Genomic DNA, 133,995 nt, shown 5'->3' on the forward strand with positions numbered 1-133,995 from the left:
GTTTCTAGGCCCAGCATTCTTACACGGCCCCATGTGCGACCCGTGGACGCCGCCATTTCCGTCTTCGCAGACCCCTGGTGGGGGGATGGAGAATCGTGCCCCAGATCAGGGCATGGGATGGCAAAGAGGAATCTGGAGTACTCATCGACTACACTGAGGAAGTACAGACAGACAGGTTGAGGCACTTTCCATCGACACCAAAAATGACGTCCAATATAACTGAAGCCAGACATATGTTATTGGGTCTCACAGGATACAGTGTGATGCACAGTTCTGCCCCTAAAGATTTCTCGAATTCTTGCAACCTGGATGAGGAAAGAATTTGAAACACTGTTCACAAGAGACAATGCCTGTGTTGTTATGTTACTTTGAGTAACATAGGCCGCTACTTGGTGTAGGTGCTTTTGAAGAACACTCCAGACCTCGAGGTAAGTTGAATGTATTTATTGAGCAATTAACAAAGCTCCTAAATGAGTTCTACACTCTACTGATCTGACTCTAGTAACACAGTACACTCTACTAACTATATGAACTTGCTCTAGACCACGTGTAATGGTGTGACGGTGCTGCTAACTACACACATCTTGCTCTCTAGGTTTCTGCCGGTGGAAGGGGGTGAGGGCCTGTGTGCCTTGTCCTTTTATAGTGGTCGTGTGGTGCCCTCTTGTGGTGATGCCACCGTAGGGTGTTTCTGATTACCCATTGGTTGTGTCTTGTTCTGATGACCCATTGGTTACATGTCTGCAGATCATTACAAATCCCCCCTTTCTTTTTGTTTGTGTGTATTTCTAATGTGGTGATGGTAGCTGTGGTTGACAGTATTAAAGAAAATAACATGATATGCATGACTTGGATATACAGTAGACATAGAAGGAAAATGTTTATAGGTCCAGTCTTTGGGTTGTCCGTCTCATCCTTGATGACCTTCTGAGAGGTGGCGGAGGGGATGCCGGTAGTCTTGATAGTCGTGTGGGAGTCACGACTGGTGGAATTGTGGTTCGTGGTGTCTTGAGATGGCGCTTCAACAAACGACAGTGATGGGGGAATTGGTGTTGGGCGTATGATTTTTCCAAAGTGCCCTTCGATTTTGTCGAATGACGGTGTCGTCAGCCATTTTTATCACATAGGACCTGGGTGCGGCCTGCCAAATGATGACAGCTGGGACAGACCACCCGCCATCAGGTATTTTGATCCCGATGGTGTCTGCTGGGGATAGCGCGCCCAGATCGGTGGCAGCATGTGCGTCATAGTGATGTTTCTGACTGTCACAAAGCTGTTGCATCTTTTTTAGTACCGGTAGGTGATCTGGGTTGGGCAGGTGTAGGGCTGGAAGTGTTGTTCTCAGGTCCCTGTTCATCAGCAGTTGAGCTGGTGACATGCCAGTTGATAAAGGAGTCGCCCGGTACGATAGTAGTGCAAGGTGTATGTCGGAGGCGGAGTCCGAGGCTTTGTGGATAAATTGTTTGATGATGCGCACCCCCTTTCGACTTTGCCGTTGGACTGCGGGTAGTGCGGACTGGAGGTAACGTGCTTGAAGTTGTAGCCTTTAGCAAACGTGATCCATTCTCGACTGTGGAAACACGGGCCATTGTCGTTCATGGCAGTATTTGGGATACCATGTCACTAAAACGTCTCTTTGCACGCTTTGATGACGGTCTTTGAGGTGAGGTTGGACAGCGCCAGCAACTTAGGATAGTTTGAGAAGTAATCAATGAGTAGTAGTCGCAGCCATTCGCGTGGAATTGGTCAATGCCGACCTTGGACCATGGAGAGGTTTCCAGGTCATGTTGTTGGAGCATCTCCTTGCCCTGTGCTAGTTGGAACTTCTGTTCTCACAGTCCAAGACCATGTCCATGTTGTCGTGGTTGATGACGGTGAGAAGACCTAAGCACTCCTTTTCAATCTGCGCGTACCTGGTCTCTGTCAGTGTCATTGGCCGTGATGCGTATGCTATTGGGACCCATGATAATGTGTCGTCTTTCTGTAGCAGTACCGCTCCAATGCCATCCTGACTTGCAAGGTCGAGATTTTAGTTTTTGTGATCTGGGTCAAAAAACGCGAGGACGGCTGCAGTGGTGAGTTTGGCTTTCAGCTCCAACCACTCTGCCTGGTGTTCCATCGTCCACTCGAAGGCGGTTGATTTCTTTATCAGTTTTCTTAGGGACGTTGTGAGTGTGGCCAAATTCGGGGTGGATTTGCCTGGGAAGTTTACCACTCCAAGGAAGCGTAGTACTGATTTCTTGTCCTCTGGGACTTTCATTGCCTCAATGGATGTAATTTTGTCCGTGTCCGGGTGGACACCGTGTTTCGATATCTGATCACCCAGGAACTTCAGCGTGGACGTGTCAAAGCAGAACTTGGATTTGTTTAGCTTGAGACCATGCTCATGTATGCATCGGAATACTCTCTTCAGTCGCAACACATGTTCCTCCGGAGTTGAAGACCAGGTGATGACATCATCAACGTAGACACGAACCCCGTCTATTCCTTCCATCATTTGTTCAGATGCCGAGATGATGCCAAATGACATTCGGTTGTAGCAGAATCTGCCAAAAGGTGTGTTGAAGGTGCAGAGCCTTCTGCTGGATTCTTCGAGTTGGATTTGCCAGAATCCTTGGGATGCGTCCGGTTTTGTGAAGAAGCGCGCGTGTGCCATTTCGCTCGTGGTTTCTTCCCTTTTTGGGATTGGGTAATGTTCCCGCATAATGTTTTTGTTTAGATTCTTGGGGTCAATGCAGATGCGTAGGTCCCCCGAAGGCTTCTTGCCGCACACCATCGAGCTGACCCAGTTAGTTGGTTCAGTGACCTTGGAGATGATGCCTTTCTTCTGTAGGCTTGCAAGTTCTGCTTTCAGTCGATCCCTCAGTGAAGCAGGAACTCTCCTTGGTGGGTGGACCACTGTTTTGCGTCAGGCCGCAGTAGAGTTTTGTACTCGTATGGAAGTGTGCCCATTCCGCTGAAGACATCTGGGTATTGGGTCAGTATGTCGTCGATGCTGGCCTGAAGATCCTGATGAGACGGCGTCATGGTGTAGACCCTTTGGATGAGGTTCAGTTGCTTGCAGGCTTGCGCACCTAGCAGGGACACCCTGTCTGGTTGGACAATCTCGAATCTCAGGCTTGTCTCTATGTGTCAGTTGGACACTGTCATTTGGCATGACCCCAGTGCCGTGATTGCATTGCCATTGTAGTCCTGGAGTTTGCAAGCAGCTGGAAGGATTTTGGGAGCCTTCTTGATTTTCGTGAAGTCAAACTTTGAGATCAGGTTGGTGGAGGCACCTGTGTCCAGTTTGAACTGGATGGGGCATCGGCTGACATCCATCACTGCGTTCCATTCATCCTCGGAATCAACGGCAAGGATTGATTGGATTTGCGAGGTGTCCGGTGTGGCGTTTTCGCACTTTGTGATGATGCCTACTCGGAATGTTTTATCCAGGTAGTCATCGTCTGGGTCTGTTGCCCTACCTTGATCAGAGTCATGTGTTTGGTGTTGCGCACTTCTGATGTGGTTCTGTTTGAACTGTGGTCGCTGACTCCTGAATTGTGGTGCAGATCTGCACTGGGCTGCATAGTGATTGAGTCTCCCACATTTGAGACATTGTTTGCCTTTTGCAGGGCATTTCTTTCTAAAATGGGTGGTTCCAGTTTGGACACGCTATGACGTCGGCGTCATGACGTTTCGTGCGTCGTCGCGCATGCGCGGTTGCGGTTCTCGCCGATTCGTATTTCCGGTCGTACTGCGCATGCGCCGGGCCCAAGGAGGAGCGCGCAAGATGGCTGCCATTGGAGATGTGGAGACACTGCATTCAGGAGACGCTCTCCACCTCGTGGGAGGTTTGTTTTTCACTCTCAGCGTTTCTGTATTGTGAGTAGTGATTTTTTGAATGTTCACTTACAGTGCACATTTCGATAGCGATCTTTAAAGTCAAATGTTTAAATTTTAACAGTTGCTCTCTCAGAGGATCAGAGTGGATTCCAAAAACGATTTGGTCTCTGATCAGGGAGTCAGTTATGTCACCGAAGTTGCAGGATTGCTCTAGCAGTCTAAGGTTAGTGAGATAACTATTGAAGGATTCATCTTTACCTTGGCATCCTTTGTTTAAAGATGTAGCGCGCAAATATTTCATTTGTGTCAACCTCGCAGTGGCTGTCAAATTTTTCCAGGATAGTTTTGTATTTCATTTTGTCCTGCCCTTCTGTGCATTGAAACGAATTGAAGATCTCTATCGCATGGTCACCCGCAGTGGTCAGTAGGAGAGCTATTTTCCGAGCATCGGTCGCGCTGTTCAAGTCGAATGCTTCTACACATAGTTGGAATTTTTGTTTAAACGAACGCCAGTTAGCACTAAGATTACCGGTGGTCCTGAGGTGATGAGGAGCCTGTGTCTTGTCCATCATGCCTGGATTCGGTAGCTTTGTTCCGGTGGTGCTGCTTGTGTTGGCTCTGTTGCCAGAGAGCTGTCTGAGTTTGTCTCTGACCTTACTGAGTTTAACTAGGTAGATTCAGTAGCCACTCCTGTACCGTGCGTTGTTATAAGCCACTACTTGGTGTAGGCGCTGTTGAAGAATATTCCAGACCTCGAGGTAAGTTGAACATATTTATTGAGCAATTAACAAAGCTCCTAAATGAGTTCTACACTCTACTGATCTGACTCTAGTAACACAGTACACTCTACTAACTATATGAACTTGCTCTAGACCACGTGTAATGGTGTGACGGTACTGCTAACTACACACATCTTGCTCTCTAGGTTTCTGCCGGTGGAAGGAGGTGAGGGCCTGTGTGCCTTGTCCTTTTATAGTGGTCGTGTGGTGCCCTCTTGTGGTGATGCCACTGCTGGGTGTTCTGATTACCCATTGGTTGTGTCTTGTTCTGATGACTCATTGGTTACATGTCTGCAGATCATTACAATGCCTTCAGCAAGGGAAAAATGCATGAAGAAGACTGAACAATGGACTCCCACAAGCCTTTAGTGGAAGCTCTAACATTGTTCAACATATATCCAGATGACCTACCAACAAACACATCCCACAGTTTATCTATGCTTATAATGTCAGTTGTGTCAACCAAGCTCCTTCCTTCTGCACTCTGGATCGGATCCGAAACGATTGCGTTACAAAGTTAACTGACTACTGCAGCTCATAGCTTCTCACCCTGAATCCCCCTAAAACTATATCCATTGGGCGCTATTCTCCCCCCAACGCCGGGTGGGGGAATCGCCGGGGCGTTGCGCGAATCACGACCGGGCCGCTCGGAGAACCGGCGAGCGGCGATTCTCCGGCCCGAATGGGCCGAGCGGCCGCTACGAAGCGAAAGGTTCCCTCCAGCGCCGTCCACCCCGGTCACTGCCGGCGGGAACTCTGCAGGAACGCTGGGGCAGCGGCCTGTGGGGGGGGGGGGGGGGGGGGGGGGGGGGGGGGATTGGGGGGGGGGGCTCCTTCTTCACCGGGTTGGCCTCCGATGGGGTCTGGCCCGCGATTGGGACCCACCGATCGGTGGGCCGCCCTCTCCCCCCCCGGGCCTACCTCCTTCCACGCGCGGTCCCAGAACACCGGCTCCATGTTGGTGAGGGGCCAGCGTGCGTAAGACGTTTCCTGCGCATGCGCAGGTTGGCGCGGCGCCCATAGGTCGAGTCCGGGCCCTCTTTGCCCTCGTTCACGATGGCGCGAACGTTTGGCCTCAATATCGGAGAATCGCCCCTATTGTATTCCAGCTCCACAATGTCAATGCTATAAAAGCACTGCACATCTGCAGCCAAAGACTGAAGCATGATTACAACACAACAGCAAAGGTCAAAACCAGAAACAATCCACTAACCAAACTTGCTGGATCTGCACAAGGAGCTGCTGTCACAACATTCCGGACCTCAGTGCTTTCCCGATAATATTCCGCAGCAGAGCACTGTGCACCTGTCTGACAAAGTAATGACACACACATCTTGCTGACACTCAATTGAACGCTGAGAAGTGCATCAGATATGGAACCTTCCACTTTATACTTGGCTTCCTGTCCTAGCGAACATCACTCCCCCACACATCCGCCGACTGACAAATACCCACAAGCTGGTTGAAACCATCCATGTTGTACCTCACGTACCCACTCCACTATGACCTGTTCCACCCACCTGCTGCTCACCTTCCACTCTCCCATTTTCACCAGTGAGACCAGTCTCACATTCTCTCCCTGGCCCAAGTGCCTCTAGCATTCTGTCCTTCATCAAAGACAGGGGCGGGATTCTCCATTGGCTGACGCTGAAATTGGGAAACGCGATTGGGTGGAGACTAGGGGCGAAATTCTCCATTATCGGCGGAAAGTCCGCCGATCGGCGCAAAAAACAGCGCAAATCCGACTTGCGTCACGTCGGAAAAATGGGTCGATAGTCTCCGGCCCGAAATGGGCTAGCAGCGACGTAACGGGATCCGCGCTTGCGCAGTGGTTCACGCCGTGCAGCGTCATACGCGCTGCACGGCGTGACGGCTCATAAGGCCGCGCTGCTCCCCCCCACCCGACCGGAACAGCCGACCGCAACACCCGACTGGATGGCTGGCCGTCGCTCAGCCCCGAGGTTCGAGTCACACGATGTGGAGGCGCTCCTGGACGCGGTGGAGAAGAGGAGGGACGCCCTGTATCCCGGGCACGGCCGCAGAGTTGCCCCAGGCCACAGCCGGCGTCTGTGGAGGGAAGTGGCAGAGGCCGTCACCGCTGTGACCCTGACACCACGGACAGGCACCCAGTGCCACAAGAAGGTGAACGACCTCGTCAGAGCAGGCAGGGTGAGCCCCCCCATATCCCCCCCTCCCCAGATATCCCCCCTCCCCCAAATCTCCCCACCACCATATCCCCCCTCCCCCATATCCCCCCTCCCCCATATCCCCCTCCCCCATATCCCCCATATCCCCCCTCCCCCATATCGCCCCTCCCCCATATCCCCCTCCCCCATATCCCCCCCACCCCCATATCCCCCCTCCCCCATATCCCCCTCCCCCATATCCCCCCTCCCCCATATCCCCCCTCCCCCATATCCCCCCTCCCCATATCCCCCCTCCCCCGTATCCCCCTCCCCATATCCCCCATATCCCCCCTCCCCATATCCCCCCTCCCATATATCCCCCCTCCCCCATATCCCCCCTCTCCCATATCCCCCATATCCCCCCTCACCCATATCCCCCATATCCCCCCTCCCCCATATCCCCCCTCCCCATATCCCCCCTCCCCCATATCCCCCCACCCACATATCCCCCCTCCCCATATCCCTCCTCCCCATATCCCCCATATCCCCCCTCCCCCATATCCCCCCTCCCCCATATCCCCCCTCCCCCATATCCCCCCTCCCCCAGATCCCCCTCCCCATATCCCCCATATCCCCCCTCCCCATATCCCCCCTCCCCCATATTCCCCTCCCCCATATCCCCCATATCCCCCTCCCCCATATCCCCCCAACACCATATCCCCCCTCCCCATATCCCCCTCCCCATATCCCCCCTCCCCCATATCCCCCCTCCCCCATATCCCCAATATCCCCCTCCCCCATATCCCCCTCCCCCATATCCCCCCCTCCCCCATATCCCCAATATCTCCCCTCCCCCATATCCCCCCTCCCCATATCCCCCTCCCCCATATCCCCCCTCCCCCATATCCCCCCTCCCCCATATCCCCCCCTCCCCCATATCCCCCTCCCCCATATCCCCCCTCCCCATATCCCCCATATCCCCCATATCCCCCCTCTTCCATATCCCCCATATCCCCCCTCCCCCATATCCCCCCTCCCCCATATCCCCCCTCCCCTATATCCCCCATATCCCCCCCTCCCCCCATATCCCCCATATCCCCCCCCATATCCCCCCTCCCCCATATCCCCCCTCCCCCATATACCCCCTCCCCCATATCCCCCTCCCCCATATCCCCCCTCCCCCATATCCCCCCTCCCCCATATCCCCCATATCCCCCCTCCCCCCCATATCCCCCATATCCCCCCTTCCCCCATATCCCCCCTCCCCCATATCCCCCCTCCCCCATATACCCCCTCCCCCATATCCCCCCTCCCCCATATCCCCCCCTCCCCCATATCCCCCCTCCCCCATATCCCCCATATCCCCCCTCCCCCATATCCCCCATATCCCCAAGTGAATCCAGCCCTAACCTTAACCTCTGCAATGCACGCGCAACCGATGGCGTGCATTCATATACCTGCCTAACACTGTTGCCTTTTACCCCTGCCCCCCCCCCCCCCACAGAAGAAGCACGCACACAACAATAGGGAGCATGTGAGGACTGGAGGAGGGCCCGCTGATGAGAGGCCACTGACCGTACACGAGGAAAGGGCCCTGGAACTGGCTGGCGGACCTGAGGACCGGGAGGCTGTTGATGCAGAGGTCGGGGGCGTACTAGCGTGTGAGCCACCGGCAGCCCGTCCCCATATCCCCCCTCCCCTATATCCCCCTCCCCCGTATCACCTGATCACTGCCTGATGTCTAACCATGCATGCTTCATTGTGTATCGCAGGACCAAACGTCCAGGCACCCATCCCCGCAGATGCAGACCACCCGCAGGATGCCCCTCGGAGACCACAGGAGACGGAGAGACCCGCACCCTCCAGCATGCGACGCCCGCAGGATGCCCCTCGGAGACCACAGGAGACGGAGAGACCCGCACCCTCCAGCATGCGACGCCCGCAGGATGCCCCTCGGAGACCACGGGAGACGGAGAGACCCGCACCCTCCAGCATGCGACGCCCGCAGGATGCCCCTCGGAGACCATGGGAGACGGAGAGACCCGCACCCTCCAGCATGCGACGCCCGCAGGATGCCCCTCGGAGACCACAGGAGACGGAGAGACCCGCACCCTCCAGCATGCGACGCCCGCAGGATGCCCCTCGGAGACCACGGGAGACGGAGAGACCCGCACCCTCCAGCATGCGACGCCCGCAGGATGCCCCTCGCACACCACGGGAGACGGAGAGACCTGGAGCAACAGGGAGACGACACCCCCGTCACGTGCGGGTGCGACCACCCAGCGATGAGGGGGGCAGCCACAGGCCCCCGTCACATCCGAGCCAGAGCACCACTATCCAGGACACCACTACCCAGGACACCACTACCCAGGACACCACTACCCAGGACACCCCTACCCGGGACAGCACTACCCAGGACACCCCTACCCGGGACAGCACTACCCAGGAAGACGAAATACCGGATGGGTGGAGACGAACCCCCACCCCAAAGTGCCATGGACTCAGAGTGGGACGAAGAGCACAACACAACGCCACTGCTGTCACCAACACCCTCCACCATCGCAGAAACACTCACCACGGTTGGGCACTTTAGTGATGAGGCGTCTGGTACACTCACTGGTGCGCACAACACAGCCGTCCCGGTACAGCAGGTGGAGGTAGGAGCAGCAGAGGGACCGGGCGGTCGGAGGGCAGCCCAGCCCAAGCGAACATCTGCCGCCCAGATGGATCCCGGGTTCCTGCAGTTACCACACCCACACATAGATCCGATGCAACCACCGACCCGGAGACGAGCGAAGAGGGTCACGGGCGGCTTGCGGCGGCTGCGGTCGCAGGTGAAGGAGTCCACCCGCGTCCAGGAGCTGGGAGTGGTGCCGGTCATGCGTGCCACCCAGGCTGACACCGCACGGGTGGCGTCCGCGGTGGAGGCAATGGGTGCGACGGTGTCAGACATGGGGAACGGTTTGCGAGGCCTGGGGCCTTCCGTGCAGGCAGCGTCTGTGGCCCAGGAAATGGCTGCCCTCTCACAGGAGGCCATGAGCCAGTGCCAGCGCCAGATGGCAGAGGCGCTCAACACCATAGCCCAGTCTCTGCAGGCCATGGCCCAGTCTCAGCAGGCCATGGCCCAGTCTCTGCAGGCCATCGCTGAGGGCATCGGCGCCAGTGGCCATGTGCAAGCCGGCGTCGCACTGTCACAGACAGGGTTTGCCAACACCCTGGGCTCCATGGCTGCAAACCTGCAGACCCCTGTCGATACCAGCACGGGCCTCCAGGACTGGCAGCGGCAGATGTCGGGGGGGCGTCGGATGGTCAGTCCGTTCGCATCCCCCACCCATGTAGAGGCCTGGGGGCCATCGGGCACCCCGAGGGAGGAGGAGGTGGTGTGGTCCGTCCCGGCTCCCTCTGTAGGGGAGGTCCCGGTACACCGCGACACCTCGGACTCCCCCCCTTCCGTCCCAGGTGCATCGGGTGGGCAACGGGCAGGACAGGCTGGCAGCTCGCCATCCCAGTCGCCCGGGCCGCAGCCTGGCCCATCTAGGCCAGGACGCCCCAGGAAACGGCCGCCAAAGGGATCCAGTGTCAGAGGGCAGGAATCACAGGAGTCCACCTCCAGTTCTGCTGTACCGTCTGGGGAACCACGTAGACGTAGTCAAAGGGCCCGTAAGGCCAAACAATTAGACACTGAGTAAGTTGGCACGGGTGCAGGGCACAGATGAGTTTTAGGGGCTAGGGCACGTGCATGAACTCCTTTGGTTATTAAAGTCAATGTTACACCTACAGAAGCTGCCTTTGTGCTCTGTCCAAAGTGTGCGGGGGTGTCATGTACGTTGAGCGCAAGTGTGTGTGTGAGGGGTGGTCTTACCTCAGCCCCAGGTGAGTCTGCCCCCTTCCCCCTGGGCCGCCATCAACATCCCCCGGGCAGAGGACGGGACCGTGCGCTGCAGTGTCACAGCCGCATGCAGGGATGGTCCGGGTGGATGGTGGTACTGTGGCCATGGGTCAGACATAGTCCAACGATGTAGAGCCAGGAGCTCATCGCAGGGCGGGTTGTCATCATCCTCCATGGCCTGCGATAGACACGCGTCCACCCGCAACTGTGTGAGCCCGGCCCGTTGTGCCGCAGGTGGATCGGCAATGGGGGGGGGGGTGGTGTGCATGCGGGTGGGGTGGGTGGGGTTGGGGAGGGGGGTGAGGGTGCTGGGTGGGTGGATGGGTGGGGGGGTGTGGGTGGTCGGCTGTTGCCATGGTGTGCGGTCTGTGGCCATACTACCCGATTCCCACGCCCATCTAGTCAGTGAAGCGGGTGTCTATCAGTCTGTCCCGTGCCCGCTGGGCCAGCCGGTAACGGTGGACAGCCACCCGCCTGTGTCTACCCCGTCTGCCCTGACCATTGCCCCCATCCCCCTCATCTGGGGAGGACTGGGCCTCTTCCTGCTGCTCCTCCACTCCGCCCTCCTCTGCCTGCGGCACATCGCCCCTCTGCTGGGCTATGTTGTGCAGGACGCAGCACACCACAATGATGCGGCCGACCCTATCTGACCGATACTGGAGGGCGCCCCCAGAGAGGTCCAGGCACCTGAAACGCATCTTCAGCACACCAAAGCACCTCTCGATCACTCCCCTTGTCGCTACATGGGCATCATTGTAGCGGTTCTCCGCCTCATTGCGTGGCCTCCGTATAGGCGTCATCAGCCACGATCGCAATGGGTAGCCCCTGTCGCCCAGCAACCAGCCCCTCAGCCAGGGATGGCGTCCCTCGTACATGCCGGGGATGGATGACCGCGACAACACGAATGAGTCGTGTACACTGCCTGGGTGACGGGCGCAGACGTGCAGGATCATCATGCAGTGGTCGCAGACCACCTGTACGTTCATCGAATAGGTCCCCTTCCTATTAGTGAACACGGCCCTGTTATCTGCAGGTGGCCGCACGGCGACGTGCATCCCATCGATCGCGCCCTGGACCATGGGGAACCCGGCAACGGCAGAGAAGCCCACGGCCCGGGCATCTTGGCTGGCCCGGTCCACGGGGAAGCGGGTGTAGCGGTGCGCCATGGCATATAGGGCATCTGTCACTGCCCGGATGCACCGATGCACCGATGTCTGCGATATGCCGGACAGGTCCCCACTCGGTGCCTGGAATGACCCCGTTGCATAAAAGTTCAGGGCCACCGTAACCTTGACGGACACGGGGAGAGGGTGTCCCCCGCCAGTGCCACGCGGTGACAGGTGTGCCAGCAGGTGGCAGATGTGTGCCACGGTTTCCCGGCTCATCCAGAGTCTCCTCCTGCATTCCCGGTCCGTGAGGTCCTGGTATGACTGCCGGGGCCGGTACACACGGGGCGCCCTCGGGTGCCTCCGTTGCCGTGGGGCCGCGACGTCCTCCTCCCCCTCCTCGTCCTGTCGGTCAGGTGTCCCTCCAGCCTGGGCGGCTGCCGCCTGCCCCTCTGCGGCAGCCTGCGCCGCCTCTCTGGCACGCTCCTCCTCCTCCTCCTCCTCCTCATCATCCAGGGCAACATAGACATGAGCGGCTGCCACCACGGCGGCCAACATCGCTGGATGATCTGAAAACATGGCGGCCTGGTGGGGGGGAGGGGAACGACGACATGTCATCATTGCCCATATGCCCTCCTCCCCCCAGCCAGGTGGCATGGACCGCATGGGTCCAACTGTTGGAGGCTGGCACCTGGCCAGGTGGACCAACTCACTTGCCCTCCCATCCCCCTCCTCGGCACGGACCCCCCCCCCAACCTCCACCCCAGCACGGACCCCCCCCCCCCCAACCCCCAAACTCCACCCCGGCACGGCACGGACCCCCCCCAACCTCCACCACAGCACGGACCCCCCCCAACCTCCACCCCAGCACGGACCCCCCCCCCCAACCTCAACCCCAGCACGGACCCCCCCCCCCCAACCCCCAACCTCCACCCCGGCACGGCACGGAACCCCCCAACCTCCACCCCAGCACGGACCCCCACCCAACCTCCACCCCAGCACGGACCCCCCCCCCAACCTCCACCCCGGCACGGACCCCCCCCCCCAACCTCCACCCCAGCACGGACCCCCCCCCAAACTTCACCCCGGCACGGCACGGACACCCCCCAACCTCCACCCCAGCACGGACCCCCCCCAACCTCCACCCAGCACGGACCCCCCCCCCCAACCCCCAACCTCCACCCCGGCACGGCACGGACCCCCCCCAACCTCCACCCCAGCACGGACCCCCCCCCCCAACCTCCACCCCAGCACGGACCCCCCCCAACCTCCACCCCAGCACGGACCCCCCCCCAACCTCCACCCCGGCACGGCACGGACCCCCCCCAACCTCCACCCCAGCACGGACCCCCCCCCAACCTCCACCCCAGCACGGACCCCCCCCAACCCCCAACCCCCACCCCGGCACCGCATGGACCCCCCCCAACCTCCACCCCAGCACGGACCCACCCCCAACCTCCACCCCAGCACGGACCCCCCCCCAACCTCCACCCCGGCACGGACCCCCCCCAACTTCCACCCCAGCACGGACCCCCCCCCAACCTCCACCCCAGCACGGACCCCCCCCCAACCTCCACCCCAGCACGGACCCCCCCCCAACCTCCACCCCGGCATGGACCCCCCCCCCAACCTCCACCCCGGCACGGACCCCCCCCCAACCTCCACCCCAGCACGGACCCCCCCCCAACCTCCACCACGGCACGGACCCCCCCCCAACCTCCACCCCAGCACGGACCCCCCCCCAACCTCCACCCCGGCACAGCACGGACCCCCCCCCAACCTCCACCCCAGCACGGACCCCCCCCCAACCTCCACCCCAGCACGGACCCCCCCCAACCCCCAATCTCCACCCCGGCACGGACCCCCCCCCCAACCTCCACCCCGGCACGGACCCCCTCCCGGCACTCCCCCAGAGCCCAGCCTACTCTAACCCCCCCCCCCCCCCCCGCCGCACACACACAAGCCGAGACACACCTCTCCTCACGCATTCAGACTGCGGCCACGCCATTGCCTGCCCAGAGCCAACCCCCCAGGCCGTCACTCACCTCCACGCTGGTCGGCGTGAGCCTGGAGCACCGGGTCACGCCGATGAAAAGGAGGTTTGATTCACGTCGACGTGAACGGTCATCACGTCGACGGGACTTCGGCCCATCCGGAAGGGAGAATATCGGCAGGCCGAAAATCGGCTGCCTTGCGCAGACCCGTGACATTCTCCGCCGCAGCGGCGCCATTAACGCCCCGCCGACTTTTCTCCCTTCGGAGACTTCGGCGGGGGCGGGGGCGGGATTCACGGCGGCCAACGGCCATTCTCCGACCCTCTGGGGGGCTACACCCGGTATTCTCTGGGGCCTCCGCCTGCCCAACGGTGCGGTTCGCTTTTAAAAATTGTAAACCGGCTGTTGAGGGAGAGAGAGAGGAGGTAGGATGCAGAGAGGAGTGACTGTGGGCTGCCAGGCTGGGCACTGGGTGGGCTGGCTGGGTTGGGGATGGGGGTGCCCTGCCAGGGCTGGGGAAGAGGGGGGTGATGGTGGTACAGGCCAAGAGGCAGGGGTGACCCCTCAAGGGACAAGGGCGGTGCCCAGGCACAGATCGCCATTACTGAGGCCTGAAAGGGAGCCACCTTGCTGCGCACCCCACTGACCACCCACCTTGGTCCCTGGTTCTAGAGTGACACCAGCCGAATGGATGTCCTCACCCCCTCACCCCTACCCCCACCAACCTGGCCGCTACCCGCCGACGGTCCACCCAGGGCAATGCCCAGAGCAGCCGCTACAGGGGCGCAGGGCGGGGGCCGCAAAGCGTACTGCTGGCAAGGGCAGTGCCAGCCGATGGTATCCCTGGCAGCAGGGACGGGTGCCAGGGCCAGAGGCCCCCATGGTGCGGGGCATCGACGGGGCCAGGGGTACGGGGATTGGGGGGGAGGAGAGCATGCAGCGGCAGAGTCTACAGTGCCAACTGGGGCCACCATGAAGTCCGTTGGACCTGGACCTGGTTGGCCCAGGGGTACGCACCATGCTAACATGTCGGCCTTTCACCCCCTGCAGACAATGGATATTGGAATTCTACCAGCAACGGTGGCCTTCCTGCTCGTCGGCGCAGCCCTGGCGGATGTCCGGAGGCTGTATGAGCTGGAGCTGCTCGTGCAGCAGCAGAGCATGCAGCAGCTGAGCATGCAGCAGCAGAGTGTGCAGCAGCAGAGCGTGCAGCAGCAGGTCGTGCATCAGCAGAGTGTGTAGCAGCCGAGCATGCAGCAGCAGCGCATGCAGCAGCAGGGCGTGCAGCAGCAGAGCGTGCAGCAGCCGAGCGTGCAGCAGCAGAGTGTGCAGCAGCAGAGCGTGCAGCAGCAGCGCATGCAGCAGCAGGGCGTGCAGCAGCAGAGCGTGCAGCAGCCGAGCGTGCAGCAGCAGAGTGTGCAGCAGCAGAGTGTGCAGCAGCAGGGCGTGCAGCAGCAGGGCGTGCAGCAGCAGGGCGTGCAGCAGCAGAGCGTGCAGCAGTCGAGCATGCAGCAGCAGAGTGTGCAGCAGCAGAGCGTGCAGCAGCAGAGCGTGCAGCAGCAGAGCGTGCAGCAGCAGGGCATGCAGCAGCAGAGTGTGCAGCAGCCGAGCGTGCAGCAGCAGCGCATGCAGCAGCAGGGCGTGCAGCAGCAGAGCGTGCAGCAGCAGAGCGTGCAGCAGCAGGGCATGCAGCAGCAGAGTGTGCAGCAGCAGAGCATGCAGCAGCCGAGCATGCAGCAGCAGAGTGTGCAGCAGCAGAGCGTGCAGCAGCAGGGCGTGCAGCAGCAGAGCGTGCAGCAGCAGAGCGCGCAGCAGCAGGGCGTGCAGCAGCAGGGTGTGCAGCAGCAGGGCGTGCAGCATCAGGGCGTGCAGCAGCAGAGCGTGCAGCAGCAGGGCATGCAGCAGCAGAGCGTGCAGCAGCAGAGCATGCAGCAGCAGGGCGTGCAGCAGCAGAGCGTGCAGCAGCAGAGCGTGCAGCAGCAGAGCATGCAGCAGCAGGGCGTGCAGCAGCAGAGCTTGCAGCAGCAGGGCATGCAGCAGCAGAGCGTGCAGCAGCAGAGCATGCAGCAGCAGGGCGTGCAGCAGCAGAGCGTGCAGCAGCAGAGCGTGCAGCAGCAGAGCGTGCAGCAGCAGAGTGTGCAGCAGCAGGGCGTGCAGCAGCAGAGTGTGCAGCAGCAGAGCGTGCAGCAGCAGAGTGTGCAGCAGCCGAGCGTGCAGCAGCAGCACATGCAGCAGCAGGGCGTGCAGCAGCAGAGCGTGCAGCAGCCGAGCGTGCAGCAGCAGAGTGTGCAGCAGCAGAGTGTGCAGCAGCAGGGCATGCAGCAGCAGAGTGTGCAGCAGCAGAGCATGCAGCAGCCGAGCATGCAGCAGCAGAGTGTGCAGCAGCAGAGCGTGCAGCAGCAGGGCGTGCAGCAGCAGAGCGTGCAGCAGCAGAGCGCGCAGCAGCAGGGCGTGCAGCAGCAGGGCGTGCAGCAGCAGGGCGTGCAGCATCAGGGCGTGCAGCGGCAGAGCGTGCATTAGCAGGGCGTGCAGCAGCAGAGCGTGCAGCAGCAGAGCATGCAGCAGCAGGGCGTGCAGCAGCAGAGCGTGCTGCAGCAGAGCGTGCAGCAGCAGAGTGTGCAGCAGCAGAGTGTGCAGCAGCAGAGTGTGCAGCAGCAGGGCGTGCAGCAGCAGGGCGTGCAGCAGCAGAGTGTGCAGCAGCAGAGCGTGCAGCAGCAGAGTGTGCAGCAGCAGGGCGTGCAGCAGCAGAGTGTGCAGCAGCAGAGGGTGCAGCAGCAGGGCGTGCAGCAGCAGAGTGTGCAGCAGCAGAGTGTGCAGCAGCAGGGCGTGCAGCAACAGGGCGTGCAGCAGCAGAGTGTGCAGCAGCAGAGTGTGCAGCAGCAGAGCGTGCAGCAGCAGAGCGTGCAGCAGCAGAGTGTGCAGCAGCAGAGTGTGCAGCAGCAGGGCGTGCAGCAGCAGAGTGTGCAGCAGCAGAGTGTGCAGCAGCAGAGTGTGCAGCAGCAGGGCGTGCAGCAGCAGAGTGTGCAGCAGCAGAGCGTGCAGCAGCAGAGTGTGCAGCAGCAGGGCGTGCAGCAGCAGAGTGTGCAGCAGCAGAGCGTGCAGCAGCAGGGCATGCAGCAGCAGAGCGTGCAGCAGCAGAGCTTGCAGCAGCAGGCCGTGCAGCAGCAGAGCGTGCAGCAGCAGAGCGTGCAGCAGCAGAGTGTGCAGCAGCAGAGTGTGCAGCAGCAGAGCGTGCAGCAGCAGGGCGTGCAGCAGCAGAGTGTGCAGCAGCCGAGCGTGCAGCAGCAGTGCATGCAGCAGCAGGGCGTGCAGCAGCAGACCGTGCAGCAGCCGAGCGTGCAGCAGCAGAGTGTGCAGCAGCAGAGCGTGCAGCAGCAGGGCGTGCAGCAGCAGAGTGTGCAGCAGCAGAGCATGCAGCAGCCGAGCATGCAGCAGCAGAGTGTGCAGCAGCAGAGCGTGCAGCAGCAGGGCGTGCAGCAGCAGGGCGTGCAGCAGCAGAGCGTGCAGCAGCAGAGTGTGCAGCAGCAGAGCGCGCAGCAGCAGAGCGTGCAGCAGCAGAGCGCGCAGCAGCAGAGCGTGCAGCAGCAGAGCGTGCAGCAGCAGAGCGTGCAGCAGCAGGGCGTGCAGCAGCAGGGCGTGCAGCAGCAGAGTGTGCAGCAGCAGAGCGCGCAGCAGCAGAGCGTGCAGCAGCAGAGCGTGCAGCAGCAGGGCGTGCAGCAGCAGAGTGTGCAGCAGCAGAGCGCGCAGCAGCAGAGCATGCAGCAGCAGGGCGTGCAGCATCAGGGCGTGCAGCAGCCGAGCATGCAGCAGCAGGGCGTGCAGCAGCAGGGCGTGCAGCAGCAGGGCATGCAGCAGCAGAGCGTGCAGCAGCAGAGCGTGCAGCAGCAGAGTGTGCAGCAGCAGAGCGTGCAGCAGCAGAGTGTGCAGCAGCAGAGTGTGCAGCAGCAGAGCGTGCAGCAGCAGAGTGTGCAGCAGCAGAGTGTGCAGCAGCAGGGCGTGCAGCAGCAGGGCGTGCAGCAGCAGAGTGTGCAGCAGCAGAGCATGCAGCAGCAGAGTGTGCAGCAGCAGAGCATGCAGCAGCAGAGTGTGCAGCAGCAGGGCGTGCAGCAGCAGAGTGTGCAGCAGCAGAGGGTGCAGCAGCAGGGCGTGCAGCAGCAGAGTGTGCAGCAGCAGGGCATGCAGCAGCAGGGCGTGCAGCAGCAGAGTGTGCAGCAGCAGAGCATGCAGCAGCAGAGTGTGCAGCAGCAGGGCGTGCAGCAGCAGAGTGTGCAGCAGCAGAGGGTGCAGCAGCAGGGCGTGCAGCAGCAGAGTGTGCAGCAGCAGAGTGTGCAGCAGCGGAGTGTGCAGCAGCAGGGCGTGCAGCAGCAGAGTGTGCAGCAGCAGAGAGTGCAGCAGCAGGGCATGCAGCAGCAAAGCGTGCAGCAGCAGAGTGTGCATTAGCAGAGCGTGCAGCAGCAGGGCGTGCAGCAGCAGAGTGTGCAGCAGCAGAGCGTGCAGCAGCAGGGCATGCAGCAGCAGTGCATGCAGCAGCAGAGCATGCAGCAGCAGGGCATGCAGCAGCAGTGCATGCAGCAGCAGAGTGTGCAGCAGCGCAGCATGCAGCAGCAGGGCATGCAGCAGCAGAGTGTGCAGCAGCAGAGCGTGCAGCAGAGCATGCAGCAGAGGAAGAGGAAGCAGCCACCCAGGATGGAGAGCCGGCTGCCCAACAGGGTGAGGAGGAGGTGCCAACGATCCGCCGCATGAAGCCTTGCGTGTACTGGCAGTGCCTGTCATTCAAGGACCTGCCGGACCGGGCATGCCTTCGAAGACTCCGGATGAGCAGAGAGAAAGTGCAACATATCTGCCAGATGATGGCGCACCTGGCACTGCGGGGGTATGGCGGGAGGACAACTGCTCCTGGTGGCCAGCAGAGCGTGCTGCAGCAGAGCGTGCAGCAGCAGAGTGTGCAGCAGCAGAGTGTGCAGCAGCAGGGCGTGCAGCAGCAGGGCGTGCAGCAGCAGAGTGTGCAGCAGCAGAGCGTGCAGCAGCAGAGTGTGCAGCAGCCGAACGTGCAGCAGCAACGCATGCAGCAGCAGGGCGTGCAGCAGCAGAGCGTGCAGCAGCCGAGCGTGCAGCAGCAGAGTGTGCAGCAGCAGAGTGTGCAGCAGCAGGGCATGCAGCAGCAGAGTGTGCAGCAGCAGAGTGTGCAGCAGCCGAGCGTGCAGCAGCAGCGCATGCAGCAGCAGGGCGTGCAGCAGCAGAGCGTGCAGCAGCCGAGCGTGCAGCAGCAGAGTGTGCAGCAGCAGAGTGTGCAGCAGCAGGGCATGCAGCAGCAGAGTGTGCAGCAGCAGAGCATGCAGCAGCCGAGCATGCAGCAGCAGAGTGTGCAGCAGCAGAGCATGCAGCAGCAGGGCGTGCAGCAGCAGAGCGTGCAGCAGCAGAGCGCGCAGCAGCAGGGCGTGCAGCAGCGGAGTGTGCAGCAGCAGGGCGTGCAGCAGCAGGGTGTGCAGCAGCAGGGCATGCAGCAGCAGAGTGTGCAGCAGCAGAGTGTGCAGCAGCAGAGTGTGCAGCAGCAGAGTGTGCAGCAGCAGAGGGCGCAGCAGCAGAGTGTGCAGCAGCAGAGGGTGCAGCAGAAGAGGGTGCAGCAGCAGGGCGTGCAGCAGCAGAGCATGCAGCAGCAGAGTGTGCAGCAGCAGAGTGTGCAGCAGCAGAGTGTGCAGCAGCAGAGCGTGCAGCAGCAGAGTGTGCAGCAGCAGAGTGTGCAGCAGCGGAGTGTGCAGCAGCAGGGCGTGCAGCAGCAGAGTGTGCAGCAGCAGAGAGTGCAGCAGCAGGGCGTGCAGCAGCAGAGCGTGCAGCAGCAGGGTGTGCATTAGCAGAGCGTGCAGCAGCAGGGCGTGCAGCAGCAGAGTGTGCAGCAGCAGAGCGTGCAGCAGCAGGGCGTGCAGCAGCAGTGCATGCAGCAGCAGAGCATGCAGCAGCAGGGCATGCAGCAGCAGTGCATGCAGCAGCAGAGTGTGCAGCAGCGCAGCATGCAGCAGCAGAGTGTGCAGCAGCAGAGCGTGCAGCAGAGCATTCAGCAGAGGAAGAGGAAGCAGCCACCCAGGATGGAGAGCCGGCTGCCCAACAGGGTGAGGAGGAGGTGCCAACGATCCGCCGCATGAAGCCTTGCGTGTACTGGCAGTGCCTGTCATTCAAGGACCTGCCGGACCGGGCATGCCTTCGAAGACTCCGGATGAGCAGAGAGAAAGTGCAACATATCTGCCAGATGATGGCGCACCTGGCACTGCGGGGGTATGGCGGGAGGACAACTGCTCCTGGTGGCCATTAAGATGACGATCGTCTTGAACTTTTACGCCACGGGGTCATTCCAAGCGCCGGGTGGGGACCTGTCTGGGGTCTCACACACTTTGGTGCACAGGTGCATGCGTGCCTTCAAGGAGACCTTATATGCCCAGGCGACCTCAATATCCATCTTTATGTGGACCAAAACCACCAGGATGCCTGGGCAATGGGGTTCACCACCATCGACAGGATGCCCCGAGTCCAGGGGGTGATCGACGGGTTGCATCTCTCCCTGCTTATTACAGGCCGCTCTACATAAACCGAAAGGGGTTCCACTCGATGAACGCGCAGCTGATATGTGACCATCAGCTGCGCATCATTCACCTCTGCGCCCAATACACGGACAGTGTGCACTACGCCTTCATCCTGGCACAGTCGATGATTCCTGTCATGTTTGAGATGCCCCCCCGGCTGGGGGGTTGGCTCCTGGGTGACAGGAGTTATCCACTGCAGTTGTGGCTGATGACGCCTATCCAGAGGCCACAGACCGATGCGGATATCCGCTACAATCACGCCCATACGGCAAACTGGAGCGTGATTAAGCAGTGCTTTGGCCTCCTGAGGTTGCGGTTCAGGTGCCTGGACCGCTCTAGAGGAGCCCTCCAGTATGACGCTGAGAGGGTCGCCCGCATCGTGGCGGCCTGCTGCATCCTCCACAACATCGCGCAGCAGAGGGGTGATGCGCTGGAGGAGGAGGAGGAACGCCAGGCCTCTCCATCGAGGAGGATGCAGGGGAGGGTGAGGATGAGCAGGACCTGGAGCCCAGGCAGGCATACGGGACGCTCTGATCACCTCCAGGTTCACCGACTGGGGAGTGGGGGTGGTGGGGGGAGGGGGGGAGGGCTGCCTGCCAGGAGCACAGACACCACATCCCACCCCCACACCCCTCAGTCCCCCACCCCTCCCCCCGGCCACCCTCCCGCCTGCAACTCCCTCCGTGATACATACCTGACGCACTATGGGGTGGGGGTCCTGGGTTGGCAGTAATGGCGGGACTGGTCCATGGGATGGAGGATGATGACAACCCGCTCTGCGATGAGCTCTGTTGCTCCACATCGCATGTCAATGTCTGACTGCTGCCCATGGTAGCATTTTCCACTGTCCACCTGTGTGATCCCTGCAAGCGAGCTGGCCATTCCATCACACAATCTCAATGAATCCCTGGAGCGACGGTGGTGGGGACGGTCGGGGGGGTGGGGAGGGGGGGAGTCTGGGCCAGCCACAAGGTCCGCCCATTCCACCCCCCTTCTCTGGCCAGCCCAGACCAGCCCACTCCTCACACCCATCTGACAGAGCACCGAGACAGTGGTAACAGTGTGAACAGGTGTTTTATGCGAACAGATATTTACAGAGATGTGCCCTAGCCTCTATAACTAAACTGTGCCCTCTACCCGTGCCAACTTAACTGGTGTCTAACCTTCTGGCTTTATGGGCCCTAACACTATGCCTAGAGGGTCCCCAGATGGTACAGCAGGAGTGGAGGCGGGCTGCTGTGATTCCAGCCCTGCAATCTGGATCCCCGTTGGTGGGTGTCTTCTGGGGCGACCGGGCCTGGATTGGCCCGGCTGCTGCTTGGGTGTCCCAGATGCCGTGGTGCTGCCCTGTTCCGTCCACTGCCCGCAAGGTGGGACAGGAGAGGGGAGTCCGAGGTGCTGCGGTGTTCCGGCACCTCCCTTACGGGAGTCACCGGCACGGGCCCCATCACCTCCTCCTCTCTCGGGGTGCCCGATGGCCCCTGCGTTACTCCATGGGACGGGGGTGCAAGCGGAACTGTCCCCTTAAGTTCCCCCGCCACCGGGCGCTGCTAATCCTGGAGGTCCGCTCTGGTCTCAATCAGGGTCCGCACGCTCGTGGCATGGAACCCAGGGAGTGGACCATATCCTTCTGGGACACGCCACATCACCCATTGTATGTGCCACCATCCTGTAGGTCTGTGTCACATCAGCCAATGACTGTGCCATCACCCTCTGGGACTGGGCAACCTCCCCCTGTGTCTGCGCCATGTCGTCCAGCACCTGGGCAATGCCGCTGATGTTCCCAGCCATGGCCTGCAGTGACTGGGTCACGCTCAGGAGCACCGCTGCGATGTCCAGGTGGCTCTGGCACAACCCTGCCCTGGGCCTCGGCCAGCACCTGCACAGAATGCCCCTTGCCTTGGACATGCTGATCCATAGCCAAAACCGTCACCCCCAGTGCCTCCACCGTGGGCACCACCCATGGCACGCAGGGTCGGTAACACTTCCTGCTCCAACTGCACCTGCAGGTGCTGGATGCGCGCTGACAACGCCTCATGTAGTCCCTGGCTCTGCGACTGCATCTCCACAATCGCTGGGACTGTCCGTTTCAGAAACCCGTCTGGACGGCAGCTAGTTCCTGGGGTCGGCCCATCCTCTGACCATCCGCCCCCTCTGGTCTTCCTACCTCGACCTGCTGTGCCGGAGCAGCTGTGTGGTGCGCACCAGATAGTGCCCAAGGAGCCTCTTCACTAAAGTGCCCAACTGAGGTGAGTGTCTCTGGGACGGCAGAGGGTGTTGGAGATAGTTGTGATGGAACGTCAGTGTCATCCTCCGACCTCAGCTCCGGGGTCTCCTGAGTCTCGGGCGGAGGGCTGGTGTCCTTGCTGCTCTCATTGCTGCTTGGCTCACGGCAGGGGGGGGGGCTCTGGCTGTGACACCGGCTGGGGGTGGGGCATGCCAGATGGATCTGCCCCATCTCCGCCAGCTCTTGCAAGACACAAGACAAGACGTAAGATTAGACCACGGGCTGGGGGGCGGTAGGTGAATGAAATGAAAATGAAAATCGCTTATTGTCACAAGTAGGCTTCACAAGCATGAAGCTACTGTGAAAAGCCCCTATCGCTACATTCCGGCGCCTGTTCGGGGAGGCTGTTACGGGAATTGAACCGTGCTGCTGGCCTGCTTTCAAAGCCGGCGATTTAGCCCTGTGCTAAACAGCCCCTTGTGTGAGTGTGTGGGTGGGGGTGAGGGTGGTGTGAGGGTGCAGTGTTGTTGGTTGTTGATGGGGGTTGACACACTTGTCACGGGGAACCGCAGCTAAGCAGTGTCTCACTTCCTCGCTCATGGCCGAACTCCACCTAGACGACTTCCCTTTCCTCCAGACCGCCAACCACATCCAGGGCCCTTTGCTCTGCCACAGTGAGTGGCCACAAGTCTGGCAGTCCCCCTCCTGTCTTCTCCCGCTCCCAGCGGTTGACGACAAAAGACAAGGTCACGGGCGTGCAGGAGGGGGATTGGTGCCAGAGGCAGTGATGCCTATTCACTCTGTAGCCACGTAAAATGGCTGCGTTCCGATTAATCTGGCCAAAACCCAGTTTGAAATGGCTAACCCGAAAGACTGCTGGGAAAAGCAGCTAACAAGACACAAGCAGGCAGGTGCTGACAGTATTGCATATTCGGCTCTGGGGAAGTTAGCCCAGATCGATACTCAGGGCTATCAACAGCCCATCAACCCAGGTATTTGCAGTTACATTCAGGACTGTTTGCAGCCCATCTATCCAGACATCTGCAGTTAAATTGGCTATCCCCGAGAACAATTGCGACATATTAGCAATTGAATACCGGGCCAGACCTGTCAGCGCCTGCAGTGGCCGAAACAAAGACAGGTGAACGACCACCCCCGATCGAGGAATCGCCTCACCATTGGACACATCGACCCCAGGGATTGGGGACAAATCCAATCACTTGGGACTCAGGGTCAAGGGCCGCCCCAGGAGGTGGGAAGCCCCTGGGCCCTATAAAAGTGAGGGGCCAAGTTCAGATCTCGCTCTCTCTCCTCTTCGCTTGCTCGAGACCTTCGCAAGAACAGCAACCGGCAACTGTAAGTTTGAATCCAGCGATCGCTATCCGGTAGAGACACCTAGCCACCGACCTGTAGCAGCCTTTTGAATCCCGCGGGCCAGATCTGATTGGACAAGCCATTCGTTTCCCTGACCTGGTGGGCTCTTCCTAAGTTAAGTATTGGCCAGTAGTGATAGGTTTATTATATAGATAGTAGTATTAGTGTATTAATATTGCCTGTTGTATATAATAAATGACCGTTGTTTTAATCCTTACTAAGCGGTGTGCTGTATTATTAATCATAACCTGAACTTGAACCACGTGGCGGTATCATAAAGATACCTGGCGACTCGTGAGCAAAGGTGACGTAATCAGAGCCAATAGACTAAGGTTAAAAAGAGCAACACTCTGGCTGCCCTGAGGTGGTTGTGCCAGTTATTTGCAGCACTGCTGGCTGGTCTGGATGGTGTTGCCCATGGTGCTGACCGTCTCTGCCACATGTGCTCAGGCACGGTGAACGGCAGCGGCTGGCAGCCTCCTTCCCGGGCCAGGTAGAGGGTCAGCCTCCTCTCCTCCACTGCGTCCACGAGGGTCTCCAGCTTGGCATCCATGAAATCTCGGGGCTGCTCTTCTCGCTGCCAACTTGTTGGCTGGGATGGTGTGTATGGGGAGTGAAGTGTGTATATGCTGTTGTGTTATGCTTCTTGACGTAGCATAAGTTGCTTCCTTGATGTACACTCTGACAAAGGAAGGTTCAGACTTGGAGATAGCTTTAACACATTTATTGAACAGTTAGCAATTCTCCTACTTGAGTTCGACTCTCTTGCTAATCTAACTATAGTAACTCAACTAACCAGTCTGCTCTAATCCATGCGGTGAGTGTGATGCTTCCTGATCTGCCCCTGTGTCTCTGAGTGTCGCCTATGGAAAGAGGAAGAGTATGTGTGCCCTGTCCTTTTATATGGGTAGCCGCCTTGTGGTAGTGTCACCTCTGGGTGTGTCTTGAATGCCCATTGGTCGTGTCCTATCTTACTGACCTATTGGTTGAATGTCTATGTGTCATGATGTCTCTGGTGCTCCCTCTGGAGTTTATTTTAGTCCCAGTGTATTTACAGTGATGCATATCACCACATATGTGACTGCTGTTTGTCAGCCTACTGAATGTCGATCACAAAACCGGCAAATCCGGCACCGTTTCTCATTGGAATCGATTGTGTTACACATGGCGCCGGTGCTATCCCTTAACAGTAGCATAATCAGTCCAGGCGTGGTGCCAGTTCTGCTGATGTGGAAGTCCACAAATTCTGCGTCAACACTTAGTCTCAGAAACGGAGAATTCCACCCCTGGCCATTTGCCACCTCGGCAATGCTTTCTGGGACTCCAACTCAGTACTTTACCTTTATTCCCTCCCACATCTCTGATTGTGCATTTGATCTCCATCTAACCAAAGATACTCAGCTCCCATTTCTGTTCCTCCTGTGTGAGGGGTTACAGGGTGTTTTTACCACATTACAGGCACTGTACCTTGCTGAGCGGCGTGCAGCTTCAGGAAAATCCACTGGAAAAACCGCATCATCAGTAAAACCGAGGACCAATCACAATTGTAAACAAAACTTGAAGAAGCAAAAACAGCTGGTGGCTTTATTCCGAGTCTTTAGCCATCAAGTGTGATGGGAAGGAGCCGAGATATACCAGCGGTCTGCTAAGCTCCCCTGAAAGATCAGGGCTGAACCCAGTGTGTTCATTCAGATTAATGTAACATTGCCACAAGATGGTGCTGTTATTAAAGATTGTTCCTGTCACTTTTAAAGTATCCAGCTCCAGTAATGAGAACACAGACTTTAACATGATTAACATGAGTGGACAACTTTTAGTCTGGAGTAACTTTTAAAAATAAGTTTTCCCACCTCCACATGTGAAGTTTTATTTTTGTTTGTCTCGATCTCACATTAGTTGTCAGTCTGCCGTGTCATGAAGATAGCTTGCTGGGCCAGTGTTTATTTCTCCTCTTTATAAATGACATCCAGCTTGGAATAACAAGCCAGGTCAGAGTTTTTACCAAGGATTGCCTGGTCTGTGGAGCCATTACTGAAGCACCAGATGAGGTGAGTCTTCAGGAAGATCCAAATAATCTCATCAAAGGCGGCACGGTTGGACAGTGGTTATTACTGCTGCCTTACACGCCAGGGAACTGGGTTTGATTCCGACCTCAGGTGACTGTGTGGCATTTACACATTTTCCCGTGTCTGCGTGGGTTTCCTCCGGGTGCTCCAGTTTCCTCCCAAAGCCCAAAGGCATGCAGATTTGGTGGATTGGCCATAAATTGCCCTTTAGTGTCCAGGGATGTGCATGTTAGGGTAAAAGGATAGGATAGGGGAGTGGACCTGGGCAGGGTGCTCTTTCGGAGGGTCGGTGCTGACTCGATGGGCTGAATGGCCTCCATCTGCACTGTCGGGATTCTATAGATTCTATGAAATGGGCTGATATCTGCGGAATGAAATTCAACATATAGAAATGTAAAATCATGCCAGTCAGCAATACTTGATGTCCCTCAGTACCCAACTACACAACGCCAGATTCCCTGTTTGAAGTTACTAAAAAATGCTGTAGTTAGGAATTCACATCCAGGATAATTTACCGTGGAACATACAAGGTCAACAAGCAACTTCCAAGACATCCAAAATGCTTGGGTTTGTGAAATGGAACTTCCAATACTCTCCAACGACAGTAATGAAAATGCTGTACCAGCCATTGCTTAGGCCACATTTGGAGTACGGCTTGGCTGCTTGGGGCCCATGCTAAAAACATTATCCCCTCCTTGAGAAAGTTCAACACCCGGCAGGTTGTTTCATTACAATTCCTCGCGAGATTCCACTACCTCCCAGTTGGTCACGTTGCTGGCACATTCTCCAGAACTGAAGAGAGGTCCACAGGTGGGCATGACTCTTTTAAATCTTGAATGCGATACTGTGACTCAGTCAGCTCCAGCGTGATGTACTTCCACACATCTCAATGGTTTGGATTTGGCAGGTCTGACCTTTAAGAAACCCTTATCCTCAGTCTTCCTTCCAAGGTAGAGAAATTCAGGATCCACCAAAAGGTGCAGCATTGTGAGCAAACAATTGCCACAAGGTTCCGCTAAATTGAGAGGTGGAGAGGGAGTTGAGCAGTGAGTGCAAACAGCTTAACGCAATGGCCTCTCCTGTTGGATACACTTCTGCCGGAGAGATCTGAAATCAGTAGGAACGATCAGAAGATTTAAAAAATATCATGGTTCTGATTCAGATACGTTTAGAAAGAACCACTATGCTTTTTGCAGTATGTGTCATTCTTGAAGGCCGGTGCAGTGGTTGGCATTGCTGCCTCACAGCGCTGAGGACCTGGGTTCGATCCCGGTTCAGTGTCACTGTCCAAGTGGAATTTGCACACATTCTCCCTGTATCTGCGTGGCTTTCACCCCCACAACCCAAAGATGTGCAGGATAGGTGGATTGGCCACGCTAAATTGTCCTGAATTGGGGGGAAAAAGTATTGGGTACTGTAAATTAATTTTTTTTTAAATGTGTAATTCTTGCGCAGATAAAACCACATTCTTACAAATGTAAACATATAATTTGAGAACACCCCCCCCCCCCCCCCCCCCATGCAAACATACATATACTAATCACTTGGGTTCAAATTAATAAAGAGCAGAGTGGAAAGGGGTGAACCTGGCCTTACTCTGCACAATATCCCTCTACAAATTCGCACCGCTCTGTGACGGAGCCCAGAGAGGTTACGGTGCAGCTATGGCTCAATTTGCTGCTTCCCACACAGGTGGAGAAACAGGCCAATCAGAAGCAGGCTTACCCACCAGCACATCAAATGCCGTAATGGGCATGATGCAACTTGAATGAGAAGTGTGGCAGCCAATGAAAAGACACGTTTCAGAAAATAAGCAAGGAGTTTGAAGAGCCGGCGAGGAAATGAGGAGCGGCGTGGGGGAATGAGCAGTGCTCATCGGTGGGTGGCAGGGTGAGAAACCTCATCACTCACTCATCATTTTTGGGGGCTCCCTGTAAGTTTGGGGGTCCTGTGCCATGTCTGCCCCCCGGCTGTTTCAGTGTGGGGTTTGCACCGCACGCTAAGCTTAAGTCAACTATCAAAATGGAAGGAGCCATTGCACGATGCATCAATTGGCTCTCTCGAACACTCCAATCACTACATTTGCTTTGGAACAACAACAGCTCACATACGGTGACACAATGGTTAGCACTGCTGCCTCACAGCATCCGAGACCTGGGTTCAAATCCTTGGGTGACTGTGTGGAGTTTACACATTCCCCCCTTGTCTGCGTGGGTTTCTTCCGGGTGCCCCAATTTCCTCCCATAATCGAAAGATGTGCAGGGTAGGCTGATTGGCCATGCTAAATTGCCCCTTAGTGTCCAAAGGTTAGGTGGGGTTGTGCGGGAGTGGGCCTCGGTGGGGCGCTCTTTCAGAGGGTCAGTGCAGACTCAATGGGCCAAATGGCGTCCTGCACTGTAGGGATTCTGATTTAGAAACTGCTGGTAATGCAGTGAAACAATCTGAGGCACTTAAGTACAAGCGGAAAAATATGGACCCCAAGCCAAAGGAGAAGCTATGAAGAAATGTTTTTTATAAAAAGGTATTTTATTCCAAAGACATGTAACAACAGCAAAGTATAAAATACACATTCCATACAATCACAGTCCACAGTTTGTTCAATTGTTCCCCTTTTATCCCGTCCTCTCCCTCTACCTTCCTCCACCGCCCCTGCCCCCCCATGACGAACAATTCCTCAAATAGCATCATGAACAACCCCACCGCAAATCGAAGCCCTCCGCTGACCCCCTCAACTCAAACATATTCTTCTCCAACCGGAGAATGTTGTACAAATCCCCAGCCAGGCCCCCACCCCCGACCTCCAATTTAATAGGATCCTTCGCAGGGCAATTAGAGAGGCGAAGGCCACATCATCGTTCACTCGCCGCAACGCCTCACTCCACAGTCCCCAACCTATTACCCCCCCCCCCCCCCCAACCCTTCCTCCCATTTATTCTTGATCCTTACCACTTGCTCCCCCAACCACCCGTATATATCACAAATCCTTCCCTCCCCCAACCTAACCGGGAGCAGCAGTTAATCCAACAGTGTGTATTCCGGCAGCTTGGGAAATGCCTCCACTTTTTCCATGCAAAGTCCCACACCTGCATATATCTAAACTCAATGCCTATCGGTAACTCAAACCTCTCCCTCAGCTCGTCCAGAACTGCACACTTCCCTTCCGAGAACAAGTCCCGAACCCTCTCCAGCCCCACCTCCCTCCATTTCCCCAATATCCCATCCATCTCCCCCGGCTTGAACCTGTGGTTCCCACACAGTGGCGTCAGCACCAACATCCTCTCCAACTTAAAATGCCCCCTCAGTCGATTGCACCACCGGGCACTTTGTGTACTTCCCAGGGCCATCACCATTGCCCTCAGACTGGATCCTCTACAGGACTCCTCCTCCATCTTGACCGACTCCGCCCCCTCCCTCCCCCATCATCACCTCACCTTCTCCACATTCGCCGCTCAATAAAATCGCAGCAGGTTCGGGAGCGTCAACCCCCCTTTCTGCCTCTGCCTCTGCAACAGAGCCATCTTTACCCTCGGCACCTTCCCCACCCATATGAACTCCGAGTTCAATGTCTCCAACCTCCGGAAGAAGGCCTCTGGGAGAAAGATCAGGGCGGTTCTGGAAAACAAACATGAACCTTGACAGCACATTCATCTTTACCACCTGCACCCTATCTGCCAGTGTCAAGTGCAAAGTGACTCACCTCTTAAAATCCCCCTTAGCCTCCCCAGACTGTCAGATTCCACATCTCGTGTCACCTGAATCCCCAAATACTTAAACCTGTCTCCAGCTACCTTAAACGACAGCGCCCCCAAATTGGCATCCCGCCCCGCTGCATTCACCAGAAACACCTCGCTCGTCCCAATATTCAACTTATACCCGAAAACCTCTCCAACAATCCCATGATCCTGCACATACTCTCCAGCGGGTCCGACTCAAACAACAACAGGTCGCCCGCATTGTAGTAAACTCATGGAGGCAGAAGTCCCTTCACCAGAATTCCTTTTATTAACAAAACCAACCGCAGAACAAGCATGTGTATTCAGCTTGCTACCTACACTGGGAGTGCAGAGGGTCTGACACTCCCTGTTATAAGCAGATAAGAGGTTCCCTGATTGGGCCACTAATCAGAGAACTTGCATTCTAATTGGCCAATCACAAAGGCCTGGTCTTAAGTTATTACACGCATACAACGACACCCGGTGCTCCCTGCTCCCCTTACAATCCCTCACCACTCCGCGACCCCTGAAAGGCCATCGCCAAGGGTTCAATCACCAGTGTGAATAGCAGCAGCGACAGCGGACACCCCTGCCTCGTTCCCCTGTGCAATCCAAAACCTGGTGAACTCATCTCCTTCCTGCGCACACATACCACTGGGGACACGTACAGCAGACGCACCCATGCCACAAACTTTGGCCAAAACCTTCCCAGAATTTCAAATAAGTACCTCTACTCCACCCGATCAAAGACCTTCTCTGCATTCATAGAAACAGTAACTTCCGGCACCCGCCAACCCCCCGATGGGGTCATATCCACATTTAACAGCCTCCTGATATTGCTAGAGAGCTGTCGGCCCTTTCAAAAATCTGTTTGATCCTCAGAAACCAGCTCTGGCGCACATCCCTCCATCCTCCCCGCCAACACCGTAGCCAGTATTTTCACATCCGTATTCAACAACGAGATGGGCCTGTACAACCCACACTCCAGCGGTTCCTTCCCCTTCTTTGGAATCAGTGTAATCGAAGCCTGTGTCAACGTCTCTGCCGCCAACTCCTTCTCCAGCGCCTCACTAAACATCCCTAACAAGTGAGGTGCCTTCTCTGTCACAAACACCTTGTAAACCTCCGCCGGAAAGCCGTCCGGCCTTCCCCGACTGCATTTCCCCTGATAATATCCATCACCTTCCTCAGCCCCAGAGGCTCTTCCAATGCCTGCCTTTTCTCTTCCTCAAACTCTGGGAACTCCAACTCGTACAAAAACCGTCCCATATCTCCTTCCTCTCCGCCTGGCTCGCCCCTAAACAACTTCTCATAATACCACCTGAACACTTGTTTATCCTCTCCAGCTCTGACACCACTTCTCTGCTTGCATCCTTAGAGTTTCCCTCGACACCGCCTGCCTCTGCAGCTGGTAGGCCAACATGCAGCTCACCTTCTCTCCCCCTCACTGCACCCCCTCACCCTCCATAGCTGCCCCACCACCTAACCTGTCTTCAACCTATCAAACTGCCCCTGCAACCTCTTCCTGTCCGCCAACAGCTCTAGTGCTCCCCCACCCCGCCCTGCCCCTGAGTATCTCCTGTCCATCTCAACTATAGCTATGAAGAAACATGACCAAAGGCTTGCTCAAAGGCATTGGCTTAAGGCGGAGATAGAGCTGGAGAGGTTTATGGAAGGACTTCCTGCGGTCAGGCCTAGACAGCAGAAAGCAGGGATCGGTGGAGGGGCAAAGTAAGTGAGTAATGCACAGGATTTGTAGGAGGTTTCTAGAGAAGGAACTGATTACAGGGATAGGAAGTGCGAGGCCCATGGGGCGATTTGAACATGAAGATGGGAATTGTTTAATTATTTTCAGTCACACGGAGTATGAGGTGCAGTAGACTGCATTCCTGCCTCTGAGTCAAAATGGCTAGTGTGGTGAATATCCCTTTAAGGGCAACACAGCGGAGTAAGGATCACATGGCCTATGTGACCAATCAGGCCTCAGAGTGCACAATTACCCCAGTGAGAGAGGCCACGAGGCTGAGACATTTTGGGAGCTAATTACAGCCATGCTACTGCTGTACAATTTTTATTAATAAATACCTTCTGTGTTCATTAATGAAGTCTGTGAAAGTGCATCTTCACATCCCTGGTTTAAGTCCTACCCCAGGACTTGATAGCCAAGGATGTTCTAAACACAGCCAAACAAATTGAGGATCCATCTGTAAATCTTTTCAACACACACCAGTGGCAGGCGGTAAAAGTGGGAGAGGTTCCTGGGCAGCCATGTGATGAAAAGAATGTTGGGGCCTCTACCATCATTGTCCATAGCACCAGACCGCAACATGCATGTGATATTTCTCAGCAACTGGGACTCCCTGAGTGAACTGTAACACATCATCACCAGCGCGATTTCCCATGGGAATGTAAAGCTGAACCTGACCGTTCCAAAAATGAGTAAATGTTCACTGTACGGGATAGGGGGAGTGGTCAGAAGCAGGAACTTTTAGCTGCTTTTTGAGGGATGCGAAGGGAGCAGCACCCATCAATGATGTGTTCATTTAACTTAGGTCGGGACAATATTGAACCTGGGACATTCCTAGCTGCAATAAAGGAGTTTTATATTTCTGGGTTTTCTTGTCTGGAGAGAGTGACCCATGTGTGCTGTAGTGATATGTATATATAGAGACTCATAAAGGGTTAATGACTACATCTTAGTGTAACATAACCACTAGATGGCAACACTAGATTCCTGTATAAATATGAGAACTCAAAGGGCCTTGGGTCTCTTCGAACCAGGAGGGACTAGACAGCAGTTGTGTTAGAGAGATAGATAATAGCACAGTTAGCACATGTAGTTTAAATTAGTAAATACTTTATTCTGAATTACTTGATCACTAGTTATAGTTCTGTAAGGGTGTGCAAACTCAATATTAATCAATTCGTTATTCATTAAATCTGTTTTGCTTTAAGTTGAAGATTAGTGGTTTCTTGAGAATCACACCATCAGACTAATCTGGATATATAAAGCAAAGAGTAATCATATGTTACCAAAGAATAATATAAGTTGTGCAGCCAGTCCTCATTCAGTAAGGTCAGAGGTCAGCCTCCATAACATATTATTCTCGGCCGCGTAACACAGAAACTCAGACTGCATGGCTTCCTCCACTCACTGGAATTAGCAGCATCCGACTGAAGTTAGGCTTCTACACCCACATTTCTATATGCAAGTCTCACTTTACACAGTCGCCTGAGGAGGGAAGCAAAATCTTCCTGGAATCAACAGGCTTTGGAACCTTATATCGGAGCAGGTCACAGCCTCTCCCTCCAGGAACTATTTGCCGTGGGGGTTCTGCTCATCAATGTGACACCCTTTATTAGTTTATAATGCTAGTTCAGTGCTAATCTGTGACTCCAGTCTCTCCAGTGACTCCTTAATTGCATTGCCCATTGTGCTGAGTCTGTGCCTGGAATGTTATGACTAACTTACTGTTACATTAAAGCTGTTTACTCCTGGGTCTGTTCAAATTACAGCTTCTGTGGTGCCAGGGATATTTTTCTGTTTCCAGGAGAGAGCTGAAACACGAAACCTCACTAATCTCTTCAGCGGAGGACGTTGTTTACGAGCTGAGTATATGTGAACTGCCGGGCCAGCGCATTGCAGTAGCTTGTTCAATGCGTCAAAGCCAAGTGTATGGTATATATCCCCCTCTTACAAAGTGTAGCTCATTCACAGGACTGCAACAACCTCCGATTTGTTCACCATTACCCCCTCCACCCACCCCTCCCCCTCACTCCTCCACAATCAGAAGATTGTGATGAATGTAGGAATTTCAGATATATTGTATTCTAAGTATTTGGTGAATTGAGGGTTTAAAGCCTGGGTTAGAGTGTTTGACTGCTGAAGTCATGTTTTAAAAGAATCTTGGTTTGAAGGACAACAAAGCTTTTAGGAACCAGAGGTGGAATTAACCATTGTAAAAAGTTTGGGCTAAAGCAATTTTGTTTTGATTAAGGGGATTCCCTGGGGAGTTAATTAGTTTTCAGCCTGGTGAGCTGATGCCATTGCTAGGTAGAGCTGAGGCATCAGGCTTTTTGAGAAAGCATTTTCAGTTCAGTTCTGAACGAAGCTGTGTCCAGACGTGAGGTAGTTCTGCTCTCACTGCAGGTTAGTTAAAAGAGATTAACAGTATTTAACACAGTGCAGATTTGACATGGAGAGAATGTTTCCAATTGTAGGTAAAACTAGAAGCAGAGGACACAATCTCAGACTAAAGGGACAATCCTTTAAAACAGAGAAGAGGAGAGATTTCTTCAGCCAGAGGGTGGTGAATCTGTGGAACTCTTTGCCGCAGAATGCTGTGGAGGCCAAATCACTGAGTGTGTTTAAAACAGAGATAGATAGGTTTTTGATCAATAAGGGGATCAGGAGTTATGGGGAGAAGGAAGGAGAATGGGGATAGAAAAATATCAGCCATGATTGAATGGCGGAGCAGACTCGATGAGCCGAGTGGCCTAATTCTGCTCCTATGTCTTATGATCATATGATCTGAGGACAATGGGGAGCTCAAACAAGCCACTTGAAACAGTTTTTGAAGACATACAGCCAGAGGTTCTGACTGGAGTCATATCTTTTCAATAAAGCAGCGTCAAGAGATCACTTTCTCAAAGAATAACTCTGTAAAGCAAATATTCCTCTGCCATTGGTATTTAAGGTGAATTGAGAGCGGAGATAGTTGTTTTCTTGTTGTTTAAGTGGGAATAAAGATAGTAATGAAGGGGATTGTATTCATTATATTGAGTAGTATTGTTTAAGGGGTAACTGTAAGCTATTTTCTGGTGTGATGTTAAAGATTTTAATACTGTGTTCATAATAAAGTTTGTTTAACATACCATATAAAAGTTCTGGTTTAGCACTGGGCTAAATAGCTGGCTTGCAATGCAGAACAATACCAGCATCGTGGGTTCAATTCCCATACCAGCCTCCCTGAACAGGTGAGCTGGAATGTGCCAACTAGGGGCTTTTCACAGTAACTTCATTGAAGCCTACTTGTGACAATAAGTTATTATTATTTCCCTATTTCTTTGTGCAATCACTCCTGGGTAAAAGTACCCTTTCCTCACAGTCTTGCAAATTTAAAATGAAAGATTGGTGTTTTGGTCCAGTACTAGCCACTGTTGGGGTCTGGCCAAGGATTGTAATAAGATGCTGACGTGTGCTGGGACATATCATAGAATCATAGAATTTACAGTGCAGAAGGAGGCCATTCGGCCCATCGAGTCTGCACCGGCTCTTTGAAAGAGCACCCTACCCAAGCCCACACCTCCACCCTATCCCCATAACCTAGTAACCCGACCCAACACTAAGGGCAATTTTGGGCACTAAGGGCAATTTATCATGGCCAATCCACCTAACCTGCACATCTTTGGACTGTGGGAGGAAACCGGAGCACCCGGAGGAAACCCACGCACACACGGGGAGAATGTGCAGACTCCGCACAGACAGTGAACCAAGCCAGGAATCGAACCTGGGATCCTGGAGCTATGAAGCAATTGTGCTAACCACTATGCAATCGTGCTGCCCATGTGTTACATGGGTAACACATGCACCTCATGCCTCACTCAAGTGGCCATTCAGAATGTTTTTTAATTATTATTCTTCCATGGGGCATGTTCATCATTATTAAGGTCATCATTCGTTGTCCATCCCCAATTACCATTGAGAAGATAGTGGTGAGCCACTTTCTTGAACCGCTGCTGTCCCTGTGGTGTATCCATAGTTCTGTTAGGGAGGGAATTCCAGGATTTTGACCCAGCGATAGTGAAGGAACAGCAATATATTGCCGTCCATATGGTTTGTGGGTTGGAGGGCAATTTGCAGGCGATGGTGTTCCCAGGCATCTGCTGCCCTCATCCTTCTAATGTAATATAATCGTTATTAGTGTCACAAGTAGGCTTACATTAACACTGCAATGAGGTTACTGTGAAAATCCCCTAGTCACCACACTCCGGCACCTGTTTGCGTACACCGAGAGAGAATTCAGAATGTCTAATTCACCTAACAAGCACATCTTTCGGGACTTATGGGAGGAAACCGGAGAACCCAGAGGAAACCCACGCGGACACGGGGTGGATGTGCAGACTCCACACAGGCAGTGACCCAAGCCAGGAATCAAACCCAGGTCCCTGGCGTTGTGAAGCAACAGTGCTAACTACTATGCTACCGTGCCGCTCCTAGATGGTTGAGTTCACAGGTTTCAAAGGTGCTGTCAAACGAGCCATGGCAAGTTTCTGCAGTGCATCTTGTAGATCTACACACTGTTGGTATTGTGCATCAGTGATAGACGGAGTAAATGTTTAGGTTGATGAATGGGGTACAATCAAACAGCAGCTTTGTCCTGGATGGTGTCGAGCTTCATGAGTGTTGTTGGAGCTGCACTCATCCAGGCAAGTGGAGAATGTTCCACCAAACTCCTGACTTGTGCTGGTTTAGCACACTGGGCTAAATCGCTGGCTTGTAATTCAGAACAGGCAGCAGCGCAGGTTCAATTCCCGTATCAGCCTCCCCGAACAGGCACCGGAATGTGGCGACTATAGGCTTTACAGGGGCTGTTTACCACAGGGCTCAATCGCTGGCTTTGAAAGCAGACCAAGGCAGACCAGCAGCACGGTTCAATTCCCGTAACAGCCTCCCCGAACAGGTGCCGGAATGTGGCGACTAGGGGCTTTTCACAGTAACTTCATTGAAGCCTACTTGTGACAATAAGCGATTTTCATTTCATTTCATTTTGTATATGGTGGACAGGCTTTGGGGAGTCAGGGCGTGAGTTACTCGCTGCAGGATTCCTAGGTCTGACCTTTCCTTGTAGTATCTGTATGGCTAGTCCAGTTCAGTTTCTGTTCAATGGTAACCATCAGACCATTGATAGTGAGGGATTCAGCAATTGTAGTTCCACTGAATGTCAAAAGGCGATGATTAGATCTTCTCTTGTTGGACATGGACATTTCCCGGCACTTGTGTGGCAGGAATGTTACTTGCTACTTGTCAGCCCAAGCCTGGATATTGTCCAAGTCTTGCTGCACATATACGTTGACTGCCAGTATCTGAGAAGTTGTGAATTGTGCTGAATACATCATCAGCAAACATCCCTACTTCTGACCTTATGATGTAGGGAAGGTCATTGATGAAGCAGCTGAAGATGGTTGAGCCTAAGACACTACCCGAAGGATGTCCTGTGACTGGGATGATTGACCTTCAACAGCTGCTACAATCTTCCTTTGTGCTAGGTATGACTTGAACCGGTGGATAGTTTTCCCCTGATTCCAATTGATCTTAATTCTGCCAAGGTTCCGTACACTTGGTCAAATTCGGCCTTGATGTCAATGGCAGTCACTCTCACCGCTGGAGTTCAGCTCTTTTTTCCATGTTTGAACCAAGGCTCTGATGAAGTCAGGAGCTAAGCGGCCCTTACGGAACCCAAACTGAGCATCAGTGAGCAGGTCTTTGCTGAATAAGTGCCACTTACTGTTCATGACACTGTCCATTACTTTGCTGATGGCCATTTTGAACAAACATAAACAAAATAAATGGCCGATTAATGGAAATTGTAATTCCAAAGTGCTTTTCATGACCAACAGATATCTCAAATGGGCTTTCCAGCCAATCAGCTGTTGTAATATAAGACATGTGGCAGTCAATTTGCACACGGCGAGCTCACACAAACAGTAATGTGATAACAAGATTATTTGTATTTGTGATGTTGATTGAGGGATGAATATTGACCAGGACACTGAGGAGAACTCCCTGCTCTTCTTCAAAGTATTTGCAAAGGATTATTTTACATGCTGCTGAGCTGAGCAAGCTTTTACGTCTGATCCACAAGACTGCGCCACGACAGTACGGGGCTCCCGGGAGTGTCAGCCTGGATTTTTGTGCTCAAGCCCTGGAGTTCTTGTGTTTTTGTTATTTGGAATATAGGGAGAGTGAAGCTGCAGGTATTGGCCAGAACACCAGTTTTTAAATGTGCTATGGAATCTATAATGTTCACCTGATGGGCAAATAGGATTTTAATTTAGCACCTTATCCAAAGATAAGTCCTTTAATGGACTGAATAATGGGGCTTTTTAATGGGGCTGTTTAGCACACTGGGCTAAATCGCTGCCTTTGAAAGCAGACCAAGGCAGGCCAGCAGCACGGTTCGATTCCCGTAACAGCCTCCCTGAACAGGCGCTGGAATGTGGCGACTTGGGGCTTTTCACAGTAACTTCAGTTGAAGCGTACTTGTGACAATAAGCGATTTTCATTTCATTTCAGTGCTCTCTCTCTGCGCTGGGCTGAGTGTCAACATTGACTATATGCTGGAGCCCAGCCACAGCTTGGTTTGGCAGTGTTATGGCTTGGAGATAAGAGGGCCACCTCAACTGCCTTCAGAAATTTCTGAAGATTAGATGACATGTTGAAATACATGAGCTGACATGCCAAGCATCTGCAACATATTGAGACAATCACAACTGAGTTGGGCTGGGCAGGTAGCCAGAATTCCTGACACTCGTTTACCAAAGTAAATCTTCTATGGAGAGCTTGCCTTTGGGGTGTCCTCCCATGACTGTCACAAGAAGCCCTACCAGAACATTCCAAAGGCTTCACGTAGGACTTTTGATAGCGGCTTTCAGCTAACTTGGAGGATCTCACCCAGAATCACTATACCTGGAGCCACCAAATATAAAACGGTGCAGCCTCCTTTGAAAGCAAGCGCAAATCAGAGAGAAGTAAAGGGGGAAATACTAATTCAGCAATTCTTCTCCAAACTCTGCAGGTATCGTGTCCGATTTGCAGCAGAAACTTCCAGGCTCAGCAGTCAGCTACATGCCCACTGAAACCATAGCAAACACCCTAGATTGTGAACATAGCCACCTTGGCCTCAAAAAACGAACAAGACAGAAGAAGGCCACCAACGGCAACAGCCCTGTAGAAAGCATTTATACAGGAAGGAGGCAGGAGAAAAGTAGACAATTCAAGTCCATGATAGGTAACTTGTACAGAGGCTGTGGAAGGAGCGGGCTTCAGCCTGAATGTTACACAGCTCACACACTGAGCTGTTGAAAAGGCAGTCACCTGCGTGGGAAATAAATATGATGTGGAGAGAGAAAAAACTTGATTAAGAGGTTAGAATTGACATAGCTGTGAAAATAATTGAGCAGTTTGATGGCCCAGATGGCTATTTCCCCTTCATACATTTACCTTATCTGAAACTGGAGCAGCTAACAGCAGCCACGCTAATTGTAATGTGGAAATAAAGGCCATTGCAACTTCATAACTGTAAGTCGAATACCGCAGAGTGATTGAAAAAAATAAATAAGAAGCTAAGGCCCTCGGCGAGGAGCCAAAGCCCCGAGGATAGTATAGTGGTATCATGGTTGTGTTGTAATTCACCGACTGATCACTAGGAGTCTCACTAGTAAATGTTAGAATCAGGTGACGACAGACTGGTTGGAGGGAGCTGGAGAGAGAGGTTGCTTGTGCATGATCATACTGTTATTCATCTGTTGATTTGTATATAGTTTACCCACAGTTAAATGTTAATGAATTGTTTATAGCTTTAGCTACGAGTGTTCTTGTAATATAAACCAGGCCACCCGACAAGTCTATTGCATGGTACCAGGATTGGATGGTATTAAACATTGAAAGAAAAAACTATCAGCCTGCCATGCGGTCCACTGAGATTTGAAGATTTTGCAGACTGCCAGAATTAACAGCCTGGAGTCGTAGAAGCCACCAATGAGTCTCAGATTTCATGGTAATGTGGACAGCAATTGGTGTGTTCGATTCCCGGCTTGGGTCACTGTCTGTGTGGCGTCTGCACGTTCTCCCCGCATCTGCATTGGTTTCCTCTGGGTGCTCCGGTTTCCTCCCACAAGTCCCAAAAGCCGTGCTTGTTAGGTGAATTGGACATTCTGAATTCTCCCTCACTGCACCCGAACAGACGCCGGTGTGTGGCGACTAGGGAATTTTCACAATAACTTCATTGTAGTGTTAATGTAAGCCTACTTGTTACACTAATAAAGATTATAATTAAAATGTGTGTTTAAACAACATTACAGCAGTAAATGTAGGAGATCAATCACATTTGTGTATGGTAGCAATGTTCCTAACAGCGGCAGGGCCCAAAGCAATTGTTGTATGTGTTTTGGGCCAGTGTTTAGAAAAGTCCAAAGTATATTATATAGTTCACCTGACCTACAACAGTTCAATGAATTTGGTTACGATGAGCACAAGAGCCTGCCTTTCAGGTGTTATTCAATAGAGTTCTTAGGCGCTTTTAATCAAAAACAAGCTTTATTCTACAAATTTAGTTAACATTTATATAAACACACACAGAAAGAATTTTTATCAAGTACAACCATGAAGACTCCACACAGCTACAGTAATATATGTATAACCCTTAATGAATTCCCTCTTAACTGTTCCAATACAATAACAAAATCCAAGTAAAACCAGAAACCCCTTTTTAAAGGTGTGGCCCAGTACACGGCATTCTCACTGGTATGAGACTTGTTATTGATATTCGGTTTCCCCTTTCAAACAGCAGATTTGAATTTTTTCCGGAAAGCAATTATCTATTTTGAATTATCAAGCAGTCTGGAAACAGCTTTTAAAATGAAGATAGAGAAACACTTCTTTCAACCTGTGCAGTTCAAAGCAGTCCAAAACTCAAAGCAGAAGTAAAACCCAGAGCCACAGCCCAGATCCACCCACACAAAGACATCAGCGAAGCCATGTGATAAGCCAAAAACATTTCTTAAAGGGACAATCTCATGACATGTTTAATATGTATAAAATTACAAACAAGGAAGATAGTAAAAATGTTAACAAAGTAATTCGAAGATTTGATGCATGCTGCACCCACCAGAAAGCAATTCTATGTGTTTAGATCATGTTTACAGAAGACAGGAGAGTCCATAGATCATTTCATCTCTGATTTATAATCTAAAAGCTAAAACCTGTAATTTTTCTGTGGTGGAATCTTCCATGATTCGGGATCAGATTGTATTTGGTGTGAATGAAAATATGCTGAGGGAATGGTTGCTGAGGGAATCGGAGCTGTCTTTAGAACAAATAGTTAAGATTTGTCAGGGTCACGAACTAGCGGCACAACATTCTAAAATGTTTCTCAGTAATGCCGGCATCTTCTTGGAGGAAAACACTCCGGTTGCCACCTTTTTTCCAAAAAAGCGGGAAACTTCCAAAAAAAGGTGGGAAAGTTCCTGCAGTTCCTCGCACACCAACAAACAGGTTAAAAATCAGGATGAAGTATTTCTGTGTAAAAGATACATACATACATAGATAGATAGGAGCAGGAGGAGGTCTTTTGGCCCTTCGAGCCCTGCATCCATTTATCACGAACATGGATGATCATCCAACTCAATTGCCTAATCCTGCTTTCTCCCCATAACCTTTGATCCCATTTGCCCCAAGTGCTATATCAAGCCGCCTCTTGAATATATTCAATGTTTTAGCATCAACTACTTCCTGTGGTAATGAATTCCACAGGCTCACCACTCTTTGGGTGAAGAAATGTCTCCGCATCGCTGTCTGAAATAGTTTACCCTGAATCCTCAGACTGCGACCCTGGTTCTGCACACACCCACCATGGGGAACATCTTCCCTGCATCTACCCTGTCTAGTCCTGTTAAAATTTAATAGGTTTCTATGAGATCCCCTCTCATTCTTCTGAACTCCAGTGAGAACAATCCTAACCTAGTCAATCTCTCCTCATATGACAGTCCCGCCATACCTGGAATCAGTCTGGTAAACCTTCGCTGCACTCCCTCGAGAGCAAGAACATCCTTCCTCAGAAAAGGAGACCAAAACTGCACACAATATTCTAGGTGTGGCCTCACCAAGTCCCTGTATAATTGCAACAACACGTCCCTGCTCCTGTACTCGAGACCTCTTGCAATGAAGGCCAACATACCATTAGCCTTCTTTACCGCCTGCTGCACCTGCATGCTTACCTTCAGCAACTGGTGCACAACGACACCCAGGACTCGCTGCACACTCCACTCTCCCAGTTTACAACTGTTCAGGTAGAAATCTGCCTTCCTGTTTTTGCTTCCAAAGTGAATAACCTCACACTTATCCAAATTATACTGCATCTGTCATTGATTTGCTCACCCGCCCAAACTGTCCAGATTATGCTGTAGGATCTCTGCATCCTCATCAAAGTTCACCCTCCCACCCAACTTGGTATCAGATATGGTCAAAGGCACAAATTAAGCCATTGTCCAGCGTTTGGCAAGTTTTGCTCCAGGTGCAAAGGAAAAAAATCACTTTGTTCAGAATTGTTACTCTTAAGCTCAACCTCAGATCAGTCAGCACAGTGGAAGAGACAATCTCCAGTGATGAACCATCATTGTTTGTTGAAGTAATAGAAGAGAATAATTGATACTCCATTTAAAATAAATGCAGTTGATGAGGACAAATGGCTGCTACCACTTGAAGTGAACAGTACAGTGGTCCAATTGAAGTTAGACACTGGTGCCAAAGCCAATTTAATGAGCATGACTGATTTAAAAAAATCTAAAAATTCAGCCAATTAGAAGAAGTCACAAAATATCTCTGAGAGATTATAATGGTTCAAGCATTAAATGTTATGGTATTTGTGACCCGAGTGTTGTGGGGAAGAACACAGTTTATTCTGTCCCATTCTGTATTGTATCCATGGGCTTGGATTCATTATTAGGTGATCAGTCCTGTGAAGAATTAGGTCTAGTGCAGTTGGAGGATATAACATCCACAAAGGATTGGAACAACACTCCGTCGATTCTGAGAACATTATCAGCAAATTCAGTGATGTGTTCACAAGTTTTGGGTACACTACCATTCATCTACAAGATACAACTTAAAGAGGATGCAAAACCTGTGATACATGCACCAAGAAGAGTACCTGCACCTTTTCGGAATCGTCTCAAAAAGGAGCTAGACAGAATGACAAAGTTAAAAGTAATCAGAAAAATAGAAGAACCCACCGATTGGGTAAACTCCGTGCTTTGTGTGAAGAGAAAGAATGGCGATATTCGCATATGCATGGATCCTAAAGATCTTAACGAGAATATCAAAAGAGAACAATTACCAAATAACCAATGGGTGAGGAAATCACATCTGAGATGGCTGGTGTACGATTCTTTACGAAGCTTGACGCAAATCAGGGTTTCCGGCAAGTAAAGCTAGAGAACAAAGTACAAAATACTGCACTTTTAATACACCATTTGGACGGTGCTGCTTTCGGAGAATGCCGTTTGACATAATTTCAGCATCAGAAATTTTTCACCGTGCCATGGAAGACATAATCAAAGGCATCGAAGGTGTATGTGTGTACGTGGATGATATCATCGTTTGGGGCACAACCCGAGAAGAGCACAATACGAGGCAGCATAAAGTTCTAACGAGCATCAGAAGAAATGAGCTGAAGCTCAACAATCAAAAGAGCCAATTTGGAGTAACAGAGGTCGCTTTCCTAGGTGACAAGCTCTCATCGCATGGCATTGAACCTGACAAGGACAAAATCCAAGCAATTCTCAACATGCCAAAACCACATGACAAGAAAGCCATCTTAGGCGTGATGGGTATGATCAATTTTCTCGGGGAGTTCATTCCAAACATGTCAGCAAAAACAACACACCTACAAGATCTCCTGCGCAAGATAACGGATTTCACTTGGACTGAGCAACATGAGTGGAAGAAGTTCTAGACTTCTCACCAGCAGAGTCACTCATGAATAGAAGGTTGTTTTCCACACTTCCAAATTAAGGAGGAGAATGCAGTGGCACTGCAGGAAATGCAAAACATTAAAGCAAAACAAAAGCAGTTCTGTGATAAGAGTGTTTAGAACTTTACCACCTCTGAGTAATGATGATATCGTGAGAGTGGAAGATCCAGGCAATTGATCAAGAAAAGAAATTGGACTTGAAGAGGGGACACCTCATTCCTACGATGTACCTCCAGTACATGGGTGGGAAATGGGAAGGTATCAGATATCTACCAGGAACATTTGGAATCGGAGGAAACTCCGGTGGAGGAGCTCAAGGGCAAGTGGGAAGATGGGCTAGGGGGAAGAGATAGAGGCGGGTCTGTTGGCAGATGCCCTAAGCAGGGTTAATACATCCTCATCATGTGCCAGGCTTAGCCTGATACAGTTCGAGGTAGTCCACCGGGCATACATGACGGTGGCCCGGATGAGCAAGTTTTTCGGGGTAGAGGTGTGCGGGGGCCAGCAAATCATGTCCACATGTTTTGGGCATGCCCGAAGCTTAGAGGGTTTCGCTAAGACGATGTCCACGGTACTCAAAACACAGGTGGTGCTGAGTCCAGAGGTGGCGATCTTTGGAGTGTCGGAAGAGCTGGGAGTCCAGGGGGCAAAAGAGGCCGACGTCTTGGCCTTTGCCTGTGGAGGGTCTCGAAGCCCCCGAGTGCAGAGACCTGGGTTAGTGACAGGGCTGGGTTTCTCAGTCTCCAGAAAATAAAGTTTGCCTTAAGAGGGTCAAAGTTAGGGTTCACCCGGAGGTGGCAGCCGTTTGTCGACTTTCTCGGGGAAAATTAAAATGTCAGCAGAAGTCCAAGGGGGAGGGGGTGGGGGGGCAGACTGTTGTTTTATGTTTGGGGGGGGTGAAGATTGTGATGGGGTGGAAATGTTTATTGTACCATGTTAATGTCATTGTTATTATTATTATAAAAATTGAAAATACCCGAATAAAAATATCTATATTTTTTAATTCCTACGATGTACAGACAGAGGAAGGGTTGGTTTTAAGAAGAAATCATCACGCAATCTTGAAAACCAGAGAAGACTTTCACAACAACGTGGTGGATGGTGAATCTACAGCAGAATCAACGTCAGCTGCAGTGTCAGATAGTTCAGCAGTTCCTGAGCATGAGAATGTCATGGAGAACATTGAATCTACAAGTTCTGAGCAGTAAGGTCAAACTTTGGAAGATCAACCAGAATCAGAAGAAAACCTGATGGACTCAATTTGTAGATTTGGATTATTTGTACAAACTATCCTTGCTGTTCTTGTGTATATATTATTATTTATATTTGTTAAACCAGTTTTAAAAATTTTAAAGAAAAAAATTAATACTGTTAGACTCACAGGCTAATGATATCACATGTAAATATACTGATGATAATGTATTAATTTATTCCTTCAAAGGAAAGGTGATGTAGTGATATCATGGCTGTGTTGTACTTCACCGACTGACCACTGGGAGAATCATTAGTGTACAAGTAAATATTTGAGTCAGGTGATGGCAGACTGGCTGGAGGGAGCTGAAGAGAAAAGTTGCTTGTGCAACATCATACTGTTATTCAACTGTTATTTTGTATATAGTTCACTCACAGTTAATACATTGTTTATACCTTTAGCTACAAGTATTCTTGTAATATAAATCAGGCCACCCGACAAGAAAATTACAGGTAGGGCACTATACGAAGGGCTGAGCCTCACACTGCATGATATCTAGCAAAATACCCAATTTCGCAGTTCAGAACGACAACGTTACGGAGATGAGAAAATAAGTCAAGAATTAGAGGTTTGGCCAAGTTTGGAATTTGAGAGCCTATCGATTGTAGGAGAAAGAGAAGAGCGAGGGAGGTGAGGAGTTGGATGTTTCAGAGACTCTGGGAAAAATGAATTAGAACATAGAACATTACAGCGCAGTACAGGCCCATCGGCCCTCGATGTTGCGTCGACCTGTGAAAACACTCTAAAGCCCATCTACACTATTCCCTTATCGTCCATATGTCTATCCAATGACCATTTAAATGCCCTTAGTAGAGTCCACTACTGTTGCAGGCAGGGCATTCCACGGCCTTACTACTCTGAGTAAAGAACCTATCTCTGACATCTGTCCTATATCTATCTCCCTTCAATTTAAAGCTATGTCCCCTCGTGCTAGACACCACCATCTGGGGAAAAAGGCTCTCACTGTCCACCCTATCCAATCCTCTGATCATCTTGTATGCCTCAATTAAGTCACCTCTAAACCTTCTTCTAACGAAAACAGCCTTAAGTCCCTCAGCCTTTCCTCATAAGATCTTCCCTCCATAGCAGGCAACATTCTGGTAAATCTCCTCTGCACCCTTTCCAATGCTTCCACATCCTTCCTATAATGCGGCGAATGAATTGCACGCAATACTCCAAATGCAGCCGCACCAGAGTGTTGTACAGTTGCAACATGACCTCATGGCTCCGAAACTCAATTCCTCTACCAATAAAAGCTAGCACACCGTACGCCTTCTTAACAACCCTCTCAACCTGGGTGGCAACTTTCAGGGATCTATAGACATGGACACCGAGATCTCTCTGCTCATCCACACTGCCAAGAATCTTACCATTAGCCCAGTACTCTGTCTTCCTGTTATTCCTTCCAAAATGAATCACCTCACACTTTTCTGCATTAAACTCCATTTGCCACCTCTCAGCCCAGCACTGCAGCTTATCTATGTCCCTCTGTAACTTGTAACATTCTTCCGCACTGTCCACAACTCCACCGACTTTAGTGTCATCTGCAAATTTACTCACCCATCCTTCTACGCCCTCCTCCAGGTCATTTATAAAAATGACCAACAGCAGTGGCCCCAAAACAGATCCTTGTGGTACACCACTAGTAACTGGACTCCAGTCTGAACATTTCCCATCAACTACCACCCTTTGTCTTCTTCCAGCTAGCCAATTTCTGATCCAAACTGCTAAATCACCCTGAATCCCATGCCTCTGTATTTTCTGCAGTAGCCTACCGTGGGGAACCTTATCAAACGCTTTACTGAAATTCATATACACTACATCAACTGCTTTACCCTCATCCACCTGTTTGGTCACCTTCTCAAAGAACTCACTAAGGTTTGTGAGGCATGACCTACCCTTCACAAAACCATGTTGACTATCTCTAATCAAATTATTCCTTTCCAGATGATTATACATCCTATCTCTTATAAACCTTTCCAAGATTTTGCCCACAACAGAAGTAAGGCTCACTGGTCTATAGTTACTGGGTTGTCTCTACTCCCCTTCTTGAACAAGGGGACAACATTTGCTATCCTCCAGTCTTCTGGCACTATTCCTGTGGACAAAGATGACTTAAAGATCAAGGCCAAAGGCTCAGCAATCTCTTCCCTAGCTTCCCAGAGAATCCTAGGATAAATCCCATCCGGCCCAGGTGATTTATCTATTTTCACACTTTCCAGAATTGCTAACACCTCCTCCTTATGAACCTCAAGCCCTTCTAGTCTAGTAGCCTGAATCTCAGTATTCTCCTCGACAACATTGTCTTTTTCCTGTGTGAATACTGACAAAAAATATTCATTCAGCACCTCTCCCATCTCCTCGGACTCCACGCACAACTTCCCACTACTGTCCTTGACTGGCCCTACTCTTACCCTAGTCATTCTTTTATTCCTGACATATCTATAGAAAGCTTTAGGGTTATCATAGAATTTACAGTGCAGAAGGAGGCCATTCGGCCCATCGAGTCTGCACCGGCTCTTGGAAAGAGCACCCTACCCAAGGTCAACACCTCCACCCTATCCCCATAATCCAGTAACCCCACCCAACACTAAGGGCAATTTTGGACACTAAGGGCAATTTATCATGGCCAATCCACCTAACCTGCACATCTTTGGACTGTGGGAGGAAACCGGAGCACCTGGAGGAAACCCATGCACACACGGGGAGGATGTGCAGACTCCGCACAGACAGTGATCCAAGCCGGAATCGAACCTGGGACCCTGGAGCTGTGAAGCAATTGTGCTATCCACAATGCTACCGTGCTGCCCCTTGATCCTACCTGCCAAAGACTTCTCATGTCCCCTCCTGGCTCTTCTTAGCTCTCTCTTTAAGTCCTTCCTAGCTAACTTGTAACTCTCGAGCGCCCTAACTGAACCTTCATGTCTCATCTTTACATAAGCCTCCTTCTGCCTCTTGACAAGTGTTTTGACTGCTTTAGAAAACCACAGTTCCCTCGCTCGACCACTTCCTCCCTGCCTGACAGGTACATACTTATCAAGGGCACGCAGTAGCTGTTCCTTGAACAAGCTCCACATTTCCAGTGTGCCCATCCCCTGCAGTTTTCCTCTCCATCCGATGCATCCTAAGTCTCGCCTCATCTCATCATAATTGCCTTTCCCCCAGATATAACTCTTGCCCTGCTGTATATACCTATCCCTTTCCATCACTAAAGTAAACATAATCGAACTGTGGTTACTATCACCAAAGTGCTCACCTACCTCCAAATCTAACACCTGTCCTGGTTCATTACCCAGTACCAAATCCAATATGACCTCGCCTCTCGTTGGCCTATCTACATACTGTGTCAGGAAACCCTCCTGCACACATTGGACAAAAACGGACCCATCTAAAGTACTCGAACTATAGCGTTTCCAGTCAATATTTGGAACATTAAAGTCCCCCATAACAACTACACTGTTGCTTTCACTCCTATCCAGAATCATCTTTGCAATCCTTTCCTCTACATCTCTGGAACTTTTCGGAGGCCTATAGAAAACCCCGAACAGGGTGACCCCTCCTTTCCCGTTTCGAACCTCAGCCCATACTACCTCAGTAGACGAGTCCTCATCAAACGTCCTTTCTGCCACCGTAATACTGTCCTTGACTAACAATGCCACCCCTCCCCCTCTTTTACCACCTTCCCTGAGCTTACTGAAATATCTAAACCCCGACACCTGCAACAACCATTCCTGTCCCTGCTCTATCCATGTCTCCGAGTTGAATTTTCCTCCTTGCCCTATCTGCGATTGAAGTTGTGGAGCTGTGGGTCAGACCTGTCTTTGGGCAGAGAACTCAAGAAGAAGGCGGATGACGTATTGGGGAATTCTGAGGGAATGTTTTCACACAAAGTGGAATAAAGTCGTTTGTGGAATAAGTGGCAAGCGAAAATGACCCTGCTGACTTAGTCAGAAAATGCAAAACGTAACAGCTTCAAAATTCCCCGAGTCCAATGATCAGTTCCTGCTCTGATCAGCGCACTAATATGTGATTTGCCACTTGCCCGTTCAAGCCGGTCATTGGCTATACCCTGCTCTGCATGCTGCTTTTACCCAGCTCTATGATTGCAGGAGTTGAAATGGAGCTGAAGACTCTAGAATTATCACCTCATTGGACTTGCAGGGAATTTCTACAGCAGTATCCTTGGTCTCCGACAGTCACCGTTATCTTTCCTTGTGCCAGCTTATAGAACCAGCCACTGCACTGGTTTCCCATCCATTGACTTCAGTATAGTTGACAATATATACACACAAGGTTGGAATCTGCCTTGCTGTTGACAGGGGTGACTTTCACCTCTTCTGTGCTATGCAGCTTGCTCCTGCCTGGATCCAGGCTCCCAAGAAGACTGGAGCCTGGTAGAAATTAAATAGACTGTCACCGAGCGGGTAATTAATGCAGAGGTGAGGCTTGATGCTGTTGATTACTCCTTCCGTCACTTTGAGGTGCTTGATGGGATGTTATTAGCCACTTAGATATGTCCTGTTTTTGGTGATTTGGATTTTCTTTTTAGCCCAGGTTGAGGCAGATTGGCCATGCATTGTGCTTCACCGAGTTAAAACTTAACTTCCCTGCCCTTCAAACATATTGGGTGCGATTTAATGGAAATTAAACCAGAGTCTGGTTTGAGGCATTTTTAGCGGGGTGTTTCCCGCCAGGGCAGCACGGTAGCACAGTTGCTTCACAGCTCCAGGGTCCCAGGTCCATAAACTGAACCGACTCGGGGTCTCTGAGGCGAGGCTGTTAAGTCCCGCGCCTTGGGTAGCTCCGGCTACTCTGACGCGAGCAGATTTAAGTGAACTTTTTTTTTTAAATATATTTTATTGAAAATTTTTGGCCAACCATCACAGTACATTGTGTATCCTTTACACAGTAATATAACAGTATAAATAACAATGGCCTGTTTTATAAACAAAAAATAAATAATATCTAACAAAAAACGAAAACTAACTCTAAATGGCAACTGCCTTGTCTCAGATAAACACTCTCCAAAAATATGATTTGACAGTCCAATATACAATTAACTATATCAACAACCTATACATATTATGCATATATACTAACGGGCCTGAGAGTCCTTCTGGTTCCTCCCCCCCCCCCCCCCCCCCCCCCTGGGCTGCTGCTGCTGCCTTCTTCTTTTCCATTCCCTCTATCTTTCTGTGAGGTACTCGACGAACGGTTGCCACCGCCTGGTGAACCCTTGAGCCGATCCCCTTAGGACGAACTTAATCCGTTCCAGCTTTATAAACCCTGCCATGTCATTTATCCAGGTCTCCACCCCCAGGGGCTTGGCTTCCTTCCACATCAACAGTATCCTGCGCCGGGCTACTAGGGACGCAAAGGCCAAAACATCAGCCTCTCTCACCTCCTGCACTCCCGGCTCTTCTGCAACCCCAAATATAGCCAACCCCCAGCTTGGTTCGACCCGGACCCCCACTACTTTCGAAAGCACCTTTGTCACCCCCACCCAAAACCCCTGTAGTGCAGACATGACCAGAACATGTGGGTATGATTTGCTGGGCTTCTCGAGCACCTCGCACACCTATCTTCCACCCCAGAAAATTTACTGAGCCGTGCTCCAGTCATATGCGCTCTGTGTAACACCTTGAATTGTAGAAGGCTTAGCCTGGCACACGAGGACGATGAGTGTACCCTACTTAGGGCATCCGCCCACAGCCCCTCCTCAATCTCCTCCCCCAGCTCGTCTTCCCATTTCCCTTTCAGCTCATCTACCATAATCTCCCCCTCGTCCCTCATTTCCCTATATATATCTGACACCTTACCGTCCCCCACACATGTCTTTGAGATCACTCTGTCCTGCACCTCCTGCGTCGGGAGCTGCAGGAATTCCCTCACCTGTTGCCTCGCAAAAGCCCTTAGTTGCATATACCTGAATGCATTCCCTTGGGGCACCCCATATTTCTCGGTCAGCGCTCCCAGACTTGCAAACTTCCCATCCACAAACAGATCTTTCAATTGTGTTACTCCTGCTCTTTGCCATATTCCAAATCCCCCATCCGTTCTCCCCGGGGCAAACCTATGATTATTTCTTATCGGGGACCCCACCAAGGCTCCCGTCTTTCCCCTGTGCCGTCTCCACTGTCCCCAAATTTTCAAAGTAGCCACCACCACCGGGCTTGTGGTGTATTTCTTCGGTGAGAACGGCAATGGGGCCGTCACCATAGCTTGTAGGCTAGTCCCCCTACAGGACGCCCTCTCCAGTCTCTTCCACGCCGCACCCTCCTCTTCTCCCATCCACTTACACACCATTGAGATATTGGCGGCCCAGTAGTACTCACTTAGGCTCGGTAGTGCCAGCCCCCCCCTATCCCTACTACGCTGTAAGAATCCCTTCTTCACTCTCGGGGTCTTCCCGGCCCACACAAAACTCATGATTATTTAAGTGAACTTAACGGCACACTTAAATATGCAAATCTGGATCCTGCCCATTGGGGTGGGATCCAGATAGCGATGCCTTGCAAGATCTCGTTAGTTCTCTCAAGGTGTATCGAGCTTTGTAAGTCTCGCTAGAGGCCTCTTGCGAGATTTACCGGCACTTGTTGCGTCCCAAGTTGGGTTCAACCAGGCCGTTAGCGCCCATTATTTTAATATCTTTTCCAAATATGCATTGTTATGGGCCAGGGTTTAGAGAACCCCAAAGTGTATCATGGAGTTCACCTGACCCACAACTTTTAATAGATTGTGATATGGGGAGCACACGGCCCACTCTACAGGTGTGGTACAGCAGAAATGGGAAAGTACTTTTTAAAGCAAAACAATGTTTATTCTATGAACTCAAGTTAACCATTTTAAAACATAGTGAACATCTTAGCAACCATCAATTCAAATACAACCCCCAAAGAATACAGCACTAAGTAATCCTTAATAACTTCCCAAACAACATCCAGAAGACAAAAGAAACACCTTTCAACAGAAACACATTAGGTTTACATTCACTACTGAGAACATTTATAATTCTGAATTCACTAAATGATCAAGTGATAGTCTTTTCATGGCAGAGAGAACAACAGTACGCCTGCTTTGTCTGGCTTCAGCTCCAACACTGAAAACAAAACTAAATCACACCCTGCAGCAAACAGCCTAAAACAAAAGTAAAAAGCTGTCAGACAGCCCAGCTCCACCCACACTCTGACATCACTGACTAACACCCATTTCGTAAAGGTACTCACATGACAGTATCCACTTCTCTTGGAATAATGATAATGGATTTTGCCTTCATTTCAGTTCCCGATAGAGTCCTATGTGTGAACAACTCTCAGTGTAACAAGGAAATAACCTAACCTCTCCTGGATATACATAAAAATAACAGGCTATTGGGAAACCATGGAACAGGATTCAGCAGCATTGAGGAGCGGGGATGGCCGAGGGAGGAAATCAGCCAAAATTCAAGAAAGCAGCAGCGTAGTCACTGCAGATGAAGCTAATCTAAGTGAAAGGTCGAGGCTCCAGTCCATAACACTTGGTGCAAACTGAATGCTGTTTGCAACACAGACAAAATGAAGTCTCACTCCCTGTTAGGCCAGTAATTGTGGTTCAACGCCTTTAATGAAGACGAGTGACTTGATTCCCTGCAGGTTACCAGGCGGGCAGCTCGAGCAGGTTGTCACCCATTGTTGGACATGTGCTGGAAGGCCTTTGATATCACAATCCACTTACTGGAGTCCTTGCCCTTGCTTCAGATGTACTGCCAACCGCTTATCTCAAGTCACCCGGTCAATTTCATTATTATCCAGCCGAGTTTTAATTTCCTGGTGTTATCGGATGTAAAAGCAAGGTCTGGAAATAACCATCAGATGAAGGTTGCTGCGCTGCAGTCACAGTTTGTTTTCTCCATCTGCTCTCTATTAGCGTGGAAGGCACAGATTCTTGGCAGAGAACTAGTTCCACAACTACTCTTTGCAATCTAATTCAACTGACCATACTTCAGAAATGAACCCAGAGAATGAGTAACCTGACTTTCCAGTGGCTGTCAACCTTACTGAGTCTTCTCTCCTTTAACCCTCCAATGCAGCTGAGGCCTTTCATCTTGTTTTGGGGAAACTGGAATATTTGAGATGACAGAGAACCTATTATGATAGAGAATATTCAGAATTCTTAACTAACATTCCAGGAGGATTTTGGCAATTATCCCCGATGTATGCTGCACTTTCTCACTTCGCCCAGATGTTGTATTTGGCCTCCGCATCAATGGGCTGTGATGAGTGGGGGTAGGGAAATCTGCTGGGGTTCTTGCACATGTTCACTACCTAATTACTTCTGCTGGAAAGTATCTGTTGGGATATAATTTGGGCTCCGCTGTGATGCTGTAAATAGCCAAATGCTGACTCACACCTGGAATCTCCTTTGCTACATTGCCCAAAGATCTGGAGCATTGGAGGTCTATTTGCCCACATATCCACCCTTACTATCACAACCCTAAACGCCTCCTCCTCTACCATAGAGGAACTGTTCTTTGATGGAGATGGACCACTATTCCTTCATTATCATGGAGTCAAAATCCTGGATCGTCTCTAAAACCACAATGTCAACTGAAAAAGGGTCCACCTGCAACATCTATGGAAAACAACAGCGAGAAGTACAGCCAAGCTCGCATCCCAAGAACAAGTGGGAAGGGACCAGGTTTAATCCTGTGTCATGAAGAATTCAGCTTGGAGTTCAACAATTGACTTCCATGCCAATGTTCGAAAGGGGACAATCACAGCGAGGTTTCTAGTCTGTGATCCCACCGGCAAGTGTGTGTGACAACAGGATTGGATGTGGATGATGCCCTCTGGGGTTAAATAGCCCTTTGATATACCCCATTTTGTTTAGATGTGAAGAACAGCCATTCAGATAGGTTAGTGAATGAAAGGTTAGTGAATGAAAGGCAAGCAACGGGAGTCAATGTCCCTCCAGCAAAGAGGGGAAAGCTAGGGAGTAAGGATAATGGGGGAGATGCTCCTGTCAAGTTATAAGAATAATAATCTTTATTAAGTGTCACAAGTAGGCTTACAGTAGCACTGCAATGAAGTTACTGTGAAAATCTCCTACTCGCCACACTCCGGCATCTGTTCGGGTACAACGAGGGAGAATTCAGAATGTCCAATTCACCCAACAGCACGTCTTTCGGGACTTGTGGGAGGAAACCAGAGCGCCCGGAGGAAACCCACGCAGACACAGGGAGAACGTGCAGACTCCGCACAGACAGTGACCCAAGCGGGGAATCGACCACAGATCCCTGGCCCTGTGAAGCAACAGTGCTAACCACTGTGCTGCTATTAGACAATAATGTAAGCATGCAACAGATGCGTGAACATTTGTTTATACACATTTTCTACAATGTATTATCCTACAGTTAAGATCATAAAGCTTAATTGTCATCAAGTAAACACAACACACAAGTAATTTCCTTTCCACCAAGGAACTGTAACTTGGACTTTGGGGCATTCTTGGAAATGCCAAACCTTAAGACAATGACTGACCAAAAAGTTTATTTTGCATCTGTCACCCGCCAGACACATGTTGGTCATCCGCATCCATCATCAATCTTCCTCACAGACACAAAAGAATGTGATAATTTTCACCCCAGCCTGATATTTACAAACAATTACAATTGCCCTCTGACTGTAAGGATTTTAAACGTGCTGAACACAGTTACTCGAGTTTGCCCATTTGGAGTAGTTGGGTCTTCGAAGGGACAGCCAGGTTAATAGTTAATTACCTCAACCAATGGGGTGAGACGCTCAGCTATCCAGAGCAATGTCACAAGAGATCTCACTTGTACATTAGAAGTTGCAAATGTGAAACAAATGCTGTCAAATAAAACTGCACAAGGAAAATGACAAAAACATTTAATAACTAAAAAGTTACAAATAATCTGCATACAAAATACAGGGCACACTTCACTGGTGATGATTGATCCACACGGGAGAGAGAGAGAGAAAAAAAAGAGAGACTGTAAAGTATGTAAGAGACGGCGTTCTCTATTGTATAGGAGCAGTTCAATGTTCTGTTCAGCAGAATACATGGGAAAATGGAGTAAAGTCAATCGGACAGATTTTCCTAGAGTTGACGCCCTTAATTTTGTGATATAAAATCAAGGGTGGCTGTTGGGAAGAATTATTCTCCAAAGAGTCGAATGAAAATGATGCTGACATAGCTCCCTGCCCCTGGATGTGGATATTATTTTCAGGATACTTCAGTGGGGACGTGGCAGTTATTCTCTCTGTCTGTGGGTTTTCTGACATTGCCAATACCACATGACGTGCAAGTACTGCCTTCTACAAACATTCCTAATGGTCTTAATACCAGGATTACAGCCATGTGGACTGGTCGGTATATGATAACATCATAATGTAAAATGCCCCAGTTCAGGTCAGGTTCCTGTGCTCCCAAATTGGGTATCTGAAGCTATAGCTATTAATTATACTACTAATGGCCACACATGCATGGGAAGGGGTTGCAGACGTCGAGCAGGATGCTATGAAGAGTGTCGCACGTTAAGCGAATCACACATGATTAAGTACTGCCAGTCAACAGGCTCAGTAATAACCACAGTCCAAGCTTTGTAAAAAAGATATTAGTCAAAATCGTGAGACCAGACATTGAGTGGAGAAAAAAAACATTTTCACCGTAAAAGTATCCGCCTCGCTCCTGTATGGGTAAACCAAAGCTCGGCAGCTCACGGGCCCCAAGCATTGCGCAAGGCTTCGTCCTGAGGGTTCACAATCTCCACACTCCTAATCCTCTGGAATGTTAGTCAGATTTGAAAAGAATCCAGTTTGTTTTTAAAAGCAACAACAACAAAAAGAAAATGTAAACGCAATGGCCTTGGAACGTTATTGGAGTTGGCAGGGTGGAAAAATTGGAAACAGGTGGCTGCATTTTCCCACCCAGCCTGCTCGCATGAGCGATTGGTCTTTGGGGGACATTGGAATTCTGGAACATTCTCACTTTCTTCTGGGAAGAGAGGATATTTGTGTAAAAGAAAATACATAAGACATGCTGTGCTAAACTGTTAATGGAAACAATAATGGCGATGAGTCACAATTACTGAAGTGGGTCGGAGGGCACTCTCTAAATACTATTTAAGCAGCATCATACTTTGCTGCTGCTTTTTTATTACTGAAACTAAAAATATTTCCCCCCCCCAGCCCTTCCCACTTTCCTTCTCCAGTGTCAGCCGATTTCAAATCGACTCCAAAGAAACCTTGCTTTCATTTTTTTTTTTGAAGAAACGGACTTTAAAAAAAGAAACAACATTCACCTTTGCTCAATCATAGCAGGGTTAAAATGCAAGTTAAAAATTCACAGATTCAAAAGCATGTAAATCAATTTATGGTCACATCCATTAACGTAAAAATCAGAAATGGAGAGACGTTTGGGAACAGTCCGTATATGATATTGGGGATTTTAGCCTTGAGCAGTTGACCGTATGTAGAAGTTAGACAGGGAGTCACTTTTTTTCCCATCATTACCACGTTCCGTGATGGGTTCACTCGTATTGTTCAGGATAAGTCAGCACGGCTTTCTGGGCCGTGCTCTGCATTGTAATCCAAATTGCTTCCATTCAGTCCAGGCCCAGCATTTGAACAATACTTGGGATCGTAGATCTGGCGACCTAGGCCAAAGTTGGTGCCGCTCTGGGTGGCTCCTTGGTTGCTGCCCATTTGCAGAGAAGCGGTACTGTTGTCGCACTGTTCAGTGCACAGCTTCTTATCGTAAATGGGTCTTCGGGTGCCTGGTGCAGTCATCCCAGCCTGAACGAGAGTGGGGGGGGGGGGGGGGGGGGGGAGAAAAGGTTATTGTTCAAATTACAAATGGGCAGAAACTGCATATCAACAGCAACAGTCTGCCCAAGGACAGCCAACCAGGATTAATGTTGTCTTATAACAGGAGGGAGAAAAAAATAAAACCACCCCACTTGGAATAAGAAAGGAATTCTAGGGGGAAAAAAATTACTTCAAGAATAATCAGACCCTGAAGTAAAATACGGGGGAAGCAGATGAAAGCAGATCGTCGGCTTCCCTGGCATCTTGGAGATCAAGAAATAGCCAAACATTAGTGAGAGTGAAAGGATTGAGGGACATGGCGAGAAGTTGGGCAGGAGGTAGGAGTCGGGGGGTGGGGGGGGGGGGGGGGGGGGGGGGATGCACATGCTCAATGGGAGTTGTTCAACAACATTCTAATACAATATATTGGGTCTGCCATTTAGGACTAGGGCGAGGAGAAATGTCTTTGTATGGCGTTGTGAATCTTTATCGCAGTGGGCTGTGGCTGCTCAAAGAGAGTTTATTCAAGATGAAGATCAATAGGTCTTTGGGTATCCGGAGAGGGAAAATTGGGCCCCATTTTAAGGCCTGGTCTGAACCATGGCGCCTGACAGTTCAACATTCTCCCCAGTATGGCATCAGAATGTCAGCCCAGACTTGATGCTCAAGGCTCTGAAGTGCGTGGGGCACAAACTCGCAACCTTCTGACTCCGAGGTGAGAGTCCAGTCACGGAGCCACCTCTGATCCGTGCATACGGTCATAGCTGAAGATTGGACTTTTGCTTCCCGGTTTTCAATTGTTAACTTAACATGTGGCACAAACCTGACTTGCTCCTTTGTTGGTCCCCATCTGTAAACTAATAGTAGACTGGTCCATTGAAGCAGGAATTTGGGATCTTGGATCATAAAGATGTCGTCTGGTACCATAGGCACTCATTCCAGTCTGGCTGGCACATTTATTGGTCCCCATCTATAGCAAAGACACCATGAACACAATGCATAGATGGATGAGAGACAGCCAACCAGAGAGAGACTATTACAAACACGTGCAGCACATTCTTGTTTGCACATTCGATTTGTTTTCTCCCCTCCTTTCCTGAAGACACTGATTCGGGTTGGATTACACGGACACCAGGTTCCCCTCAGTCCCTCGACCAATGGCCATTATCCACATGCAACGCTCAGAGGCAGGGGTCATTAAGTTTTTCAACTGCAGGAATATCAAAGCCAAGTCCACAAACTATCCTCACCCAATGTCCGCACACATGAATTTTTCAGCATGGATTGCTGTACAGTGATCGAGAGTAGCAGCCCAAACTGAAATACAAAGCTAATATCATCCTTATTGTTATCACGGCTGGGGTCTGACACCAGAACGTCCTACTCTGTATGGTTCCAACAGTTCATTCCCATCAGAAGTCTTTGCAATAACATACATAAATGTTTGCCTCATGCCACCGAGGACCTGGGTTCGATCCTAGCCCTGGGTCACGGTCCATGTGGAGTTTGCACATTCTCCCCATGCCTGTGTGGATCTCACCCCCACAACCCAAAGATGTGCAGGGTAGGTAGATTGGCCACACTAAATTGCCCCTTAATAATAAAAAACATACATAAAAGTCCCGAATTAATACCTGAAGTCCAATGACACATTGTCCTGCATTCAATGTCTCCTGATTGAAAGAGCGCTGCTGTTTGTCGGCATATTTGACACCAATATCAACTCCGGCATTCATTCCTTTTGTTTTCGCCTAGGGTGAGAAGAGACTGAATATTATTTAACGATTCGGAATACAGATACCGGCCATTTGGCCCAATTAACTGTGCTCCACTAGCCTGCCATTATATCATGGCTGCTGCCCCGCACTATACAGCTCAATTTTCATTCACACTCCTCCAGCGGTCTATGGCAACACAATGAGGAAATCTCCATAACCGAAAGTGGCCTTGATATCACAGACTCTCTGAACTCTGACCCTTTTTAAGTTTCCAGGGATCAATGCTTAAATAAATATTTTATTTGATCCCCTAATGCCTCAAGGGCAAATGCAGAGCCCAGGTTCAAATGGGCTATAATGGTACAAGATTCCAGGTCTGTGTTGAGTAAGGGGCAAGACTGATGATTGAGAAGGTCACCCACAACCCGCCAATATCACGAGAAGGATAAGTGGGTCCGACACTTGTGGAACCATCACCTCAACACGGAGCTAGCAGTCATGTGGAGGAAACAGAAGATGAAAAAAACAAGGGGAATAAAAGCACAAGACAGAGGTGTAAAATAACTCCAAAGGGTACTGCAATTATCCTTACTGTAATAACCCTCATGAGGCCCATGGGGATGACCCAATTGATCTCCCAGTGGGGCACGTGAAATTTGAGCTGCCCCCCCTGAGGAAACAGGGCCTAGTACTTGGAGCTTGTGAAACAAATGCTTAAATTCCAGCCCGATTGGGACCGGCATGTTCAGTAGTCCCTACTGGGACCTACGTGCTGTATGCCATGTTGTGGACTTTACTTTTGGAATTTACATAGAAGTTACAGTGCAGAGGGAGGCCAATTCGATCCATCGAGTCTGCACCTGCCCTTGGAAAGAGTACCCCACCCAAGCCCACACCTCCACCATATCCCCGTAACCCAGTGGCCCCACCTAAACGTTTTTGGACACCAAGGGCAATTTAGCATGGCCAATCCACCTAACCCGCACATTTTTGGACTGTGGGAGGAAACCGGAGCACCTGGAGGAAACCCACGCAGACACAGGGAGAACAGACAGTGACCCAAGCCAGGAATCGAACCTGGGATCCTGGAACTGTGAAGCAACGGTGCTAACCGCTATGCTACCGTGCCGCCTTCTCGGGATTCTAAAGATTTTATACTCGCACACAGTCAGTTTTTACGCACACCAATGCTTTTTGGAGTAAGGGAGGAGAGGGGGGAAGGAGAGGAAGGCGAGGATGAAATGGAAGGACTGATGAAAGGTAATTGTCAATGTTCCCCCCCCCCCCCCCCCCAAACGCAGGTGGACCGGCAATGGGAGTGACAGGCGACTCTGCCAAATGATTTGGGGGCACAGACGGTGAAATGTTGAAAGCTGCAACCTAACAGATCTGTAATCTGTGCCAAGTGAATTACTTTAGCTGCTACTGGACTGATACTTACCATTCCAGCCAGGGCCAGCAGCGCTGTCTGTACCTGCGTTAGATTCCCATTCTCAAAAAGGTCATTTGCCTCAAATGTATCGTGTGGTTTGATACCATAATTCTGCATCGCCTTGATAAAATTGGACAAATTCTCCAGCTGTTCAAAACAAAAATGGATTAATTCTCAACCGCAAAAGAATTTGAATGCATTTTTTATCATTTAGATTTGGCCGCGGTTCTGACTCTCCCTGTTTATTTTTTAAGCTCAAGTTGAATTTCTCATCTAAGTTCCATTTTGTTTTTGGTCCCTCAAAGTCCCGCTCAACACTTTAACCATCACCTCATTGGAACAGAGTTTGAGACCTTGCCTCAAGAGCTCATCCCCTTTAACACTCGTTCACTCTGGCTGCTCGCCTCTTCTCCCTGGCCTTTACCTTCTTTTTGTCGCACTAATAGAAACCCGGAATTTCCTTTATTAATGTTTTGAGAAGCTGGAATTCCAGCAAATATGTCGTCAAACTTTCTCCTCCTATTACAATCAAATATAACGCTTTACCTGATGCCAGTTTAAAGCTGAATGGTTGATTTTCTTCACAGAGTTGGGCCTGATTTTGTTGATGAGTCTATCAATTAGAGAGAAGGAAAGGAAAAAGGACCCTGTTAGAGGGGAGAAAGTACAGCTGCAATTTATATTTACAGGATTTTAACATTCAGGAAGGATACAAGCACCAACAGTACCACTGATCTACAATGATTGAATAGGGTGAGATAGTTTACGATATCGGCCAAGGCTGATGTCAGGTAGGAAAAGTGGCGTTGAGGCTGCTGATGGCAATGGCGGCTTTTGCCGGCATATAGTGCAAGACCTCGAACAAAAAGCAGGCAGGCAAAGGTTCACCAGTCTGGAGCAAGTTTTCACCAGTCTGGAGGAGCTAAGGGAGAGGGTAGAGCTGCCGAGGGGGAGCGAATTCAGGTATCTGCAGGCTAGAGACTTTGCGCGAAAGGTCTGGAGGGGGTTCCCTAGGTGGCCGGGATCCACCCTGCTGGAGCGACTGCTGCTTCAGGATGTGGAAGGGGAGGGAAGAATTGGGGATACATATAAGTGACTGGGGGAAGCAAAGAGGCGAGCAGGTGGTGAAGATCAAGGAGAAATCGGAAGCGGAGTTGGGAGGGGTGATCAATTGGGGAGATTGGAGTGAGGCACTGTGTAGGGTAAACGGGACCACCTCTTGTGCAAGGGTGAGCCTGATACAGTTTAAGGTGGTGCACAGGGTGCATATCGCTCGGGCGAGAATGAGTGGGTTCTTTCAGGGGTAGCAGAGAGTGAGGGAGGTGTGGATGGGGACCAGCGAATCACGTGCACATGTTCATAGAATTTTTTTCATAGAATTTACAGTGCAGAAGGAGGCCATTTGGCCCATTGAGTCTGCACCGGCTCTTGGAAAGAGCACCCCACCCAAGGTCAACACCCCCACTCAACACTAAGGGCAATTTTGGACAATTATTTTGCAAATAATTGGGAAGATTCTGGGTGGGAATGTTCGCAGTCTTAGCCAGGATAGTGGAGGAGGAGGTGGACCCGGACCCTTTGGTGGTGATGTTTGGGGTTTCAGAGAAGCCGGAGCTCATGGAGAGGGGGAAGGCCGATGTCTTGGCCTTTGCTTCTCTGATTGCATGGCGGCGAATTTTGCTGGAGGGGCGGTCGGCATCGCCACCAAAGTAGAGGCTTGGTTTTGTGACCTGTACGACTTCCTACGATTAGAGAAGATAAAGTATGAGTTAAGGGACCCTTCAGGGGGGTTTGAGGAAAGGTGGGGGATGTTTGTGACTGTGTTTGACTGGCTGTTCGCCGCGGGGAGGGGAGGGGTGAAAAAGGGGGAAAATCTGTACAGACTGTATAGTTGGTTGTTGGGAAGTATGTTTCCCGGGGGGTTTATTCGCTGTAACCTGTTTTGATACATGTTTGTAATAAAATGAATTTTAAAAAAAGGCAGGCAGGCAGGTGGCCTCTGATTTGCCTGCCCGCCATCAACTCAGTGAAACGACTTGGGGGCTATTTCTAAAGGCCGCACAGCAAGCAGACCAGGAAACAACCTTTACCCAGATGCACACCCTGGCACCTCCATGGCATGACCCTCTTTCCACCCCAAGCCACCCTTCTCCATGCTACCTCCGAGCTCCTTTGGGAGTATTGCTCGCTTTCTGGGACCAGTTGTACGGTGTGCTGATGTGGCACCACACCACCGTGCATGCATTATTTGTCGTGGGGGGTATGATTCTGGTGTATGGGCTCGATGGGGGGTATGATTCTGGTGTATGGACTCGATGGGGGGTATGATTCTGGTGTATGGGCCCGATTTTGGGGGGGGGGTAGGATTCTGGTGTATGAGCCCCAATGTGGGGGGGGTATGATTCCTGTCTATGGGCCCGATGGAGGAGGGGTATGATTCTGGTGTATGGTCCTGATTTTGGGGGGATGATGAGCCTGGTGTGTGGGCCCAATGGGGGAATATGATCCTGGTGTGTGGGCCCAATGGGGGGAGTATGATCCTGGTGTGTGAGCCCGATGGGGGAGTATGATCCTGGTGTGTGGGCCCGATTGGGGGGGGGGGGGGGGGGGGAGGGTGTATGATCCTGGGGTGTGGGCCCAATGGGGGGGGGGGGAGTATGATCCTGGTGTGTGAGCCCGATGGGGGAGTATGATCCTGGTGTGTGGGCCCGATTTTTGGGGGGGGGGGGGGGGGCGGGGGGAGGGTGTATGATCCTGGTGTGTGGGCCTGATGGGGGAGTATGATCCTGGTGTGTGGGCCCGATTTGGGGGGGGGGCTATGATCCTGGTGTGTGGGCCTGATAATGAGATGCTAATTTATTACAATGAAGTTGTGATGCTGACCGGCAGCCCGCCACGGACAGGGGGAGGGGGAACAATCGCTTCCCTTCTATACATCAACGTAAAACACGACTTTGGCCTTCTCGTGACATTTTCTGCTCCTCGCCACCGAACCCACCCGCGCGAACAGGAACGGAAAATTCCGGCTGAAGTTTATTATATTCCATGGAATATTTCGGTTTGGTTCAGTGACAGCACTTTCACCTCGGTGTCAGTAGACGATCATTGGCTCCAGCCCTACTCTCGGGATATGCGTACATTATCTGGGCTGATGGTTCAGGGCAGTACTGAGGAATACTACATTTCTGGGGATGTCGTCTTGCTGACAAGCTGTGAGAGCAGCAAAGCAAAGTATTATCCAAAATCAACAGAATTAGTACTGACCCTCCATATTTATGTGGTGCAAGGGCCTATTGCATCAAGCATCCTTCTGGCTTAACCATCGACCATGAAATTCCTTCATCCAGAAAACATCTGGGAATTTTGGTTCTTCACTGTTAATCTGAAATGTGACTGGGCCCAACACAGGAGCACTGCCGACTATGACTGTTACATCTTGTTGCACTACGCACAACACTGATCCTACACCCCACAGTGTTGCCTGCATTGAATAAGATCCCATGCTGTGTGGTGCTTTGTTTCTATCATCATATAATGAGGTGTAAACATTAAATACAATTTAATTCTATCCATGCCTACAGGCCTCAGCCTGGGGTTATTACTGCAGACCACTGTGCAGAGACATCAGTGTCAGGAAGATGTCCGTAGTTAGCACTGCCGCCAGGGACCTGGTTCAATTCCGGCCTTGGGTGACTATCTGTGCGGAGTTTCCACACTCTCCCAGTGTCTGCATAGGCTTCCTCCACGTGCTTTGGTTTCCACCCACAGTCCAAATATGTGTAGGTTAGGTGGAGTGGCCATGCTAAATTGCCCCATAGTGCCCAAAAGTTAGGTTGCATTACAAAGTTACGGAGGTAGGACAGGGGCTTGGGCCTAGGTAGGAGGGCCGTGCAGACCTGATGGATCAAATGGCCTCCTTCTGCTCTGTTGGGACTCTATGATTCCAAGTTCCCACTGTTAAGGGCAGTGTAAAAGCAGCTTCAGCATACACATCGGATGTTCACCGACACATTGGCCTGTATCCGCTCAGATTAAAACCACAGCCAAAAATACACGCAAGAATAATCAAAGTCACTGGAGAAGAATGTAGAACCTAGTTGACATTTGGCCCTTTATGCAGCAAATGCCATGACATCATTACATTGCTGAGCTCAGACGTGTGGGCATTCCTGTTCAATTTAACAAACCACAACTCTGCTCTATTCAGCCCCAGACAGGAAGACCACTGGCGTAGTGACTCACTGCTCATCCCTCCACGAGCAGTTGGTTGATCTCAGTCAGAGTGGACGCCAAGGTGCTACAAGTTGATACAGTCCCCTGATTAAGGTGGTGGTGGTGGTGGTGGTGGTGGGGGGGGGGGGGTGGGGGTGGGGGGGGGGGGGGGGGGGGGAGAAAATGTCAACCAGCTTCCTGTAAAGAGTTAACATCAGAGCACCCGATACTGGTGTAACTGTGAAGCAATGTCACATGATTAAGAGACTGAGATCTAGTGGGGAGTATAACCTGGTGATGAGTAAGGAGATGTATATAGATCTGTATACAAACACAAATGTTTATTTCTTTACGAATAACAGCCTATGGTAGCATTCTTAAGGTTACAGGCAAACCCTAAAGAAAACCAATCCAGATCCTGAACCCAAAACAGAACAATGCCGACTCCACTTTCCAATCACCTGTCCTGGTGTATATCCAGCCCAGTTGTGAAGAGGGTCAGGAGCGGTTGCAATGCCCCTACAATTGAAGATCTCACTAGAACCAGCTTCCAAAGAATGAAGGCTACCAACCCAGCAAGTGCAACAGTCCTATTATACTATTCAAGCTGTTCCTGTAACTTTTACTTTTACGATCGCATCAAGTGCTTGCAATTTGGGACTTCTGATGAGATCTTTCGCTGTTACCGAACCTGCCCAAGAAAAAAAAGAGTGGAAACTCCCCGTCCAATGTTAGAAAAAGTAAGTGACAGAAAATCAATTGTCAGTAAGGCAGCAAACATGACTGCTCCAACTCCATCGACAGGTTTGCTGATAACACGGGCAGCACGGTGGCGCAGTGGGTTAGCCCTGCTGCCTCACGGCGCCAAGGTCCCATGTTCGATCCTGGCTCTGGGTCACTGTCCATGTGGAGTTTGCACATTCTCCCCGTGTTTGCGTGGGTTTCACCCCCAAGAACCCAAAGATGTGCAGGGTAGGTGGATTGGCCACGCTAAATTGCCCCTTAATTGGAAAAAATGAATTGGGTACTCTAAATTTTAAAAAAAGGTTTGCTGACAACACAACTGCAGTGGGTCGGATATCGAACAACGATGAGTCAGAATACAGGAGGGAGATAAAGAACCTCAGGGCATGGTGTAACAACAACAACAATCTCTTCCTCAACGTTAGCAAAACTAATAAGAGCTGGTCATTGACTTCAGGAAGCAAAGTATCGTTCACATCCCTGTCTACATCAGTGATGCTGAGGTGGAGATGGTTGACGGCTTCAAATTACTAGAATGTAGAGATGCCGGCATTGGACTGGGGTGAGCACAGTAAGACATCTTAACACCAGGTTAAAGTCCAACAGGTTTGTTTCGAATCACTAGCTTTCGGAAAGCTAGTGTTTGAAACAAACCTGTTGGACTTTAACCTGGTGTTGTAAGACTTCTTACTGTGCTCAAATTACTAAGTGTGCACATCACCAACAATCTGTCCTGGTCCACCCACGTCGATGTTATGACCAAGAAAGCACAACAATATCTATACTGGGACTTCCGGGTGCGGCGATGACCAGCTGAGTCGCACATTTCGGCAGCTCCCTGTGAAACGGACTTTTGGGCTCTTGATAGGAGCCCCAACGGCAATTTTGACGGCTAAAAACACTGTGCGGTAAACCAGAAGGGAATCCCCCCTGGATACGGATGGAAAAAGGAGAGGGAAGTGACCAGATTGCAGTGGATCCTTTAGAACAGCGGCAAGGAAGGCAAGCAAAAACCAAGATGGCGTCGGAAGGTGGCAGTTTAACATGGGGCCCTGAACAACAAGAGTTCTTGAAATGCTGTGTGGAAGAGATCAAAAAGGAAATGAAGAAAGAGTTGTTGGCCCCGATACTACAGGCGATCGAAGGGCTAAAGGAGGAACAAAAGACCCAGGAGCGGGAGCTTTGGGTCGTGAAGGCAAAGGCAGCCGAGAATGAGGACGATATACAGGGCCTGGTGGTGAAGACGGAAACGCAGGAGGCACATCAGAAACGATGTGTGGAAAGGTTGGAGGCACTGGAAAACAACGCAAGGAGGAACAACCTGAGGATTCTTGGTCTTCCTGAAGGTGTGGAGGGAGCGGACGTCGGGGCATATGTGAGCACGATGCTGCACTCGTTAATGGGAGCGGAGGCCCCGGCAGGTCCGTTGGAGGTGGAGGGAGCATACCGAGTGATGGCGCGAGGACCGAGAGCAGGAGAAATTCCCAGAGCCATAGTGGTGAGATTCCTCCGTTTAAGGATAGAGAAATGGTCCTTAGATGGGCGAAGAAAACTCGGAGTAGTAAATGGGAGAACGCGGTGATCCGCGTTTATCAAGACTGGAGTGCGGAGGTGGCGAGAAGGAGGGCGAGCTTTAATCGGGCCAAGGCGGTGCTTCATAAAAAGAAGATAACATTTGGAATGCTGCAACCGGCAAGACTGTGGGTCACATATCGAGAGAGGCACCACTACTTTGAGACGGCGGATGAAGCGTGGACTTTTATTGTGGAAGAAAAACTGGAATGAGCGGGTTATTAAAAAGAACGTTCGAACAAAGTGGTGGGGCGAATGTGGGGGGCAAAGAGGGGTTTTATGTACGAATCCTGCGATGCGGTAACTTTTCTCTCTCCCACAGGTGGTGATGGGGGGAGGAGGGGAGGTGGAGGAGATGGGGCGTTGGCCATTGGGGGCGGGGCCAAGGGAGAAGCGTGGGCTTGGTTCCCGCGCTATGATAATCATGGCGGGAATAGAGAAGCAGGAAGGAGGGGGCGTCGCACGGTGCGAGCCGAGGTCACGGGGAGAAGCCGAGGTCAGCCAGAGTTTGCTGACTTCTGGGAGCAACATGGGGGGAGTAATTACGCTAGCGGGGGATCTAGCGGGGGGGGGTGGGAGGGGGGAATTACTGGGTTGCTGCTGCTGGGGAGAGGGGGGAGCTGGTATGGGAGAGGATGGGCGGGGGGGCACCGCCTGGGGGAGATACAGCTGCGTGGGAACCGGGTGAGGAGCTGGAAAAAGGTGATGGCTAATCGACAAGGGGGGGGGGGGTAGGAAGCCCCCCAACTCGGCTGATCACGTGGAACGCGAGAGGGCTGAACGGGCCGATAAAGAGGGCACGGGTACTCGCACACCTTAAGAAACTTAATGCAGATGTGGTTATGTTACAGGAAACGCACCTGAAACTGATAGACCAGGTTAGGCTACGCAAAGGATGGGTGGGGCAGGTGTTCCATTCGGGGCTAGATGCGAAAAACAGGGGGGTGGCTATATTAGTGGGGAAGCGGGTAATGTTCGAGGCAAAGACTATAGTGGCGGATAACGGGGGCAGATACGTGATGGTGAGTGGCAAACTACAGGGGGAGACGGTGGTTTTGGTAAACGTATATGCCCCGAACTGGGATGATGCCAATTTTATGAGGCGGATGCTAGGACGCATTCCGGACCTAGAGATGGGAAAGCTGATAATGGGGGGAGATTTTAATACGGTGTTGGAACCAGGGCTGGATAGGTCGAAGTCCAGGACTGGAAGGAGGCCGGCAGCAGCCAAGGTACTTAAAGATTTTATGGAGCAGATGGGAGGTGTAGACCCGTGGAGATTTAGCAGACCTAGGAGTAAGGAGTTCTCGTTTTTCTCCTATGTCCATAAAGTCTACTCGCGAATAGACTTTTTTGTGCTGGGTAGGGCATTGATCCCGAAGGTGAGGGGAACGGAGTATACGGCTATAGCCATTTCGGATCACGCTCCACACTGGGTGGACTTGGAGATAGGGGAGGAAACAGGAGGGCGCCCACCCTGGAGAATGGACATGGGACTAATGGCAGATGAGGGGGTGTGTCTAAGGGTGAGGGGGTGCATTGAAAAGTACTTGGAACTCAATGATAATGGGGAGGTCCAGGTGGGAGTGGTCTGGGAGGCGCTGAAGGCGGTGGTTAGAGGGGAGCTGATATCAATAAGGGCACATAAAGGGAAGCAGGAGAGTAAGGAACGGGAGCGGTTGCTGCAAGAACTTTTGAGGGTGGACAGACAATATGCGGAAGCACCGGAGGAGGGACTGTACAGGGAAAGGCAAAGGCTACATGTAGAATTTGACTTGCTGACTACAGGCACTGCAGAGGCACAATGGAGGAAGGCACAGGGTGTACAGTACGAATATGGGGAGAAGGCGAGCAGGTTGCTGGCACACCAATTGAGGAAAAGGGGAGCAGCGAGGGAAATAGTGGGAGTGAGGGATGAGGAAGGAGAGATGGAGCGGGGAGCGGAGAGAGTGAATGGAGTGTTCAAGACATTTTATAAAAAATTATATGAAGCTCAACCCCCGGATGGGAGGGAGAGAATGATGGGCTTCTTGGATCGGCTGGAATTTCCCAAGGTGGAAGAGCAGGAAAGGGTGGGACTGGGAGCACAGATCGAGGTAGAAGAAGTGGTGAAAGGAATTAGGAGCATGCAGGAGGGAAAGGCCCCGGGACCGGATGGATTCCCAGTCGAATTCTATAGAAAATATGTGGACTTGCTCGCCCCGGTACTGACGAGGACCTTTAATGAGGCAAAGGAAAGGGGACAACTGCCCCCGACTATGTCTGAAGCAACGATATCGCTTCTCTTAAAGAAGGAAAAGGACCCGCTACAATGCGGGTCCTATAGACCTATTTCCCTCCCAAATGTAGATGCCAAGGTCCTGGCCAAGGTAATGGCAATGAGAATAGAGGAATGTGTCCCGGGGGTGGTCCACGAGGACCAAACTGGGTTTGTGAAGGGGAGACAGCTGAACACGAATATACGGAGGTTGTTAGGGGTAATGATGATGGCCCCACCAGAGGGAGAAACGGAGATAGTAGTGGCGATGGATGCCGAGAAAGCATTTGATAGAGTGGAGTGGGATTATTTGTGGGAGGTGTTGAGGAGATTTGGTTTTGGAGAGGGGTATGTTAGATGGGTGCAGCTGTTGTATAGGGCCCCAGTGGCGAGCGTGGTCACGAATGGACGGGGATCTGCATATTTTCGGCTCCATAGAGGGACAAGGCAGGGATGCCCTCTGTCCCCATTATTGTTTGCACTGGCGATTGAGCCCCTGGCGATAGCGTTGAGGGGTTCCAAGAAGTGGAGGGGAGTACTTAGGGGAGGAGAAGAGCACCGGGTATCTTTGTATGCGGACGATTTGCTACTATACGTGGCGGACCCGGCGGAGGGGATGCCAGAAATAATGCGGATACTTGGGGAGTTTGGGGATTTTTCAGGGTATAAATTGAACATGGGGACAAGTGAGTTGTTTGTGGTGCATCCAGGGGAGCAGAGTAGAGAAATAGAGGACCTACCGTTGAGGAAGGTAACAAGGGACTTTCGTTACCTGGGGATCCAGATAGCTAAGAATTGGGGCACATTGCATAGGTTAAATTTAACGCGGTTGGTGGAACAGATGGAGGAGGATTTCAAGAGATGGGATATGGTATCCCTGTCAATGGCAGGGAGGGTGCAGGCGGTTAAGATGGTGGTCCTCCCGAGATTCCTCTTTGTGTTTCAGTGCCTCCCGGTGGTGATTACGAAGGCTTTTTTTAAAAGGATTGAAAAGAGCATCATGGGTTTTGTGTGGGCCGGGAAGACCCCGAGAGTGAGGAAGGGATTCCTACAGCGTAGCAGGGATAGGGGGGGGCTGGCACTACCGAGCCTAAGTGAGTATTATTGGGCCGCTAATATTTCAATGGTGAGTAAGTGGATGGGAGAGGAGGAGGGAGCGGCGTGGAAGAGATTAGAGAGGGCGTCCTGTAGGGGGACTAGCCTACAGGCTATGGTGACAGCCCCATTGCCGTTCTCACCGAGGAACTACACCACAAGCCCGGTGGTGGTGGCTAGACTGAAGATTTGGGGACAGTGGAGACGGCATAGGGGAAAGACTGGAGCCTTGGGGGGGGTCCCCGATAAGAAACAACCATAGGTTTGCCCCGGGGGGAATGGATGGGGGATATGGAATGTGGCAAAGAGCAGGAATAACGCAACTGAAAGATCTGTTTGTGGATGGGAAGTTCGCGAGTCTGGGAGCGCTGACCGAGAAATATGGGTTGCCCCAAGGGAATGCATTCAGGTATATGCAACTGAGGGCTTTTGCGAGGCAACAGGTGAGGGAATTCCCGCAGCTCCCGACACAAGAGTTGCAGGACAGAGTGATCTCAAAGACATGGGTGGGGGATGGTAAGGTGTCAGATATATATATAGGGAAATGAGGGACGAAGGGGAGACTATGGTAGATGAACTAAAAGGGAAATGGGAAGAAGTTGTGTTGTTATAATATTGTGTAAAGGATGCACAATGTACTGTGTTGGTTGACCAAAAATTTTCAATAAAATATTTAATAAAAAAAACCAATATCTATACTTTCTCAGGAAAATAAGAAAATTGGCATGTTCACATTGACCCTTCCAACTTTTACAGATGCACCATAGACAGCATGCTATCTGGCTGCATCACAGCCTGGTATGGCAACTGCTGGGCCCAAGACCGTAAGAAACTACAGAGAGTTGTGAACACAACCCAGTCCATCACACAAACCCGCCTCCCATCCATTGACTCCATATACACCTCCCGTTGCCTGGGGAAAGCGGGCAGCATAATCAAAGGCCCCTCCTACCCGGGGTATTCACCCTTCCAACTTTTTCCATTGAGCAAGAGATAGAAAAGTCTGAGAACATGCACTAACAGATTAAAAAATAGCTTCTTCCCCGCTGTTACCAGACTCCTAAATAACCCTCTTATGAACTGAACTGATCTCCTCACACATCTGCTCTACTGAGTAGTACTGCACTCCCGTATGCTTCACCCGATGCCTCTGTCTATGTATTTACATTGTGTATTTATGTTTGCCCTATGTTTTTCAAGTATGGAATAATCTGTCTGGGCTGTAAGCAGAACAATACTTTCACTATCCCTCGGTACATGTGACAATAAATAAATCCAATCCAAATCCAAAGGTGAAGCTTTACAAGTGATACCTCATGATGGGAGATCAGCTGACCTCAGTCGGGACACCAATTGGGGTGCGACAATTAACCTCCGTGCCACAATACAAATATCAGACATGGATGTGATGCGCCCCCACCCTATGGCGGAACAGTCCAGCGGTTCTGGGTACTTAGTATCAAACAAAAAACAACTTGACTGAAGTACCAAAGGGTGGACGCAACCACATTGAACCTCAATCAGCATCATAGAGAGAGGAAGATCAAAGAGCTGGGAAAATAAGATCAAATTGTTCAGCACATTAACGTTTGGCCAAATTACCAATATATTGACAAATCAGAGAATGGAGGTACTCACTCGCAAAGGATGACACCATCCTTTAGACCTTTTTGGAAGTTATCTCCAATCTGCTTCCCAGTGATCCCCTCAATCCAGACTCGCAACTCTTCCTCCTTCTGAGGATCATATTTCAGAGCAATCTGCAGGAAAACAGGACACGGATCAATCAGATTCTTCTCTTCATTGTGAGATCTTGCATTTTGTTCTTTAATGAGTGGTTACCCAACTTCATTAGGAATAGCATAAAGGAAGTACTTCCCTCAGAGTCTACCTTTAAGACAAAATACTTACCAAAAGATAACATGAAAACACTCTCGTCTTCCCAGGAGGAGCCCTGAATCAACACAAGTCTTAAACAAAGCGATTATTATTATGCCTGTGGATGCAGGAATGAATCATTCCTACACCCACTGCAGTTTAGTGTGTACTTAAGAGTGTCAAAAACGTTCGAGACTGGTGTGCTAATTGAGGGACCAGAGTTGGGAAGATGATATTGGGATGAGTTTTTCTAATTCCTACACCCACTGCAGTAGTACACCTCCTGTTGAGGAACCGAGTTGTGCTGTATTGTTCTGTGTTCCTTCTGAGGGTTTTGGCAAACGTTGGTATCATTACTGGTACAGGTTTGGAGGGCCGAAGGGCCTGTTCCTGTGCTGTATTGTTCTTTGAGTACCCAAGCAAGCCCCTGTGTTGGTTGACCACTATCAGCGAGCATTTGGACACGTCACATGAGCTACAGGACACATGAAAATACTGCTCGTGTAACATATGGGAAGTTAGTAGGCACACCAAGTTCAAACGTTTTGTGTATCAGCATCAACAGATAAATATAAAGTAAAATCCACAATTTAATCACTTGGGCCTTGCTGGTGAAAAATCGGATCCATAAAACTAATATTAAATGGAAAAGTTTTGAAAGACACTGGAAGTTTCAACCCAACATCGACACAAGAAGGTGAATCAGTGGAGAGCAGAATTAATTTGGAACTGTGCTGTAATGCAACATATCTGCCAGATTGCTGTGCAGAGTGAGAGGGATAAAGTGTATATTGATTGCACTGGTTAGTCACTGAAAGTAGCTTGGTGTATTAATTGCTTGTTAAGTAATGTTTGATTTATTGTAACAAAAGTCATAATTGGAGCCTTAAAACGTTAAACCTTGCCCTTTGGTTGTCGGTGGCCAGGAAATTAATCTATTTTAAAAAGGTATTGATCTCTCCAGGGATCATAACAAAAGTTAAATAAAAGCTAAATAATCTCCAGCCCTGATTCTGCAGTCAGCACTCCCATCAAGTACACCTGGAGTAAAGTCGCGATGGTTCTCTAGCTGGTTCGTAAAGATATGTGGAGACCAGCTTATATCAAACTGCTTTTCTGGTCTGTACAGTGCGAGAATGAGCACTGCAGCTCTTTAGCCGATTTTCAGTAAAAGAAACATACCCCATCATGTTTCCACAGCATCTCTCAAACATGCAACCTCCACCTGCAACTATCACCACCTAGAAGGACAAGAGTGGCAAGTGCGTGAGCTCACAACCATCCCACCCGCCAAGTCACATACTTCAACTTGGAACGATTGCCGGGGTTTTCTAGCCGGTTCCGCCAGCGGGATGGTGGTACATACATCAGGAAATCCTATTGACTACGCTGAGATCAGAAGATCTCGCTGCCGGCCAATTGTGGGCCGCACTCTCCACCCCAAAACACACCATGGGGCAAGTAGAAAATCCCACTCTATATTGCCGTTCCTTGGCTCAAAATCGTGGAACTCCCTCCTTAACAGCATTGTGCAAATGCAAGTACCCAAGCCACACATAGGAATTAGGAGGAGTAGACCATTCGGCCCCTTAGCCTGCTCTGCCATTCAATAAGGTAATTGCTGACCTGATTGTGACCTCAACACCACTTTCCTGTCTGCCCCCATATTCCTGGTGAACGAAAATCTAACTCAACCTGATGAACTAGCCGCCACTGCTCTCTTTGGAAGAGATTTCCATAGACTCTTGAGACGCACAGACTGCCAGAGTTCAAAATGGCCACCTCCTTCTCAAAGACAATCAGACACAGGCAATGAATATATAGAACATAAAAGCAGTGAGGTTATGATGGAGCTGTATAAAATGCTTGTTAGGCCATAGCCAGTACTGTGTGTAGTTCTGGTTGCCACATTATAGGAAGGAAGTGATTGCACTAGAAAAGTTGCAGAGGAGATTCACCAGGATGTTGCCTGGGCTGGAGTGTTTCAGCTCTGAAGAGAGGCTGGTTGGGCTGGAGTTTTTTTTCCTTAGAGCAGAGAAGGCAGAGGGAAGACCTCAATGAGGTATAACAAATTGAGGGACATGGATAGGAAGGAAACTTTCCCCTTAGTAGAGGGATCAACACCAGGTGTTACGGTACCAGTCCAGACCTCAATTAAGTTAGGAAAAGGGGCAAGAAACACCAACAATTTTGTAATTTGTAAATTGTGAGGAAAGAATACTTCACCCCCAGGAGTGGTTCCACTGACAAATAGGGAACTTTTTATATTAAAACAAACTTGATTCTTCACACAGGACCAACTACATTATCACAGAAAATAGTTTACAATTAACAGTTAAACAATTCTTAACAATAAAAGGAAACACTTTATTACTTCTAACTTGTACCTTCTCTATCTCCAATTAAGCAAAGCCCATTACAGGTCAAAAGCCATTTGTAAATAAAGTTAGCAAACACAGGGATACTGGCTGCCGTCTGCGTAGAGAGTTGCTTTCATCAAAGGAAAGAGACCATTACCAGGCACAACCTAAAAGTCCTGTCTTTAGCAGACTAAAAGCTAAACTGCCAGCTACAGACTTGGCTCCTCCCATTACTTACAACCTCTCTACCCCACTAACTGCCTTATTAACATTTTACTAGAACTAAACACAACCCCTCAATTATCTAAACCCTAAGGAACATTCTTCTTATGAATGAAATGCCATTAGCCCTATATAGGTAAACAAGTGAATGGTTAGAATCAATGATGTTCTCACTTTTACGACACTTTAGTTATGCTTTTGGCAGACACTGTATATATGGCCGGCACAGACATGATGGGCTGAAAGGCCTCTTTATGGGCTGTAAAAACTCTTATGACTCTATCCTCCCAGCATTGTGAAAATAAATTAAATTAATCAGGTACATAGGTTATTGTTGAGCTAGAGAGATGGAAGTGAAAGGGAACTAGTACAAAATCACATCTCCTACGACACACAGAGCACATGAAATTCCAGTATATATTTTTCCCCCTAGCAGCATTTATCCTGGCTTGCTGTGCAAATGGTCAACATCAGAGCCTAACTCTCAATGCTATGTGTCCCTGCCAATCATAAAACGACTAAGTAAAAAGACCCAAGTAAAAACACAGATTGCAGAGAGACACAGGTGAAGGATGGTCACTTGCATGAGGCATCAGAAAAGGCACCTGTTCTCCTGAATTCACAGTAGCACGTGTGACAGACGAAAGTTAAAGGAATGGAATGGGAGCTGGACTAATTCCAGCTGCTGCATTCTGAAGAGATTTAAGCAAAAGTAAACATGGCAGCAGATTAAAGCCTGTACAGCAAAAAAAATATATAATTTGAATTGGAAGAACACGAACAGATGCAAACATGATTAAAGTAAACAACAATTTCACCACCCCCAACTTCACCCCGTAATTGTGTTTGGAATTTCCACAGTGACTGCGTGAGGGAAATGGGTGGGTGTACAATTTGCAGCAGATAGATAAAACATTAAAGCACCACCACCCCCTTTGGAGCTGTTGCCTGATGCAGTGAACCAGACTCTCTTCAGATCCCACCTCCAAAATATCTCCATTGAAGGTGGCATTGTTGGGGCAGGAGTAATTTCATGTGCTGTGACAGAGCGGGCCGAATGTTGACTTTACAAAAGGATTAAGCAATTGAGATATCCACATGGATGACAACTGGAGACAGGCGGTGCATCTCCCAGCTTCTCCCCCTTGCTCCCTTTAGTACACTTATCATTTCCACATTTCCTTAATCCAATGCTGGAAATAACACAATTCAAGTTTCTGGGAGTTCGTTCATACTAAATGGTGAAATTCCTCCCACATTCCAAAGAGTGGGCAGCACGGTAGCATTGTGGATAGCACAATTGCTTCACAGCTCCAGGGTCCCAGGTTCGATTCCGGCTTGGGTCACTGTCTGTGCGGAGTCTGCATATCCTCCCCGTGTGTGCGTGGGTTTCCTCCGGGTGCTCCGGTTTCCTCCCACAGTCCAAAGATGTGCAGGTTAGGTGGATTGGCTGTGATAAATTGCCCTTAGTGTCCAAAATTGCCCTTAGTGTTGGGTGGAGTTACTGGGTTATGGGGATAGGGTGTAGGTGTTGAACATGGGTAGGGTGCTCTTTCCAAGAGCCGGTGCAGACTCGATGGGCCGAATGGCCTCCTTCTGCACTGTAAATTCTATGATAATCTATGAATGTGCAGGTTAGGTGGATTGGCCATGATAAATTGCCCCTTAATGTGTCCAACAAGATTAGGGGGGTTATGGGGATAGGGCAGGTGTGTGAGCCTTGGGAGGAAGCAGTGCATTTATACAATTTCCCCCCAAAATCCTGGCTATTGGCTTAACAGGTTTCCACACGGATCAATATATGATCGCGGCAGTGAGGCGCTAAGGGGGCAGTAGAAAAGCTTAATGGTGTGCTGGTAACTGATGTGTTGGGCAGGTAGGTTCGACAGGAGCCGCCTGCATGTGGATAGGCGGGATTGCTGCCATCGCGGTGGTTGCATGGGCCAGCAGGATGCTGGTAGATTGGTGGCCTCGTGGCAGGGTACGTCCGGAGGAAGCATTGTAGGTGGCGGGGCACTTCGGTCAGGTAGCGGGCGTGGAACTCTTCGCAGTGCCCGTCTGTTGCGCCATAGCAGGGAGTCATCAGCCATGCGGATAAGGAATGATCTTGGGGCCACTTGTTTGATCACAACAACTGTGGCTGACCAGCCGCCCTCAGGCAACTGGACACAAACAGGATCAGTTGGGACCAGCTCGGGTAGATCCGTGGCACGAGCATCGTATGTGGCCCTTCTGTTGGGCCAGTGACTGCTGCATTTTCTGTAAGACCGCGAGGTGGTCAAGGTCTGGAACATGGATGGCTGGAACTGTGGTTCTCAGAGTGCGATTCATGAGCATCTGTGCTGGAGACAACCCAGTGGACAGTGGGGTTGCCCTGTATGCCATCATCGCCAGGTTGAAGTCGGAGCCTGAGTCTGCAGCTTTGCACAGCAACCGCTTTACAATATGGACCCCGTTTGACTGCGGGTAGTGGGGACTTGAGGTTACGTGACGGAAGTTGTAGGACTGTGCAAAATCAGACCATTCCTGGCTGTAAATGCAAGGACCGTTGTCGCTCATTACCGTGAACGGAATCCCATGCCTGGCGAACGTTTCTTTGCAGGCTTTGATTAATGCCTTCGACGTGAGGTCGGACAGTTTCACCACTTCTGGGTAACTGGAGAAGTAGTCGACCAGGAGTACGTAGTCACGCCCCTTGGCGTGGAAAAGGTCTGCACCTACTTTGGACCACGGAGAGGTCACAATCTCGTGCTGTTGCAGCGTTTCCTTGGGTTGAGCTGGTTGAAACTTCTGGCAGGTAGGGCAGTTGAGGACTGTGTCGGCAATGTCCTGGCTGATACCCGGCCAATAGACCGCCTGCCGAGCTCTGCGTCGGCATTTTTCGACCCCAATGTGACCTCATGGAGTTGGCCCAGCACCATAGCCCGCATGCTCTGAGGAATTACGATCCTGTCGAGTTTCAGAAGGATTCCCTCCACCACCGTCAGGTCGTCTTTTACGTTATAGAACTGGGGACATTGTCCCTTCTGCCAGCCATTGGTAAGGTGCTGCATCACACGCTGCAGCAGAGGATCCTTGGCCGTCTCCTCACGAATTTGGACCACCCGTTCGTCAGAGGCCGGAATGTTGGGGTGGCACACAACTGCACTTGTGTTTATGTGGCAGGTGTGGTAATAGACCTGGAAAGGGCATCTGCAATGATCAGCTCTTTGCCTGGCGTGTAGACAAGTTTGAAGTCGTAGCGGCGTACCTTAAGAAGAATTCGCTGTAACCGAGGTGTCATGTCATTTAAATCCTTCTGGATTATATGGACTAGAGGCCTGTGGTCCGTTTCTACCGTGAATTTTGGCAGGTCGTAAACGTAGTCGTGAAACTTGACTATCCCTGTCAGGAGGCCCAGACACTCCTTCTCAATCTGAGTGTACCGTTGCTCAGTGGGCGTCATGGCCCTGGGAGCATATGCCACTGGAGCCTAGGACGAGGAGTCATCTCGCTGAAGGAGCACCGCCCCAATGCCGTCCTGGCTTGCATCAGTCGATATCTTGGTTTCCTTGGTTGGGTCGAAGAACTCTAGAACCGAGACTGTGGTGAGCTTTGCTTTCAGCTCACGCCATTCCTCTTCATGCGTGGGCAGCCACTGGAATTCCCTTGACTTCTTGATGAGATGGCGGAGGGCCGTGGTGTGGCTTGCCATATTGGGAATGAATTTCCCGAGGAAGTTGACCATCCCGAGGAAGCAGAGGACCGCCTTCTTGTCCTCTGGGGTCTTCATGGCGTTGATCGCCAAGACCTTGTCGGCGTCTGGCCGCACACCCTGCCGCGAGATGTGGTCGCCTAGAAACTTTATATCAGATTGACCAAATGCGCACTTGGCCCTGTTGAGCTGGAGACCATGTTCATGAATTCTCTGGAATACCTTCTTGAGGCGAGCGATGTGTTCCTGGGGCGTTGTGGACCAGATAATTACGTCGCCAACGTATACTCGCACCCCCTGGATGTCCTCCATCATCTGCTCCATGATGCGGCGAAATCCTTCGGAGGCAGATAGGATCCCAAAAGGCATCCGGTTGTAGCAGTAGCGACCGAACGGGGTGTTGAACGTGCACAGCTTGCGACTGGACGTGTCCAGCTGTATTTGCCAAAAACCCTTGGAGGCGTCCAGCTTAGTAAAGAATTTGGCATGAGCCATCTCACTGGTCAACTCTTCACGTTTTCGTATCGGGTAATGCTCCCGCATGATGTTGCGGATTAGATCCTTAGGGTCAATGCAAATGCGAAGCTCCTCTGACGGCTTCTTGACGCAGACCATGGAGCTGACCCAGTCTGTTGGCTCTGTGACCTTCGATATGATGCCCTGGTCTTGAAGGTCCTGTAATTGCTTCTTCAGACGATCCTTGAGGGGTGCCGGCACCCGGCGTGGTGCATGAATTACAGGGGTGGCATTCGGCTTGAGCAGGATTTTATATCAGTATGGGAGCGTGCCCATTCCATCGAATACGCTGTGGTACTGCCGTGATAATGTCATCTATGTCGGTTTGCAAGTTTCCATCAGGCGAGGTCATCGCCGGTGATGATGACATGGTGTGGACTCGCTGAACCAGGTTCAGGAGCTTGCACGCTCGAGCACCGAGCAGGGACGCTCTGTCAGGCCCGACGATTTCAAACTGCAGTGTTGCCTTGATCGCCTTGTTGGATACCCCTAGTTGACAGGAGCCACTGGCAGCTATGGCATTGCCATTGTAGTCGAGGAGCTGGCAGGCCGGTGGAAGAATGCTTGGTCTGACGCGAATGGTGTCGATGTCGGATTTTGAGACGAGGTTCGCTGATGCGCCGGTGTCCAGTTTAAATCGGATGTGAGCCTTGTTAACTGTGAGGACAGCACACCACTCGTCATCGGGATCCACACTGAGGATCGAGAGGCGTTTCGCCATTGTGGTGGAAGGCAGCGCATGTGTAGTTATGATGTCCACCCAGTATGGGGACTTGAGGCACTCAGCATCAGGGTCTGTTGGGATCGGAATCTGGCATGCCTTGGTGTATTGAGCGGACACTTCTGCGCCGCAGCTGGGATCACTGGCTGCTGAGCGGTGGAGCAGATCTGCAAAGGGCTGTGTAGTGGCCAAGCTTGCCACACTGTAGACACCGACGTCCTTTTGCCAGACATTGCCACTTTAAATGGGCGGAGCCACAATTTGGACACATCATGACGCCGACGTCAGCGCGTTCCGTGCGCCATCGCGCACTGCGGTCGGTCGACGTACGCACCTGCGCAGTCGGGTTGTCGGGCTCGTCGTCCACTCGGTCGTGGCGCGTATGCGCAGGGACCCGGGAAAAGTGGCCACTCTCCTCGATGCTCAGGCCCTGCATTTGTGCTATGGCCTGCACCCGTTCTGCCTCGTGGGAGGCCAGCTTTGCAGTTTCTGCCACCCTGATGTGGGAGTAACGATTCTTAGCATGCTCATGGACAACGCACGTCTCGATAGCGACAGAGAGGGTCAACTGTTTGACTTTCAGGAGCTGCTGACGAAGGGAGTCGGAGTGGACCCCGAAAACGATCTGATCACGGATCATGGAATCAACCGTCGAGTCATAGTTACATGACTGCGATGGGTCACGAAGGACTGAAAAGGTTCATCCTTACCCTGAAGCCTCTGCTGGAAAATGTACCGTTCAAAGCTCATTCACCTCAATGCTGCAGCGGCTGTCAAACTTCAGCAGGACTATTTTGAATTTTGTTTTGTCTTCGCCGTCAGCGAACGTAAGGGAGTTGTAGATGTGGATGGCGTGGTCCCCCGCGGTGGAGAGAAATAGCGCGATCTTCCTGGCATCCGATGCTGCTTCGAGGTCGGAGGCCTTGATGTACAAGAGGAACTTTTGCTTAAAGATTTTCCAATTGCCGCCGATGTTGCCGCAGATGCGGAGCTGCGGAGGAGGCTGGATGTTTTCCATTTCACCGGACGGCTGCTTGCTGGTCGATGCTGATTCACTCGAGGTAGGTCCGTCAAGGTCAGTATCACTCTGGTACCATGATGTGTTAGGCAGGTAGGTTCGATGTGGACTGCATTCGATGCAGGGAAGCTAGAAACAGACGTCTAACACTGGAGAAGATCCAACACTGTTTTATTCAATGATAGAACTGATACACATATTCAGCTGTGGGTCGACACTATACTGAACTGACTGGAGACCTTGTAGTAGCCTGACCAGACTTACTAGCTACCGCATGGTGTTTGGACTTGCCAGCTCGTGGACTCTGACTGTCTCAGTGGTTGGGTCCCGAGAGAGCGGGAAACCTAGTGCCCTCTGGCTTTATAGTGGTAGTGTCCTGTCCGGTGATTGGCTGCACTGTGCTGTGTGCTTACTGGTCATCCTGTGTGTCAATCATTGCCTGTCTGTATCTCTCTTTTTTTTTAAAATAATTTTTATTAAAGTTTTCACAACAAAATGTGAAAGGAACCCATAGCATTAAATACAAAACAACCCCGTGTCCCCTCCCCCCTATATATAAATAATAAATTAACACCCTGAAACACATAGCAAACATAGCAAATATATACACCCCCTCAGATTCCCCAGTATAGACAAACAAAAATAAAATAGAACCCACCACCCTCCCGGGTTGCTGCTGCTGACCATTGTCTACCGTTCTGCCAGGAAGTCCAAGAACGGTTGCCACCGCCTGAAAAACCCTTGCACCGATCCCCTGAAGGCAAATTTCACCCTCTCCAATTTAATAAACCCCGCCATATCATTGATCCAGGATTCCACGCTTGGGGGCCTCGCATCCTTCCACTGAAGAAGAATCCTTCGCCAGGCTACCAGGGACACAAAAGCCAAAATACCGGCCTCTTTCACCTCCTGCACTCCCGGCTCCTCTGCCACCCCAAATATTGCAAGCCCCCAGCCCGGTTTGACCCTGGATCCTACCACCCTCAACACCGTCCTCGCTACGCCCTTCCAAAAATCCTCCAGCACTGGGCATGCCCAGAACATATGGGTGCTGGGCTCCCCGAGCACCTAACACACCTGTCCTCACCGCCAAAGAACCTTGTCCTGGTCATGTGTGCCCGGTGCAGCACCTTAAACTGTATGAGGCTGAGCCTCGCGCACGAAGAGGAAGAGTTCATCCTCCCAAAGGCATCTGCCCACGTCCCCTCCTCGATCTCCTCCCACTTACCACCGAGGCCTCCTCCTCCTGCATCACCTGGTATGTTGCCAAGATCTTCCCCTCTCCAACCCACCCCCCCCTGAGAGCACCCTGTCTATAACTGTGTGTGGCAGGAGCCTCGGGAATTCCACCACTTGCCGCCTGGCAAATGCCCTTACCTGTAGACACCTAAAGGTGTTTCCTGGGGGGGGGGGGGAGCCCGTACTTCTCCTCCAGCTCACCCAAGCTCGCGAACTTCCCGTCCACAAACAGGTCCCCCAACCTTCTTATCCCTGCCCTGTGCCACCCCGAAAATCCTCCATCTATTCTCCCTGGGACAAACCGGTGGTTCCCCCGTATCGGGGTCCACACCGAGACCCCCACTTCCCCCCTGTGCCGCCTCCATTGCCCCCAAATTTTGAGGCCAGCCGCCACCTCCGGGCTTGTGGTATACCTCATTGGAGGGAGCGGCAGCGGCGCCGTTGCCAGCGCCTCCAGACTCGTACCCTCACAAGACGCTGTCTCCAGCCTCTTCCATGCAGCCCCCTCCCCTCCATCACCCACTTGCGCACCATCGCCGCATTGGCGGCCCAGTAGTACCCACAGAGATTGGGCAGCACTGGACCCCCCACCATCCCTACTCCGCTCCAGGAACACCCGTCTCACCCTCGGAGTCCCTCACGCCCACAAAAACCCCGTTATGCTCCTGTTGACCCGCCTAAAGAAGGCCTTCGGGACAAGAATGGGGAGGCATTGGAACAGGAACAAAAACCTTGGGAGCACTGTCATCTTGACTGACTGCACCCTACCTGCCAGGGACAGCGGCAACGCGTCCCACCTCTTGAACTCCTCCTCCAGCCTCGTGAAATTAAGTCTATGCAGGGCCCCCCAGCTCCTGGCCACCTGGACCACCAAATACCTAAAGCTCCTCTCCGCCCTTTTTAGTGGGAGCTCTAATTCCCCTCTCCTGGTCCCCTGGGTGAACCACGAACAACTCGCTCTTTGCCATGTTGAGCTTGTACCCTGAGAAATCCCCGAACTCCCGGAGGATCCTCATTACCTCCGGCAATCCCCCAACCGAGTCCGCCACATATAGCAGCAGGTCGTCCGCATAGAACGACACCCTATGCTCCTCTCCACCCCGCACCAGCCCCTCCAGTTCCTCGATTCCCTCAGTGCCATAGCCAGGGGTTCAATCGCCAATGCGAAGAGCAATGGGGACAGGGGACACCCCTGCCTCATCCCTCGATGCAACCGAAAGTACTCTGACCGCCTCCTGTTTGTGGCCACACTTGCCATCGGGACCTCATACAACAGCCTAACCCACCTGACAAACCCCTCCCCAAACCCGAACCTCTTCAGCACCTCCCACAAGTACCCCCACTCTACCCTATCGAAGGTCTTCTCAGCGTCCATTGCCACCACTATCTCCACCTCCCCCTCCCTCGCCGGCATCATAATAACATTCAGGAGCCTCCAAACATTCGCGATCAACTGCCTCCCCTTCACAAACCCCGTCTGGTCTTCGTGGATAATGTGCGGCACCCAATCCTCAAGGCTAAGACCTTCACCAGCACCTTGGCATCTACATTTAACAACGAAATCGGCCTGTAAGACCCACACTGCAGGGGATCCTTGTCCCGCTTCAGGATCAAGGAGATCAGTGCCCGGGACACCGTCGGGGGCAAAGCCCCCCCCTCCATTGCCTCATTGAAGGTCCTAACCAGCAATGGGCCCAACAGGTCCACATATTCTTTGTAGAATTCGACTGGGAAACCGTCTGGCCCCGGTGCCTTCCCCACCTGCATGCTCCCTATCCCTTTGGCCAGCTCCTCCAGCCCAATCGGGGCCCCTAATCCCACCACCAGTCCCTCCTCCACCTTCGGGAACCTCACTTGGTCCCTCCCCCCTCCAGTGGAGGTTCGGACCGATACAGTTCCTCATGAAAGTCCCTGAAGACCCCATTGATGCCAACCCCACTCCGCACCACACTACCTCGTCTATCCTTAACTCCCCCGATCTCCCTAGCTGCGTCCCGCTTCCGAAGCTGATGCGCCAGCATCCGGCTTGCCTTTTCCCCATATTCATAAATCGCCCCCTGGGCCTTCCTCCACTGCGCTTCCGCCTTTCTGGTGGTCAACAGGTCGCATTTGGCATGGAGGCTCCGCCTCGCCCTCAACAGTCCCTCCTCCGGCACCTCCGTGTACCTCCTGTCTACCCTCATCATCTCCTCCAACAGCCTCTCCCTCTGCTCTCTCCTCTCCTTGTGCGCCCTAATTGAGATCAGCTCTCCCCTAACCACTGCCTTCAGCGCCTCCCAGACAATCCCCACTCGGACTTCCCCGTTATCGTTGGCCTCCAGGTATTTCTCTATGCTTCCTCGGACCCGCTCGCTCACCTCCTCGTCTGCCAACAGCCCCACCTCCAAGCGCCACAACGGGCGCTGGTCCCTCTCCTCCCCCAGCTCTAGGTCTACCCAATGCGGGGCGTGATCCGAAATGGCTATCACTGAGTACTCGGTAACCTCTACTCTCGCAATCAGCGCCCTGCTCATAACAAAAAAGTTGATCCGGGAATAGGCCTTAGGAACGTGCAAGAAGAATGAAAATTCCCTAGCCGCCGGCCTTGCAAATCTCCAAGGGTCCACCCCTCCCATCTGGTCCATGAACCCCCTCAGCACTTTAGCTCCCCCCTCCCCCGCCGACTAGCCATAACCTCTCCTTGGCCAGCCACGCGCCCACACCCCACGCCCGGCCCGTTCCCCATGGCGGCAGACCCCCGTCCCAACCCCCTCTACTCGCTCCAGCTCCCCCTTGACCATACCAGCAGCAAACCGGTTCCCCCCCACCCACCTCCCCCCAGCTAGGACCCCTCCTAGCTGCATTGCTCCCCCCATTGCACTCCCGCAAGTCAGCTGACTCCTGCTGACCCCGGCCACTCCCGCCTCTCCTTCGAGAGGAAAGACATGTCAATCTGTTGAAACAAGCCAACAAATCCACAGCAGAAAAGGAAACAGGGAAGTTTCTCAGCTAAACCCTTGGAATCTCAAAACGGACTATTCACCTGTTGAAATCAGAGCTATTGGAATCACGAATTGCAATGGCCACAATGTTCCTCCTCCAACTCCTCACGGGCAAGTCAAAGACTAATTTGTATATATTTTTTAAACTTACTTTTGAACCGTTTCCAACCTGTGCGAATGCATGTGCATGCATTTTACCATTTTACCCTCACATTAAGTAGCTAATAAACTCACTTTTCTTAACTCAACAAAGTCTGGTTAAATTGGCTCCTTTGAAGAACATAAAGTATTATGCTGGGAAAAAGCACCTGCTGGGACGTGGGGGTTGAAGAATGAAAGGGGGCCAGTCCATCTTTCCCCACCCGGATAACAAGTTTGGGGAACCTCGCCTGGGAACCGGTCACACTGTGCATTCATATCATGGAGATGGATCAAAGAATCGGTTAATCCAACTACTTGGATCAACATAAATAACAAAGTAAATTACATCAAATAGACTTTGGAACAAAAAAAATAATCAATACATCAATACAATTTGCTGCATTCAATTTGGGCCTTAGTTGTTCACCTAATTAGTGGTATTGTAAAGGGTTAGAAATATCACAGAATATACAGTGCAGGAGGCCATTCAGCCCATCGAGTCTGCACCGGCCCTTGGAAAAAGCACCCTACCCAAGCCCACACTCCACCCTATCCCCGTAACCCCACCTTAACCTTTTCGATCACTAAGGGCAATTTAGCATGGCCAATCCACCCCTGCACATCTTTGGACTGTGGTAGGAAACCAGAGGAAACCCACGCAGACATGGGGAGAACGTGCAGACTCCGCACAGACAGCGACCCGGGAATTGAACCTGGGACCCCGGCGCTGTGAAGCTTTGTGCTAACCACTATGCTACCGTGCTGCCCAAATAGAATCCTTACAGTGCAGAAGGAGGCCATAGAGTCTGCCCCGACCTTTCGAATGAGCACTCTACCCATATCCACTTTCCACTAATATGAGTGATACAGATAATAATGTATTACTGACAGTCAGTCATGTGTTAGACTGGAGAGAAAGGTAGGGAGGGGACAGAACACACTGTGCTCAGGGGCATCATGCGTACTCTAAAGCAAATAGTAGTATGACGACAGTGTGTCTGAGATAGGTTCCGCATACCCATCATCACGAACCATGCCAAGGGTCCAGAGGTCAGAGCGACCATCCAAAACAGTTACCCACATATTGTTCACCAATGAGGCAACAATACTGCGGACAGCTCTCCGGATCTAGAACATTTAAACAACAGAAACCAGACGTGGAAGAGGAAGTTGCATTTATAATGCAACTTTAATGTGGAGAAACGTACCATGGCACTTCAGAAATGTAAAAGGTAAAATGGGTGTTGAACCAACGAAACAGATATGAAGATATCAGATGTTATATATTAACCATATTCCTGTGCGTTTAACTCTTAGTTGCTCTCAAAGGGCCATTTGGGATGGGGCAACAAATGCTGGCCTTGCCAATAACGTGTGACTGAAGGCTTGGTTAATGGTGTGTTTCAAGGAGGGGCCGAAAGGAGGAGAGGCAGGAATTAGATGACTATTACAGCTACCAGTGGTTCCAACACACAAGAAGAGTCAGCAGACTGGCAAAGTTGAATAAGTTGTAGGGCTGAGGTTACAGAGACTGGGAGGCACGAGGGAAAGAAACGACAATGGAAATTTAAGTTTAAAGTGTGAGAGTCTTGGAATCAATGTACTTCAGCAAAGACAGGGGAGACAGACAAGAGGGATTTTTAAAAACTCTTTCCATGGAATGTGGGCATCGTTGCCAAGGACAGCATTCGTTGCCCACCCCTAATTGAACTTGTACCATTATAGAGGGCATGGAAGAGTCAACCACAAGTCGGCCAGACCAGGTAAGGTACCAGACAGATTCGCTAAATTAGTGATGGTTTTTTTACAACAATCGACAATGGGCTTCATGGTCATCACTAAACATTTAGTTCCAAATTTTTATTTAATTTAAAGTCTACCATCTGCCGTGGTGGGATTCAAACCTCGGCATTACCCGAGTCTCTGGATTACTCGTCCAGAGACAATACCACTATTGGAAGAGACCGGAAGTGTCAAAAGACATGGATGAGTGTTCAGGTGGCAAATGTGGCTGAGGAATGGGTAGAGGTAGTATTGCTGAAGTGGGCGGTGTTTGTGATAAGATGATTTAGGCGTCAGGAGGCCAGAAATAAAGTCTGGGGAAATCAAAGAGACATTTACCCAGATTAGTGACTTCTAATTTGGTCACCAGCTTGCCCTAAACTGTTCTGGGATTGGTTTAATATTGGACCAGCTATTTAAGAATCACATCAACAGAAACGAATCTTACAACAAGAATGACTCAACATGTTAAGAACACAATGTAGGAAATTATTCTGGGGCTTTATGATTGTGGTGAACCACTGTAATAGGAGATGTAAGGTAGGACCTGCACTATCGCCGGTAGCTCTTGCCGGCTGGCTCCGCCCACGGAGAACTGTATAAATATGCATGATCTCCAGTGCCCTGCCATTTCGCCAGCTGTAGCAGGAGGCCACGCATCTGACTGTAATAAAGCCACAGTTGTACCCAACTTTAGTCTTTGTGCAATTGATCGTGCATCAATGATACTGACTGGCAATCATTCTTTTTCCCATCAAGGTTCGGACTTGTGCTGTGGTATGTTTCCACAGCCACTCACACTGGGCCCATGTCCAATCCTTCATGTTGGTCAGTGTCAACAGAATGGGTAGGGAAGCAGCATCACAGCCGAGCCGGACTCTTGTTCTCACAATGTTTCTGCAGAACTCAATCTTGCAATGGACACAGGTTTACTGTCCTCCCGCGTATGAGAAAAGGGAACAGTCTATATCCCACCAGCTGCATCAAGTATTCCCACAATAACAAACAAGGGCTATTTATGGCTCATTTCACAAACCCACCACTGGGTAATAACAAAGCCCGAGGCAGAGATGGCTCACAGACAAACGTTTGGCTCATCGTCAACTGCTTAATTATTTGAGGGAATACAGCCTCTCGGTCCAGCAGGCAGAATGAGGGGCCTGGTACAATGGCTTTGTGCACATGTCTGTGTGGGTGCACATATTGAGTAAGGCTAGGATTTCCAGAGTTTAATCGCCTCCTGACATTTACCATCTGGGCTCTCATGGTCGGTCACTCAGGCGGGACAGTAACAGGGAGCGGTGGAAATCTGGGGAATACTGGGTCCCACAGGTCAGAAACTGGAGAACCCGGGGAGGTTCATCACTAGGTCAGTAAGGAAGAAGCAAAATAAATTAGAATAAAAAGGAAGTAAGGTGGTTTTTATTTACAGAGCACAGGCAGGTGAAAAAAATATTATTAAAGATCCACGTTCAGGCTTCGCAATCTCAAAACAATTTACATTTACCAAATTCGATACGTGTACAACACAGATGGCCATTCTAGTTACTGTCGAGATTCAGGGAGCCACAACTTTCTGCTACTGGAGGAACAAATCCTCTATAAGTCGAACCATACTGATCAGTGAGCGCTAACCAAATAAACCACTGGAATAACATCAGCTAACTGGTTGCAAACCTGTCAAATCAGAACATACTGAATAAACAGCAATAAGTGTACAGCTTTACAGTGACCTTGAGGGGAATGCACTGTGTCCACTTTCCTTCCTAACCCACAGGTTTAGCGGGTGAGTCACTGGGTATTTAATTGGTGTGGAAACTGCAGACGCTCTGGCTAATTTTTGAAACTTTCCTTTCACCCAGGACACAGATTAAAAAGGACCTGCATTTCTATAGTGCCTTTCACGACTTCCCATGTTAATTAAGTACTTTTGAAGTGTAGTCACTGATCTAATGTTGGAAACGCAGCATTTAAAAAGGTACACAGCAATCTCCCACAAACATCCATGAGATAATGATCAAATAATTAGATTTTAAGTGGTGTTGTTTGAGGGATAAATATTGGCCAGGACATCAGGGAGAATTCCCCTGTTCCTTCAAATGGTGGCATGTTAATTATAATGTAAATTTTCTAAACAGTGCCTGCTCCTGACCAATGGATCCTGCTAGGAAGGGCAGATGCAGACATTAGATAACAGAATTGGACTCTCTAGAATTCCCCACGTTGTTGAATCACTGACCACAATTCACAATCTAGTTTGTCATGAAGAAGCTTACAAAGCCTACTTGTGTCAGACACCATCAGGCAGCTGCTGGCCATAGAATCATATCCCAGTGAGAAATCAGCCCCCGGAAAACACTCAATCTTGCGACAGCTCGGGGGAATATCCAAAATATGTGCACAGTTGCAGATCTGGAGAGCGACTGGAAGCTTCAGCACAGCGCTAGCTGGACCCGAGATAAAACTCCTCCAGGCTCAAATATTAGTGTAACCAACCCACACACTGTTCAGGAAACAACATTTCAGGAGTTTGGGTAAGATGGGAGAGAACGTAGTGAATTAAAGAATTTCCTTTGCTGAGTTTTGACCCACAGTTCACAAATCGGCAAGTGGTACACCAATCATTGCAACCTGGTGCTTTAGTCGTAAACAAGAGAGCAGCGTTATTGGGCAAAATGGTTCGTGATTGACGGTAAGTCACAACTAAGACGGGAATTTTTTTTAAAGTACAAAATTAGTCAGGAAAGAAGTTCCTCTGTTACAATCACCACAAAATAATCACCACAAAACAGAGTTTCATATCCTCCCTGTAAATTTGAAACAGAAATGAAGTGCGCGAGGAGGGGGATTTCCTTGGGAAACCTCAAATCCTTTCTTGTTGGGCTCAATTGCTGAAATGGGAGGACAGCAAGCACATGGAAATGGGGAGGATGGAACCAGGCAGAAGACATATTCACAAGTTTACTATTTTTATCCATTGGAGATATTAAACCCAAGTCCTAATTAATCCTTGAAACGCAACACTAACATTCTGCAGGAAATTCCCCAAAATATCTGTGCGGTATAAGTAAGCACTGACATTTGGGAAAAAAATGCAAAGATCGTACACGTGATGCTTACACTTAGTGACCAGATGGCCATAGGCTGCTTTCCCCTTTGATGGAGAGAGCTGAGCGGTAGTGATTTAACCCGAGGGCCACCGCACCTCAGGCGAGGGGCAAGGTTGAGAAGGTGGGACCTTCATGCATAACCTCAGCTGGTATGGGAATCATTCTGCACCACGAACCAGCAGTCTAGCCAACCGAGCTAAAGCGGCCCTCTTAATAGGAGTATTTCAAACGGGAAAGTTCAGCAAGGTACACAAGGTGGCACTATCGAAATAAAAGCCAAGATATTGTGTACAAGCAGAGCACCACATCTTATGGTTTGCAGGAGATTGTCAAGCATAGTGAATTAAATGCAGAAAAATCTAGGGAGAGTTTAATGCAGTGACAAGTGCCACCGAGATCAATTGGCTGATATGCTGAACATGTCCCGAGCCCAGCAGCAGCTGCACTTGACATTAAAGCATTGAAAGCAAACCAATGTCCTTCCGTCTGGGGAGCAACTTCTTTCACAATCAATGTCACATCCAGCTCAGCTTTTGCTCATATACAAAGAAATCCTTTATTTACAGCCTAGGGAATCTTCACATAAAGACGCACTCAGACGATTAAAAATTCCTTCAGCAGTGAAGAGGGAATAAACTGCTACGGAACCGAAACAGCGGAGCCCCATTCTTCAAAAAGAACGTAGCATCCCAGTTTGTTCAGGCCTACACGGTGCTAAAAGCAGGGCCTCGACCAGGCTCAGGCTACTCAAGTTGGCAGCGCGGCCCAAGTGAGAGACTCAGGGTCAAAACAATAACTGGGCTAGAATCCAAAACCAGTCATTTAGAGCGAGGTAAGTATGATTACTTCTCAAAATCAAAATGAGGAAGAAGGAAATAAACGGAAGATGTTTTCACAAGTTGATTATTTTTATCCATTAGATATTAAAATGTACAAGTCCCAATTAATCCTTGAAACAACGTTTCGAAGAAAAAGATTTATTTTTTAAGACTTCTGCGCGAAATTCCCCAAAACATTTCTGTGGTATACAAAGTAAAACATTGACATTTGAAAAAATGTGGTACTGTATTAACAACAAATAACTTGTCCTCTACTCTTTTCCCTCTCTCCTGCCACCTCTTCCCAATCCTTTCCTTTTTCAAGTTGCTGCCTTTTGCTGGGGATTTTTTTCATGCTACGGGATGTGGGCATTGCAGCCTAGGCCAGCATTTCTTGCTGGGGTATAAATTCATTTACTGGCCGCCCTCTGATACTCCCAATTGTCATTTGGGTAGGTATAAACAAGGTTTTCAACTTTGGCAGGCATTGTGGTGGAAGCTGACCCTATCCTTATCCAAGGGGCATGTTCCACTGAAGTCACTGGATAAGGATCAGAAGCTGGATCTCTGGACTAATTCCCCCTGTCGTAATGTAGAGTGACTCAGGCCAACTTGGCCTTCTTCTGCCAACCTACCCAAGATTAGCAAGCTCAGCATCTCCCTGAGAAAACTTGAAGGGTAATCAATCTAACGGAAACTGAAACTAAGAGATGGTCCTTGGCCCGAAAGTGCCAGGGCAGCACATAGCACAGCGGTTAGCACTGTTGCTTCACAGCACCAAGGACCTGGGTTCAATTCCCGGCTTGGGTCACTGTCTTGTGCGGAGTCTGCACGTTCTCCCAGTGTCTGTGTGGGTTTCCTCCCACAAGTCCCGAAAGACGGGCTGATTGGTTAATTGGACATTCTGAATTCTCCCTCAGTGTACCCGAACAGGTGCCAGAATGTGGTGACTTGGGGATTTTCACAGTAGCTTCATTGCAGTGTTACTATAAGCCTACCTGTGACACTAAGAAAGATTAAAAGTCTAAACAGGAGTTCACCAAATGAACAGCAATGCTAAACACTGTACACAAACACTTGGGAAAACAGGGATCTAATTAACACTTACAAGCACAAACAGCAGCTAGTATCCAACCACCTACATTGTTCTCTTTGGTCAAAAGTTCACTGTCAGAGGTGAGCTAGCAAAGTGAATACACAGACCTCCCCTCCCCCACATTGCAGTGATGCTGGGGAATGGGTTTTTGTGATGAACGGTTACTGCTTTATCATCATGTAAGGTGATGTCCCCTTTAAGACCGGGCTTGGAACCCTGGGGACTCTGCCTCTGGCTCCGCCCATCTGGGAGCCATACATAAAGGGCAGCCTCATGGTCTGTGTAGCAGTCAGCTCTCGTCTCTAGCTCTAGCATAGTTATTCGTCTAATAAAGCCTTCTTTACAGTTTAATCTCTAAGCGTCATTATTGAGGGTACCTCAGTTTTACTGGTAACCAGCGCAACAATGGGAAAGAGCCACTGCAGACATCACTGGTTTTGCATTTGGCATTCATAGATGTTTCATGGAATCCCTACAGGGCAGAAGGAGACAATTCAGCCCATTGAGTCTGCACCACCCCTCCGAAGAGCACCCTAACCTAGGCTCACACCCCCGCCCAATTCCCATGACACCACCTAACCTTTGGACACCAAAGGACAATTTAGCATGGCCAATCCACTAACCTGCAAATCTTTGGACTTTTAACTCACCATGGCAATCTTAACAAGGATAGAACAAGTTGGCGTTGGGCGAGGGGTCACTTAGTTCAATTGCAAATTACTTAGTTAAGTTGCAAATTACTTAATTCTACATAGAATGGTTACAGCACAGGAAGAGGTCATTTGGCCCATGGAACCTGTGTTTGCTCTCCACAAGTGCAATTTTGATGATTCCATTTCCCTACTCTTTGCCTGTAGCCCTGTAATATTTTCCTCCCCTCAGCTGCTTATCCAACACCAAGAAAGCACAACAGCGCCTATACTTCCTCACGAAACTAAGGAAATTCGGCATGTCCACATTGACTCTTATCAACTTTTACAGATGCACCATAGAGAGCATCCTATCTTACTGCATCACAGTCTGGTATGGCAACTGCTCGGCCCAAGACCGCAAGAAACTTCAGAGAGTCGTGAACACCGCCCAGTCCATCACACGGACCTGCCTCCCATCCATTGACTCCATCTACACCTCCCGCTGCCTGGGGAAAGCGGGCAGCATAATCAAAGATCCCTCCCACCCGGCTTACTCACTCTTCCAACTTCTTCCATCGGGCAGGAGATACAGAAGTCCGAGAACTTGCACGATCAGACTCAAAAACAGCTTCTTCCCCACTGTCACCAGACTCCTAAATGACCCTCTTATGGACTGATTTCATTAACACTACACCCTGTATGCTTCATCCGATGCCAGTGCTTATGTAGTTACATTGTATATGTTGTGTTGCCCTATTATGTATTTTCTTTTATTCCCTTTTCTTCTCATGTACTTAATGATCTGTTGAGCTGCTCGCAGAAAAATATTTTTCACTGTACCTTGGTGCACGTGACAATAAACAAATCCAATCCAATCCAATCCAATTCCCTTCGGAAAGTCACGGTTGAACGTGCCCCATCACTCCCTCAGGCAATGCATTCCAGATTGGAAAGTATGCACTGTGTTGAAATGTTTTTTCCTCGTGTTGCCCATGGTTCCTTTGCCAGCTCTTTAAATTGGTGCCCTCCGTAGACAAATCAGACAGACCATCAGACAAATTAAAAGTCAGGCAGGACAGTCAGTTCCCCCATCATTAGAAAAAACAAAGAATACACGTATCAAGGGGGTGGAGGCCTTACTCCAGGTACAATGACATCCCTCTTGCCAAGAGAAACATCGAAACGGCTGATATCCAAAACGTTTTTGGTGGAAGATCGGCCAACTTACTCCAAACCACTTGATTTTCATTATTCATGTTATCCACATGAATGAGAGCTGGGAGCTTCTTCACTGCACATGTCGGAGTGAAATTCAGCCATATTCTCCACGATAGTTGGTGTGTTGTGGTATACCGTCACAATCTTTCAATTCTTGCCAATCTTGACTCTCCACCAAAGTACCTACAAGAACCTCTGCTCTTCATTCTCAAACAGACCATCCAACCACCGCAAATCCAGCACCCAGCATGGCTGAATAGCCAACCAGGCACTGTATAAGTGATGCAGATCTTGCATGTTAGTAAGATCTTGCACACTTCTCCTGTGATAATGTTGCATTGAGAGAACTTTTCCTGGGGAGGTGGATTAGGGAACTGTGTATGTAAGCTATGTTGGCTGGGTGTGCGGTACTTACTTGTTATTTTTCTTCTTGAAATTGTTAAAAATTTATAAATGCCTTAATAAAACTTTTTTTTTTTAAAAAGAGAACTTCTCCTGGTTCTCTGAACTTGAAGAAATCGCTCCTGATTTTTATAGGACTCCTTCTCAAGTATCAGCAACTTTGGTCCAAAGTTTGAACTACCTCCCATTAAATTTTGGATTTTCTTCATGCCCCTGACCATTACCTGTAAATGTCATTTTCTCCATATCAATATCGCCTGGCAGATCCACACTTTGTGAACCATGTGGATGATTGAAAGCTGTGTCCAAGTTGTTACGTGAAAACATGAGAAATCCTCCTTCCAGTGAAACTGATCACTGAGGACACAGCTATATAGCACAAGCAAATCAATCTGAAAATGATCTTTCGCAGAAGCTGCCTGACCTGCTGAGTGTTTCATGCATTATCTGTTTTCATTTTATACCATCTATCAAAAGTGTAATTATTTTTGCTATAGTCCTTCAGAGGTGCCTCACTGCACATCTGGGTGAAATACTCTCCAATATCTGAGTTGTTGTCAATATTGTATCATCAATAAATCTATTGGGCCTGTTCAATGGACTCCTCCAATTGCCTGAATCAACAATCGCACTCATGAAAGGGCTTGGGGAGGCTCGTGTGGGGAATGGAAAATTGTAAAACTGATGCACAAGAGTCTGCTCTTCAGAATTTGGCACTGAGACAAGTTGCTAGGTGAGGAGGGCTCGAGTCCAGGCCCAGCTACATTATACCTCGAGAGGAAAGTGAAGGTAGAGAATGACCATCTCCTCCGTCAAGCCTGCACCATCCCGGATGCCCGAGTCAGCTTGATAAAACAACCTCTGCCCTCCAGCAGCTATGTCATCTCTCGGGGGAGAGGCAAAAGACGGAGCTGAAAATCCAAGGTGATACGATGGCACAGTGGTTAGCACTGCTGCCTCAGAGCGCCAGGCACCCAGGTTCGATTCCGACCTTGGATGACTGTGATGTTTGCACTTTCTCTGTGTCTACGTGGGTTTCCTCCCACAGTCCAAAGATGTGTAGATTAGGTGGATTGGCCATGCTAAATGGCCCCCGAGGTATCCAACGGTTATGTGAGGCTACAGGGTTGCGGAGATAGGGTTGAGGAGCAGGCCTGGGTGGGTGCTCTTCAGGAGGGCCGGTGCAGACTTGATGGGCCGAATGGTCTACTTCTACACTGTGGGGAATCTATGAGGGTCCCAGGTTTGATTTCCGGCTTGGGTCACTTTCTGTGCGGTGTCGGCACGTTCTCCCCGTGTCTGCATGAGTTTCCTCTGGGTTCTCCGGTTTCCTCTCACAAGTCCCTAAAGATGTACTTGTGGTGATATGCATCACTGTATATCTGCAAGGGGTTAATGTAAATACACTACAACTAAGTAACCACTAGAGGGAGCACCAGAGATGTCATGACATGCAGTGATACAGCCAATCATTAGAACAGGACACAACCAATGGGGAAATCGGGACACCCAGAGGTGGCATTACCACAAGGGGGCACTTCACAACCCATATAAAAGGACAGGGCACACATTTTCTGCCTCTAGAGAGTATATCAGGGTTGATCAACAGCATCACACCCAGCAAGTGGCTTAGGGCAGGCTGGTAAAGATAGACTGAGTTACTACAGCTAGATTAGCAGAGAGTCAAACTCATTTAAGAACTGTGTTAATAGTTCAATAAACAAGTTGAATTCATCTCATAGTCTGGAGCTTCCTTTGTCAAAGCATACATCAAGGAAGCAGCTTATGCTACACGGAGCAGCATAACACAACAGTGCTGTTAGGTGATTTGGACATTCTGGATTCTCCCTCAGTGTACCCGAACAGGCGCCAGAGTGTGGGGATTTTCACCGAACTTGTGACAATAATAAAGATTATTATTATAATTTGAGAAATGAAATGCTGGAACAAATAGTCCCAGACTGCTCAATACTGACACTGCGGTCATAAGAAATAGGAAGAGTCCCTTTCTTCAAAAACATTCCTGACATTGATCACCACAGAATGTTTGTAACAAGCTGTCCTATCTGCAGTTTGATCCTGGGTTGCGTTTGGGCTATTTGTGTCGCTCACCGCTCGAGATTCACCGCTAATAGGCTCCAGGTGAGATCAAGCAACCAATAGAAAAAAACCTTTCCAGGTGGCAAGTTCCAAATTGCTGGTCGTTTGTTCGTCTCATCCAATGCTATGGAAGCCGGGACAGGATTTGATGAGGTAGTTTCTCACGCAAGAACCACCTCATGGCCTTGCAGTCCCTCAACATAACCTGAAGCAATCCTGTACAAGGCGTTGTTGCATTGCTTTGAGAGAAACAGTTAACGTTTTAAGTTGAAATGTCCCTCATTTCGGATGTCCAGCATCTGCAGAGTTTTGTTTCTATATTACCATTCAAGTTCAGTTCAGTGTACATTCTCTCCAGTCACCTGTCTCTTCAGATCCATCAGAGGAGGTCGGCAGCCAGAGAGAAAAAAATCAGAAACTTCTCATGTGCCGGTCGGTTTAGACAAAATTGTTTCTACATCGCCAACATAAAGGAGGGCAGATCCTAAAGCACACCACAGCACCAATAGATCATCAAAACACTTCATTAAAATCATTTATATCAATATAAAGGGAGGGTGAGAAACCTCACAACTTCAGTCACCATTTTTTTTTTGAAGTGCTGGGTGTCAAGTGATAAAACAATCTATGCTTGGGTAGGAGTGGAAAGAGAAAGAGTGGGTTGTCGGCCATGAGGTTTACGCAAATGCGAGGGTGGAACTTGCAAAATTCTTAATAAAGGAGGGACTTGTGGGGGAGGGGGAAAGATCGTACACATCCATTTCCGACAAGTTGATGTACAAAACACCTGCTTACTTACAAGGTGACCTTTTGATCTTGATTTAACAAAACAGATCAGCAGGGTTACAGGGGAAGCAAGTGAGCATTTGGGAAAAGATTTTGCCTATAAAAGCTGCAATGGTTGGCATTCCTCTCATTCTCCTGTGCTGCACATTCCCTAGTTTATCCCCATCCCGCCCACTCGCTGTATCCTCATCATGCTCACACCCAGGCTAACTGCACCACCAGAAGCTCAAATTGGTACAATTCTCCTCTCCCTCATGTAAAGCTTAAAGTTTACTGTCAATTGACCATCATTGCCCGGTTTTCCTCATTTTCTTACTCTTTACTGATGGTGTAGCCACTTATGTTTCTCATTTTTTAAAAACATGGCACGATCTAATGGAAAAGGTTCTGGGTATGATCGAACAGCCACACTGCACCTGAAAAGCAGCGCACTATGACGCAACATGGTCGATAGAATACAGGCGACCCCATTCCCAGGAACTAGCCGGCTCGCAATGCCTTGCAGGATCTAACGCGATTTTGAGAGATGTGAATTGCGCCCATTGTGGGACGAGATCACTTTTTGGCAAATCTGCATATTAGAGCTAGACTGCTAGCCTCACTGTAATATGCAATTTCCCCGAGGCATCCGCGACATTGATCTATCTCCTTTGCCTTGGAGACCTCAGGTGAGCGCTGTTCAGTAAACAGGAACCAGATGGAATGTCACGCATGGGGGTCGCAGGGGATCAGAGGCTCCCAGCTGTATACCTTTGTGCAGGTGGTACCCTGGCACTGCTGTTATCACCTAGGGACCCTGGCACTGCCACCTGAGTGCCATCCTAGCACTGCCAAGATGCCCAGGTGGCACAGCCAGCTGGCAGGGGCAATGCCAAGCCGGCATTGTTGCTTGACCGCAATTGGGCCATGGGTGCCCTGCGCAGGTGTTGGGGGGGGCACCAATGGGCAATGTCACCCACCCACACATATGGGCATTACCCCGCTGCCCAAGTGGTAACCCCTCCCTATAGTGTCACTGAGGGCCTCCCCTTTTCAGGCCTACCCACACCTCCCTTCCAGGGCCTCCACCCTTCAACCCCTCCCAACCTTCCAGAGGCCCCTTCATACCTGCCTTGCAATCCTCCACCATCATACCCCCCACTCACCTCTCATGGGCATGGCTACATACAAGGTGACCCCTGGCAGAGTCACCTTGGCACCGCCACCCTGGCAGTGCTCCTGCTGGCTTGGCAGTGCCAGGGTGACAGTGCCAAGGTGCCCACATCCCAGGGGGTCCTGTTCCTGACAACCCAGCAACTTCCGATGGCCCTGGGAACCTCCAGGTGCCATTCCACCTGGTCCACGTTTTTGTGGACCAGTACTAAATGGCGCCTTGCTGGGACTCTGGGGAAGCCGCGAGATGCCCGGAATACGGTACATCCCAGGTAAGCTCGCCCAAGTGAGTTTAAAACCAACTTAGGCATGCGAGGTGTGGTCACCTCCAGATCTCACAAGGCATTCTGGCTGTTGGGAAGCCTGCGGGACGCTTCTCCAGGCATCTACCGGCCGCATCGCGCTTCTGTTCGGGCGCAACGCGGACGGTAAATCATGCCCACAGATTGAGTTGCTTGTTTAGCTCACCATTAAGCCATTATACAAAAATATAACATGATGGGGGACATTTGCAACATTCAGTACACATCCCAGGAGCAGCTCACAGTCTTGTGTGACATAAATTGTAACATCCCTACCCCAAAGTTTCTTCCCTATTCTCCCAGAGATGTTGATCCTTAATAGGGTACGGGTTCCCCAAGATTAAACATGAACTACGACCCGCTCTCACCCTGCCCCATTTTCATCCATGTAGGCAGGTTGAGGACACCACTGTCCAATCCAATCCTGTCCTTAAGTGTCAGAGGCCAGTGGTTGCCCTTTCACCTTGGAATCAGAGGATCGCGGGATCAGGTTCCAATCCAAGAGACTTCAGCACATAATCTAGGATGATACTTCAGTGCATTTTGAGGGGTGTTGAAGTGTTAGAGGTGCTGTCGTTCATTTCAGATGTTGGATCAAGATACTGTCTGCTCCCTCAGTTGAGGCATTATATTGAAGTGGTGTTTCCCAATACCTGGCCAGAACGTAGCCTGTTTCAGTGCTGTTGTTTTGAGCGATGCCCTGTCACCTCTCTCAGTTGGAGCTTGCTGTGCACACACTAACTGTAGCCCCTCATTGCCCGCACTGAGCTATTCAGGGGCTGTTTAGCACAGGGCTAAATCGCTGGCTTTGAAAGCAGACCAAGGCAGGCCAGCAGCACGGTTCGATTCCCGTATCAGCCTCCCCGAACAGGCGCCGGAATGTGGCGACTAGGGGCTTTTCACAGTAACTTCATTTGAAGCCTACTTGTGACAATAAGCGATTTTCATTTCATTTCATTTCAACAGCAACAAGAATCTTGTAAAGTGCCTCACTGGAGTGTGATCAATTCAAATTTGAAACTGAGCCATAGAAGGCGATATTAGAGGAAATGAGCACAAGCTTGGTCAAAGAGGTAGGTTTTAAAGCAGCGAGGGGAAACCTACGCTACGGCGTGAGTGGCCTTCCTTCATCTCAATGGGCCACAAAGGCTGAAATCAGGCTTGTTTACCTCATGAATAAAACTAAATACATTTAATATGCACTTAATATTTCATAACGAGTTACAGAAAATGTTTAATCGTTCATAGAACTATCACCATAAATGGTAAAAACAAAAGAAATATTTCCACTTTGAACGCAGGAGAGCACAGTCAATGCTGTGAGCAATCAGTACACACCTCATTTCCCTTACCCTGACTTTACATGCGTGTCATTTCAGTCATACCGGTAGGAAACAAAATACACAAATGGAAATCAGCAGAATCTGCCTGTACATGGGCATTCGTCAAAAATACATCTTGTAGGCCACACTCAGAATCCCTATAGTGCAAGATGTGCACCAAACACTGTGGGTGTATCAGAAAAAAAAGTGAGCAGCACGGCAGCATTGTGGATAGCACAATTGCTTCACAGCTCCAGGGTCCCAGGTTCGATTCCGGCTTGGGTCACTGTCTGTGCGGAGTCTGCACATCCTCCCCGTGTGTGCGTGGGTTTCCTCCGGGTGCTCTGGTTTCCTCCCACAGTCCAAAGATGTGCAGGTTAGGTGGATTGGCCATGATAAATTGCCCTTAGTTCCCAAAATTGCCCTTAGTGTTGGGTGGGGTTACTGGGTTATGGGGATAGGATGGAGATGTTGACCTTGGGTAGGGTGCTCTTTCCAAGAGCCGGTGCAGACCCGATGGGCCGAATGGCCTCCTTCTGCACTGTAAATTCTATGAAATGTGGCCTTTTGGCCCATCGTGTCTGCACTGACCCTCCGAAAGTGAATCCTACCGAGACCCAATTCCCGTAATCCCACCTAACATTTGGACACTTAAGGGATATTTAGAATGGCCGATCCAGCACGGCCAATTCACCTAACCTGCACCCGTAGGGCAGCATGGTAGCATAGTGGTTAGCACGGTTGCTTCATAGCTCCAGGTTCCCAGGTTCGATTCCCGGCTTGGGTCACTGTCTGTGCGGAGTCTGCACGTTCTCCCCGTGTCTGTGTGGGTTTCCTCCCACAGTCCAAAGATGTCCAAGTTAGGTAGATTGGCCATGATAAATTGCCCTCAGTGTCCAAAAAGGTTAGGTGGGGTTACTGGGATAGGATGGAGGTGTGGGCTTATGTAGGGTGTGTGGTAGTCACTGTCATGATATTCAAACACACACATCATGATGGACACACTAACAGGCAAATCAGAGTACACAACACCACAACCAATCACAGACAAGAACACCAACCACATAAAAAGCACGAGCACGACACCTGGTGGTCAGTAGGTCTGGGGAGAAGGGAACAAGAAAGAGCTGTTAAAACATCACAAGCAGGGAACCCCCACGTGCAGAGTGCAAAGACCAAACTGTAAATAGTAAGTTTAAATAAAGTAGCGTTGTACCATATGCAACCGTGTTGGCTCATCTGTGTGTCAGAACACCCAACACCACATGGTACAGGAGTGGATCGATACCTGCCTACTAACCTGCCATTCTGGACATGGACCACACCGACAAACCGCAGCCGATGCAAGTCGCGGGGAACCTAGGTACCAACTGGAAGCTCTACAGGCAGCGATTTGACCTGTACATCCGTGCCACCGAAAAACAGAATGTCTCGGATGACACGAAGATTGCAATGCTCCTCTTCTACGCAGGTCGGCACGCCACCGACGTCTTCAACTCACTGGTGTTCGAAGAAGGCGAAAACCAAGCCAAATATGACACGGTCATCCTCAAACTGGACCAGCACTTTCAAGTTGAAGTAAATGAAAGTTTTGAAAGATACCTCTTTCAGCAACGCCTGCAAGGTAAGGAGGAGCTTTTTCAACCCTTTTTGACGCACCTCCGGATTCTAGCGCAGTCCTGCGGTTACGGCACCACCACAGAGTCCATGATCAGGGACCAGATTGTTTTTGGCGTTGCCTCTAGTGGCCTACGCCAGCAGCTTCTTAAAATGAAAAGCCTCACCTTAGCGTCTGCTGTGGAAGCCTGTGTCCTCCACGAAAATGCTACCTGCCGTTTTGCCCGATTTCAGGCGTCCGAGTTGGCACGGAGGGGGTCCCCAGCCGTCGAATCGGCAAGCCAGGCCGCCCACGACGTCGAACGCATCCAGGCCGTCGATTACTTCCCGACCCACGGCCCGGACGACAGCGGCCGCTTCCCGCGTTTTTCGCGGTCTCCCGCGCAGGTGCGCGCCAAAAATAACGGCCACAACGAGGGACGCACTGCGCAGGCGCGCCCACCGCAAGATCGCACTGCGCATGCGCAGTGGCGCAACGAACGCCGTGACGTCATGACGTGCGGCAATTGTGGAGCTCTACATTTAAAAGGGCAATGTCCTGCAAAAAACCGACAGTGCCACAGATGTGGCAAGATGGGCCACTACGCAGCCCACTGTCGTTCGGCTCAACCCATGGATCCGGCGCATCCTCGACAATCTCGCAGACACGTCAGGACCGTCCAGCCCACGCATCAAGACTTCCAGTTAAGTGATGCAGATGACCAGGATGCCTTCCGCGTTTCCGTCATTGATGTCAACAAGGTCAATGCCATCAATCCAGCCGATGAGTGGTGTGCCACCCTGACGGTCAACCCGAACTCGTCGCAAGCCCATTAGACTGGACTTATAATACCGTTCATATGTTTAACAAGTTGCACAATTTTACATGATAACCTGTTGTTGTTTATCGTTCCAGATGTCGTCTGACTGGACAACTGTTCAAGTTTTTTTTCTTCTTCTCTCGTTCGCATTTATGTTATGTTATGGTACAACTTGGTTCATGTGACGCACCCGACATCGCCCCATGTACATAGTTCCGTCATATGCACATGCTGCACACGACACACACACACTCTTAGATGCACTCACGACACGATCATATTTATTACCACGTAGGCACATATCTTTGTAAAAAGGGGGGATGTCATGATATTCAAACACACACATCATGATGGACACACTAACAGGCAAATCAGAGTACACAACACCACAACCAATCACAGACAAGAACACCAACCACATAAAAAGCACGAGCACGACACCTGGTGGTCAGTAGGTCTGGGGAGAAGGGAACAAGAAAGAGCTGTTAAAACATCACAAGCAGGGAACCCCCACGTGCAGAGTGCAAAGACCAAACTGTAAATAGTAAGTTTAAATAAAGTAGCGTTGTACCATATGCAACCGTGTTGGCTCATCTGTGTGTCAGAACACCCAACACCACAGTCACCACTGTTGTATTATATTGTATATATGGGTATTACAGCAAGGCCCCTGTACTACAGGTACGGGGATAGATCCCTGCCTGCTGGCTCCGCCCAGGAGGCAGAGTAGAAATGAGTGTGCTCTCCGAACAGCAGCCATGTCGTAATCTGCTGTAGGAGGTCACACATCTCTGTGTAATAAACCTCAAATACATTCTACTCTCGTCTCGTCGTAATTGATAGCATCAATTTATTACACCGAGATTTTTCAGAGATGGATCTCCGCATCAAGCCAGATCGCCTGCAGCTGCATCCTCAAGCAGACAACGCTAAAAAGGACTTCACACATTGGCTAGCTTGCTTTGAAGCATTCATCGGGTCTGCGCCAGACCCAATCTCAGAAGCACAGAAGCTCCAGATTCTGTACACGCGGCTGAGCTCCAACGTTTTTCCCCTCGTCCAGGATGCGCCTACCTACGCAGAGGCCATGGCGCTATTGAAGGAGAATTACGCTCAGCAGACCAACAAGATCTACGCCAGGCACCTCCTCTCCACGTGGCACCAACTTCCCGGTGAGTCTGTGGAAGATTTCTGGCGTGCCCTGGTGAGAGACTGTGATTGCCAGGCCGTTTCGGCCACTGAATATTCGAACCTGCTAATGAGAGATGCGTTTGTTACGGGCATAGGGTCTGACTACATCTACAAGCACCTCTTAGAAGGGGCCACGCTTGACCTCGCGGCGACCAAGAAACTAGCACTCTCGCTCACGGTTGCCTCACGCATCGTATAGGCTTATGCCCCTGACCGCACGGCCCACCTCCCCTGTGCTTCGTGGACCCCGCCAGCGGCCACCCCATCGTGGACCCCATCAGCGACCGCCCCCAGCCAACCCCACGCCTGCGCCGTGCGGCAGCCAACCAACCCCGGGGGGCCGAAGTGCTACTGCTGCGAACAGACCAAACACCACCGGCAGCGCTGCCCGGCGCAGAGCGCGCTCTGCAAGGCCTGCGGCAAGAAGGGACATTTTGCTGCAGTGTGTCAAGCCCGCTCAATCACCACTATTGTCCCGGCATCCCCCACGTGCGGCCAGTGGGTGCCGCCATCTTCCTCCCCCCAGACCACGTGCGGCCCGTGGGCACCGCCATCTTGCTCCACTCACAACACGTCGGCCTGTGGGCGCTGCCACCTTGCGTGCCTCAGAACCAATGGGCACCGCCATCTTGCCTGCCCCAGGACACGTGCGGCCCGTGGGCACCGCCATCTTACCCACCTCAGGACCCCTGCCCGTCAGGCACCTCATCAGGCCGCTCATCACCTGCAACCGCCGACGACCAGCGCGACTCGCCCAGTCACGATCGACCAGTCCCGACCGCACAACCTCGCGACCGCTTCGACAAAGGTGAAGGTCGATGGGCGTGAGATATCCTGCCTTCTGGACTCCGGGAGCACGGAGAGCTTCATCCACGCCGATACGGTAAGGCGCTGCTCCCTCGCGGTACACCCCGCTAACCAAAGAATCTCCCTGGCCTCCGTATCCCACTCCGTGGCAATCCGGCGGTACTGCATCGCCACCCTCACCGTCCAGGGTGTAGAGTTCAGCGGCTTCCGGTTCTACGTCCGCCCCAACCTCTGCGCAGCCTTGCTACTTGGCCTGGACTTTCAGTGCAACCTCCAGATCCTAACCCTGAAATTTGGCGGGCCCCTACCACCCCTTACGGATTGCAAACCGGTCGCCACCAGGAGCAGATGGTACAGCACCCAGGACAGGACCTTCATCACGTCTGAAACCAGCGGCTGCTGCGGGGAGGTATCATCAAGGCCAGCAACAGCCCCTGGAGAGCCCAAGTGGTAGCGGTGAAAACCGGGGAGAAAAACAGGATGGTCGTTGACTACAGTCAGAGCACCAATCGGTACACGCAGCTCGACGCGTACCCCCTCCCACCCATATCTGATATGGTCAATCAGATTGCACAGTACCGGGTCTTCTCGACAGTGGACCTGAAATCTGCCTACCACCAGCTCCCCACCCGTAAGGCGGACCGCCCATACACTGCGTTTGAAGCAGACGGCCATCTTTACCATTTCCGTAGGGTTCCCTTCGCCATCACCAACGGGGTCTCGGTCTTCCAACGGGAGATGGACTGAATGGTTGACCGGTACGGGTTGCGGGCCACTTTCCCGTACCTGGACAACGTCACCATCTGCGGCCACGACCAGAAGGACCACAACGCTAACCTTCCCAAATTTCTCCACACCGCCACACTCCTCAACCTAACTTACTACACGGAGAAGTGTGTGTTCAGCACGAACTGATTAGCCATCCTCGGCTATGTGGTTCAGAACGAAGTTCTAGGGCCCGGCCCTGATCGCATGGAACTACCCCTTCCCCACTGTCCCAAGGCCATCAAACGATGCCTGGGGTTCTTTTGTATTACGCCCAGTGGGTCCCAAATTATGCAGACATGGCCCGCCCACTCATTCAATCCACCACTTTCCCACTGACGGCCGAGGCTCACCAGGCCTTCAACCGTATCAAGGCCGACATCGCCAAGGCCGCGATGTACGCAGTCGACGAGACGCTCTCCTTCCAAGTCAAGAGCGATGCATCAGACGTCGCTCTGGCCGCCACCCTCAACCAGGCAGGCAGGCCCGTGACATTCTTTTCCCGCACCCTCCATGCCTCTGAAATTCAGCACTGTTCCGTCGAAAAGGAGGCCCAAGCGATCGTTGAAGCTGTGCGACATTGGAGGCATTACCTGGCCGGCAGGAGATCCACTCTCCTCACTGACCAACGGTCGGTTGCCCTCATGTTTAACAACACACAGCGGGGTAAGATCAAAAATGATAAGATCTTGCGGTGGAGGATCGAGCTCTCCATGTACAATTACAGGATTCTGTACCTCCCCGGTAAGCTCAACGAGCCCCCCGATGCCCTATCCCGAGGTACATGTGCCAGCGCACAAGTCGACCGACTCCGGACCCTGCACGACGATGTCTCTCACCCGGGAGTCACCCGCTTTTACCACTTCATTAAGGCCCGCAATCTGCCCTACTCCATCGAGGAAGTCTGGGCTATCACCAGAGACTGCTATGTCTGCGTGGAGTGTAAACCGCACTTCTACCGGCCAGATCATGCGCGCCTGGTGAAGGCCTCCCGCCCCTTTGAACGCCTCGGCGTGGACTTCAAAGGCCCCCTCCCCTCCACCGACCGCAACACGTACTTTCTTAATGTGGTCGACGAGTATTCCCGATTCCCTTTCGCCGTCCCATGCCCCGATATGACGTCTGCCACCATCATCAAAGCCCTCCACACCATCTTCACTCTGTTCGGTTTCCCCGCCTACGTCCACAGCGACCGGGGATCCTCATTTATGAGCGAGGAGCTGCAGCAGTACCTGCTCAACAGGAGCACTGCCTCGAGCAGGACGATCAGCTACAACCCCAGGGGAAACGGGTAGGTGAGCGGGAGAATGGGATGGTCTGGAGGGCCGTCCAGCTGGCCCCATGGTCCAGAAATCTCCCAGCCTTCCGCTGGCAGGAGGTCCTCCCCGACGCCCTTCACTCCATTCGGTCGCTCCTGTGCATTGCGACTAACGAAACCCCTCATGAACGTCTCTTTGCCTTCCCCAGGAAGTCCACCTCCGGGATTTTGCTCCCAACGTGGCTGGCAGCTCCAGGACTCATTCTCCTCCGCAAGCACGTGCGGCTCCACAAGGTGGACCCGTTGGTTGAGAGGGTACAGCTACTCCATGTGAGCCCGCAGTATGCCTACGTAGCGTACCCCGACGGCCGCCAAGACACAGTCTCCCTCAGGGATCTGGCACCAGCTGGGTCCCCACACACAACCCCCCCCCCCCCCCCCCCCGCCCCGGCACCACCCTCCCCTCCCACGGCGCACCCCACCACAGCCCCCGCTCCAGGCCAATCCGTCCGCCCCTTGCTCCCACCCGGGGATGAAGAGGATTCCGGCACGCTCCCGGAGTCACCGAAGACCAAGCCGATGCCGGAGTCGCCACCAGCACTGCAGCGCTCTCAACGACAGATCAAGGAGCCCGATCGTCTAAATTTGTAACCTTCTCTGTAATTTTAAAACCAATCTGTATGTATATAGTTTTCCACCACCCCTGCTGGACTCATTTTTAACAGGGGGTGAATGTGGTAGTCACCACTGTTGTATTATATTGTATATATGGGAATTACGGTAAGGCCCCTGTATTACAGGTACGGGGGTAGATCCCTGCCTGCTTGCTCCGCCCAGGAGGCAGAGTATAAATGTGTGTGCTCTCCGAACAGCAGCCATTTCGTAAGCTGCTGTAGGAGGCCACACATCTCTGTGTAATAAAGCCTTGATTACATTCTACTCTCGTCTCGTTGTAATTGATAGTGCATAAGGGTGCTCTTTCCAAGGGTCGGTGCAGACTTGATGGGTCAAATGGCCTCCTTCTGCACTTTAAATTCTATGATCATTGGACTGTTGGAAGAAATCGGAGCGCCCGGAAGAAATCCATACAGACACAGAGAGAACATGCAAACTTCACACAGACAGTCACCCGAGGTTGGTATTGAACCCGAATTGAACTGGTGCGGTGAGGCAGTGGTGCTAACCATTGTGCCATCGTGCCACCCAGAACCCAGATGGGCCGCAGTTTTCCACCATTGTTTGAAGCTTATTTTAGAAGCTAGAAAAAAAGGGTTGATCAGTTTATGGAATGAAACTGGAATGGCTCGGAGTGCCAAAAAACTTGCTCCTATTTTGGATGTTTCGCTGTAAGACATGGCCACTAATGGTGGTGCAATTAAAATGGGGGGGGGGGGGGGGTGTTCAAGAGGGCAGAATTGGGGAAGAGTAGATACCTAAAATTAAATTTTAAAAATGCTGGACAAACTCAGCACGACTGACAGCATCGGTGGAGCAAGAAACAGAGTTAATGTTTCGAGTCCAACATGACTTTTCTTCAGATACCTACTTGGAATTGCAGGGTTTGGAGAGCTTACAAAGATCAGGAGGGGTGAAATGGCAGGAGTGATTTGTAAACAAAGATGAGAATTTTAAAACGGGAGGCCTTGCCGATCTGGGAGCAATGTAGGTCAGCGAGCATAGAAGAGAAAGGCGAACGGCACATAAATGTAAGTCAGGGCGCAGGCAGAGTTTTAGATGATCTCACGTTTGTGGAAGATTGATCACGGGGTACCAGCCAGGAGTGTATTGGAATAGTCAGGTCTGGAGGGCATGGGATAAGGCTTTTCACAGATGAGTTGCGGCAGGTAGAGACCGAGGTGGTGGTAGGGGTGGAAATAAACGTCTTTGCGTTGATGCAGCTATGTGGTCGGATGTTCATTTCACTGTCAAATATCAAGTCAAGGCTGCAAACAGTTCGGTTCATCCACGGGACAAACTTCAAAAGCATTCTTGGGCTTTCCTTCATTGCTTGAGAAGTGACAACGCAAATGTTTGAAACAAAAAGGGGAAAAAATCTAGCTCCTTTTTCCATATCATTTTTATTCAGAGCAATACAGACCAGGACGGAGAGCGAGAGAGAGAGAAAAAGAGAGAGAAAGAGAGAGAGAAAGAGAGCGAGAGCTCTCTGCCATCAGTTATTCAGACACCTCATGCATTAAAAAAAAATTGAATAAAAAGCAAGAATTTATAAAACAGATTCACTCGACCTCACCCCACCCCCAAACACAAAGGATCGCAAAAGCACATGGCAAACAACGATTTTAAAGGCGATCAAAGCTCTCTCCTTGCATCAAGGTACAACTGTGGCCACCTTTAAGCAAGACATGCAGGAAATTCTAACTCCTGCTTCTTTTTTAAAAAAGTCATTGCCCTCCACATCCTTGGGAAAATGTTTCACAATCCTACTTGCAACAGCGAGAGATAGACTGGCCCAGGCGCAAAGAATTAACTGAAGATTAAGAAAGGCAGGTGGTGGCAGGAGATACGGAAACCTACCCACAGCACCAGGGAGCCGGGTTTGATTCCGACCTTGGATGACTGTGTGGAGTTTGCACGTTCTCCCCATGCCTGCACGGGTTTCCTGCAGGTGTTTCAGTTTCCTCCCACAGTCCAAAGATGTGCAGATTAGGTGGATTGCCCATGCTAAATTGCCCCTCAAGTGTCCAAGGATGTGCAGGTTAGGTGGATAGGCCATGTTCAATGCGCAGGGTTACAGGGGCTAGGGCAGGGCTGTGCGCCTAGGTAGGGTGTTCTTTCAGAGGGTCAGTGCAGACTCGACGGGCTGAATGGTTTCCCTCTGCACTGTAGGCATCCGATGAACACTTCAATCTAATCTCATTTTGCTGCAGCAACTGCTGGGACTCGCCCAGAGCTACTACAAAAAAAAAGTCAGAGCGACATCTTATCAATGACATAAGAGGCGCTGAATGCGCCGTTACAAAGTTACCAGCAGGTTACACACCCACTGACAAATTGAGACGCTTTAAAAGATCAAATTAAAACAAAAAGTTAAACTTACTCTGTTTTTCACCTCTGCTGACAGACCGTACGCAGGTCCGATGTTAAACTGCTTGCTGGACATGATGTTCAAGGGCTTTCAAGACGTTACTTCAAACCTGAGCAGTTTTCTTTCTAATGCAGACAGGGGCGGTGCGTCTGCGCCCTTTTGATCACTTTCAGTAAAGTGAAATTTCACCGCCAGTTCCTCCCCGGCCCGGCGAGCTCGAGTCCATATATGGGCAGAAACTGACAAATTCCAGGCTGGGCGGAACTCCTGCCCTCCCCCCTCCAATTCTCTCCGAAATCTTTGGGTCATTCACTGAGAAACAAAAAAAAAGCTGCAGGAAACAAGGATAGACAGGAAACTGACGTCAAGCAGTCACATCACCTTTCCATGGCACCCAGAACACACACACACACTGGGATTGTAGAGAGCAGCGGACCAGGGCACTGACCCCCTCCAGGTGGCTCTTTCATGAAGCCTTGACCTGAAAATACACATCAGGACTGTCAACAAATTAGCATGTGCTTCGGGAGAAGAACTAACGGACATGTTACTCTTTTTCACTCTCTCTCACACACAAACACACATGGTTTAAGAAGCCACGGAATGCTTTCCTGCAAGTATTGAGCTCACAGAATTTACAGTGCAGAAGGAGGCCACTCGGCCCATCGAGTCTGCACCGGCCCTTGGGAAGCGCACCCCACTCAAGCCCACACCTCCAACCTATCCCAGTAACCCCATCTAACATTTTTGGACACTAAGGGGTAATTTAGCATGGCCAATCCACCTAACCTGCACACCTTTGGACTGTGGGAGGAAACCAGAGCATTCGGAGGAGACCCACGCAGACACGGGGAGAACTCCGCACGGACAGTGACCCAAGCCGGGAATCGATCCTGGGACCCATGAGCTGTGGGGCAACTGCTAACCACTGTGCTACCGTGCTGCCCCAAGCTAGAAAGCCATTTCGAATGGGGAATTGGATGTTTATTGAGGCAGGCATGGAAATGGATAGCAGCAGCAAGGGCTGAATGGCCTCCTTCTGCGCTGGACCTTCCGTTTCATCATAATTCGAGGGTGTGAAGCTAACATTTTAAGTCACAGACTATTTTTGTCTGAGTGTAGATGTATTTATAACAATATTTTTCCACCTCCACTTTGCCTGCAAATGACAATGCTTTATTTGTAAATCTGACGGCGAGTAATTGGCAGACTGTTCGCCCACAGTATCCGAACTTGAGCATGATTTAACCCAATACAGACAAACAGGCATTGTGGCACATGCTTTGCAGCAGGGAGAGCAATTGGAATAAAATCCTGTCATTTTCCTTCACTAGCCCAAGTGTACTGAGAGGTGAACCACAGCAACACAATGTTTAGGTGCTTGGTTGAAATACATCAGGAAACGCCTGGTCCACCTGGAAGGTGGGAAGGGTAGAATTGGCACCAGAAGCCCAAATTCAGAAGGGTTACATCAGTTAGGATGTCCACTTGTAACTGCTCCAGCAAATCAGGAGCAAGTTCAACTCTGATGCTTTTTATAGTGGAATAGCCTCCCGATACTCATCATCTGGACTCAAAACATGAAGAATGGCCACCCTGCTAGATGCGCTGCCAGGTGGGCAGGACACCTAACAGGGTGGCACAATGGTACAGTGGTTGGCACTGCTGCCTCACAGTGCCAGGACCCGGGTTCGATTCCGGCTTGGGTGACTGTGTGGAGTTTGCACTTTCTCCCCTTATCTGCGTGCTCTTTTGGGGGGGTCAGTGCCAATTTGACGGGTTGAATGGCCTCCTGCACTGTAAGGACTGTAGGATTCTATGATTCTATGATTGTCAGAGGACAGTATCCCTAAAAGTGGTTAGCTCTCAGGAGCTAGCAGTGTCAACTATGATTAAATGGAAGTTTCATCAGCTGACCTGCCCACACTCTAGCCATTATTCTGCTAACATCGGCATCATGCAAATCCCTGCCCTCCCGCACCCACTGGAAAGCAAAAATACTTATGACCCAATTGGATGATGCTTCACTACTTTACAAGAATGAGAAACCTCAGTTATGAGGATGGATTGGAGAGGTTGGGATTGTTCTCCTTGGAGAGAAGAAGGCTAAGAGGAGATTTGATAGAGATGTTCAAAATCATGAGGGGGCAGGGTGGCATGGTGGCGCAATGGTTAGCACTGCTGCCTCACGGCACTGAGGTCCCAGATTCGATCCCGGCTCTGGGTCACTGTCTGTGTGGAGTTTGCACACTCTCCCCGTGTTTGCGTGAGTTTTGCCCCCACAACCCAAAGATGTGCAGGTTAGGTGGATTGGCCACGCTAAATTGCCCCTTAATTGGAAAAAATAATTGGATACTCTAAAAAATGTTTTTAAATCGTGAGGGGGCTGGACAGAGGAGATAAGGAGAAACTATTCTCGCTGATAAAAGAATCAAGAACAAAAGAGCACAGATTTTAAGTGATTTGCAAAAGAAGCAAATGCGGGGGGCGATTCTCCGAGCCCCGAGCCGGGCCGGAGAATCGGAGCAATCGCGCCACGACGCCGGCGCGCGATTCTCCGAGGTGCAGAGAATTGGCGCCCTTTGCACCGGCGCGTTTGGCGCGGCGCCAGCAGCGGGCCGCTGGAATCAACTGAGGCATTCTAGAGGGAATTAGATGATTATTTGAATAGAAACAATGTGCAGGAATACGGGGAAAAGGCAGGAGAATGGCACTGTCATGATGCTCGTTTGGAGAGCTGGTGCAGGCTTGATGGGCCAAACTCCTTCTGCACCGTAATAATTCTGTGATGCTGTGACTGGGAAAAACAAAATCTTTTTCAATGTCTGCATGATTTTTCTGCACACAGCAATGTCCTTGTGATTAATCTTCCAATCCTGGAGACTCCAGGCCAATCCTGGAGGGTTGGCAACCCTATCAGGAGAAGTGAGGGGAAGAAACTGGGCACACAATTAAAACTAAAAGCACTCTGATGGGGAAGACTTTGTGTCTGGTAATGTAAAGAAAACCGAATCAGACGGGCCTTTCCCCTGAGAGGACCTACCCTCTAATCAGCACTGTCAGGAAATGCTGCACTGACTCGGGGACTAGATACTGGGAAAGGAAGAAATGTTCCAACATAAACAATATTGTTAACGACATAAGATTATTTCTTTAATCAATTTTGCTTCCAATTTCCACCCCTCTTTCACCTCCAACACTTTCCTTCCTTGACCTCTCTGTCTATTCTGCTCCACCTTCTCCACCCCGCTCTCCAACTAAATAATGCATCACATTTCTACCCCTCTTCAACTCTGAAGTTGAGTCATACGGACTCGACACGTTAACTCTGATTCCCTCACCACAGTTGCTGCCAGAGCTGCTGAGTTCATCCAGCATTTTCTGTTTTTATTATAGATTATTTCCAGCCCTCACCTGCGTGTAGATTATCATAGATTATCATAGAATTTACAGTGCAGAAGGAGGCCATTCGGCCCATCGAGTCTGCACCGGCTCTTGGAAAGAGCACCCTACCCAAGGTCAACACCTCTACCCTATCCCCATAACCCAGTAACCCCACCCAACACTCAGGGCAATTTTGGACACTTAAGGGCAATTTATCATGGCCAATCCACCTAACCTGCACATCTTTGGACTGTGGGAGGAAACCGGAGCACCCGGAGGAAACCCACTCACACACGGGGAGGATGTGCAGACTCCTCACAGACAGTGACCCAAGCCGGAATCGAATCTGGGACCCTGGAGCTGTGAAGCAATTGTGCTATCCACAATGCTACCGTGCTGCCCTCAAATGATCTCAATTGTACTCAAATGATGTACTCAAATGATCCCAATTTAAATAGGGACAATATTGCCGGAATGGGATGGTGGAAGCAGATTCAAGTGTAACTGTCATGGGGAGATTGGTAAATACTCGAACGGAAAATATTCACAGCTATGGGGAAGGAACAGGCTGTGGGTCAACCTGGGATAGCTCTACCAAAGAGCCAGTACAGGTACAATAGGCTGAATGGGCTGTATTATTCGATGGACATTTCCAGCAACCAACTGAATTCAGGCAAGTGAGGTGTGGCAGTAAATTCACAGTGACAGGTTCAGTCACAGCATGAAGGTACTGCCAGTCTAGAATTCTAGTAAATGGGCAATGGATACCTGAGACTGATTACAAGGCAGAGCCTAACAGATGCTTGCATCTGATGTTTGATAACAAATCCCAGAAAGGTTGATAATCATTATTTGAAACTCAAGATGAAATTACAATTTTGAATCTCTGCCAAGCAGTCATTTGCTGTTTAATAATGTGAAGTTTGAGAGTGTTACACCTGCGTAATAAGCCCCCATGAAGTGAGGAAGAAGATGAATACTTTACTTTCCAAAAGCAGAACGTCAAAGGACGACTTACCTTAACACAAAATGGAGTCCGGAGGGCCAGGTGACCTTCTTTTGTGTTTTGTGTGTAGGCGAAGTGACTTTTCTGGGCATGTCTCTGGGAAGTCACCTAAAAGACCTTCCAAGGTGCTGATGACTGCCCCTCTCCATTTTAGTTAGTTTCAATGATTAAGATGCAAAGTATCAATAACTGATAGGCTTGCTGGCCTCATGGAAATGCAAAAAAACATATCTGAAGGCTATTCATAATAATAATAAAATCGCTTATTGTCACAAGTAGTTGAAATGTTGATGGGGATGTGAAACTTTCCCCGTTATGTGACAATTACTTAGTCCATCAATCCATTTGTGCGGACAATAAGAACATCAATACTGTGATCACTTGACAGAAACTAGCTAATGGCAAGAAACATTCTATTAACTGAGATGTGGTCAGGGACAGTCAGTCTGGGAGACAGAGGCCAAAGGGGGAAGAGATTTTGCCCAGAAAGGTAAGGATCCTTCCTAATATTCCCTTTCATACAGAGAAAGTGGAGCTATTCTTTTTTCCTATTGAATTGTAGAACCAAGCCAGATTCCTACTGTTGCCAGGAGTAAGTCATCACCAGAAACCTCAGCAGAATCACAGAATTGGTACAGCATAGAAGGAGGTCATTCAGCCCATTGTGTCTGTCCTCCAAATGGCCCTTGAAATGAACAACTCACTGAGTGCCATTCTCCTGTCTTCTCCCTGTAACCCTGCACATTCTTGGTTTTCAGATAACAATCTAATTCCCTTTGGATGCTTCAATTGAACCTGCCTCCACCACAATGTCAGGGTTCACTTGCAAATCCAATCCAGTACGAAGTTCACATACATTTGGACTTCCAAGAAAGAATCGTGGGTGGAGATTTTTCCCTCCCTAACCCAGGGGAAGGAAGATCAATTGTAGATGGCCAGGCTGAGGCCAGCTAACTCAGTACAAGTTGGAACTTTTCTGGTCCGTATATTTCAGGATCACAAAGAGTAAGGTAATTATGAGGCACTCATGGGGGTTCATATAATTCTGGTGGGAGGGAGGGTGTGGAGTGGTAAGGGATTTTAATTTGCTGTCCAGCAGGTGAGCAAGAGATGGTGGCTGTTAGTTTGTTGGTCAATGAAGCAGAAACCAAGAAACAGAGCTTTCCTTTATTGAGAGTGTTTATTGACTTATTCAGTCTCCCATTACTCCACCCAGTGTCCCAGCTGTCCACTATTTACATGTGCAATGCCTACACATCACCTGTTTCTCTTAACCTTAACTTTCGTTTTATAAATTTAGAGTACTCAATTGTTTTTTCCAATTAAAGGGCAATTTAGTGCGGCCAATCCACCTACCCTGCACATCTTTGGGTTGTGAGGGTGACACTCACGCAGACACGAGGAGAATGTGCAAACTCCACACGGACAGTGACCCAGAGCTGGGATCGAACATGGGTCCTGTGCGTCGTGAGGCAGCAGTGCTAACCACTGGGCCACCGTGCACCCTCTCTTAACTTTAACAATATGTGATTCACAAACCTTAACAATGTAATTCGTCAAGACACATAATCTCCAAAATCTAAAGCGATTGCATACTATGGAAGTGCTATGTTGTTTTTAAAATGCGACGTTAAATATGGGCGGCACGGTAGCACAGTGGTGGTGTTGCTTCACAGCACCAGGGTCCCAGTTTCGATTCCCGGCTTGGGTCACTATCTGTGCGGAGTCTGCATGTTCTCCCCGTGTCTGCGTGGGTTTCCTCTGGGTGCTCAGGTTTCCTCCCACAAGTCCTGAAAGATGTGTTGTTAGGTGAATTGGATATTCTGAATTCTCCCTCTGTGTACCCGAACAGGCGCCGGAATGTGGCGACCAGAGGATTTTTACAGTACCTTCAGTGCAGTGTTAATGTAAGCCTGCTTGTGACAATAAAGATTATTATTAAATTAAGACTCCAGAGGCCGATGTTTTGAGAGACCGATGTTTTGACCTTTGCCTCCCTGGTAGCCTGGAGACAGATCTTGTTGACATGGAGGGACTCTGAACCCCTGAAATCGGGGGCATGGCTCAGTGACATGGCCGGGTTCTCGGGCTTGAGAAGATCAAGTTCGCCCTGAGACGATCAATGCTAGGATTCGCCCGGAGGTGGAAGCCATTTATCAACTTCTTTGGGAGAAATTAAGCTGTCAGCAGATAAAGGGGGGGGGGGGGAGGGGTAAAGGGAAAGAGGGAGGCATGGGGGGGTTGGTTGAAGTGGGAAATAATGGGAAAGGGGGACTGGGGAACTGTGTATGGAAGCCACGTTGGCTGGGTTTGGTTGTTGGTTGGGTGGTATTATTTGTTCTGTTGTTTTTTCCTCTTGAAAATTGTTAAAATTATATATGCTTTAATAAAATATTTTCAGACTTCCGGTGGCGGCCATGGAGGAGCAGGTCGCACATTTGATAGCTCCCGTCTGGAACAGACTTTTGGACCTTATCCCCCCCTTTTTTTCAGATTTTATGGGATAAATCGGTGAAGAGCGAGACTGTAAGGAGAAATCCCCCTCCGGTGTATGGAGAATTGGACCAGAAGTGGCCGTGTGAGGCGACAAAGTCCTATAAGGGACACGCAAATAGAGCTGGTAACACGGGACAGCATGGTGGGGCAGCAGGGCTGTGGGGAGACTGCACAGTGGTCGACGGAGCAGCTGGTGAAGTTTTTCGAGGATTGCTTCGCAAGCTGAAGAAGGACACGCTGGACCCAATTAAGGCTTCGATTGATCAAGTGGTTCAGAATCAGGAAACCCACGGGAGAGCGATCCAGGAGATGGAACAAAAGTTGTCCGAGCACGAGGAGTATATAACCGTGCTGGGAAACAAGGTGGGGATGATGAACGACCGCCAGAAAAGAATGCAGGAGAAGCTGGAGGACCTGTAGAACAGGTCCAGGAGGCAGAATCTCAGAATTGTCAGCCTCCCTGAAGGCCGTGAGGGATCAGTTGTGAGGGCTTATGTGACGGACATGTTGGAGAAGTTGATGGGGGCTGGGACGTTCCCTCGGCCCCTGGAATTGGACAGAGCGCTCAAAGTCCTCGCAAGGAAGCCCCGAACGAACGAGCCGCTGAGGGCCATGGTGGTACGTTTTCACCGTTTCATGGACAAGGAACACGTTTTGCGGTGGGCCAAGAAAGAACGGAGCAGCAAGTGGGAGAACTGTGAGTTGCGCATCTATCAGGACCTGGGAGCGGATTTGGCCAAGAGGAGAGTTGGGTTCAATTGGGCAAAAACGATCCTCTTTAAGAAGGGGGTGAAGCTCAGGATGCTGTACCCAGCCCGTCTGTGGGTCACACATGAGGAACAGGACTTCTACTTTGAAACGCCAGACGAAGTATGGACTTTTATTAAAGAAATGAAGCTGGAGGCGAATTAAAAGACACTTAAGCCTTAGATAAGTACTCTGGTGGCGATTTGTGGTGCTGGATTGTATAATTTTAAGTAGCTCTATGTGAAATAATGGGCTGGGTGGATGGTTAAAGGTTGCTTTGTCTTGCAGGGACCTTGTTAGAGGGGGGGATGGGCTTTGAATTTGGTTCTGCTTTTTTGGGTGACTATTTTTCTAAAGTGACTGTTTCTTTACTGTTTTTTCTGATGTTTGTTTACTGGGGAATGTGATGCTTTTAAAATGTTTATTCATGTGGGGGGGAGAAAGGAGAAAACAATAGGGAGACAGACTGCTTGGTGCCAGGGGAGGGAGCTACCGAGTCAGCATGGGTCAGCTGACTCTCGGAAGCGCAGTGGGGGGTGAGCAGGTGTTAAGCTGGAGCTTGACTTGGGGGATTGGGTTTATAGTGTTGTTGCTATGGGGGGGGGGGGAGGGGGAGCTGCTTTGCTGACAGGGGAGGAACTGTTACTAGGGGACAAATGGGAGGTCAGGAATGGCGGCAGCCCGAGTGGGGACTCGAGGAAGCGGAAGGCACAAGCTTGAGGCTGGCCTAAAAAGGGTGATGGGTAGTCGGCAGGCGGGAGTGGCTGGAAGCCCCCCTGTCCAGGCTGATCACATGGAACGTGAGAGAACTGAATGGGCCGGTCAAGAGGGCTCGCGTGTCCCCGCATTTGAGGGAACTGAAGGCGGACGTGGCAATGCTACAAGAGACACACCTAAAGGTTACAGACCAGACGAGATTGAGGAAGGGGTGGGTTAACCAAGTGTTCCACTCAGGACTGGACTCAAAGACCAGGGGGGTAGCGATCTTGATCAGCAAACGAGTGGCATTCGAGGCAGGGAGACTCGTATCAGACAAGGGGGGTAGGGACATAATGGTGACTGGGAAGCTGGAGGGGGTGCAAGTGGTACTTGTGAACATATATGCTCCAAATTGGGACCAGGTGGAATTTATGAGGCGGGTGTTAGGTAAGATCCCAGATTTAGAGTCACATAACCTGATCATGGGAGGGGACTTCAATACAGTCATTGATCCGGAATTGGACCGGTCAAAATCCAGGACAGAGAGGAGGCCGGCTGGAGGAAAGGAATTGAAGGGTTTTTATGGAACAGGTGGGAGAAGTAGACCCATGGAGGTTTGCACAGCCGAGGACGAAGGAGTTTTCCTTTTTTTCACATGTCCACAAGGTATACTCTCGCATCAACATTTTTGTTCTGAGCAGGGCGCTTAATACCGAAGGTGGTGGATACTGAGTACTTGGCAATTGCAGTGTCGGACCATGCCCTGCATTAGGTGGATCTAAGGGTTAGTGTGGAGAGAGGGCAATGCCCGCTGTGGAGACTGGATGTGGGGTTGCTAGCGGATGAAGCGATCTGTGGGCGGGTTAACAATTCCATCCAGAACTACCTGGAAACAAATGATACGGGGGAGGTCTCTGCAGCGACGGTCTGGGAAGCTTTGAAGGCAGTAGTCAGAGGGGAATTAATCTCGATATGGGCCCACAGAGAAAAGATGGAACGGGCTGAGAGGGACAGGTTAGTTGAGGAGATAATCCAGGTGGACAGGAGATACTTGGAGGCCCCAGATGCGGGGCTACTGAGGGAGCGGCGGAGGTTACAGGTGGAGTTTAGGCTGTTGACCACAGGGAAAGCGGTGGAACAGTTGAGGAAGGCAAGGGGGTTGATTTATGAGTACGGGGAAAAGGCAAGTAGAATGTTGGCGCACCAGCTCAGGAAAAGAGAGGCGGCCAGGGAGATAGGGAAAGTAAAGAATAGAGAAGGTAATACTGTCCTGGACCCAACGGGGGTGAATGAGGTGTTGAAGGACTTTTATAGTAAATTATATGTCTCGGAGCCCCAGGCTGGAGTGGAGGGGATGAGGCAGTTTCTGGATCGGTTGAGGTTCCCGAGGTGGAGGAGGACCTGGTGGAGGGGCTGCGAGCCCCAATTGAGATTGAGGAAATAATCAAGGGGCTGGAGGGCATGCAGTCGGGCAAGGCCCCGGGGCCTGACAGCAACCCGGTGGAATTCAATCAGACGTTTTCAGAGATATTGAGCCCACTGCTGGTGAGGACATTTAACAAAACCAGAGAGAAGGGAGTCCTCCCCCTAACAATGTTGCAGGCCTCGATTTCATTGATCCTGAAACGGGAGAAGGATCTGGAGCAATGCGGGTCATACAGGCCGATTTCTCTACTGAATGTGGATGCCAAACTGCTGGCTAAGATACTGGCCACAAGGATAGAGGACTGTGTCCCGGGGTGATAGGGGAAGACCAGACGGGATTTGTTAAGGGCAGGCAACTTAAGGCCAATGTTCGAAGGCTTCTAAATGTTATTATGATGCCTTCAGAAGGAGAGGAGGCGGAGGTGGCGGTAGCGATGGATGCGGAGAAGGCTTTTGATCGGGTGGAGCGGAATTACCTGTGGGAGGCGCTGGGAAGGTTTGGGTTTGGTGAGGGCTTTATTGACTGGGTGCGGTTGCTCTATCAGGCACCAGTAGCGAGTGTCCGTACGAACCGGCTGACGTTGGGGTACTTTAAACTACACCGAGGGACGAGGCAAGGGTGCCCTCTCTCCCCGTTACTGTTTGCTCTGGCCATAGAGCCATTGGCCATGGCGTTAAGAGCCTCTAGGAACTGGAAAGGGCTGGTTCGGGGGGGCGGGGGGTGGAGCACCGGGTCTTGCTCCGCGCAGATGACCTGCTCTTGTACATTTCGGACCCGTTGGAGGGGATGGGAGAAGTAATGCGAATCTTGGGGGAATTTAGCAATTTTTCGGGGTATAAATTGAACATGGGGAAAAGCGAGATGTTTGCGATCCAGGCAAGCGGGCAGGAGAAGAGACTGGGAGAGCTGCCGCTTAGAATGGTAGGGAAAAGCTTTCGATAGCTGGGTATCTAGGTGGCCCGGGAATGGGAGGCACTGCACAAGTTAAACCTATCCCGGTTGGTAGAACAAATGGAAGGGGACTTTAAGAGATGGGACATGCTCCTGCTATCACTGACAGGGAGGGTACAGTCCATAAAAATGACCGTCCTCCCCAGATTTCTGTTAGTCTTTCAGTGCCTCCCCACCTTCATCCCTAAGCTCTTTTCCAAGCAGGTGAATAAGATTATTTCGGGCTTTGTGTGGGCGAGTAAAACCCCGTGAGTGAAGAAAGTGTTGCTGGAGCGCAGTCAAGGGGAGGGTGGGTTGGCGCTGCCGAACTTCTGCAATTACTACTGGGCGGCTAATATAGCCATGATTAGGAAGTGAGTAGTGGGGGAGGGGTCGGCATGGGAGCGGATGGAGGCGGCGTCATGTAAAGACACCAGTTTGGGAGCATTGGTAACAGCACCTCTGCCGTTCTCGCCGGCCCGATACTCCACAAGTCCAGTGGCAGTGGCAACTCTGAGGCTCTGGGGGCAGTGGAGGAGATATAAGAGAGGGGAGGGAGCATCGATTTGGACCCCGATTTAAAATAACCACAGGTTTGTACTGGGTAAGCTGGATGGCGGGTTCCGGAGTTGGCAGAGGGCAGGAATTAGGAGGATGGGGGATCTATTTATAGACGGGAGCTTTCCCAGCTTGAAAGCTTTGGAGGATAAATTTAAATTGTCAGCAGGGAATGGTTTTAGGTATTTGCAGGTGCGAGACTTCCTGAGAAAACAGGTGCCAGTCTTTCTGCACCGCCTCATCATGCGTCAGGCTTAGCCTAATACAATTTAAGGTAGTCCACCGGGCACACATGATAGCGGCTAGGATGAGTAAGCTCTTCAGGGTTGAGGATAGGTGTGCGAGGTGCGCGGGAAGCCCAGCAAATCATGTCCACATGTTTTGGGCATGCCCGAAGCTTAGAGGGTTTTGGCAGGATTTTGCGAAGGCAATGTCCATGGTACTAAAAACATGGGTGGTGCCGAGTCCGGAGGTAGCGATCTTTGGAGTGTCAGAAGATCCGGGGGTTCAGGGGGTGAAAGAGGCCGACGTCTTGGCCTTTGCCTCCCTGGTAGCCCGGAGACGGATCTTGTTAATGTGGAGGGACTCGAAGCCCCCCGAGTATAGAGACCTGGGTTAGTGACATGGCTGGGTTTCTCAGTCTCGAGAATATAAAGTTCGCCTTAAGAGGGTCAATGGTCGGGTTCACCCGGAGGCGGCAGCCATTCGTCGACTTTCTCGGGAAAAATTAAAATGTCAGCAGATGCAGTATTCCAAGGGGGGGGGGGGGGGGGGGCGGATTGTTGTTGTATGGTTGAGGTGCGTGAAGATTGGGCTGGGGGGAAATGTTTATTTTACCATGTTGATGTCATTGTTTATGTTACTGTTATAAAAATTTTCAAATACCTCAATAAAATATTTTTAAAAATAAAATAAAATAAAATATTTTCAAAAAAATTAAACTAAGACTCTGAGTACAAGATCAGGTGTGTTATTTGAGAATCAACATTTCTTCTCAAGCAATACCAATAAGAGCATATTAACTGCTCATTCAAAAGAAATTGGAAAGTCTCAAAATACTTCACAAAGAGGTGTGAAGAAACAGACACCGAGGTCAGGAAGGAAGCGTTCAGCAGAGCTGTTTGAAAGCTTGGTTGAAGAGTTGAGTTGATGTGTTTAACAGGAAGCTAGATAATACAGGAGGCAGAAAAGAATAGAAGGTTTGTCAATGAGGTGAGATGAAGTAAGATAGGAGGAGGAAACTCATGTGGAGAATAAATGTTGCTGCTAACCAATTGGGTAGGATGGCGTCTTTCTGTGCTGTAAGATTCAAGGAGGGTTTTAGAAAGTGAAGAGTTTTGGAGAAGGAGTTCCCAAGGGTAGGACCAAGGTGGCTACAAGCTTTGCTACCAAATGTGGATAAAGAAAAGGTGATGATCGGAAAGCGGGAATCAGAGGAATAGACTATTCAGGAAGGGATGACAGGCTGAAATCTAACCCTAATGTAGAGAGAAAAAGGGAGGGGAAAGACCATGTGGGGATTTCTCGATATGAATATGATTTCAAACTGGGAAATGCAAAGACAATGAAGATCAGTGACGGAAGGGGTGATGGACAAGTGGTACATAGTGTGGGATCGGATACTTGTAACAGAGACTATGACAGGGTGGGAGGATATGGTGACATAGTGGTCAGCACTGCTGCCTCACAGCACCTGGGACCTGGATTCGATTCCGGCCTTGGGTGGCTATCTGTGTGGAGTTTGCACATTCTCCACGTGTCTGCGTGGGTTTCCTCCGGGTGCTCCGGATTTGTCCCGTAGTCTAAAGGTGTGCAGGTTAGGTGGATTAGCCATGCTAAAATTGCCCCCTAGTGTCTGAAGATGTGGAGGTTAGGTTACGGGCATAGGGCGGGAAAGTGTGCCAGGTAGACTGCTCTTTCAGAGGGTCAGTGTAACCTGATGGACAGAATGGCCTCCTTCTACATGGTAGGGATCCATGATGAGATGAGAATTTATGGAGAATGGGGGACTGACAAGAAGGGCTTGAAATAGTGTTGAGGTGGCAGGCATGTACGAGCATTTCAGTGGCAAAGGGGCTTAAGGTCTCACAAGTGTCTTTTTGTGTGAACTTACTGTAATGGTTGTTGTACTTGACACTCATTAACAGTTGTCGCATTTCAAAGTCATTCATTGCTCCTGTGAAATGCCTTGGGGAAGCTATGCTACATTGATGGCACTTTCTCTTCCTGAGTTGTTGTCTGAGTCATTGCCAGAAAATGTGAAAGGGTGCTGGATAAATGTGAGTCTGGCTTTAACAATCATTGGGTCCAGCATGGAGTATCTCAGCCTGCACAACAGAGGGGAAAACACGTATTCCTTCTTGCTCAATGGTAACTGTGGTTTCTGCTCAGCATCTTGATCCTCTTTCTATTCTATTGTGGTCAATACAATGTGACACTGTGATATCCAGCTTCTTTTTGTGAGAAGCGGGAGGAGGGCAGGGGATGGGGGGGGGGGGGGGGGGCGTCACGGTCTCTATGGGGCGGGGTCAGGGTCACTATGGGGGCAGCCAAGGATGTTTCTCAACAGCTTGACCAAGCTGGGGCTCTGTATTGATTCACTGGAACATACAGGTTTGAGGCCTGTTTGTGATGGCCACCACAGCGCACCAGTAATGTTGTATTAAAGTTCTGGAATAATTACATTCTACTGAACTGTCACATGGGTAATTGACACGCTTTGCTTAGAGAGAACACATTTAAATCTGTTGTGCAGAAAAGCACAGTCTAGATCTAGTTTTACTTCACGAATATGAATTGGCAAGAAACAAAACTGAAAAGACTGAACTTAAGCTTGATAACTCTTTGATTGATTGATTTTTATTGTCACATGTACCGAAGTACAGCGAAAAGCATTTTCCTGCGGCCAACAGAACGTACTTGATGAGTCTTTTAAAAGTCACAAACAGCAGACTCGTACACAAAGATCAGAGTTACCATTCCCACCATCTGAAGAGTCAGCGGTGAACGCATCCCCATTGATACCGACTGCCGTGCTGCCATTTAATGCTCCAATGAGCTTTAGTCGGCTGGAGGCAGGACTCCCCTCTCACAAGGGAGCAATCCTACATCAGATATAGGTGCTGGCCATGGGATGTTGGTAGAGAAGCTGAGGCGAGGAGGGTGCACCCACAGGGGCCAGATCTTGTTGGGGGAAGCCCGATGTTATAAGGAGGCAGTTAATGGAGGTGCTGCACCATGCACACCTCCCCCTCCCCCCCTGCTATTCCTGCCTGAGAGGGTCACTTTCCAGGCCTCCCCCCATTTTGAGCTCCTCCCACCAGCCTGAAAATTGAGGCTCAGTGGGAAACGGCCCATAAGTGGTCATTATTTGGCCAGTTACGGGCCTCAGTCAGGCAAAGGACAGGGGTGGCCAAGGCCTTGCCCGTCCCACTTAAAAATGCTGAGTGATCGGAGCAGCAGTTTTTCCACCAGTGGGGGAATGTAAAATTCTGCCGGCACACACACACACACACACACCCACACGTTCACCAGACCCAAACACACACAACTCGACACAATAGACAGAAAAACCCAGCAGTCGGGGCGGCATACTGGCGCAGTGGTTAGCACTGCTGTCTCACGGCGCCGAGGTCCCAGGTTCGATCCCGGCTCTGGGTCACTGTCCGTGTGGAGTTTGCACATTCTCCCCGTGTTTGCGTGGGTTTCACCCCCACAACACAAAGATGTTGGATTGGCCACGCTAAATTGCCCTTTCATTGGAAAAAATTAATTGGGTGCTCTAAATTTAAAAAAAAGAAAAAACATTTAAGAAAAACTCAGCAGTCATGAATACACGCACCCAGCAGACATAAGCACATACACACACACACACCAGTGCTCGACACACAATACACACGTATGAGACACAAACACATAGCAGTCACAATACACACATAAGCACAGGCACATAGATAGGTACACAGTAGACAGGCACATGCACTCATTCATGCTGAGGCATAAACAAATGTGTAGATAAGGTAGCCAGAGGTACACACCCACACAAAGAGACAAATAGACAAGTACACACAACACTGTTGTGCAAAGTTCTTGATAGGTAGGAATTATGCTGAGCAAGGAGGAGCTGGGTGGAGGAAGCAGGCTGTATCCTCGAAGTAGCTTCTGCAGCCAGTCTGGCAGCTCCAGTGTCAGGATGGATGAATGAAGAAACAGGATAAAAAACACCCAGAAAATATAAAAAGGGACTGTACTAAAATGTACCCCCATCAAAAGTGATAAGAATGAGAGGCTGCCTGATAGGTAATGGGATAACGATGAAAGCAACGTTACGACACACTGCTGGAACCTTGTTATGGGATTGTGGTTGTTGAATATAAATGTCAATGGAAGGATGGCACGTTCTCTGGCAGAGGAACAGTAACCGTCTGCTCTGCATATGTGGTCACAAATGCTGACGTACAGAATAACAGAGGGATGCACAGCACTCACTGAAACCATTAGCTGCCTGATCATACAAGCTGTCTCACTGAATTCCTATTGGTGTGAGGCAGGTTTCACCATGTTATGCAGAGTCATTAGTGATTTCTTCACCTTCCTTCCCTGAGCTGCTGACTCAGTGTCATACCTAAGTGCCTATTTTTCATGCATGAGCTTCGACACTTGAGTGTCAGCTGGCTGCTCAACTCTGTGAGGCATCTTATGGGGGGAGCAAAATGGCTAGATGTGGATCTAGCGGGGGGAGGGGGAGGTGGGGGGGGGGGAGGGGGGGAACAGGGTTGCTGCTGCATTGGCCAAAGGGGAGCTGGAAGTAGGAGAGGTGGTCGGGGCGGGGTTCCGCCGCCTGGGGGACTGGAGGGTGCGGGAGGCGCGGGCACGTGGCTGGCCTAGAAAAGGAGATGGCTAGTCAGCAGGGGGGGGCGGGGCGAGTAGCCCCCCAATCCGGCTGATAACTTGGAATGTGAGGGGCCTGAACGGGCCGGTTAAGAGGGCCCGAGTGTTCGCGTACTTAAAGGGACTGAACGCAGACGTGCTTATGCTCCAGGAGACACATCTGAAGGTGGCAGATCAGGTTAGGCTGAGAAAGGGATGGGTAGGGCAGGTCTTCCATTCAGGGCTCGATGCGAAGAACAGAGGGGTTGCAATACTGGTGGGGAAGCAGATGTCGTTTGAGGCAATGAATATTGTAGTGGATAATGGAGGTCAATATGTGATGGTGAGTGGTAGGTTGCAGGGGGTGCGGGTGGTACTGGTGAACGTATATGCCCCGAATTGGGATGATGCCGGATTTATGAAACGCATGCTGGGTCGGATTCCGGATCTGGAGGTAGGAAGCTTGATAATGGGGATCTTCAACACGGTGCTGGACCCAGCACTGGACCGCTTTAGGTCCAGGACGGGTAAGAGGCCGGCTGCGGCCAAGGTGCTCAGGGGGTTTATGGACCAGATGGGGGAGTGGACCCATGGAGGTTTGTCAGGCCGCTGGCCAGGGAATTTTCCTTCTTTTCCCACGCCATAGAGCCTACTCCCGGATAAAGTTTTTCATATTGAGTAGGGCGCTAATCCCGAAAGTGGAGGGAACGGAATATTCGGCCATAGCCATCTCGAACCATGCCCCACATTGGGTGGAGCTGGAGTTGGGGGAGGAGAGGGACCAGCGTCCGTTGTGGTGCCTTGATGTGGGACTGTTGGCGGATGAGGAGGTGTGCGGGCGGGTGCGGGGGTGCATTGAAAGACATTTGGAGGCCAACGACAACGGGAAGGTGCAGGTGGGGGTAGTCTGGGAGGCGCTGAAGGCGGTGGTCAGGGGAGAGCTAATCTCCATTAGGGCCCACAGGGAGAAGAGAGAGGGGAGGGAGAGGGGGAGGTTGGCGGGGGAGATTTTAAGGGTGGACAGGAGGTATGCAGAGGCCCCCGAGGAGGGGCTAGTCAGGGAGCGACGGAACCTCCAGACAGAGTTCGACCTGTTGACCACAGGGAAAGCAGAGGCACAGTGGAGGAAAGCACAGGGGGCGACGTATGAGTATGGGGAGAAGGCGAGTCGGATGCTGGCACACCAGCTTCGTAAGAGGGAGGCAGCGAGGGAGATTGGTGGAGTTAAGGATAGAGGGGGGAACACGGTGCGGAGTGTGGTGAGAATATACGAGGTATTTAGGGACTTCTATGGGGATCTGTACAGGTCTGAGCCCCTAGCGGGGAGGAGGGGATGCGACGATTCTTAGATCAGCTGAGGTTCTCGAGGGTGGAGGAGGAGGAGGTGGCTGTTTGGGGGCGCTGATTGGGCTGGAGGAGCTGGTTAAAGGATTGGCGAGCATGCAGGCGGGGAAGGCCCCGGGGCCGGATGGGTTCCCGGTTGAATTCTGCAGGAAATACGTGGACCTGCTGGGCCCGTTGCTAGTGAGGACTTTCAATAAGGCGAAGGAGAGGGGGGGACCTTGCCCCCGACAATGTCTAGGGCGCTGATTTCTTTGATCCTGAAGCGGGACAAGGATCCACTGCAATGTGGGTCGTATAGACCGATCTCGCTCCTCAATGTTGATGCTAAGTTGCTGGCAAAGGTGCTGGCTACGAGAATTGCGGACTGTGTCCCATGGGGTGATCCATGAGGACCAGACAGGATTTGTGAAGGGTCGGCAATTAAATACAAATATGCAGAGGCTCCTCAATGTGATTATGATGCCCCCGGTGGAGGGGGAAGCGGAGGTAGTGGCAGCTATGGACGCGGAGAAGGCCTTTGACCGGGTGGAGTGGGAGTATCTTTGGGAAGTGTTGTGGAGGTTTGGGATCGGGGAGGGGTTCATCAGCTGGGTCAGGCTGCCAAATAGAGCCCCAGTGGCGAGTGTGGCTACGAATCGGCGGAGGTCGGAGTACTTTCGGCTGTACCGGGGGACGAGGCAGGGGTGTCCCCTGTCCCCCTTGTTGTTTGCACTGGCAATTGAGCCTCTGGCCATGGCACTAATGGAGTCCAGGAAATGGAGGGGACTGGTCCGGGGGGGAGAGGAACACCGGGTGTCGTTGTATGCTGACGACCTGTTGCTGTATGTGGCAGATCCAGTGGAGGGGATGGCGGAGGTCATGCGGATCCTAAGGGAGTTTGGGAACTTTTCGGGGTATAAACTCAACGTGGGGAAGAGCGAGCTCTTTGTGGTGCATTCAGGGGACCAGGGAAGGGGGATAGACGAGCTACCGCTGAGGAGGGCGGAAAGGAGCTTTCGGTTCCTAGGGATCCAAGTAGCTAGGAGTTGGGGGGCCCTGCACAAGCTCAATTTGACGCGGTTGGTGGAACAGATGGAGGAGGATTTTAAAAGATGGGATATGCTGCCACTCTCACTAGCGGGTAGGGTGCAGTCGGTCAAAATGACGGTCCTCCCGAGGTTTCTCTTTGTGTTCCAGTGCCTTCCCATTATGATCCCCAAGACCTTTTTCAAACGGGTAAGTAGGAGCATCATGGGTTTTGTGTGGGCGAATAAGACCCCGAGGGTGAAGGGAGTGTTTCTGGAGCGTAGCAGGGACAGGGGTGGGGGGCTGGCGCTGCCGAATTTGTGCGGCTATTTTTGGGCAGCCAATGTGGCGATGATCTGTAAGTGGGTAATGGAGGGAGAGGGGGTGGCGTGGAAGAGGTTAGAGATGGTGTCCTGTGTGGGCACGAGCCTGAGGGCGCTGGCGACGGCACCGCTGCCGCTCTCGCCGACAAGGTACACCACGAGTCCGGTGGTGGCGGCGACGTTGAAGATCTGGGGGCAGTGGAGGGCGAGGTGGGAGCCTCGGTTTGGTCCCCGATTCGGGAGAATCATCGGTTCGTCCTGGGAAGGATGTATGGGGGGTTTCGGAGCTGGCATTGGGCAGGGATCAGAAGAATGGGGGACCTGTTCATCGATGGGACGTTTGCGCGCCTAGGGGCGCTGGAGGAGAAGTTTGGGTTACCCCCGGGAAACGCTTTCAGGTACATGCAAGTGAGGGCGTTTGTGAGGCAGCAGGTGAGGGAATTCTCGCTGCTCCCGGCACAGGGGATTCAGGACAGGGTGATTTTGGGTGTATGGGTTGGAAAAGGCAAAGTTTCGATGATTTACCAGGAGCTGAAGGAAGAGGAGGAGGCCTCGGTGGAGGAGTTAAAGGGCAAGTGGAAGGAGGAGCTTGGGGAGGAGATAGATGAGGGTCTGTGGGCTGATGCCCTGAGTAGGGTTAATTCTTCCTCCTCTTGCGCCAGGCTCAGCCTAATACAGTTCAAAGTTACTCACAGAGCGCATATGACAGGGGCAAGGTTGAGTAGGTTCTTTGGGGTGGAGGACAGGTGTGGGAGGTGCTCGGGAAACCCAGCAAATCATGTCCATATGTTCTGGTCGTGCCCGGCACTGGATGGGTTTTGGAGGGGTTTTGCGAGGACTATGTCCAAGATGGTGAAAGCCCGGGTCAAGCCGAGCTGGGGGTTGGCATTATTTGGGGTAATGGACGAGCCGGGAGTGCAGGAGGCGAAAGAGGTCGGTATTCTGGCCTTTGCGTCCCTGGTAGCCCGGCGGAGGATTTTGCTATTATGGAAAGATGCGAAGCCCCCTAGTGTGGAAGCTTGGATCAATGACATGGCAGGGTTCATCAAGCTGGAGAGGATAAAGTTTGCCTTGCGAGGGTCTGTGCAGGGGTTCCTCAGGCGGTGGCAACCGTTCCTAGACTATCTCACGGAATGTTAGGAGGAGGTCAGCAGCAGCAGCCCAGGGGTGGGGGGGGGGGGGGGTTATTTTGGGGGGGCGTTTGGGTGGGTGGGGGGGGCTTCCCTATTGGTGCTTTTAAATGTCATATGGGGGGTTATTGTATATGGGGGAAACCCAATGTATAATTTTTGATTGTTGTGTTCTTGTTTCTTTCTTTTTGTTGGGGGGGGGGGTTTGTTGAAAATCTGTTGAAAAATTTGAATAAATATATATATTTTTTAAACTCTGTGAGGCATCGTAACTATGCTTGATCGTGTCCATGCTGTGTTTCCATGCATCCAGCTGTAAAACTCCTCCTTCAAGGGCAGCACGGTAGCACAAGTAGATAGCACTGTGGCATCACAGCGCCAGGGTCCCAGGTTCGATTCCCCGCTGGGTCACTGTCTGTGCAGAGTCTGCACGTTCTTCCTGTGTCTGCGTGGGTTTCCTCCGGGAGCTCTGGTTTCCTCCCACAATCCAAAGACGTACAGGTTAGGTGGATTGGCCATGATAAATTGCTCTTAGTGACCAAAAACATTAGGAGGTGTTATTGGGTTACGGGGATAGGGTGGAAGTGAGGGCTTAAGTGGGTCGGTGCAGACTTGATGGGCCGAATGGCCTCCTTCTGCAGTGTATGTTCTATGTTCCTTACCCAGGGGCAGAGAGGCCAATTGTAGCTTCACACAGGCCAAAATCACCTAATTTAACACAGAGTTGGCATGTAACGTGGCGTGCTGATATGTGTTTTAGTTAATGTTTATGCATTTATTAATGTGTCTGTTATGGGTGGCATGTGGCGCAGTGGTTAGCACTGGTACTGTGGCGCTGAGGACCCGGGTTGGAATCCCGGCCCTGATATAGTAGTATGGAATCCCGGTCCATGTGAAACCCCCACAACCCAAAGATGTGCAGGTTAGGTGGATTGGCCACGCTGAATTGCCCTTTAATTGGAAAAAAAATAATTGGGTACTCTAAATTTATTTTAAAAACATAAATGTGTCTGTTCCTGCATGTATGTGAATGTGTTTGTGTGAATGTGTTTTGCCTGTATTTGTGTTAATGTTCTCTGTTGCCTGTATGTGTGTGTTTGTTTATGGCCATTGACACCCTAAACAGTGAATTTACTAAGTAAGCTACAGTGGGAACCAACTAGCTTCTTTTTAAATAAATGGAGTCAGCGTTCTCTGTTTGAAGAGCTCCCTCAGCAAATTTGCAGTTGGTTTGCTGATTGTTAAACCGCAGAACTTGGCCCAATGCATGTCCAGTCCACTTTTGGGTAAATTCAAATGGTCATTCAACTACTATATCAGACTTTACCAGCTATGTCTCAAAGTGACATTGCAAGAGCCTCTCCCTTCATGACCGGTCTCGGCACAGTGACAAATAATATTCCCTGTACTCCCATTCAACACTCAGTGTTCCATTTATAGAATCCAGCAATATTAGAATGAGCAGTGTACGGCTGCAACCATGAACAATGACCTTGGTATTTCACACAGATTCCTATCTTCACTTTGCTACAATCCACGTTGTATACATTCACCATATTGCACCATATAGCTCTTCCCATTCTCTCAGGTCCCAGCCTCCTTCCTTCCCCTTCGTTTTCCTGTGTTTCTCACTTGAAAGCTCTCCCGCAGATGCCAGTTGCCATCTCGTACCACATTCAAATGGCGATGAATGTAGGAATCGGCTATTCAACTGTGAGATGCATCACAACAGAGCTCAATTTTGTCTTTCCCCTCAGCTGACACAGGCACACTTTCCAGCTGGGGTCTCTTGATTGTGAACAGGAATGGAAGCCCTGCCAGGATTTGCCTCTTGCAGCGCAGGGAATTTGATATCCATAGTCCTGGCTGAGATCGACTAACTCTGACCTTCAGGGCCTGCATGTCTGAGTATGGTGATACACGTCTACACTGAGCCACCAAGAATGCTGACTTTTTTCCAATATACCTGCTAGGTGTAATATTCTCTGTATGCACGGATGGCGAGGCCTTTGTAGTTGGAGTGATCAGAGAACATATGGCTTTGTAAATGAACAAAACTGTTTATTAATTAACTAAAACATTAAAGGGTTTCTACTAAGATTAAAGTTGGATATGACAGCTAAATACAAACAACTATGATTAACTATTATTCATTACTGTTGACTTAGGAGCTGCTCAATCTGTGTCTGGACACTGTGACTGCTGTCCAGCTTGTGTCTCTGTGTCTGACATGTGGATGTCTTCCAGTGACGTCCTTTTATCACCACGCCACCTGTGGTCAGATGCTACAATACGCCCTGTCTCCCATGTGGCATGTCTTCCATTGACGTTCTCCTGTAGCCATGTCACTTGTGGTCGAATGCCAGAATTGTAATCTATGCGTGCAGGCACTAATGTTTATATACAGTTTGATTATTATGTTATATACACAAATGATATTCTACATATCATTAGACTAGGCTGCTTATTTTGTAAACGCAGAATCCATGGGCGAAATTCTCCGTGCAGCGTCATACGCGCTGCACGGCGTGACGGCTCATAAGGCCGCGCTGCTCCCCCCCACACCGACCGGAACACCCGACCGCAACACCCGACTGGATGGCTAGCCGTCGCTCAGCCCCGAGGTTCGAGTCACACGATGTGGAGGCGCTCCTGGACGCGGTGGAGCAGAGGAGGGACGCCCTGTATCCCGGGCACGGCCGCAGAGTTGCCCCACGCCACAGCCGGCGTCTGTGGAGGGAAGTGGCAGAGGCCGTCACCGCTGTGGCCCTGACACCACGGACAGGCACCCAGTGCCACAAGAAGGTGAACAACCTCGTCAGAGCAGGCAGGGTGAGCCTCCCCCATATCCCCCCTTCCCCCATATACCCCCTCCCCCATATCCCCCCTCCCCATATCCCCCCTCCCCCATATCCCCTCTCCCCGAGACCCCCCTCCCCCATATCCCCCCTCCCCCATATCCCCCCTCCCCCATATCCCCCCTCCCCGAGATCCCCCTCCCCCATATCCCCCCTCTCCCATATCCCCCCTCCCCCATATCGCCCCCTCCCCATATCCCCCCTCCCCCATATCCCCCTCCCCCAAATCCCCCCTCCCCATATCCCCCCTCCCCCATATCCCCCCTCCCCCATATCCCCCCTCCCCCATATCCCCCCCTCCCCCATATCCCCCATATCCCCCCTGCCCATATCCCCCCTCCCCCATATCCCCCATATCCCCCCTCCCCCATATCCCCCTCCCCATATCCCCCTTCCCCATATCCCCCATATCCCCCCCTCCCCCATATCCCCCTCCCCATATACCCCCTCCCCCATATCCCCCCTCCCCCATATCCCCATATCCCCCCTCCCCCATATCCCCCATATCCCCCCTCCCCCATATCCCCTCTCCCCCATATCCCCCCTCCCCCATATCCCCCCATCCCCATATCCCCCCTCCCCCATATCCCCCCTCCCCCATATCCCCCATATCCCCCTCCCCCATATCCCCCCTCCCCCATATCCCCCATATCCCCAAGTGAATCCAGCCCTAACCTTAACCTCTGCAATGCACGCGCAACCGATGGCGTGCATTCATATACCTGCCTAACACTGTTGCCTTTTACCCCTGCCCCCCCCCCCCCACAGGAGAAGCACGCACACAACAATAGGGAGCCTGTGAAGACTGGAGGAGGGCCCGCTGATGAGAGGCCACTGACCGTACACGAGGAAAGGGCCCTGGAACTGGCTGGCGGACCTGAGGACCGGAGGTTGCTGATGCAGAGGTCGGGGGCGTACTAGCGAGTGAGCCACCGACAGCCCGTCCCCATATCCCCCCTCCCCTATATCCCCCTCCCCCGTATCACCTGATCAATGCCTGATGTCTAACCATGCATGCTTCATTGTGTATCGCAGGACCAAACGTCCAGGCACCCATCCCCGCAGATGCAGACCACCTGCAGGATGCCCCTCGGAGGGCACAGGAGACGGAGAGACCCGCACCCTCCAGCATGCGACGCCCGCAGGATGCCCCTCGGAGACCACAGGAGACGGAGAGACCCGCACCCTCCACCATGCGACGCCCGCAGGAAGCCCCTCGGAGACCACGGGAGACGGAGAGACCCGCACCCTCCAGCATGCGACGCCCGCAGGATGCCCCTCGGAGACCACGGGAGACGGAGAGACCCGGACCCTCCAGCATGCGACGCCCGCAGGATGGCCCTCGGAGACCACGGGAGACGGAGAGACCCGGACCCTCCAGCATGCGACGCCCGCAGGATGCCCCTCGCACACCACGGGAGACGGAGAGACCTGGAGCAACAGGGAGACGACACCCCCGTCACGTGCGGGAGCGACCACCCAGCGACGAGGGGGGCAGCCACAGGCCCCCGTCACATCCGAGCCAGGATACCACTACCCAGGACACCACTACCCAGGACACCACTACCCAGGACACCACTACCCAGGACACCCCAACCCGGGACAGCACTACCCAGGAAGACGAAATACCGGACAGTGACTCAGAGTGGATGGGTGGAGACGAACCCCCACCCCAAAGTGCCATGGACTCAGAGTGGGAGGAAGAGCACGACACAACGCCACTGCTGTCACCAACACCCTCCACCATCGCAGAAACACTCACCACGGTTGGGCACTTTAGTGATGAGGCGCCTGGTACACTCACTGGTGCGCACAACACAGCCGTCCCGGTACAGCAGGTGGAGGTAGGAGCAGCAGAGGGACCGGGCGGTCGGAGGGCAGCCCAGCCCAAGCGAACATCTGCCGCCCAGATGGATCCCGGGTTCCTGCAGTTACCACACCCACACATAGATCCGATGCAACCACCGACCCGGAGACGAGCGAAGAGGGTGACGGGCGGCTTGCGGCGGCTGCGGTCGCAGGTGGAGGAGTCCACCCGCGTCCAGGAGCTGGGAGTGGTGCCGGTCATGCGTGCCACCCAGGCCGACACCGCACGGGTGGCGTCCGCGGTGGAGGCAATGGGTGCGACGGTGTCAGACATGGGGAACGGTTTGCGAGGCTGGGGCCTTCTGTGCAGGCGGCGTCTGTGACCCAGGAAATGGCTGCCCTCTCACAGGAGGCCATGAGCCAGTGCCAGCGCCAGATGGCAGAGGCGCTCAACACCATAGCCCAGTCTCTGCAGGCCATGGCCCAGTCTCAGCAGGCCATGGCCCAGTCCTCTGCAGGCCATCGCTGAGGGCATCGGCGCCAGTGGCCATGTGCGAGCCGGCGTCGCACTGTCACAGACAGGGTTTTGCCAACCCCCTGGGCTCCATGGCTGCAAACTTGCTGACCCCTGTCGATACCCAGCACGGGCCTCCAGGACTGGCAGCGCCAGATGTTGGGGCGGCGTCGGATGGCCAGTCCGTTCGCATCCCCCACCCATGTAGAGGCCTGGGGGCCATCGGGCACCCCGAGGGAGGAGGAGGTGGTGTGGTCCGTCCCGGCTCCCTCTGTAGGGGAGGTCCCGGTACATCGCGACACCTCGGGCTCCCCCCCTTCAGTCCCAGGTGCATCGGGTGGGCAACGGGCAGGACAGGCTGGCAGCTCGCCATCCCAGTCGCCCGGCCGCAGCCTGGCCCATCTAGGCCAGG

At 50.9% G+C, this 133,995-nt stretch overlaps 1 protein-coding gene across 1 annotated transcript; it reads right to left on the reverse strand.

The window, feature by feature from the left end:
* Positions 1-54,547: 54,547 nt before the first annotated feature.
* LOC140395178 (calponin-2-like) lies at positions 54,548-108,770 on the reverse strand. Its single transcript, XM_072482685.1, has 7 exons — positions 108,501-108,770; positions 71,153-71,274; positions 60,181-60,247; positions 59,644-59,781; positions 58,119-58,235; positions 57,308-57,454; positions 54,548-56,472 (listed from the first exon to the last, which is right to left on the reverse strand). Exons 1-7 carry the CDS (start codon positions 108,561-108,563, stop codon positions 56,221-56,223), a joined length of 906 nt encoding a protein of 301 aa, XP_072338786.1. The 5' UTR covers positions 108,564-108,770; the 3' UTR covers positions 54,548-56,220.
* Between the last annotated feature and the right edge of the window lie 25,225 nt (positions 108,771-133,995).

The sequence above is a fragment of the Scyliorhinus torazame genome, chromosome 18 (assembly GCF_047496885.1).
Source record: "Scyliorhinus torazame isolate Kashiwa2021f chromosome 18, sScyTor2.1, whole genome shotgun sequence".
Classification (NCBI taxonomy): domain Eukaryota; kingdom Metazoa; phylum Chordata; class Chondrichthyes; order Carcharhiniformes; family Scyliorhinidae; genus Scyliorhinus; species Scyliorhinus torazame.

Coding starts and splice junctions, on each gene's coding strand:
- LOC140395178 (XM_072482685.1), bottom strand. CDS start 108,563: ATGTCCAGCAAGCAGTTTAACATCGGACCTGCGTACGGTCTGTCAGCA. Junction 58,236..59,643: donor TGCTGGCCCTGGCTGGAATG/GTAAGTATCAGT, acceptor TTCTCACCCTAG/GCGAAAACAAAAGGAATGAA. Junction 57,455..58,118: donor AATGTGTCATTGGACTTCAG/GTATTAATTCGG, acceptor TCTTTGCTATAG/ATGGGGACCAATAAATGTGC.